Source organism: Salvelinus namaycush, chromosome 29 (genome assembly GCF_016432855.1).
Source record: "Salvelinus namaycush isolate Seneca chromosome 29, SaNama_1.0, whole genome shotgun sequence".
Taxonomy (NCBI): domain Eukaryota; kingdom Metazoa; phylum Chordata; class Actinopteri; order Salmoniformes; family Salmonidae; genus Salvelinus; species Salvelinus namaycush.
Genome location: NC_052335.1, coordinates 32,524,254 through 32,668,432, shown reverse-complemented (window position 1 = coordinate 32,668,432; position 144,179 = coordinate 32,524,254). Strand labels below are relative to the sequence as shown.

General features: G+C 43.8%; 2 protein-coding genes across 5 annotated transcripts; one reads left to right on the top strand and one right to left on the bottom strand.

Annotated features, from left to right (window-relative positions):
- Positions 1 to 26,759: 26,759 nt before the first annotated feature.
- On the top strand, positions 26,760 to 33,566 carry LOC120024136 (creatine kinase B-type-like). Its single transcript, XM_038968285.1, has 8 exons — positions 26,760 to 26,819; positions 28,387 to 28,591; positions 30,179 to 30,333; positions 31,109 to 31,241; positions 31,571 to 31,742; positions 32,243 to 32,366; positions 32,642 to 32,831; positions 33,143 to 33,566. The coding sequence occupies exons 2-8, from the start codon at positions 28,399 to 28,401 to the stop codon at positions 33,319 to 33,321; spliced, it is 1,146 nt and encodes a 381-aa protein (XP_038824213.1). The 5' UTR covers positions 26,760 to 26,819; positions 28,387 to 28,398; the 3' UTR covers positions 33,322 to 33,566.
- Positions 33,567 to 36,562: 2,996 nt separating this feature from the next.
- LOC120024025 (MAP/microtubule affinity-regulating kinase 3-like) lies at positions 36,563 to 137,173 on the bottom strand. Of its 4 annotated transcripts, none has more exons than XM_038968108.1 (17): positions 136,481 to 137,173; positions 125,257 to 125,448; positions 124,687 to 124,740; positions 88,803 to 88,851; positions 78,293 to 78,358; positions 76,300 to 76,370; positions 74,777 to 74,833; positions 68,907 to 69,143; positions 64,678 to 64,818; positions 60,404 to 60,503; positions 58,676 to 58,788; positions 56,094 to 56,247; positions 55,696 to 55,916; positions 52,868 to 52,971; positions 46,283 to 46,555; positions 39,940 to 39,984; positions 36,563 to 38,343 (listed from the first exon to the last, which is right to left on the bottom strand). In XM_038968108.1, the coding sequence occupies exons 1-17, from the start codon at positions 136,529 to 136,531 to the stop codon at positions 37,953 to 37,955; spliced, it is 2,319 nt and encodes a 772-aa protein (XP_038824036.1). In that variant the 5' UTR covers positions 136,532 to 137,173; the 3' UTR covers positions 36,563 to 37,952. The 4 variants fall into 4 exon arrangements, with proteins under 4 accessions (XP_038824036.1, XP_038824037.1, XP_038824038.1 ...); XM_038968109.1 differs by having other exon boundaries at positions 64,699 to 64,818; positions 136,481 to 137,172; XM_038968110.1 differs by lacking the exon at positions 39,940 to 39,984 and having other exon boundaries at positions 136,481 to 137,172.
- Between the last annotated feature and the right edge of the window lie 7,006 nt (positions 137,174 to 144,179).

Here is a 144,179-nt window from a genome sequence, read left to right as displayed (position 1 = left end):
TGGCAACATTTTTCACAAATGGTCATGGAAACAGATATCACTAGGGACCATGGCAACAGATATCACTAGGGACCATGACAACAGATATCACTCGGGACCATTGCAACAGATATCACTAGGGACCATGACAACCGATATCACAAAGCACCATGGCAACAGATATCACTAGGGGCATGGCAATAGATATCACTAGGGATCATGGCAACAGATATCACTAGGGATCATGGCAACAGATATCACTATGGACCATGGCACAGATATCAATGTTGGTTCAGGAATTTGGATGCTAGGGAAAGTCTGATTGTGGCACCAAATCCTGTTTGTAACTCTGGGAGAACACAAACCCTTCAAATGACGTCAAATAGGGTTATTTTTTTCCTGAGATACGCTCACAGCTCTTGCTGCCTACCTGTCATGCCAAGAAACTGAGTGATGTGTGTGTGCTCCTTAAGACACGACCACAGAGAAGATAACATTTTAATACCCAAAAGTGTCTGGATGTGACTAGCAAACCCTCTTGGCAGCATTTTCCCAAAGCAGGCAGGCAGGGGAGGGGGTTAGAGGCAAAGAGGGGACGCCAAGAGAGAAGGCATTACGTCACCGCTGTTTTTTATTGTTCTCATAGCAACAATGGAGCCAATGTTTCATTTAATACAGTGGCTAGGAGTTTATATTATGCAAATGATGGAGTGATGAATGGGAGTGGAGAGAGAGAGAAATAAATAGAAAAAAGAAAGAGAAAGAGAGAGAGAGAGAGAGAGGAGGGGAGGGGATGATGATGAAGCAGGGAAGGACAGATGGAGCTTGAGCTGTCCATCTAGTCTGTAGTGAGTCTGTCTGGGGTATACTCAAACAGACATACATTGTTGTCCATAATGATTGACACCCTTGATAAAGATGAGTAATAATGACTATATCAACAACAACAACAATTAAATACTGAGCTATTTTGTACGCTCCCCAAAAAATTTGGGAAATTATATTATTTTATACTAATACAATTGCTCAGGGAATGAGATATTGTTTAATGTATTATGTCATTTTGGAGTCCCTTTTATGGTAAATAAGAATGGAATATGTTTCTAAACATTTCTGCATTAATGTGGATGCTACCATCTTTACGGATAATCCTGAATGAATTGTAAATAATGATGAGTGAGAAAGTTACAGAGGGTCAAAGATCATACCCTCACTCTGAAAATAGACTGTCATAACTGACAGACAGCCATATTAGACATCCATGAATTCAGACAGACAGAAAGAGACAGACAGACATACATACATACACGGAGTCAGAAAGTCAGACAGACAGACAGTCAGACAGTCAGACAGACAGACAGACTAGTGCCATGCTGACATGTATGATGGACAAGAGCTCCATTTACCTCCACTGAGCTTTTTCAACCTCGGAGTACCGCAAGGCTTGTAGGAACTGAGTAGCAGACTTTGAAGGTGACCGAAGGAGGAAGTGAATGCTGCTCTGTGGAGAGGAGGAGAGGAGAGGAGGAGGGGAGGAGGAAAGGAGAGGAGGGGAGGAGGAGAGTGGAGGCAGAGATGAAGAAGAAAGAATATGCTCCTGCATGGCTGCAGGAAGATGTTTTTTGGGGTGGGGTGCTATCTTTTTTATATTTATAATCTTTTCTTTGTGATTTATCAGGGGGTGCTGCAGCACCCTCAGCATCCCTACTTCCTGCGGCTATGTGCTCCTGCGTTTAAATACTTGAGTGTATTAGCTAGCTTTTCTGCCCATATCAAGTCACATGATGCTTTATTATCCCATGTAATGTCTTTGGTTGCTGAAACACGTCACAAAAGCACATCAACAAAACAAACGTAGCATGTCGAGCCAGCCCATGAAGCAAATGAGAATGAGACTGAGGCCAATTGTACACCATCGGTCAAAAAACGCAGTTGAAGGTTCCTATGCTCATGACCTGACAATGGATCAAACTACTATCCACTTTCTACACCACCAGTGTGTCTAGCATTGTATTCAGCTGCTAAATACATAATGGAACCTCACTGCTTTTTTAGAATAATGAGCATCCCGAAAAGTGTCCCAGTGTGCAGCTGAAGGAACACTTTGGCCAAATGATCACCATCATGGGAACACAAATGTGTCCTTGACTAATTGCGTACTGTATAAAGTGCAATTGCTAGCAGTTATAACAGGTGATATGGGGGCTGAAAGTAGGAGGATATCTTCTGATAATGCCTTCTATATTAGTCAAAACTTGTACTGTACTTGGCATGGAGTAGTTTTTGGAGATAGCTTCTGAATGTGCTTTGGACAAGAATGGGCAATTAGCCGGCACACCTTCACTACAGGAGACCTATCAGAGAGGACACCCTCACTGCAGGACACCTACAGTGTCAGAGAGGACACCCTCACTGCAGGACACCTACAGTATCAGAGAGGACACCCTCACTGCAGGACACCTACAGTATCAGAGAGGACACTCTCACTGCAGGACACCTACAGTATCAGAGAGGACACCCTTACTGCAGGACACCTACAGTATCAGAGAGGACACCCTCACTGCAGGACACCTACAGTATCAGAGAGGACACCCTCACTGCAGGACACCTACAGTATCAGAGAGGACACCCTCACTGCAGGACACCTACAGTATCAGAGAGGACACCCTCACTGCAGGACACCTATCAGAGAGCCACATCATTCTCCGTCACAGAGAATCTAGTCTACATGTACATGTTTTCCATGTTAGTCATTTAGCAGATGCACTTTTCCAGCGCGACTTACAGTAGTGATTGCATACATTTTCATACTTTTTCCCCCCCAGTCTATATTGTCTGTCTGCAATCTCTCCTCCACTGTTAAGGCCATTGCTTTCCATTGTAACAGAAGCAGGAAAAGGACGTAATTATACTATCTCTCTGAAATGAGTCCAGGAATTGGCTAAATAAAACGTCCAACTTTTCGTGGATGGCCGGGAGGCCAGTGGGTTCTGTGAAGCAGCTAAAAAGGTTGACTTAGATGTGCTCTAGCACATCTGCTGGCCCGTGATAAGAGCACCATCTGTGTGTAAGGTCATGTGATGGGTGGGAGACACCAGCCAAGGGTGGAGGTAGAGAAGGAGGAGGCTGAATCAGAGTAGAGACCAAGCAGAATCTCTCAATAGGATGGAACGTGTTCAATGGTATCACTCGTACATTCCACACACACACACACACACACACACACACACACACACACACACACACACACACACACACACACACACACACACACACACACACACACACACACACACACACACACACACACACACACACACACACACATAGTATATACACACCCACACACATGGAGACATTACACAAACAAACAACTGCTCTCTCTCTTACACACACACACACACACACACACAAACTAAGGCTGATGGGTGGGTGGCATGGCGTGGGCCAGGATGCTGGATGGTGTAAGGATTAGAGTGAATCCCTTACCTCACAGTGAATCCCTTTTCTCACAGTGAATCCCTTACCTCACTGTGAATCCCTTTTCTCACAGCGAATCCCTTACCTCACAGTGAATCCCTTACCTCACAGTGACTCTTTTACCTCACAGTGAATCCATTAACTCACAGTGAATCTCTTACCTCACAGTGAATCCCTTACCTCACAGTGAATCTCTTACCTCACAGTGAATCCCTTATATCACAGTGAATCCCTTACCTCACAGTGACTCTCTTACCTCACAGTGAATCCCTTACCTCACAGTGAATCCTTTACCTCACAGTGCGGGATCGCGATGGAACTACTGACTGGAATTACCTCAGGTCATTTCCCTATTATAGCACACCAATCAAATGTCCCCTACCAACACGCCCCACCCCCATCGAGCCCTGCAGTGGGCCATAGCGTGTGTGTTTATTGTGTGTGTGTGTGTGTGTGTGTGTGAGAGAGAGAGATGGAGTATTATGCAATAGGAAATCTGTTCATCCGCCGACTGCACTTTCATTTCTGCCTCTGAGGATCCTGTTATTGACGCGATGAGCTGAACACACCATTTTAGCGTTGTGTAAAAATGGGGATGTTTTAATGCAAAGCTAGAGTAGTACATAACACGCAGCCCAACAGATAAAGGAGCACACTTTAGCTTATTAGAGGCACTCTGACCTGGGGGCAAAAATACTGTTTTAATTACAACGTACGGAGAGAGAGGCGTTACGTAATCCCATGCATAGCGCTTCTATCAGATATACTGTAGCCTACACGGAGGCAACTTCAATTAAGGTTTCAGTTCGGCCTTCCTTCTTAAGAAGGACCCTTCACCTCATGTTTATCATGGGTCACATGAACAACTAACACCAATCACTGTAATTGGAGCCACCTTAAACCCCCCCCTGCTAATAAAGCCCCCGCGGCAGCAGATTGTGTGGGGGATGGGAAGTGAATGAAAAAGGGAAATGGAGGGTGAGAAGCTTCGGCCTCTTCCAATCGCTGTGTTGATTAACAGGAAACACTGTTTTGCATCGCTGACTCATAACTTCTTCCTCCTCCCTCTCTCCTCATTGCTTTACATCACTCAATGTCATGCAGTCGAGGCCACACACAAACACACAAGCACACCTATTGAAAGCATCTCTGCTAGCCCTCACAAATCCATCGCCAGACATAGTTTATTTGGATAGTGATAGGTTACAAACACATTGACACATTTAATAAACTCATCTCATATGTATACACTGTTTTCTATATTATTCTACGGTATCTTAGTCACTTAATAATCTTTACATATCTTGCATTACTCATCTCACCTGTAAACTCTCAGCAAACTTAACATGTGTAAATATGTGTATGAACATAACAAGATTCAACAACTGAGACATAAACTGAACAAGTTCCACAGACATGTGACTAACAGAAATGGAAAAATGTGTCCCTGAACAAAGGGGGGGTCAAAATCAAAAGTAACAGTCGGTATCTGGTGTGGCCACCAGCTGCATAAAGTACTACAGTGCATTTCCTCCTCATGGACTGCACCAGATTTGCCAATTATTGCTGTGAGATGTTACCCCACTCTTCCACCAAGGCACCTGCAAGTTCCCAGACATTTCTGGGGGGAATGGCCCTAGCCCTCACCCTCCGATCCAACAGGTCGCAGACGTGCTCAATGGGATTGAGATCCGAGCTCTTCGCTGGCCATGGCAGAACACTGACATTCCTGTCTTGCGGGAAATCACGCACAGAACGAGCAGTATGGCTGGTGGCATTGTCATGCTGGAGGGTCATGTCAGGATGAGCCTGCATGAAGGGTACCACATGAGGGAGGAGGATGTCTTCCCTGTAACGCACAGCGTTGAGATTGCCTGCAATGACAACAAGCTCAGTCCGATGATGCTGTGACACACCGCCCCAGACCATGAAGGACCCTCCACCTCCAAATCGATCCCGCTCCAGAATTTAGGCCTCGGTGTAACGCTCATTCCTTCGACGATAAACGCGAATCCGACCATCAACCCTGGTGAGACAAAACCGCGACTCGTCAGTGAAGAGCACTTTTTGCCAGTCCTGTCTGGTCCAGCGACGGAGGGTTTGTTCCCATAGGCGACGTTGTTGCCGGTGATGTCTGGTGAGGACCTGCCTTACAACAGGCCTACAAGCCCTCAGTCCAGGCTCTCTCAGCCTATTGCGGACAGTCTGAGCACTGATGGAGGGATTGTGCGTTGCTGGTGTGACTGACAGTTGTTGTTGCCATCCTGTACCTGTCCCGCAGGTGTGATGTTTGGATGTATCGATCCTGTGCAGGTGTTGTTACACGTGGTTTGCCACTGCGAGGAGGATCAGCTGTCCATTCTGTCTCCCTGTAGCGCTGTCTTAGGCGTCTCACAGTACGGCCATTGCAATGTATTGCCCTGGCCACATCTGCAGTCCTCATGCCTCCTTGCAGCATGCCTAAGGCACGTTCACGCAGATGAGCGGGGATCCTGGGCATCTTTCTTTTGGTGTTTTTCAGAGTCAGTAGAAAGGCCTCTGTAGTGTCCAAAGTTTTCATAACTGTGACCTTAATTGCCTACCGTCTGTAAGCTGTTAGTGTCTTAATGACCACTCCACAGGTGCATGTTCATTAACTGTTTATGGTTCATTGAACAAGCATGGGAAACAGTGTTTAAAACCTTTTCTCAATAGCGGGGCGCTGTTTTCACTTTGTAAAAATTCGTTCCCAAATTAAACTGCCTCATACTCAATTCTTGCTCGTACAATATGCATATTATTATTACTATTGGATAGAAAACACTCTCTAGTTTCTAAAACCGTTTGAATTATATCTGTGAGTAAAACAGAACTCAAGTTGCAGCAAACTTCCTGTCAGGAAGTGAGAAATCTGAAATCGGGCACTCTGTTCCAGGGTCAGTTTATTAATTTGCATGTAATCTATGAGTCGACATGCACTGCATACGATTTCCCCTAGATGTCAGTAAGCAGTGAGAATTGGAATGGGGTTGCTAGGTAGATCTGAGGCCGTATAAAGGCTCTTGGAACCGGGGGTGCACTCTTTTCAACGTTCGTCATGACGCAAGACAGACCTCAGGAATGCATTCTGAAAAGCTCTCTTTATAGGAGTTAGATTTATCCGGCTCTGATTTTATTCGATATAGGTGTTAAAAACATCATAATGTAGTTAATTTAAACCGAGTTATATCAGTTTATATCAGTATATTGCGATTTTCGGTATTTTGTTTGTGCTGCGTTATGGTGAGTTGGACACGTTTTCGCCACATGGCTAATGTTTGCTGCTAATTCCAAAGTTGAAGATGACAATCTACAACCGAGCAACGATTATTTTGGACAAAGGACAACTTGCACAAGATTCTGATGGAAGCTCATCAAATAGTAAGAACTATTTATGATGTTAATTCGTTGTTCTGTTGAAAAATGTCAAACTATTATTCCGCCATTAATTTCGGTGCGGTCTCGCTTTAACGCACCTGTATGTCGTAGTAACGTTAATTTTAAAAATCTAACACAGCGGTTGCATTAAGAACTAATGTATCTTTCATTTGCTGTCCAACCTGTATTTTTTAGTCAAGTTTATGATTAGTTATTGATTAGATTAGGTGCCTCTCCCAAGATTTCTCCCGACATTTTGTTTGCATTTTGGCTACTATTCATATTGTATAACCACGATTTGTGCCGCTAAATATGCACATTTTCGAACAAACCATATATGTATTGTGTAATTTGATGTTATAGGACTGTCATCTGAAGAAGTTTGAGAAGGTTAGTGAAAAAATTAATATCTTTTGCTGGTTTATTTGTTATCGCTACTGTTGGCTTGAATCAATGCTGTTGTGTGGTTGGCTATTGTAGTAAGCTAATATAATGCTATATTGTGTTTTCGCTGTAAAACACTTAAAAAATCTGAAATATTGGCTGGATTCACAAGATCTTTGTCTTTCATTTGCTGTACACTGTGTATTTTTCATAAATGTTTTATGATGAGTATTTAGGTAATTCACGTTGCTCTCTGTAGTTATTCTAGTTGCTTTGGTGAGAGTTGTGATGGTGGCTGCAATGTAAAACTATGATTTATACCTGAAATATGCACATTTTTCAAACAAAACATATGCTATACAATAAATATGTTATCAGACTGTCATCTGATGAAGTTGTTTCTTGGTTAGTGACTATTTATATCTTTATTTGGTCGAATTTGTGATAGCTACCTATGCAGTAAAAAAATGGTGGGGAAAAAAGTTGTGTCTTTTGCTATCGTGGTTAGCTAATATAAATCATATTGTGTCTTCCCTGTAAAACATTTTAAAAATCAGAAATGATGGCTGGATTCACAAGATGTGTATCTTTCATCTGGTGTCTTGGACTTGTGATTTCATGATATTTAGATGCTAGTATTTACTTGTGGCGCTATGCTAGGCTATGCTAGTCAGCTTTTTTACTGATGAGGGTGCTCCCGGATCCGGGATTGGGACCAATTAGAAGTTAAACCCTTTACAATGAAGATCTGTGAAGTTATTTGGATATTTACGAATTATCTTTGAAAGACGGGGTCCTGAAAAAGGGACGTTTCTTTTCTTGCTGAGTTTATATACAGTATTCTATACTATTCATCTGTATCATAGTCCGTTCGGAAGTTTACATACACCTTAGCCAAATACATTTAAACTCAGTTTTTCACAATTCCTGACATTTAATCTGAGTAAAATTCCCTGTCTTTGGTCAGTTAGGATCAACACATATCACATAAGAATATGAAATGTCAGAAAAATAGTAGAGAGAATGATTTTTTCAGCTTTTATTTCTTTCATCACATTCCCAGTGGGTCAGAAGTTTACATACACTCAATTATTATTTGGTAGCATTGCCTTAAAATTGTTTAACTTGGGCCAAATGTTTTGGTTAGCCTTCCACAAGCTTCCCACAATAAGTTGGGTGAATTTTGACCCATTCCTCCTGACAGAGCTGCTGTAACTGAGTCAGGTTTGTAGGCCTCCTTGCTCGCACACACTTTTTCAGTTCTGCCCACAAATTTTCTAGAGTATTGAGGTCAGAGCTTTGTGGTGGTCACTCCAATACCTTGACTTTGCTGTCCTTAAGCCATTTTGCCACAACTTTGGAAGTATGCTTGGGGTCATTGTTCATTTGGAAGACCCATTTGCGACCAAGCTTTAATTTCGTGACTGCTGTCTTGAGATGTTGCTTCAATATATCCACATAATTTTCCATCCTCATGATGCCATCTATTTTGTGAAGTGCACCAGTCCCTCCTGCAGCAAAGCACCCTGACAACATGATGCTTCCACCCCCATGCGTCATGGTTGGGATGGTGTTCTTCGGCTTGCAATCATCTCCCTTTTTCCTCCAAACATAACGATGGTCATTATGGCCAAACAGTTCTATTTTTGTTTCATCAGACCAGAGGACATTTCTTCAAAAAGTACGATCTTCGTCCATGTGCAGTTGGAAACCGTAGTCTGGCTTTTTTATGGCGGTTTTGGAGCAGTGGCTTCTTCCTTACTGCGCGGCCTTTCAGGTTATGTCGATATAGAACTCGTTTTACAGTTGATATAGATACTTTTGTACCTGTTTCCTCCAGCATCTTCACAAGGTCTTTAGCTGTTGTTCTGTGATTGATTTGCACTATTCGCCCAAAGTATGTTCATCTCTAGGAGACAGAATGTGTCTCCTTCCTGAGCGTTATGACGGCTGCGTGGTCCCATGGTGTTTATACTTGTGTACTATTGTTTGTACAGATGAACGTGGTACCTTCAGGAGTTTGGAAATTGGTCCCAAAGATGAACCAGACTTGTAGAGGTCTACAATTTTTTTCTGAGGTCTTGGCTGATTTCTTTTGATTTTCCCATGATGCCAAGCAAAGAGGCACTGAGTTTGAAGGTAGGTCTTGAACTACATCCACAGGTACACCTCCAATTGACTCAAATGATGTCAATTAGCTTATCAGAAGCTTCTAAAGCCATGACATAATTTTCTGGAATTTTCCAAGCTGTTTAAAGGCACAGTCAACTTAGTGTATGTAAACTTCTGACCCACTGGAAATGTGATACAGTGAATTATAAGTGAAATAATCTGTCTGTAAACAATTGTTGGAAAAATTACTTGTGTCATGCAACCGACTTGCCAAAACTATAGTTTGTTAACAAGAAATTTGTGGAGTGGTTGAAAAACGAGTTTTAATGACTCCAACCTATGTGTATGTCAACTTCCGACTTCAACTGTATATAGTATTAATTCATTCCTACTATTTGTATGTATTTTGGAATACGTTGTGTAATTTGTTTGATATTGCTTGTTATATTAACGGACTGTTGGAGCTAGAAGCACAAGCATTTCGCTACACCAGCAATAACATCTGCTAATCACGTGTATGTGACCAATACAATGTTATCTGATAAACAATCAGCCCTTGTACCATAATATGTACAGTGCCTTCGGAAAGTATTCATACCACTTGACTTTTTCCACATTGTTACGTTACAGCCTTATTTTAAAATGTATTAAATCATTTTATTCCTCATCAATCTACACGCAATACCCCATAATGACAAATCAAAATGCAGTTTTTAGAAAATTGTACATATTTAATGCAAATTAAAAATTGTAATATTACATTTACATAAGTATTCAGACCCTTTACTCAGTACTTTGTTGAAGCACCTTTGGTAGCGATTATATCACCGAGTCTTCTTGGGTATGACGTTACAAGCTTGGCACACCTGTATTTGGGGAGTTTCTCCCATTCTTCTCTGCATATCTTCTCAAGCTCTTTCAGGTTGGATGGGGAGCGTTGCTGCACAGCTATTTTCAGGTCTCGCCAGAGATGTTCGATCGGGTTCAAATCCGGGCTCTGGCTCAAGGACATTCAGAGACTTGTCCCGAAGTCCCTCCTGCGTTGTCTTGGCTGTGTGCTTAGGGTCTTTGTCCTGATGGAATGTGAACCTTCGTCCCAGTCTGAGGTCCTGGGCACTATGAAGTAGGTTTCAATCAAGGAACTCTCTGTACTTTGCTCCATTCATCTTTGCCTCGATCCTGACTAGTCTCCCATTCCCTGCCACTGAAAAACATCACCACAGCATAATGCTGCCACCACCAAGCTTCACCGTAGGGATGGTGCCAGATTTCATCCAGACGTGACACTTTGCATTCAGGCCAAAGAGTTCAATCTTGGTTTCATCAGACCAGAGAATCTTGTTCCTCATGGTCTGAGAGTCCTTTAGGTGCCTTTTGACAAACTTCAAGCAGACTGTCAATGTGCCTTTTACTGAGGAGTGGGTTCCATCTGGCCACTCCACCGTGAAGGCCTGATTGGTGGAGTGCTGCAGAGATGATTGTCCTTCCGAAAGTTTCTCCCATCTCCACAGAGGAACTTTAGAGCTTTGTCAGAGTGACCATCGAGATCTTGGTTGTCTCCCTCACCAAGGCCCTTCTCTCCCGATTTCTCAGTTTGGCCGGGCTGCCAGCTCTAGGAAGAGCCTTGGTGGTTCCAGACTTCTTCCATTTAAGATTGATGGAGGCCACTGTGTTCTTGGGGACCTTCAATGCTGCAGACATTTTTTGGTACCATTCCCCAGATCTGTGCCTCGACACAATCCTGTCTCCGAGCACTACAGACAATTCCTTCAACCTCATGGATTGGTTTTTGCTCTGACATGCACTGTCAACTGTGGGACCTTATATAGACAGGTGTGTGCCTTTCCAAATCATGTCCAATCAATTGAATTGACCACAGGTGGACTCCAACCAAGTTGTAGAAACATCTCAAGGATGATCAATGGAAACAGGATGCACCTGACCTCAATGTTGAGTCTCATAGCAAAGGGTCTGAATACTTATGTAAATAAGGTATTTCTGTTTATTATTTTTAATACATTTGCTAAAAAACTGTTTTGACTTTGTCATTATGGGGTATTATGTGTAGATTGCTGAGGATTTTTTTTTTGAATCCATTTTAGAGTAAGTCTATAACATAACAAAATATGGAAAAGGTCAAGCGGTCTGAATACTTTCCGAAGGCACTGTATAGCTCATGCTAATGTTCAACACCGGTTCCTAGACGGGACAGACTCAGATAGGCTACCTAGACTCAGACAGGTTCATAGATACAGACAGGCTACATAGACACAGACAAGCAATATAGACACAGACAGGCTACATAGACACAGAAAGGCTACATTGACACAGACAGGCTACATACCTCAAAGACAGGCTGCATAGATTCAGATAGGCTACATAGACACAGACAGGCTACATAGACTCAGATAGGCTACATAGACACAGACAGGCTACATCGACACAGACAGGTTACATAGACTTAGACAGGCTACATAGACACAGACAGGCTACATAGACACAGACAGGCTAGAATAGACTCAGACAGGCTACATAGACTCAGACAGGCTAAATATACACAGACAGGCTACATAGACACACACAGGCTACATCAACACAGACAGGTTACATAGACTTAGACAGGCTACATAGACACAGACAGGCTACATAGACTCAGACAGGCTACATAGACTCAGACAGGCTAAATATACACAGACAGGCTACATAGACTCAGACAGGTTACATAGACTTAGACAGGCTACATAGACACAGACAGGCTACATAGACACAGACAGGCTAGAATAGACTCAGACAGGCTACATAGACTCAGACAGGCTAAATATACACAGACAGGCTACATAGACACAAACAGGCTACATCAACACAGACAGGTTACATAGACTTAGACAGGCTACATAGACACAGACAGGCTACATAGACTCAGACAGGCTAAATCTACACAGACAGGCTACATAGACTCAGACAGGCTAAATATACACAGACAGGCTACATAGACACAGACAGGCTACATAGACTACAGGCTACATAGACACAGACAGGCTACACATAAGTAAACACACTGACAGTGAGCATGGTGTACCATACTTCACTCAAACCTCCCCCCACCATGAAACAGAACCGTCCCAGCTTTATCCTGCCAATAGAAGAATAGGAACACTTTCTATGCACTACAGGGAACACTACTGGCCCCTCTCACTTGCAGAGGGAGGGGGGGGAAAGATTCATTATTCAAGATAATTGCGGTCTTATAAAACAGTGCCGGTGACCTAAATTCACATGGCTGGTTAAAAATGCAAGAGATGCCAATATTGACTGCCATGCGGGCTACTATGATGGAAGGGGACAAATCGAGGCTGGTATTGGAGTTGGGGCTTTATACGTCAATTCTACAATAGCCATACAGTAGCTGATGGTGTTTTGTTTGGTATTTTGTCCCAACATTTTATGGCAGTAAGCATCGTTGAAGGACATTGTTGCTCAGAACTAGGGGATGATTTCCTGTACCCAGATTAAACTCCTTGACTAAAAAGAGTGCTCAACAGAGAATCTCCATTAAGAGCGCCTTAAGTCCAGGACTTTACCTGTGTCTGGGAAACCAGCCCTAGAGGTTGTCAAACGGTTATGCGACGGGAACTGTCTTAAATTATATGAATTCTCTTGTGACCCAACTGTCACACAATGTACCTACCCAGACTAGTTTTAAACCGGGGCCCAATCGAAATAGGCTGTGACCTACTATAATTTTGTTAAAAACTTCTCTGAATTTACAGTAGATTACCAGCTCTGGGTATCCCTTGCCAGAAATGTCAAGTCATTGTCCGGTGCCTTTCTTCAGCCTTCTGCTCCTGCCCATGTCCTACTTGCCAAATCTCTGTCTAATTAAAAACCCAGTCAGGCAGCCCTGCCAGGAGCAGATCGGCATCAATAATAAAGCAATTTTGGTCTGCTGACTGGCCCAGAGCCCGCCTCCTTCAAGCTGTTAACCAACGCATGGGGCTGCCCACTCTAGCACGGATCATTACCATTGGCTCAAAACGCGGTTTGGCCTCTTGACCGATCCAATGTGATTCAGCTGTTGAATGGTTGTTGTGCTTTTCCTCGCAAATCTTGACCGCGTTGAAAGGAGAGGTTGGAGACAATAAGACCTTTTTAGTCAACTGGTGGACTGCTCAGTTAAAAACGTAGGGAAAAAGACAATCCGTCCTTTTTTTCAACAAGGTTTAAAACCTTCAGCACAAGTCGTCAGCACGAGGTATACCATGACAAGCTAATGAAACAGACAAGTACTGCCCACCTGCATTGACCTGTCCTCCTCAGAATATTGTATGATTCCAATCATGTCTTCTTAATGATTCATATCTCTTTAAACACAACAGACTGCAGGAAGGTGGGACATTACAGAACATTTAGAACGGAAGGTAACGCGTAGAACATAAATTCAGAGATAAGGCAATCCGGACAACTCTATACATTACATTTGCTATCGGCAACATTCAAAGCATTTCACTGTTCTGAACACACCCCTGAGAACATCCCTGGTCGTCCCTACTGCCTCTGATCTAGTGGACTCACTAAACAGAGAACATCCCTGGTCATCCCTACTGCCTCTGATCTGGAGGACTCACTAAACAGAGAACATCCCTGGTCATCCCTACTGCCTCTGATCTAGTGGACTCACTAAACAGAGAACATCCCTGGTCATCCCTACTGCCTCTGATCTAGTGGACTCACTAAACAGAGAACATCCCTGGTCATCCCTACTGCCTCTGATCTGGAGGACTCACTAAACAGAGAACATCCCTGGTCATCCCTACTGCCTCTGATCTGGAGGACTCACTAAACACGACATGCTTTGTTTGTAAATTATGTCTGAGTGTTGGAGTGTCCCTGGCATTCCGGGGGGAAAAAAACTGAAAATGGTGCCCTCTGGTTTTCTTATTATAAGGAATTTGAAATAATTTATATGTTTACTTTTGATACTTAAGTATGTTTTAAACCAAATATTTAGACTCTTACTTAAGTAGTATTTTACTGGGTGACTTTCACTTTTACTTGAGTAATTTTCTATTAAGGTGTCTACTTTTACTCAAGTATGACAGTTGGATACTTTTTCCACCTGTCACGTTCTGACCATAGTTCGTGTGTTTTGCTTGTTTTAGTGTTGGTCAGGACGTGAGCTGGGTGGGCATTCTATGTTGTGTGTCTAGTTTGTCTGTTTCTATGTTTGGCCTAATATGGTTCTCAATCAGAGGCAGGTGTTTTGTGTTGTCTCTGATTGGGAATCATATATAGGTGGCTTGTTTTGTGTTGGGGTTTGTGGGTGGTTGTTTCCTGTCTCTGTGTTTTCTCTGCACCAGCTAGGACTGTATCGTTTTGTTATTTTGTAATTGTTAAGTGTTCACTGTTTATCATTATTAAATATGTTGAGCACCAACTACGCTGCGTCTTGGTCCGATCCCTGTTACACCCTCTCTTCTCGTGAAGAGAGGGAAGGCTGCAGTTACACCACCACTGCTTGTTGCAAACATGTTTATTCTGTACGGGCTTTCTTTTTCCTCTGTCAATTAGGTTAGTATTGTGGAGTAACTACAATGTCGTTGATTGATAATGTTGTTGACCATCGTCAGTTTTCCCCTATCACAGCCATTAAACTGTTTTTAAGTCACCAATGGCCTCAAGGTGAATTCCCTGAGTGGTTTCCTTCCTCTCCTGCAACTGAATTAGAAAGGGCGCCTGTATCTTTGTAATGACTGCGTGTATTGATACACCATCCAAAGTGTAATTAATAACTTCACCATGCTCAAAGGGATATTCAATGTCAATTTTATTTTTATGTTTACCCATCAACCAATAGACCAATTCTACCAATTCTTTGTGAGGCATTGGAAAACCTCCCTGGCCTTTGTAGCTGAATCTGTGTTTAAAATTCCCTGATCGACTGAGTGACCATACAGATAACTGTATGTGTGGGGTACAGAGATGAGGCAGTCATTCAAAAACCATGTTAAACACTATTATTGCAACTTATTATGTGACTTGTGAAACACATTTTTATTCCTGAACTTATTTAAGCTTGCCATAACAAAGGGGTTGAACACTTGACTCAAGACATTTCAACTTTTCATTTTTTATTCATTTGTAAAATTTAAAAAAACATAATTCCACTTTGACATTATGGGGTATTGTGGGTAGGCCAGTGAAGAAAAAAACTCTAAATGTTATCAATTTTAAATTCAGGCAGTAAAAACAACAAAATGTGACAAAGTCAAGAGGTGTAAATACTTACTGAAGACACAGTATCCTAACCATTGCAAAAATAAATTCCTTACCTTTTCTGGCAATGAGTTCATATTCCCAAAGTAGTCATACAACAAATTACCATGCGCATCTCTTTATTGTGCCTATTAGATATTATAATTTGTAGTTTGTGCATTCGAAAGAGAGAGATTTACATACAGTAGAATTTAACAGGTGAACAGACAGTTGATATTTTGTATTGAAGTGTGTAGGCTACCACTAAGTGTAGCCTACTGAGGTTGTCACGGCTTTCTTCCTGGGATGAAGGAGAGGACCAAAACGCAGCGCGGCTAGTGTTCAACATGATTTAATAAAGAATAAAACGTGAACACTACAAGCAACCAAACAATAAATGTGAAACCGAAAACAGTCCTATCTGGTGCAGAACACAAAGACAGGAAACAATCACCCACAAACCAACAGTGCAAACAGGCTACCTTAATATGGTTCCCAATCAGAGACAATGACAAACACCTGCCTCTGATTGAGAACCATATTAGGCCAAACAACAAACCCAACATAGAAACACAAAACATATAATGCCCACCCAGCTCACGTCCTGACCAACTAAACAAAGACTAAACAAAGGAAATAAGGTCAGGAACGTGACAGAGGTAAAATGTTTTTATCAGAGTAGATAATGTTTCAGAATTTGCGGGCAGTGCAGCATATTTAGGTTTGGGAAAAAGTTAATGCAAAACATTATTGAATTCAAACAATCTGGTCCACAACAATGTACAATTGTTTTTGTCTTTAAGACATGGTCAGATACAGCAAATGCCACTGCAAAAGAAAACCTTCTGCCAAACTCTCAAGTTCGCCCTGCATTGCTATTTCCTTAGATACTGTCTTGGCCTAATTTTAATACTTCCAAAGTATTCAGCAAATAAAGGCATAATTGTCACCATAAAAGGTGAATGATGGGAATTGTTCTAATGCTCGTTAACATGCGCACAGTTTCATGACAGGTCTGACTTATAACGGAAAACGTGTATTTATGGCGTGCGCCAAAGTTAATACATCTCTATTGTTGAGTGGGCTCAGTCTTTTCAGAACTGGCACACGCAGATATTTAGTGTTAAATTTACGCAACAGTTAGAAATGAGGCTCCAGGTGTGTATGGTCAATGGAGAGTGTGACATTGCCCCAGATGTAAGGTCCCATGGGATGGCGTGACAGGAAGTAGCATGGTGCGACATGGTCATGCTTTTTTTTGTGGCGTGAGCCTGAGGTACTGTGACATTGGTGACAGGCAATGACAGCTTCCTGCTCTGTGTCCTACACCACTTGGTGTTAGATTACACAGAGAATCCTGGGATAGGCTATATACTGTACAGGCCAATCCTTTCCTTTCTGTATCCATGTAGACTAAGTGGAGGAGATGAGATAACTTACCTTGAAAGGTGTCACGCCCTGACCGTAGAGATCTTTTTATTCTCTATGTTTGGTTGGTCAGGGTGTGACGGGTGGGAAACTCTATGTTCTTTATTTCTATGTTTTGGCTGGGTATGGTTCTCAATCAGGGACAGATGTCTATCGTTGTCTCTGATTGGGAATCATACTTAGGCAGCCTGTTTTGCCACCTTAGTTTTGTGGGATGTTGTTTTTTGTTAGCTCTGTTAGTTTGTTATTATTTTGTTGTTTTGTTTGGTGTTCTGAGTAAATAAAGAATCGTGAACACGTACCACACTGCACCTTGGTCCACTTCTTCTGACGGGCGATACAAAAGGATAGTAGTCATTAGTGAAAAGAAGCCCTTGAAACGGGCCAACAAGAGGGTTTATATCTGAAAAGCAGCCCGTTTCAGTTTTTTAATACCTCTTTGCTGGGACACTCTTAATGCAACCTTTCACTGTATTGCAGGCTGAGATAAAGTGTATTCCTCTCTTAGCGTTAGAGTGGCAGCGATTCCACTAAGGTTGCTCTGGCACATTGTTTAGCCGACAAACATGACTGGGGGCAGGGAATGTAGGCAGTGATCATTTTGGTAGAGGTGAATATGGGGTTATAAGAGTGCATCTGTAAAATAAATGCACCTGGGTCAGACACACATTTGTTTCTGGAAATATGCACAGTCTTTCACAGATGATCAGATGGGAGTGAGGTACTGCAAGGTAGTACAGGGTCACCCAGATCAGTACGGAAAATAATACCTCACACCACCCCACATTGAGGTAAGAACAATGACACACCTCAATTTGGGAACATCGCATCCCCCTTTCTGCAAAGTAATTCCCATTTGAACAACCAACGGAACTCCTGCAATCACAGTCTTCTGTGAAGTCTTCTGTGAAATAACCAAGCTTAGGTTTCCAGAATATTCCTTGGTTGGTTAAGATTAGCATTTTTAGAATGTTTGTTTTGTCCAGTTTTGGGGAAATTCTGAGAATGTTCCTTCTAGAGACAGAAAAGTGACGTCTTCACAACAGCACTGAAACATTTCTGGAACACTGACATAATGCCACGAGGAAAACGTTTTGCCTTTTGAACCTGTCTGAATGTTTTCACAACGCCATGCTTGACTGTACACGTTCTAATAACGTTCAGGAAACACTGTCTTGTAATGTCATCTCACAACCAAATGGAAATGTTAATACAACCCCCCTATGCTAATTTCTCCTTAACCGGACACATCCCCCCCCCCCCCCCCCCCCCCAACCCTAGCCTTCTATGTATGCACCAAAGCATTCATGGTTTGACCCAGGGTTTCGATTGGGGTGATCGATGCATACTTTGAACTAGAGGCCAGTTCTGTTCCATCCTCTGCTGCAGCAGTGTGATCTGATGTCCTCTGTCTGCAGTTTCCTGGTCTAGCAGCATTGCGAGACGTGAAGCCACGTTGGTCCTGAGCCCATATCCATCCCACTGTTATTGCAGACACAGGCAGCGCAACACTGCAGTGTGTAAAACAGGACTGTGGTGTTAGGGACTGAATAGAGGAGGCCTGTGTGCTGCTTAGGACAGTCAGGCTAGGGAGGTGTACACAGCACTGATTAGCAGACACACCACTATAGTAGCCTGTAGAATTTGGGAATAGAGTGTGTATTGTCAAGGACACAGGAATAGGAGAGTGGGTGTGTGTATGTACCCCCCCTTCACACACACATACGCGCTTCCATCTCCAATGAATAATTCAGAGGCCTGCAGCGGGAAAGTGCACCGTCACCGGTGGGGGCCACTCGCCTCACACAACCCCTCCCCCACCGCTCCCCATAATAACCTAGCACTTAACCTAGCACTTATTCTGTACTGACACACAACATCTCATCTGAATTGAGAAACATGCAAACAATCATATACAGTCGCCCAGAAATACACATATACAGTCACCCAGAAATACACATATACAGTCACCCAGAAATACACATATACAGTCACCCAGAAATACACATATACAGTCACATACACTGAAATGCAGAAACACAAGCAAAGACACAACACAACATACCCCTCCCCCTCCCCCCAAAATAAAACTGGGTAGTTGATATGTGGAAAGCTCTGTCAGCTCTCTGATGGCTGCAGCCGTGCTCTGTCATCAAACTGCTTCCTGTGAAGCGCCAGAGCGAGGACGATAACGCTACATCTAGTTAACACTTTCACTCAGGATCTTTGACGCAAAAACAAAAGCTGTTCAGTGAGCATCTTAGCATCTGCCACAAACAGTAGTGGCAACCCACTGGGCACAGACGTCGTTTCAACGTCTAGTTTTGATTAACATTTGGTTAATCAATGTGAATTCAATCTGAAATCAACATGCACCATATAATTGGATTTATTAAAAAAAATAAGAAATCCGTTTCTTACATTGATTCAACATTGTCACATTGATTTCTTTATTTTTTATTACGACATAAACTCAACATTGATTTAACCAGTTTGTGCCCAGTGGGTTATATATGTACGGGCTACAACACCAATCAAGAGATTAGCTTTGGTTAAAGGGAAACTTCACCGCTAGATAGTATTTGGGGTGAGTTTTCAGTCTCCCTACATGATAATGAATGGGTGTTTCAGAGATAATTCTGAGGGACGAGAGGGTGTTTCAGAGATAATTCTGAGGGACGAGAGGGTGTTTCAGAGATAATTCTGAGGGACGAGAGGGTGTTTCAGAGATAATTCTGAGGGACGAGAGTGTGTTTCAGAGATAATTCTGAGGGACGAGAGGGTGTTTCAGAGATAATTCTGAGGGACGAGAGGGTGTTTCAGAGATAATTCTGAGGGACGAGAGGGTGTTTCAGAGATAATTCTGAGGGACGAGAGGGTATTTCAGAGATGATTCTGAGGGACGAGAGGGTGTTTCAGAGATAATTCTGAGGGACGAGAGGGTGTTTCAGAGATAATTCTGAGGGACGAGAGGGTGTTTCAGAGATAATTCTGAGGGACGAGAGGGTATTTCAGAGATGATTCTGAGGGACGAGAGGGTGTTTCAGAGATAATTCTGAGGGACGAGAGGGTGTTTCAGAGATAATTCTGAGGGACGAGAGGGTATTTCAGAGATGATTCTGAGGGACGAGAGTGTGTTTCAGAGATAATTCTGAGGGACGAGAGTGTGTTTCAGAGATAATTCTGAGGGACGAGAGGGTGTTTCAGAGATAATTATGCAATATAGCTGTATTTTTTATTTTGGCACTGGGAGAGTTCAACCAATGACATCATCGGTTGATTGAGCCTGTTGTCTGATCTAAAAATGAATGGAGTCATGTTTTGTAGTAATTATTGTGGCCTTTGTGTTTCGCTGATTGCATGATCATGTCCTTGTTCAATAGAGGCGTTAGTAGTATATTTTTATTCTACTGAATATATGTCATACATTGTCATAACTCTTCCTGCATACTGCTGTGTAAAGTCAGAGCCAATACACTTTGCCTTGAATACAAGTCATGTCTACTTATTTGCTACATTGACAGACTAATATACTGTTTAATTGAAACATGTTTACTTGCCAACATATGAAAGTTGAAATGATACATCAACTCCCTGCATAATTTTGTATTAGCAGTAAGATTGTAGCTAGTTTATGAAAATACATTTCATGAATATCACAATCATTTCAAGTTGAAGTCAACAGTTTATTGGTTTCTGATGCAGCTGGAATCATTTAGTCACTTGTCAGTACACTTGTAAAAATTATATAAAACATTTTTATTAAACACCATTATATACTGTACATACTTTATGTACAACAGCTAGCAATATCTAGACCACAATGCAGTTGTGAGCATACTAGTGTATTATACAACATCAGTCTAACTGAATAAGGATTTTGTGTTGGTTGAATGTTCCAGGCAGGTTCCAGAATGTTCTTCAGCTGGTGAACCTCTTCTTGTGTTGGGTAATGGCAGCTGGTTTAGCAGGCTTTGGCGCTGTAGCGATGTTGGGTTTGGGGAGCTGTGACTCCGGCCGCTTGTAGACCACCGTCTGGTCCTTTCTGTGCTCCTCAGCCAGGTGGACAAGCCTCTTCCTGAAATGGTGAGTTCTGGACTTGTACACTTTCTTCACCACCCACTGCTTCGACCTCTTGCAGAATATTTGTTTCTACTGCTAGTCTCCTAGAAAGACAAAAAGACTAATCATGAGGATGTGTAAAACATGAAGACTGTTCATGAGGATGTGTAATTATACAAGAAACCATGTTAATCTGTAAACAAAAAAGGGTACAGTAGACTGGTATGTCTTGTTACACTCAGAGTCAATGATGGGGCATTGAGATGGGCTGTTAGCAAAGATGTGAAAAGTTTGAGGGGGGCTTGACTTGTAGACAGTCTAGTGTATTGTTGTCTTGAGTAGACAAGCACTGCCAACAATTGAGTGAATAGGCTAGAGGAGTATACTAACAGCCTCTCTTGTCCATGCCGAAGAACTGACTGCAAGGGCGTGAAACATTTGAGGAGCGCTTGGTTTGTAGACAGTTTAGAATATTGGTGATTTTGTTTTCTCAAGAGGGTTTTGTGCTTTCATAAATACCTTAGGCTCTCCTGGCTTGTTTCCGAGTCAGATGATGTTGAGCTTGAGCTTGTTCCAGGCGGAAAGCTTTCATCCAATGGGTCTACAGGCTCTGTACTACTAAAGCTGGTGTCAAGGTCATCGTCCTCAGCAGCAGCAGAAGGATTAATCGGCAGGACACACAGTAGCGGTGTCCAAATACCTATATTGGCGTACTACACACTTAAACGGCATACTTTGTATTCATCGTCACGTACTATTGAGCATGTACTGTTTAGTAAAAGTATGCAGTAGGCCACGGCCGCAACGCAGAGGCTCCTGACTGGCTGAGTAGGTGGGGCGGGGCTGAGTGCGGGTGGATTTTTACAAATTCAACAGACATGCATCACATTAACCAGCCTGATAATAGCTCATTTACCAATTGATGCATTTCTCTAAACTGAATAGAATAGGAATGGAGTTATTGGCCTATTCAGGCTGGTTATAGTCAGACTATCACATTCAACCTAATGGAGTTATAGTCATACTCAGGCTGGTTATAGTCAGACTATCACATTCAACCTAATGGAGTTATAGTCCTACCCAAGCTGGTTATAGTCAGACTATCACATTCAACCTAATGGAGTTATAGGCCTACTCAGGCTGGTTATAGGCAGACTATCACATTCAACCTAATGGAGTTATAGTCATACTCAGGATGGTTATAGGCAGACCATCATATTCAACCTAATGGAGTTATAGTCCTACCCAGGCTGGTTATAGGCAGACTATCACATTCAACCTAATGGAGTTATAGGCCTACTCAGGCTGGTTATAGTCAGACTATCACATTCAACCTAATGGAGTTATAGGCCTACTCAGGCTGGTTATAGGCAGACTATCACATTCAACCTAATGGAGTTATAGGCCTACCCAGGCTGGTTATAGGCAGACTATCACATTCAACCTAATGGAGTTATTGGCCTACTCAGGCTGGTTATAGGCAGACTATCACATTCAACCTAATGGAGTTACAGACCTACCCAGGCTGGTTATAGGCAGACTATCACATTCAACCTAATGGAGTTATAGTCATACTCAGGCTGGTTATAGTCAGACTATCACATTCAACCTAATGGAGTTATAGACCTACTCAGGCTGGTTATAGGCAAACTATCACATTCAACCTATACTGTAGCCCATATAGCCCATCGATCCTATTTAAAAAGGACCTTCACATAGAAACAGATCATTTGGTTCCATTTCAACATATGTATTAGTGAAACCAAAGTACTGTAACATATATAAAATAAATCAAATAGGCTAGTACACACACTAAAACTTTTTCAAATCAAATCAGACGGCTATTGCTCCACAAAAATGTGGACAGTTGTGCGCATCCCAAATTCAGAAACGCAGGACAGCAACATAAACTAAAGCACTGATCATTGGGAACGAGATCGGAATGACTGCTAAGGCTTGATCCGTAAATTCAATAATTAAATAGGTAGCCTACAAAACTAAAACAATCCATATGTTAAAATCAAAAGGCTAGAGTTACCACGACATTAATAATGCAGCACCATCCTGAATCCCAGGTGCTGACACATTCATAAATCAAAAGATGGTTTAGTATTTAGTTTAAAAGCTCAGACGAACGCCAGGAGAACTACAAACACTTTTCAATGAGAAAACAGAAATCAACTTTGGGTAAAAAAAATCTGTTTTCAAACACGTAGTCTACCATGCTATATTCATGATAATTTTAACACCAGCTGAGAAGCTTCGCTATTCGATTCGAAATCTTCCCAATTAAGTAGCCTCATTGTGTTGTTTGGCTACTTGCAGAGAACTAGGGCCAATCACTCACAGCCCACCTCTTCCAATGCATTGTGGAAACGTGTGCATTTAATTCTACTAGATGAAGAGCTGAGATGAGTACAACATCCTGGCATTTAAACCACTCTCGATTTGAGAAAATTCACATACTATAAAACATATTTTCGCATACTGAGAATGCGTCATGCGCGATTGCGTTGTTTCCCGCTATTTATTGATTTTGGCAGCACATCCCCATACCTAATTGAACAGCTGTTGTCAAAGCTGAAATGAGTGTGACATCCGGGCATTTAAAGTATACTCGATTTTCCAAATGTTGCATGCTATCATTTTTTTTGCATACGCAAAAGGCCTACTCTTTAGGACGCAAGTATAGGTATTCGGACACAACCAGTATTCAGTGATTAGCCAACATTTTACTACTTTGTCTCCATCAATACACACTCAAACAAGATACTATATCCACCCATCCTCTCATGCCAATACATCATGCATACTAACCTTCACACACAATAGCCACTCCCAACAGACAACAGTCAATCACCTATACCATCCCCGCCTTACAAATTTTTAATGTTTTTATTTAACCTTCATTTAACTAGTAAGTCAAGTCAGTTAAGAACAAATTCCTATTTACAATGACAGCCTACCAAAAGGCCTCCTGCAGGGATGGGGGCTGGGATGAAAATAAAAATATAGGACAAAACACACATCATGACAACACAACACATTACATAAAGAGAGACTTAAGACAACAACACAGCATGGCAGGAACACATGACAACACAGCATGGTAGCAACACAACATGACAACAACATGGTAGCAGCCCAACAGCACAAAACATGGTACAAACATTATAGGGCACCGGCAACAGCACAAAAGGGCAAGAAGGTAGAGACAACAACACATCACGCGAAGCAGCTACAACTGTCAGTAAGAGTGTCCATAATACCTCTGCTTTCTCCAATTTATACTTCAAGCCATGCATGAACAATCAACTAAGCCTCCATAATACAGAGAAAACTACAGCAGAAGTTGTAGCCTACTTGTAAACACACCAACCATGACAACAAAACACTGACTATGTATATGCCTAGCTCCAGTATAATTATTTGCTCCTCATGGAAAGATTGAGTAGATTTTAGAAGGTGACATACACTAGTTCCTGGGGCTGAGCTTGATGTTGATGGGATCAGACTCTAAATAGAACACATAGTCAGTATCAGACTACATAGAACACATAGGATCTGCGGTAGGTAGTTAGCTAGCTAACGGTTAACTAACGTAACCTAACGAAGCAAAGGTTATCTTGCAAAGTTCCAAATCACATCGCCAGATAGCAGCTGGCTAATTACATTGATTAGCTTTGGAATGTCTAGCCAGCGTATTATTAAAGCAAAGATTTTGGTGTGGATAAAAAAAAATGTAGTTAGCTAGCTAGCTCTTTGAAGCAAAGGGGAAAATTGATGGAATAGCATCACTTTTCAACGACCTGGCAACCCAACCAGTTGAGACTTCAAGTCCGTTTCAAAATCCTCTGGCTGAAAGTGCGGGCTACAAGCACAGACATTTAGATATTTCTCCATCAACTGGATCCACCTTCACCGGGGCGGTACTACGTCCTGAAATCGCTATGAATTCTGGATATTTGGGTTTGCTTACGACCAGCAAATGTAGATGGCCCGTTTCTACCGGTGAGATGCCGAAACTCTCGTATTTGTGTGTAGTGAAGAAATTCTAAATTTGTCTGACACATATGATATGTTAATAACATATTGATGGACATATACAGTAAAATAGAGCCGTGGTGAAATGTCCCTTTAAGCTGACAGGTAAACAGGTGTGGTCACATGAGTATTGTAGTACTGCAGTCGGTTGAATGATTGATAACAACTTCATTAACCATTATGGAACTACTGATGTTACTTATGGAACTACTGATGTTAACGTAGGATCACATTCAGTCAGATGCGTCGTTCATCTGTTTGGCCATTTAGTTGGACAAAAGGCCAGCAGAAATGGCGGCACGACACTCCAGCGATGATGTCATAAAACAATCACTACTCATTTGGAGATCCAAACACGACGACAACAACAACAAAAACCACAATTGAACAGGATAATGAATATAGAGGGCTCTAGAGATTCTTGTTGAATTACTTCAGTGATGCTGAGTCTTCTTGGAATGTCGCTGTCTCAGATAAAGGGAGAGAACAATACACCAGTAGGCTAGTTCTTCAGAGAGTCATCTTAATGAAAATCTCCATGCAGACATCAACAAGATGTTATATTTAGGCCTCATAGAAATGCTCCCTACAGGGAAGGCAACTGTGCAGCATCAACTCTAATGTGTTACCTCAGTTGAGCACTTTTATCATAGGCCTACCCACACACGTTGTTCGAGGGAGACTTCGGGATTTTGGCAATGAGGCCCTTTATCTACTTCCCCAGAGTCAGATGAAATTGTGGATACCATTTTTATGTCTCCGCGTGCAGTTTGAAGGAAGTTGCTAACAAGCTCTAGCGCAATTGCTAACTAGTATTAGTGCAATGACTGGAAGTCTATGGGTTTTTGCTAGCATGCTAAAAATGTAATCTCAAACGAGTCACACAAAAGCACAAACTGGAATATGAAAATCTCTAATAATTAATATCTATCAATAACCTACTAAATATCATCATCATCAAGAACAACAACACCCCACCCCCCTGAAATAGCCTGACATTTTTTCCTAGGTATCTATAGGCCAGGGTTTCCCAAACTCTGTCATGGGGCCCGCCCTGGGCACGTTTTGGTTTTTGCCCTAACACTACCAATGCTCTTGTGGCTGAATGGAAGCAAGTCCATGCAGCAATGTTCCAACATCTAGTGGAAAGCCTTCTCAAAAGAGTGGAGACTGTTAATGGCAGCAAAGGGGGGACCAACTCCATATTCATGCCCATGATTTTGGAATAAGATGGTCGACAAGCAAGTGTCCACATACTTTTGGTCATGTAGTGTTTATGGCATTGCTACATGAGAAAGGCAGTGCTCCTTGTTCTGTGTGTGGAGACATTCAGGCTTACTAGGAGCATATCAATATCCTTTCCAGTGCGGATACATTTTATGTAGACACTGCTACCATACAAGTCTCTCCAACTGCTGTCAATCAAGAGAGCTGTCAAGGAAAGCACCACGTGATCTGAGAGGTCTTCGGATGTTAAATTGCAGCACTGTCGCTATATGCAATTGCGTTATTCCTTCTCCAATAGAATGAATGGGACTCTAAATAGTAACCAATCAGAAGAGAGCTCCTGTGGCATATAAAACCTAGCAAAGCGGCTTAGTTCTGGACATAAGTATTAGCGTTGGTGTGTCGTTCCTTGTCGAAAGGGATTTTGTGTCTTTCCCAAAGAAAAACGTCCTAAGGTAGGATATATATTTTTGGGGGGATGTGTAGAAATACAGAAATGCATAAGAATGTCATGTGTGGCGTTGTTATAGTGCGTCGAATGTGCTTTGTATTTAATACATGTATTTAAATGTATGGTGACAATGGCACAAAAATAATAATTTTGGTTGAACAAAGACTTGTGTATTGTAGACAACATATCGGTAAAGCGCGTTCACCCTTGAGATTTGGAGACGTCAGTGATTTGGTTTCACTTTATTTATTTTTAAACGAATGCTTTTTATATCGAACTGTAAAATATTATATCCTGGATAAAATTGCCTCGTATACAAGGGTTGTATTTTCCGTTTGCCGTTGTAGTTTACATCGACAACGAACGACCTTGCAGCATCTCTTATCTGCAAGGTCTTATTATCTGGTGCTGCGCATTACGCATTCGGTCGAGGGCTTCCATCAAAGGTGCACTGTAGCTTACATATTTGGATTAAAACATGGATGACTACATGCATTTTAATCCATCCATTATATGTTGTAGATTTGACATTCTAGTGAAATTAAGTTGCTAGATTGCGTGTATACCATCTCGGATGATGAGGAAAGGGGACGCAAATGGTAGATTTTTTTTGTTACCTCTTTGAACCGGGTGCTTACGACTGCATCAATCCATCAGTGTTGGGGAAGCTACTTTGAAAATAGTTTACCAAACGACCAATTACGTCACACTGGAAGAAGTTACGCTACACTAAACCCACTGGACATCTATTCCACGTTGGTTCAACGTAATGTAACTGAAATGAAGTGGGACGTCTATTTAAACAGTGGAAAGCTACCCTTAATTAAGAAAAAATAGTTTAACTAAAGTTACTTAAAAAAAAAAGTAATACATTATTTAAATCTGAAATGTCAGACTACAAATTGCAAGAATAGTTCATTCTGTTAATAGAATGTGTATTTTAGCCTATTCAACAAATGAGAATTAAGCAGGTGTGATGCTGAAAAAGGAAATACTTACTTACTTCACCCATTTTATTTTTTCAAGAAGAGTGTAGTTCCAGCAGTTAACTACATCAGTACATGTAAAAAAGAGAACTACTGAAAACACTACCAAGATTTGAATTTAGTTCAACTACCACCAAGCTACTGCAAAATGTCAAATTACTAGCTGAACTAAAATTCATGCAGTATAGTCTTCTAACGTTTTTACAATTAAAGGTACACTATGCAGAAATCGCTCTGCAATTACCTGGTTGCTAAAACTCAGTCCACCTAATTTCAGTTTGACAAAACAAGCCATGTGTAGGGAATCATTGCACCTATCAAAACCGCTGTGAAATCTATTTTCATTAAACCTTTTTTTGAAACTGGTGTTCAAAAGTAAAATATGCAAAAATGAAACCTAAGAACGGGAAGCATATAAATAGAACAGACATACGGTTTAGACTAGCATTCAATGAGAATGACAAGTCCAACTCGGGTCGCCCAAAAAAGGTTATATATTGCAGCGTTGAACAGTGTAAGTGATTTAAATTTTCCGGGTAGGCTATTTCGTCCACTAACATTACATTGTTTCATCCTTGCTCACAGGTGAAAGAAATCATGCCTTTCGGTAACACCCACAACAAGCTGAAGATGAACTACTCTGCGGAGCAGGAGTACCCCGACCTGAGCCAGCATAACAACCACATGGCCAAGGTGCTCACTCCAGAGATGTACGCCAACTTGCGGGACAAGGAAACTCCAAGTGGATTTACAGTGGATGATGTCATTCAAACTGGGATTGATAACCCAGGTAAATAGCAATAGGGTTTTTTTAATCGACTTTTGTCTCAAGACGTCTGTGTCGTGCAATTTCGATGTGAAGTGCAGTAGAAAATGGGAGGGCTGTATTTATAGCCCACCCACTCATCCGGGGCTTGGATGCTGCAATCTCAATCATGTACTTTATGAAAAACCTCTGCTGTTGAAAAGGTATCTTGTTGCCAAGGCCCCGTTCTGTGGCCACTAATGCAATGTTCCATAAAAGGAATGCGTAATTCTTTTGCCCTGTCCAGCAGTAGCAGTTGAAACAATAAAGCGTTTTTCTTGTCCCAGTTTTGGTAAACTTAAAAAAAAAAAAAACTTTTTTTGTTTTAACATGTAAACACAGTATGTGTAAAACAAGCTTATATTTTGGGTACAGCGGTTGAACTATGCTCGAGGCATTAAGTTATATTCAATAATGAAAGAGTTACATAAAATGGATGTAGCCACTGCAGATTGCCCTTTTAAGCATACTTCCTAATGGAAGTATACCTGCATTAGGCCTATTTATTGTAACAATTTATTACTGCAGCATCGCCAACAACCTTCGCTGAGCAAGGTCAAAGCCATTATTTGTCTACATAAAACCATTGCTGAGCAAGTGACCTTACAGACAAGGTTGAGTCCTTGCATTTTATTCCCCTCGGTTCCACGGTTGTAGAGTCATGTCTCTTTAAACCCTGAATTATCATGTAGTCCAGGAACCAATTACATTCAGCCGCGGGCTGATCATATTTTTTTGCGACTGAACAGGGAGGCTTGAAAATAACTAATTAGTACACTGCAAATTAACTGCAAGAAGCCCAACTGGATAGTATTTAGAGAAACATAATTTCAGACCTTTGTTTATATTGGGATACGATATGTCTTATGTGGGATTACTTCAACACTTTATATTAAGTTCCCTTAAGCCATTTACAGTTTAAAGAGTTTACTTACCACTTAATCATTGCTCCTACATTTGTAACTGTCTCTAGTCATTTCTGCATTTTAGAAACTATTTTAATTAAACTGCCTTTTTTGTAAGCATGCTAAGCTAGCTGATGCTAAAGCAGCCCATTGAATTCCATGAAAATGAGACTCCTACTGTTGAGTTGCTGCCGGAAGTTTAGCATTAGCTAGACTAGCATGCTGACGAAAAAGGCAGTTAATTAAAATAGTGTTATAAAAGGACAACTTGGTGGGCCAAGAACCCTGACGTAGGCCTTGCATTTGATAAGCTCTCTTATCCCCTAGTACTGCATCCAGTGTAACTAAGCATTAAACAGCTGAAGATGAGTACCGTTATGCAACGTTACGGTCTTCTTAACCCTAGACATGTACAACATTATGAATATCAACACTGTAGTAATGGCTTCACTGTAGATTGTTATTCTGACAGGAGGGTGGCTAAAGTTATTTTTGGAACTAAGAACAATGCGACTTCAATCACAACTGACCATTTTATATAAACACTTTCAAAACCAATGCAACTGTATTTTTGTCAGTGACATCGTCACTTGGGGTCGATGCAACTGATTGCATTGTAGTTTTGTGTCCAAAGGCCCAGTTTCACCCTTTTTCTATTCTATTTCAGGCCACCCTTTCATCATGACAGTGGGCTGTGTGGCCGGAGACGAGGAGACGTACGAGGTGTTCAAGGAGCTGCTGGACCCCATCATTGAAGATCGCCACGGTGGATACAAGGCCTCAGACAAACACAAGACCGACCTGAACCCAGACAACCTTGTGGTAAGGATACACACCACGCTGAATCATCACACACGCTCACGGTGAATCCCAAAACACCCCCTAACCCCTACCAACTTGCTCAGAGGGCCCTCTGTTGTCATGTGTTGCTGACTAAACTCAGAGGGTGACTTCCAGAGTGGCAAGGGGATCAATAAACCCATCAACTTCCGGACGTGACTTGAATGATGCAATTCATGTTCCACTCTTCAATAAAATGTGCCTGAAATTCAAATGTACAAATCCCTCCTGTTATTTTACAATATATAAACAAACCTCAGGAACAGTTAAATATTTAATTTAGGAGGTCTTTCATCTTTTACAAACTCCAAACATATCGCAGCTGTGTCGAGGTAGCACTTTGCTCTGCAGCCTCGCTGGCTCAGTCGTAGTGGCTATCTGACGGTCTAATTAGCCCCTACACCATTGATCATTTTCCCTCAGCTTTTGGGGCAGGCACACGTGAATGTGCAACTGGAGAGCTGAGGTGAAGGGGGTGAGTTTGGATTCAACCTCCGCCTCAATCTCCACACCTTGAATCACCACATAGGCCCCTGCAAACTCCCAAGGGAAGGCCTCGATGAGTCCATGTCGTAGACTGTAGTCAGCGCTATTCAGGAAACCAATATGGAATTCAAAATCCATATTGGTCAAACTGGCCACATGACCCATTATTTTCAAAACTCCCTGTACCCCAATCCTGGTTTATACAGTCAATACCAAATGTGCATACCTGTTAGCTTTCATGCTAATGCGGCTCTTGCCATTGTTTTGTTAGGGTGGGGATGACCTGGACCCCAACTACGTCCTGAGCTCTAGAGTGAGAACTGGTAGGAGCGTCCGCGGCTTCTGCCTCCCCCCACACTGCAGCCGTGGGGAGCGACGCGCCATTGAGAACATGGCCATCGAAAGTACGTAACCGAGCCCCTCTAATTCCTTGAGTCACGCTGCAGGACCTCGTTTGTGTGCCACGGCTGCCCCCTGGCAGCACCAAGTGGAACTCTAGCTTAATCCTCCTATTGAAATTATACCACACTTTAATTGGCTTGCTGCTTCTGACTGTCATCGGTTAAGACTTACTTATTCTGTATGTTTTATATAATGGAATCATTGACAAGTGCACAAATGACCACTTGATTTGTGTATTTCATACAAATATGCAGTTTGCTTTAGTTGGTGACAAGGATGACTACTTTCATGTAGGCTAAGTAGTTTTACTGATATTACCATGTTTTTTCAGGTCTAGCCTCACTGGATGGGGACCTCAATGGCCAGTATTACGCCCTGAAGAACATGACAGACGACGAGCAGCAACAGCTGATCGATGACCACTTCCTGTTCGACAAACCCGTTTCCCCCCTGCTGTTGGCGTCCGGGATGGGCCGAGATTGGCCCGACGGCAGGGGCATCTGGTGTGTTCCCCCCCCCCCCCCCCCCCCCGCTCCAGCCCTAGGGGCACCGAGGGTGTTTTCTCCATGTAGTTTCCCCCCCTGTCCAAAATGGCTTCCCTTCTCTTTCATGGTGGTAGATAAAATGGAGGGTAGTTAGCTGACTGCTTCAATGGTGTTATTCTCACAGTAGGCTTCATTTTGGAACATTTCAATCCACATTCCGTACTCGAAAAAGACTGAGGAATTTTCCCAAATAGTGATACGAAGTTTATGTGCTCTGATGTGGTGAATTAAAGGAGGCTCTGGTGTAAAGTTTCCCCTAGGTACAGATCTATGATCAGCTCCACTCCTCCATCCTAACCGTTAGTGGGAGAAAATATATATATATCTTTCCCACGATCAGTCTATGGACTACTTCACCCTACACCGGTGTACCAACTGGAGGGTACCTTCATTGAGAATAAACCTGATCGTAATGATTAATGGTGTCTCCTTCCAACCAATGTTGTCTTTGTTGACAGGCACAACGACGGCAAGACCTTCCTGGTGTGGGTGAACGAGGAAGACCATCTACGGGTCATCTCTATGCAGAAGGGCGGCAACATGAAGGAGGTGTTCCACCGCTTCTGCACAGGCCTCACAAAGGTGTGTGTGGTGTGCGACTCAAGGATTTAAAAGTCCAGTCAGAAAGGCACACAATTATATAACATTGAACGACACCTAACATTCAAGAAATGTGCATGGCACCGTTTTGGTCTTTATTCCATTTAGGAGTCTACTTAAAATGTAGTGCAAAATTAAAACTGTCCCAAAAAGAATGTAACCTTTTAAACTCCCAACTAGAAAGTCCCATACACTGCAGTTGCTTTCTCAACACAATGGTGCCACATAAGTCACAGCCTTCGCCCTGACCCCTACAGATCGAGAGCCTGTTCAAGGACAAGGGTCATGAGTTCATGTGGAACGAGCACCTGGGTTACGTGCTCACCTGCCCCTCCAACCTGGGCACAGGGCTGCGCGCCGGCGTGCACGTCAAGCTGCCCAACGTCAGCAAGCACGAGAAGTTTGGTGAGGTCCTCAAGAGGTTGAGGCTGCAGAAGCGTGGCACAGGTACGTACATTTAACACCCCTAACTCGTTTAGGGAATGTAGAGGGGGGGGGGAATGCCATCTCGCATTTATTGGATTTAAGCGAGCATCCCCCGGATCCGGAGTGTTGTCTAGTCTCACTAAGCTCCTGGGGAGCTACCCTCTTACCTTCCAGCCCTAGTCGGGTTTTGGCTAAGTAGCTGCTCCTCAGGCCCTAAAACCTGCATGCCCAGTGGTTCTCCAGGAGCAGGTTTGGCCTGGCACTTCTCGTCTTATCCACCACCATCATTGTCTTTGGTACTGAACATGTACATTTTGGTTCTTCCTCCTCAGGCGGTGTGGACACTGCAGCAGTAGGTGGCGTCTTCGACATCTCCAACGCCGATCGTCTGGGCTTCTCCGAGGTGGAGCTGGTGCAGATGGTTGTCGATGGCGTCAAGACCCTCGTGGAGATGGAGAAGCGTCTGGAGGGCGGCCAGTCCTTCGATGACCTGATGCCCGACCAGAAGTGAACGTGCTCACTCTAGATCCCTATGACCTCTTCTCTCCCTCTCCCCCCTCACCAATATCTCTCCCCCTTGTCTCAAAAAACAATAATCTTAACTACATCAAGGAAATACACTCCGCCCGATGCGTTTAGTGCGTTTAGACGAGTCTTCCATCTGTGTGATGAAGGATTTTGTATCTCAAATGCTGTCTTGTTGCAAAATATTGGATGGATCTTAACTTGAAATAAAAGTATCTTTGCCCCATGGAATGTGCTTGTGTGTTTGTCATTACTTTTTTTTTTTTGAGCAAGAGATTTGTTTGGAGGCTCACATCAAGAAATTATTTCAAATACTCTCTGCTTGCCTGTCTCAATTGACCAATAGAATAGTCAAACTGTAAATCCTACCCATATGGCACTCCAGGGAGGCTCCAAACGCTTGAACCCAGGTCTTGATTCAATAGACTTATGCAGTAGAGCACAATGGTATGATTCCTTTTACAGGATAACTTCTCATTCTTAAATGGGGCAATATGATTGCTAAATTTGAATATACCAATTAATTATTGAATAGAATGTAATGTAATGCCTCATGAGTAGTTCAACTGTCATACCCCATCAGAACCCAAAATATAAACAAACACTGTCTAGCCTCAAAACGGTTAACTATCATTTTGATATGAATGGTCAGTCATCTTCAGCCCCATCCGTCAGCTTTTCAAACAGCGGTAGGGTCACTGCTTTGTTTGAACTGCAGATTGTTCCTTTAAGGCTCGTTATTCATCCCAGACGCCAGCGCTCGAGTCTTAAGATTTCGCTAGGATATCATCGAGCTACAACGCTGGTATCCATTGAGATTAGATGCACATGAACCTCATGGTCTGTACTCTGCCAGTGTAAAGTAATCAAATTGGTCCTCAGATGAGTTCAAAGATCTTGGCTCCGTCTTTTATATTTGGCTTTTATAGCCTATAAATTGTTTCTCACAACTAATTGCCTTCAGCCAGTCTGGACCACACGGCCAGGATCCCAATTTAGTTTCTGCCCTACAACTACACAGCTGAATCAAATAAAGCTTTGATCATTTGAATCAGCTGTGTAGTTTTAGGGGGAAAAAATGTAACATTTGGCCTAGATTCAATCAGATCAAATGTTAACCAGTGATAGAGGACACCCGTATAGCTGTTTCGGCAGTGTCGAAGGTATAACCTTGTTGGAGCTGTCAAATTGATGAGCAGGAAGCCACACCTGTCTCATTACGAGCTTCTAATAAGTATGCTTTATAGAAATGATTTCTAATCGAGGAGTAGATTAGGCTATATCTCACATTCCAGTGTTCAAACCTGTATGCAAGGGATTTCTCAATGTGACTGTGCAGCCAATGGCAATGTCCACTTCAGGTATAATGCCAGGAGCCACTTGTGGATTTGACAGCTCCGCTTTGCAGATGTGATTGAATAGAGCTTAGGTCCAGTTGGAGACCCCTGTCATATAGTGACATCTAGTGGTCCCATATGGGGGAGCCTGCCTGTATGGGGAAGTCAACTCCTTCCCACTAGCTGTAGCCAAAGTTACCTGTTTAGTACAAACCGGTTCATTAACAGTGTTAGCACATTTCACTCAGCAATGGAAGGAACCCTTATTTTTTTATTCCCTGTTCAAGAGTTTATAAAAAATATTTTTTTACCTTTAACTAGGCAAGTCAGTTAATAACAAATTACAATGACAGCCTACCGGGGAACAGTGGGTTAACTGCCTTGTTCAGGGGCAGAACGACAGATTTTTACCTTGTCAGCTCGGGGATTCGATCCAGCAACCTTTCGGTTACTGGCCCAACACTCTGAACACTAGGCTACCTGCCGCCACAGAAAAAAGTAGTGAACTATAAAGGGGACACATTCCAAGAGTACTCCACTAGAGCCATGCTAGAACACAGACAACTATGTTTTTTCCCAACTAATTGGTCTTTTGACCAATCAGATCAGATCTTTTTCCAATAATTGGGCAAAATATCAGAATTATGATTCCTGTGTCAGACAGGGCCAGAGACCTACCATCAGTCAGACAGGGCCAGAGACCTACCATCAGTCAGACAGGGTCAGAGACCTACCATCAGTCAGACAGGGTCAGAGACCTACCATACAGAGTTACGCCCTTGAATACTAATCTAAATAAATAGTGACATATACTGAACAAAAAATATGGTCCCATATTTCATGAGATGAAATAACAGATGCCTGAAATTTTCCATACGCACAAAAAAGCTTATTTCAATCAAATTGTGTGCACAAATGTGTTTACATCCCAGTTAGTGAGCATTTCCCCCTTTGCCAAGATAATCCATCTACCGGACAGATGTGGCATATCAAGAAGCCGATTTAACAGCATGAGCATTACACAGGTGCACCTTGTGCTGGGGACAAAAAGGTCACATTAACATGTGCAGTTGTCACAACACAATGTCACAGATGTCTCAAGTTTTGAGGAAGCGTGCAATTGGCATGATGACTGCAGGAATGTCCACCAGAGCTGTTGCCAGATAATTCAATGTTAATTTCTCTACCATGGAGGTCAACGTCGTTTAGAGAATTTGGCAGTATGTCCAACCGGCCTCACAACCACAGACCACGTGTAACCATTCCAGCACAGGACCTCCACATCTGGCTTCTTCCCCTGCGAGATCGTCTGAGACCAGCCACCCGGACAGCTGATGAAACTGAGGGGTATTTCTGTCTGTCTGTAATAAAGCCCTTTTGTGGGGAAAAACTCATTCTGATTGGCTGGGCCTGGCTCCCCAGTGGGTTGGCCTATGCCCTCCCAGGACCACCCAGGGCTGTGCACAGTCATGTGAAATCCATAGATTAGGGCCTAATGAATGTATTTCAATTGACTGATTTCCTTATATGAACTGTAACTCAGTAAAATTGTTTAAATTGTTAGATGTTGCGGATCACTGAAAGCTGAGAGCAGTAGGCATTCTATTTCGAGTCCCATGTAGCTTTAATGCCTTTTCCGTGTCAGTGATGTCTAGTGAGTAATGTAACAACAAAGGTACTTTCTGCAATAGATACAAATATGGATATAATGTATATATAAAAAGGTTTGTTTTATTGTCATACCATCTATTTTGCACGAGAGAATACTTCAGACGGTTATATTTAGACAGTGACTTATAAAGTCAACACGCATTCACATTAGGTGTCCCACGCGGGAATAGAATCCACAACAGTTGAAGTTGAAAATAAACTCAGGCAGACAGAGGCTGGTCATTTTGAAGGTGTTTTAATGGAGACACTGGTTAACCTTACCCAGGGACGAATGAGTTAACGTTAATTCCACAGCTCCCGTCTCATAGCCCAGACAAAAACACAACAGAAAAGGGGAAGTATATCATTATACAGCTGTTGCCAAACTGAGGTACATTATTTACATTCCAGAAAAAAATTCAAATAGTGCCAATGTTTATATGAGGATGGGAGTGAATACTGGAGGCCTGAAAACAGCCATGGTTGAACTTTGAACTTTTGTGTCCCAGGAATGGCCGACCGCATCTGACTCGGCCCGTGGGCCCGGTTGGGCGGGACCAGATAGCGGGGGACATTTCAGTAACATCTGAGAAGAGAACCGTAAAAAAAATGGAACAGCATCAAAGGAAAAACCACTAAATATTCATATACGCCAGGAAGGAAAACCTTCCCTATTTCTCTGTGAATACTTTTTTTTGTAGCAAATGAATCAAAGTCCCATGATACTTGGCAACATTCCCCTGTTTTGAAGCAGGGGTCTGCCAAAGTGCGTTGTCGCGTCGCCGGCCTCCTCCAGACCCTGCTCTCTGGGATGGGTGACCCCATACAGCAGGGACTTGACCAGCTGAGTCCATACATTGCATTTATACTGTAACCACACAGATGAACACTGATGATCAACGGCTTCAAATCATAGAATGAAAGTCTGTGTGTATGTGTAGAGGTTGGTTAAGTAAATGGGAGAGAGCACAATTGACTGTCAAAATCAGTTTGACAGTGCTAACAATAATACAGTCACTTGTTGTGCAATTAGCTAGGCTATCCAACCAGTCATATCTGGCAGCCCTATTAGCAAGCCTATCTATTCCAACCAGTCATATCTGGCAACCATATTCTCCTAGCAAGAGGAATTCTTGGTACTTGTAACAGCGGGAAGGGGTCAGTTTTTGTGTTCCTCCTCCACTTCTCTCCCTCCCTTGTATGAGTTTAAACTCCCATTTGAGAGGTATTTTCCAGAGCCACAAAAGGAGACAATGCAATAGTGCATTCATCAATAAAACAAGACCCAAACTACATGTCAATGTCAGACCAACGTTCCCGACAGCTCAAGACCACCTGTTACATCATCAATAATAATAATAATATTAATAATAAGGATAATGCTCCAAAGACACAGGAAATTATTGCCTAAAGCTATACATCGTTTTCAATACATACTTTGTAAGTGTCTCGGAGGAAGTCCGTAGATCTGCTACTTAATAACGACTGTACAGCTCGTTCAGATTCGACTTGACTCAAGTCCATTTCAAAATGCTTTCTTTCCCCACATTACGTTGCTTTAGTCAATTTTGAACCGCAATATTTTACGTGCGTGGTAAACACTTTCCCCCTCCCATATCTCTAGGAGGACCTACAATTTGAGTTCGTTGGCAATTTTGGACGCTATGTTCTTGAAGGCGATGGATGTGCCCGAGATCCGCTTGAAGCGCACGCCGTTGAGCGAGAGGCGCGGTAGCTTGCACACCTCCATCTCCCACTGGACCAGGCTCTCAGCGTGGCCGTCTCCGTGCACGCACAGCAGCAGGAAACGCTCGCGCTGCTCGTAGTCGCAGTTGTTGGCGTCCAGCACCTTGCGGATCTCGCGCATCATGTCGTTGGGCTCCATGGACGATGTAGTCTTCATGCTCCAGGTGAAGCGGAGGGAGCGCGGCTTGGTGTCCTTGGGGTGTTGGCCGTGAGGGGGCTGAGGATGCTGCTGGAGCTGCTGCTGGTCCTCCTTCTGATCACCTGACATGTTGCGACTGCCGGGGGGAAGAGGAGAGGAGAAGGGAAGAGGAGGGGATAGAGAGGAGGTGAGAGAGGAGAGAAGGGGAGCACGGAGGACAGGGGAGAGGAGGAGCGAGGAGAGTTATTTTTTTTAATTTTTTTTTTTATAGATATGTGGTAAATATGAGATGGAGGGTGAGTGTGGGTGGGGGATGGAGGGTGAGTGGGGGATGGAAGGTGAGTGTGAGATGGAGGGTGAGTGTGGGTGGGGGATGAGGGTGAGTGGGGGATGGAAGGTGAGTGTGAGATGGAGGGTGAGTGTGGGTGGGGGATGGAGGGTGAGTGGGGGATGGAAGGTGAGTGTGAGATGGAGGGTGGGTGTGGGTGGGGGATGAGGGTGAGTGGGGGATGGAAGGTGAGTGTGAGATGGAGGGTGGGTGTGGGTGGGGGATGAGGGTGAGTGGGGGATGGAAGGTGAGTGTGAGATGGAGGGTGGGTGTGGGTGGGGGATGAGGGTGAGTGTGAGATGGAGGGTGAGTGTGGGTGGGGGATGAGGGTGAGTGTGAGATGGAGGGTGAGTGTGGGTGGGGGATGGAGGGTGAGTGGGGGATGGAAGGTGAGTGTGAGATGGAGGGTGAGTGTGGGTGGGGGATGAGGGTGAGTGGGGGATGGAAGGTGAGTGTGAGATGGAGGGTGAGTGTGGGTGGGGGATGAGGGTGAGTGTGAGATGGAGGGTGAGTGTGAGTATGTGTAGTTAGAGGAGTGTGTCTTGGCAGAAGTGAGTTTTACATGAACGCATCAGTGTGACTGAATATGTAACAAGATCAAATGTGTGTACTGGGTCACCCTGTACAGACATGTCTGCCTGTGAAGATCTTACAGGGTACAACATCATAGAGACAACACAAGGAGTCAGTGCTGACAGATTCTCAAACCATTTTAACATTATTCATGCATTTACACCCCTCCTCCATGCAGGGGCGCTCTTGTGTTTTTTCAACAGGCAGTCATGCAGCAAACACACAAAATAATACAATTTGACATTACATCTAGCGACAGGCACAAGACAATGCAGACTTCAGTTCTGCATGCAGGCAAGGCAGACGATATTTACATTCGCAACTACTCAAAACAATTACAACACATTGGGAAGAGCATTATCTTCAACCAGAACAGTTCAAAATGGACAAGGTAATGCCATGGACTAAAATTCTAATCTGTTGCCATTACCGCGAGTTTCATCACAAGATGTCAGCGAGAAAAAAAGGAGTGAAAAATGTAGGGAGAGTCAGAGTTGTCCTCTGCTGGACTCCTATCCACACTGCAGGTGAGAAAGTCTACTTTGAGTAATAAAGGTCCCATGGAAGCCTGTATGACTGTATGTCTACACAAATAAAACAGTGTACACCTTCAGCACCATGTGTAGCTGAAGAGATAAGAGTAATCTATCTGCTCCAGATAGGCCCCAAATCCCTACGCTCGCCTGGAGTGGAGACCCAGCGTGTCTAAGCAGAGGGCTGGGTTGACTGTACAGATAAATAAAGGTTAAATAAAAACATTTAATAAAAAAATACATGGGGTTGTGGGTGAGATGGAAGTAAACACAGAGGACTTTAGGTATCTCATCTCACCTTGAGCTCTCCAACCTCCCGTTTCTCTCAAACTCTGCCGGGCCTCTTGGATATGGGGGGGGGGGGGGCATGATAGAACAGATAGAAAGAGAGAAGAAAGGAAATCAGATCTTGCATTCCAGTTAAAAAGGGAGCGGATCAAAAGTACTGATACAGCAGGTGGGGAAAAAAGGGAGCGCATCAAAAGTACTGATATAGCAGGTGGGGGAAAAAGGGAGCGGAACAAAAGTACTGATATAGCAGGTGGGGAAAAAAAGCTTTTTAATTTGAGATATTAAGAAAGGAGAGCGAGAGAGATAAAAACAGACCAGAAAATATTCTGTGTTGGCAGTGTTAACCTCTATTTACACCAAGACGATTCCTAATGACAGGTCTGGTAGCCGGACATGTCACACCACCAGTAGAACTATAAGACTAACAGCAGAGAAGTTCTGTAAGGTGTGATGAAACAAAAGCACCCCGTCAGATGCTGTGGATCAGTGTTGAACTTCCTGTTGGCATGCAGCTCTATTACCATGTACATTCTCGGTCCTTTTATAGAGGAGTTTGGTCGAGGCTTGCAGGCAGCAGTGTGTGTATTCAGATGCAAAAGATGCAAGACATATTAAAGTTACATAGAAACGACTTTAAGGAATATTCACACAAACAAGTGCAGATCGACATAAACCCACACACACACCAAACCCTCTCACACAGACAGAGACACACACACACACTCTCGTACACAGAAGAAACAAACACATCTAAGAGGATTCAGTTGGAGTCATGCAGATGGAGTGCTGGACCTAGTTGGCTGTGTGAGAAAAGACAAGGAGATAGAGAGTGAGAGAGAGGAGGGTTTGTTTGATGCTTAGACAGAAGGAGCTCTATTTCTGTGTAAAGATGATGTCACGCTGCTTGCTTAGTGAGTACCACTTCCTCACGATTTGGCCAACGGCACAAACTCGTGACCTCTGCCTTGCTAGCGCACGTGACCACTCTCCTGAAGAGTCTTACCAGTCGGCACCACGTGAAAAGCAAGCTATTTGCTCAGGTAAGTGGGTACATTTCTGGCTGAGGAGTACATTTCACACATCCCACATATGCTCCATATGGGCTGGATGGACTGGAGTCCCCCTGAAGAGAGGCAGGACAGTAGAACTGGTGGAGTCCCCCTGAAAAGAGGCAGGACACTAGACCTGGTGGAGTCCCCCTGAAGAGAGGCAGGACACTAGAACTGGTGGAGTCCCCCTGAAGAGAGGCAGGACAATAGAACTGGTGGAGTCCCCCTGAAGAGAGGCAGGACACTAGAACTGGTGGAGTCCCCCTGAAGAGAGGCAGGACAATAGAACTGGTGGAGTCCCCCTGAAAAGAGGCAGGACACTAGACCTGGTGGAGTCCCCCTGAAGAGAGGCAGGACACTAGAACTGGTGGAGTCCCCCTGAAGAGAGGCAGGACACTAGAACTGGTGGAGTCCCTCTGAAGAGAGGCAGGACACTAGAACTGGTGGAGTCCCCCTGAAGAGAGGCAGGACACTAGAAATTGTTGTTAATAGAGCTAGGCTGGGCTATCATCTACCAGTTCTAGGATTGGGGCTGGGCTATCATCTACCAGTTCTAGGATAGGGGCTGGGCTATCATCTACCAGTTCTAGGATAGGGGCTGGGCTATCATCTACCAGTTCTAGGATTGGGGCTGGGCTATCATCTACCAGTTCTAGGATAGGGGCTGGGCTATCATCTACCAGTTCTAGGATAGGGGCTGGGCTATCATCTACCAGTTCTAGGATAGGGGCTGGGCTATCATCTACCAGTTCTAGGATAGGGGCTATCATCTACCAGTTCTAGGATAGGGGCTGGGCTATCATCTACCAGTTCGAGGATAGGGGCTGGGCTATCATCTACCAGTTCGAGGATAGGGGCTGGGCTATCATCTACCAGTTCGAGGATAGGGGCTATCATCTACCAGTTCGAGGATAGGGGCTATCATCTACCAGTTCGAGGATAGGGGCTATCATCTACCAGTTCTAGGATTGGGGCTATCATCTACCAGTTCGAGGATAGGGGCTGGGCTATCATCTACCAGTTCGAGGATAGGGGCTGGGCTATCATCTACCAGTTCGAGGATAGGGGCTATCATCTACCAGTTCGAGGATAGGGGCTATCATCTACCAGTTCGAGGATAGGGGCTATCATCTACCAGTTCGAGGATAGGGGCTGGGCTATCATCTACCAGTTCTAGGATTGGGGCTGGGCTATCATCTACCAGTTCTAGGATTGGGGCTGGGCTATCATCTACCAGTTATAGGATTGGGGCTGGGCTATCATCTACCAGTTCTAGGATTGGGGCTGGGCTATCATCTACCAGTTCTAGGATTGGGGCTGGGCTATCATCTACCAGTTCTAGGATTGGGGCTGGGCTATCATCTACCAGTTCTAGGATAGGGGCTATCATCTACCAGTTCTAGGATAGGGGCTGGGCTATCATCTACCAGTTCTAGGATTGGGGCTGGGCTATCATCTACCAGTTCTAGGATTGGGGCTGGGCTATCATCTACCAGTTCTAGGATTGGGGCTGGGCTATCATCTACCAGTTCTAGGATTGGGGCTGGGCTATCTACCAGTTCTAGGATAGGGACTGGGCTATCATCTACCAGTTCTAGGATTGGGGCTATCATCTACCAGTTCTAGGATTGGGGCTATCATCTACCAGTTCTAGGATAGGGGCTATCATCTACCAGTTCTAGGATAGGGGCTGGGCTATCATCTACCAGTTCGAGGATAGGGGCTATCATCTACCAGTTCGAGGATAGGGGCTATCATCTACCAGTTCGAGGATAGGGGCTATCATCTACCAGTTCTAGGATAGGGGCTATCATCTACCAGTTCTAGGATTGGGGCTGGGCTATCATCTACCAGTTCTAGGATTGGGGCTGGGCTATCATCTACCAGTTCTAGGATTGGGGCTGGGCTATCATCTACCAGTTCTAGGATTGGGGCTGGGCTATCATCTACCAGTTCTAGGATTGGGGCTGGGCTATCATCTACCAATTCTAGGATTGGGGCTGGGCTATCATCTACCAATTCTAGGATTGGGGCTGGGCTATCATCTACCAGTTCTAGGATAGGGGCTGGGCTATCATCTACCAGTTCTAGGATAGGGGCTGGGCTATCATCTACCAGTTCTAGGATTGGGGCTGGGCTATCATCTACCAGTTCTAGGATAGGGGCTGGGCTATCATCTACCAGTTCTAGGATTGGGGCTGGGCTATCATCTACCAGTTCTAGGATAGGGGCTGGGCTATCATCTACCAGTTCTAGGATTGGGGCTGGGCTATCATCTACCAGTTCTAGGATTGGGGCTGGGCTATCATCTACCAGTTCTAGGATAGGGGCTATCATCTATCAGTTCTAGGATTGGGGCTGGGCTATCATCTATCAGTTACAGGATTGGGGCTGGGCTATCATCTAGCAAGTCAAGGAGAAATTGAGGGACAAGTTGCTTAGCCAGGTGGATAAGGGCTGGGCCTCTAGCTAGCAAATCAAGGAAAAATTGAAGGACAAGTTCCACAGCTTGGCAAGGATAGCTTTCAGGGACACCAATGCGAGAAGAGAGAGAGGACGACGGGGAGGAATTCTCTACAGTCTGGGGGATTTGGTACCTGAACTTCGTCCTGCAACGAAACACCTCTCAATCATCATCTCGAACGGCAGCCACATTTAGAGCCCAGTACGGTACCCTAAATTACACAACCAAGAAGTTTGTTACCTTGTCCAAGAAGAAAAATGAAGAGCTTTCTGAAATAAAAAATACAGTGTGTCCCTTGCGTCCGAGATGAAAGGTAAAAAAGTACAGGCTAGCCCATAAAATGCTTCTACTAAAGAATGTTGTTTTCAGTAGGATTTTTTTGTTGTTGTAAAAATGTATTTCCATAGGGCTTAGAACTAAACTAATTGATTCATAAAGTGTTGTAACATCTTCATAAAAATAATAAAAGCCTTGTCACCAAAAGTGAGGGTTCCTGCCTGAATACCATCATGCTAGCTGCTGCCAAATTAGAAAATGGCTACCACCAACCTTTCACCAACGTGTATGCAATTGATGTACAGTCGTGAAGGCATTGTATGGTACAGTAGTTGTGCAGACATAGGCATATGTAAAACCAACACAAGACTTACCTTAGACAATAAATAAACATTTGTCAAGCATTCCCATTAGTGATTGTGCACAGACCAGCTCAGTAGAGAGCCATGCATTGGTGATTAGTAGAGTCTGTAGACTAGTTAAACTCAAAGACCGATAAGAATACATAAAAGGTCTTAGACATGCTCAATTGTACTGTGATTAGGGCTCATGGAGCCAAGAGGTCAGTCAGTTTCAGGCATTTTAATAAAGCTCTTTGTCCACACAGGGTTAAAAAGTTCATTACACAGTTTACCAATTAGTTAAGTGTTTCTGATCAATTGCACACCAAGCCAATTGGTGGGGTCGTCCTACCTTTTGGTAAACCTGAATGACTTGTTTCTATTTAAAAAAATAAAGAAGAAAGAAATGTACCAAGTCAAAAGTTGTACTAAGAATTCTTTAAATTTTTAAAGAATCAAATTAGAAAATCGTTTGACATTTCAATTTTTTGGGGGGGGGGACAGCATAATAAAGATCAGTAGCTGAGACATCTCTTGTCTGAGCTTGGCTGCTAGCATCTGTTACTGGCAGATTGCAGACAGCTTGGATAATGGGTAATAGTAGCTTCCCTAGAATAGAGTATTATGATAGAGCTAAGGTGTTCAAATCTGGTCCGAGAAAAACCTGAACAGCAGCTATGGAAAGGATAAAGTTGTGAGAAAAAAAAAACATTCAATGAATGCATTAAAGATACTTGAATGCTAAATTACTTTTCAGATTAAACTTGAGGGTCTTTATTAGTCTAATGAATAAAAAGCCCCAAAAAGTAATGAAGCCATTTTGCATATGACAGAGCGTTGTGACATAATCCAAATATAATTCTGGCTGAAATGTAGATCAACCTGGACCTAATATTGATTCTGAGATAGAAGACTATTCTTACTTGTCAAAATAATTTCAATTTATGACTATATCTATTTGTTTTACAGAATTATATCCCCCCCTCCCAAAAAAAACCCGGATGCTGCCTTTATTAATTCTAATTCTGGTAGAAATGAAAATCAGCATTGTTAGGTTTTGTCCGAGGAGGGGGGTGAAAATGTATAAACAAATGTGCAGGACTTCAAAGAGAAGTGAGAGATATCAAACATATTGACATTTAGAGTTAAAGCAGTGTCCAGTTAGTTCCACTAAATCCAAGGGTAGACCTTTGAGGGAATGGTGTGACTGCACTGAACTCAGACTGTACGGTAATGTAAAGGGGTTTCTGAGGTGAGAGAAATTTAACTTTAAATTATTGTCTATATCGCCCAGTCATAATTTATCACATTTTATCATGACTGATTATTACGATAATGATGTGAAGGAGGATATTACATCCACATAAATAGAGCTCGCGAGCTTGTAGTCCTAAAAAGGCTTAGGAGATCTTATACATTTTGTTCTATGAGATAATATCAGTCAGTTAACATGACCTTTATGAATTAAGAAGACATTACGTGCATTTTATAGGGCTCCCGAGTGGCGCAGCAGTCTAAGGCACTGCATCTCAGTGCTAGAGGCACTACAGAACCTGGTTCGATTTCTAGGCTGTACCACAACCGGCCGTGATTGAGAGTCCCATAGGGAAGCGCACAATTGGCCCAGTGTCGTCCGAGTTAGGCCGTCATTGTAAATAAGAATTTATACTTAACTGACTTGCCTAGCTGGGGCGGCAGGTAGCCTAGTGGTTAGAGCGTTGGACTAGTAACCGAAAGGTTGCAAGATCGAATCCCAGAGCTGAAAAGGTAAAAATCTGTCGCTCTGCCCCTGAACAAGGCACTGTTTCTAGGTCGTCATTGAAAATAAGAATTTGTTCTTAACTGACTTGCCTAGTTAAAAAAAAGGTAATAAAAAAAATGACATAAATGCTTCAAAATTCACAAAAAAATATGTTAGCTGATGAAGATTATCTCATAGAACAAAACGTACAAGATCTCCTAAGCCTGTGTTTACCACAGTCCAAATGTCCTGTGTATCCAAAAATCCTACAAAAAAGCCTTTGATGAACAAACCATGGCAGAGTTAACACCATTACTATTGCTCCTTATTAAATGACGAGTGAAATAGGGAATGGATAAATTCACATTATACAGGCTAGTGAACAAACCAAACTACAGATCTCAAACCCCAGTGCTGAAATCTGCATACCGTGGTTTGTTCCGATTATTTCGGGGATACCGTGTGCGGCTTTGGCTTACCTGCGCGTGAGCTTGGAGGTGAGCTTGGTGAAGAGGTTGGTGGTGCCTCGGCTGCGGGACTGCGAGAGGGGCGTGGCGTCATGCGACAGCGTGGGTGAGGCCGGCGGGCCGTTGTAGGTGGCCGTGCGACGCTCCCGCAGCTGGCCGCCGTGGAAGGTGCTGCGGCTGGCCGTGCCGCGGGGGAAACGCAGCCGGTCGGGGGGCGTGGCGCTGCTGCTGATGCTGTGGGTGGAGGAGCCACCGGGGTTCCGCTGGCCAGACGTCGTCGACGTGCTGGGGAGGAAACGTGGGTGGAGGAAAGGGAAATTAAGAGTCAAGACCACACATTTTAGCCTGGGTCACGGCCTGTTTTCTGCGCAAGCCAAAGAGTTGGCTAAAGCAGACAAGGTTCCAGGTTATTCACATTCAAAAGAGGGGACACCATCACCCTGTTCTGTGAACGAGTACTGAAACAATACCATTTCACATCTCTTACCTGAAAGAGCAGCGGATGTCAACTCGGATGGTTTTGGTTAGCTACAACTTTATCAACCACATCATGATGAAACACTTGTTTTTATTGTTTAGTTAACTAAAGAGTTAAAGGGAATCTAAACAGAGTTTTTAGGACATTCGGGCCAATTACCTTAATGCGGCTACTCATTTTTGCTACATTAGGGATTTTGTTTGTCAGGTGAGATTTGGCTAGCACTACTTTGGACCAAAGACACTGGGGTAAGTTAGTGGGAAGAGAGAGGACATAATCCTTCTCTGTGTTAAGACACACACTTTTACCAGAGGTAACAGCCATTGGTGGAGATGCTTTGGGGGTGGAGCTAACGGAATGAGAAGAGGGCAGATACACGGGATGAGTGTTGGGGAGGGAAATGTTCAGATTGGTCAGAGGGCGTTAGAGAGAAAAAGTGGGGACAGAGAGGGGGATGGAAAATCGAGGTTAGAGAGACGAGCAGACAGACATAACGTGGCCCCTGGGAAGAGGAGGCCCCATGGTTGAACCCCTGGGAGGCAGGGTGGGAAGCCCCTTACTTAGGCCTGAAGAAGTCGCCATCGGTAGGTGGCAGCGTTTGGCGGCAGGTGTGGCCCGAAGCCGACAGGGACGCGGCCTTCTGGTGGCGCAGGCGGACCGAGGCTGAGGAAACGGTGAGCGCCTGGGCGTAGGCAGAGGGGCTAGTGGCACAGGCCGCCGACATTTCACTCATGCTGCCCCCCGGAGGACAGGAGGTGAAGTGCGGTGAAAAAGGCCACAGGGCCAGAGCAAAAAAAGTGGTTTTAATAAAGCATTGAGGGCATAAAAAGAGTCAAACTTCATAAGATAAAGAAAGAGGACAGAAGAGGAAGCATTGCTTTCTGTCCAGGCTCTCTTGAATGAATGTACTGTAGCAGCAGTGTGGTATAGATAGTTAGACAAGCAGAAGTTGAAGGGAGCCTTCTTGACAGTGGTGACTGTCTCTGTATTGGGTTGCACTGGATGGTCAAAGGGTGTGGATTGTGGACTGCATATGAGTGTCTATCAATCTGCTGTGTCCCCCCTCAGTCCTCGATACATATTGTTTTTATTTATAATTGAGGGGAACTGGATCAGTGTATCGCAATGTTGCATTGCACTACTTTCCTTTGTGAATGTCGTGAATGAATCATTCAAAAAGTAATCTTGGTGACAAATCTGAGCACTCAAATTGAATTGCCATAGTAACACAAGTCACCTTGTAAAACAAAATGAGCGCTTCTTAGTGTACAAGTGTAACTACCTCCCTATTCAACTACATTTTCTTATGTTTGGTGCCTAATGAACAACTCCGACAGAGAGAGAAAAAAGGCTTTGACCGCTGCAGACCGACCGAGGTCAAAGAACGTTTTAAACCCTCTTGTAACCATGTGTATAAATTCAAACCCCATACTGAACACCAACCTTCCAAGCACTTTTCGTCCTCAAGATTCTCTTGGCAAAGTCTATTTTAATCTCAACAAATTTCTTAGATTTGTTATCAGAACACTTCAACAAGTAACCCGCCTCTACTCTCCGTTCTATTGGCAAACGTGCAATCACTGGAGAGTAAACTCGACAAGCTTCATTCGAGACTTTCCTATCAACGTGATCTGAAGAACTGTAATATCCTATTTTTCTCAGAGTCGTGGCTGAACAAGGACATGGATAATATAAATCTAGCTGTTTTTTGTAATACATCGGCAGGACAGAACGGCAACGTCGGGCAAACTCAGAGGGAAAGTGGTGTGTGTCTCTTCGTTAACAACAGCTGATGCGCAATCTCTAATATAAAGGACTTTGAGGTTCTGCTAGCCTGAGTTTGAATACCTCGTAATAAGCTGTAGATCATACTATACTGAACGAAAATATAAACGCAACATGTAAAGTGTTGGTTCCATGTTTCATGAGCTGAAATAAAATATCTCCAAAATGTTCCATATACAGAAAAAGCTTATTTCTCTCAAATTCTGTGAACAAATTTGTTTGTGTCCCTGTTTGTGAGCATTTCTCTTTTGTCATGATAATCCATCCACCTGACAGGTGTGACATATCAATAAACTGATTAAACAGCATGATGATTATTACACAGCTGCACCTTGTGCTGGTGACAAAAGGCCCCTAAAATGTTCAGTTTTGTCACACAACACAATGCCACAGTTTTGATGGAGCGTGCAATTGGCATGCTGAGTGCAGGAATATACACCAGAGCTGTTGCCAGAAAATGTAATGTTCATTTCTCTACCATAAGCCGCATCCAACATAATTTTAGAGAATTTGTCAGTACGTCCAACCAGCCTCACAACAAATACACATGTGTATGGCGTTGTGTGGGCGAGCGGTTTGCTGATGTCAACGTTGTGAAAAGAGTGCCCCATGGTGACGGTGGGGTTATGGTATGGGCAGGCATAAGCTACGGACAACAAACACAAATGCATTTTATTGATAATAATTTCAATGCTCAGAGATACCGTGACTAGATCCTAAGGCCCATTGTTGTGCCATTCATCCGCCTCCATCATCTCATGTTTCAGCATGATAATGCACGGCCTCATGTTGCAAGGATCAGTACACAATTCCTGGAAGCTGAAATCCCAGTTCTTCCATGGCCTGCATACTCACCAGACATGTCACCCATTGAGCATGTTTGGGATGCTCAGGATCGACGTGTACGACAGTGTGTTCCAATTCTCGACAATATCCAGCAACTTCGCACAGCCATTGAAGAGGAGCGGGACAACATTTCACAGCCCACAATCAACAGCCTGATCAAATATATGCGAAAGAGATGTGTCGCGCTGCATGAGGCAAATGGTGGTCACACCAGATACTGACTGGTTTCTGATTCATGTCCCTATCTTTTTTTAAAAAGGTATCTGTGACCAACAGATACATATCTGTATTCCCAGCCATGTGAAATACATAGATTAGGGCCTAATGAATTTAATTCAATTGACTGATTTCCTGACATGAACTGTAACTCAGTAAAATCTTTGAAATTGTTGCATGTTGCGTTCAACTTTTTGTTCAAAATATTTACCAACAGAGTTTTCATCTATATTTTTCGTAGCCGTCTACTTACCACCACAAACCGATGCTGGCACTTAGACCGCACTCAACGAGCTGTATAAGGCCATAAGCAAACAAGAAAATGTTCATCCAGAAGCGGCACTCCTAGTGGCCGGAGACTTTAATGCAGGAAAACGTACATTTGTTAACTAATTTCTACCAGTATGTCACCTGTGCATCTAGAGGTGAAAAAACTCCAGATAACCTTTACTCCACACACAGAGATGCATACAAAGCTCTCGCCCTCCATTTGGCAAATCTTTTATTTTTTTTCCCTTCCCCTTTTTCTCCCCAATTTCGTGGTATCCAATTGTTAGTAGTTACTGTCTTGTCTCATCGCTACAACTCCCGTACGGGCTCGGGAGAGACGAAGGTCGAGAGCCATGTGTCCTCGAAACACAACCCAACCAAGCCGCACTGCTTCTTAACACAGCGCACATCCAACCCGGAAGCCAGCCGCACCAATGTGTTGGAGGAAACACCGTACACCTAGGAGTCGCTAGTGCGCGATGAGACAAGGATATCCCTACCGGCCAAACCCTCCCTAACCCGGACAACGCTAGGCCAATTGTGCGTCGCCCCATGGACCTCCTGGTCGCGGCCGGCTGCGACAGAGCCTGGGCTCGAACCCAGAGTCCCTGGTGGCACAGCTAGCACTGCGATGCAGTGCCTTAGACCACTGCGCCACCCAGAAGGCCTCTATTTGGCAAATCTGACCATAACTCTACCCTCCTGGTTCCTGTCTATAAGCAAAAACTCAAACAGGAAGTACCAGTGAGGCACTCAATACAGAAGTGGTCCAATGAAGTGGATGCTAAGCTACAGGACTGTTTCACTAGCACAGAATGGAATATGTTCCGGGATTCCTCTGATGTCATTGAGGAGTTTACCACATCAGTCACCGGCTTCATTAATAAGTGCATTGACAACGACGACACAGTGACCGTACGTACATATCTCAACCAGAAGCCATGGATTACAGGCAACATCCGCACTGAGCTAAAGGCTAGAGCTGCCACTTTCAAGGAGCGGGACACTAATCCGGACGCTTATAAGAAATCAAACATGGAAAGCATCAATACAGGACAAAGATCGAATCCTACTACATCTGCTCTGACACTCGTCGGATGTGGCAGGGCTTGCAAACTATCACGGATTACAAAGGGAAAACCAGCTGCGAGCTTGCCAGTGACGCGAGCCTACCAAAATGCCTTCAAAAGCTCGCTTCGAGGCTAGCAACACCGAACCATGCTTGAGCGCATCGAGCTCTCCATAGCCGATGTGAGTAAGACCTTTAAACAGGTTAACATTCACAAGGCCGCAGGGCCAGACGGATTACCAGGATGCATACTCAGGTGTAAAGTGTCTTCACTGCCATTTCTAACCTCTTTCTGACCCTGTAATAGCTACATGTTTCAAGCAGACCACCAAGCTCAGCGTACAACAATATAGTGCCCTCCAAGCTCATCACCAAGCTGACCCTGAACACCTCCCTCTTCTGGGCAACAACGCATCCGCCACGCTGACCCTCAACACGGGGGCCCCTCAAGGGTGCGTGCTTAGTCCCCTCCTGTATTCCCTGTTCACCCACGACTACATGGCCTTGCACGACTTCAACACCGTCATTAAGTTTGCAGACGACACAACGGTGCTAGGCCTGATCACTGACGACGATGAGACAGCATATAGGGAGGAGGTTAGAGACCTGGCAGTGTAGTACCAGGACAACAACCTCTCCCTCAATGTCAGCAAGACAAGCAAGCTAATTATGGACTACAGGAAACGGGGGGGCAAAGCACGCCGCCATTCACATCAACGGGGCTGTAGTGGAGCGGGGTCGAGAGCTTCAAGTTCCTCAGTGTGCACATCACTAAAAATTGCCTCCAGATCAGTCATAGACGTTTCTCTCTGCTACTGCATGGCAAGCGGTAAAGGAGCGCCAAGTCTGGAACCAAAAGGCTCCTGAACAGCTTCTACCCCCGAGCCATAAGACTGCTGAACAGTTAATCAAGTGGCCACGCTGACTATTTGTACTGACTCTCTTGCACCGGCTCTATGCACACTCACCCACACACTCACACATACTATACTGACACTGCAACACACACGCACTACATACTGTATGCTCACACACACATAAAACACACACACACGCATATTGACGCCACACACACACACACTTTAACACTCTTCACATACCCTGCTGCTACTCTGTTTCTTATCTACCCTGATTACCTAGTCACTTTTACCCCTACCTACATGTACATATTACCTCAACTGCCTCAACTGCCTTGTACCCCTGCACATTGACTCGGTACCGGTACCCCTTGTATTTAGCCTCGTTATTGTTATTTCATTGTGTTAGTATTTCCATTAAAATGTTTCAGCTAATTTGTCTTACTTTTTAACTCTGCATTGTTGGGAAAGGACTCGTAAGCATTTCACAGTAAAGTCTACACTTGTATTCGGCGCATGTGATAAATACCATTTTATTTATACATTTTATCTCTTGTATTTTCGAACAGAGTTAGGTTGTGCCGTTCACATGTGTTTTTTTTAAACTGACACAACTACTCTGTTCCAATTATGATAGAGTCCTTTCAAATCGGCAAATGATTAAAGGTAAATATGTGTCGTTTCTATTGAGCTGAACATTAATAGACCCCAATGTAGCATCTCTGTGATTCCAAACCAATGGGTTTTTTGAGGAACACGGCTATTTCACAGAGAAAACACTGTGTATAATGATGATGATGAAGAATGGGGCCTTCCTCTAGTAAAACAACAACCTTAACTAGAACAATCTTCAAGGCCTGAATTTTGTACAGGGTGGTCAGGGTGGTGTACGTAGCTGCTGCAGGCTACAGTGTTTCTGTGAAAGTGTGAAAAGATGGGGGGGGTGCATTTTTAAGAGAGAGTGTGTGAGACAAAGACAACAGGCGTGTGTGTGTGTGTGTGTGTGTGTGTGTGTGTGTGTGTGTGTGTGTGTGTTTAGAAAACCAGGAGGGACAACGGGACAGACAGAGCCTCACCTGTTTTCTTTTCCGTTCTGGATGACAGAGTGGCGGTCCGAGGCGTTCCTCTCGCTACACACATACGTGTTCCTCCTTCTCATGCCCCCTGATGTGGAGTTAGTCTGGAGGGAGAGAGAGAGGGTGATGAAAGGAGGGAGAGAGTAAAAGAGAGAGGGTGATGAAAGGAGGGAGAGAGGGTGATGAAAGGAGGGAGAGAGGGTGATGAAAGGAGGGAGAGAGGGTGATGAAAGGAGGAAGAGAGGATGATGAAAGGAGGGAGAGGATGATGAAAGGAGGGAGAGGATGATGAAAGGAGGGAGAGGATGATGAAAGGAGGGAGAGAGTGAAAGAGAGAGAGGATGATGAAAGGAGGTAGAGAGTGAAAGAGAGCGGGTGATGAAAGGAGAGAGAGAGTGAAAGAGAGCGGGTGATGAAAGGAGGGAGAGAGTGAAAGAGAGCGGGTGATGAAAGGAGGGAGAGAGTGAAAGAGAGCGGGTGATGAAAGGAGGGAGAGAGTGAAAGAGAGCGGGTGATGAAAGGAGGGAGAGAGTGAAAGAGAGAGGAATTCATAACTAAAACCGTGTTGCTGTTTTTATTTTTATAGAACACAAGCTCGTTGTCACCGTTGTGCTTTGGCGTGTCAATAGTTTCTTCAATTTAATTGTGAGAGAGAGAGGGTGAGGACGGAAGGTGAGACGTATAGTGACAGACAGACAGAAATAAAAAATTAAAAAATAAACCGAAGAAAGAAATGGCAAGAGAAGATACTGCCCTAAACACTACGTTTCTTGTGAGGCCCAGTACAAATGCTGTAAACACTATCTCGATCCCTCTTTGACATGGATCATCAAGCACAAAAAGCTACCCTGTGAGTGAGTGTGTGGCCAAATATCCATACTTGTGTTCAAAATAGATTGAGTATGCGAAATTATTGTATTCGAAAATATTGTATTCTTTAAATGCCAGGATGTCATACTCATTTAGCTTTTCATCTAGTAGAATTCACTGCACACTATCGAGAATGAGAAGGGTATTTTCAGATCTACGTGTGTTAGATAACAGCTGATAAATCAGCTGATAATTAGATGCCAACGAATGGAGGGTAACAACGCAATTGCGCATTAGATGTCGTATTCTCAGTGTGGGTGAGCCTATTACGTGGATATTTGTTGCTTACTGCATACATTTGTACTAAACAGTACAGTATTAAGACTCCACATTTTGTTACGTTACAGCCTTAAACTAAAATTGACTAAATTGTTTTTCCCCCTCATCAATCTACACACTATACCCCATAATGACATCACAATGCCCCATAATGACATCACAATACCCCATAATGACATCACAATACCCCATAATGACAAAGCAAAAACAGGTTTTTATACATTTTAGCACATTTTTATATAAAAAAACAACTGAAATATCACATTTGCGTAAGTATTCAGACCCTTTACTCAGTACTTTGTTGAAGTAACTTTGGCAGCGATTACAACCTCGAGTCTTGGGTATGACGCTACAAGCTTGGCACACCTTTATTTGGGGAGTTTCTCCCATTCTTCTCTGCATATCCTCTCTAGCTCTGTCAGCTTGGATGGGGAGCGTTGTTGCACAGCTATTTTCAGGTCTCTCCAGAGATGTTCGATTGGGTTCAAGTCCGGGGTCTGGCTGGGCCACTCAAGGACATTCAGAGACATGTCCCAAAGCCATTCATGCGTTGTCTTGGCTGTGTGCTTACGGTCATTGTGCTGTTGGAAGGTGAACCTTCGCCCAGTCTGAGGCCCTGAGTGCTCTGGAGCAGATTTTCATCAAGGATCTCTCTGTACTTTGCTCCATTCATCTTTGCCTCGATCCTGACTAGTCTCTCAGTCCCTGCCGCTGAAAAACATCCCCACAGCATGATGCTGCCACCACCATGCTTTACCGTAGGGATGGTGCCAGGTTTCCTCCAGAGGTGACGCTTGGCATTGAAGCCAAAGCGTTCAATATTGGTTTAATCAGACCAGAGCATCTTGTTTCTCATGGTCTGAGAGTCCTTTAGGTGTCTTTTGACAAACTCCAAGCGGGCTGTCATGTGCCTTTTACTCTACCATAAAGGCCTGATTGGTGGAATGCTGCAGTTCCTCAGAGGAATTCTAGAGCTCTGTCAGTGACCATCGGGTTCTTGAATGTCTCCCTGACCAAGGCCCTTCTCCCCTGATTGCTCAGTTTGGCCGGTCGGCCAGCTCTAGGAAGAGTCTTGGTGGTTCCAAACTTCTTCCATTTTAGAATTATGGAGGCCACTGTGTTTCTTGGGGACCTTTAATGCTGCAGACATTTTTTTTGTACCCTTCCCCAGATCTGTGACTCGACACAATCCTGTCTCGGAGCTATACGGACAATTTCCTCGACCTCATGGCTTGATTATTGCTCTGACATGCACTGTCAACTCAATTGAATTTGAGCTCAATTTCGAGTCTCATAGCAAAGGGTCTGAATACTTATGTAAATAGGGTATTTTTGTTTTATTATAAATTTGCAAAAATGTCTAAAAACCTGTTTTTGCTTTGTCATTATAGGGTATTGTATTTAGATTGCATATTTTCTGTATTTATTTAATCCAATAAGGCTGTAACTTAGCAAAATGTGGAAAAGGTCAAGGGGTCTGAATACTTTCCCAAAGCACTGTATGCAGTATGATTAGTACACAGTGTATAGTTTTAGTAGAAGTCAAGACAGCTTTTAGACACAGACATCGACATCAAGCCCAAAAACCCTGTGAGTGACTGAGTTTGTCTGTGTGTGTGTGAGTGGTTGGTGTGCGTATGCATGTGTATACATATCCTGTGTACTCTCTGTGTACTCACGCTGGGTGTGGTGGAGCCCTTCTTGTGGTCGGGGATGTCGGCCTTGTTGGGGTTGTTGGCGTTACCCAATAGGGGACTGGCAGGGGCACCGCTGCCACCACGCCCGCCTGATGAAACAGACTTCCGTGGCTGGGCACCCCCGTCCTCTTTGTGGTCGCCGTTGTCATCCGAGGTGGTCTGGCTCCTCTTGGGGTAGCCCACCGAGGGAATGGACGGACCGGCTGGATGGAGGGAGAGACACACATGGATGAGTGTGGAGTTACAATGGGAACTGTGGTGCATTGGATGTTCACATCGCTCTTCCTATATTAACACTTATCCCCCTTTCCCTCCATCCTGTCCCACTTACATCCCCCTTCCTCCCTATCTTCCCCGCTCCATCTCCTCCCCCCTCTCACCCTGGTCGCTGTAGCGTCTCTGTTTCTGGGTGCCGGAGATGGACCGCTGGGCCTTGAGGTGGGCCGGAGACTGGCCATTGTTGTTGTGCTCGCTGGCGGGCCGCACCTTGGCCAGAGACAGGTTACTGCTAGAGCTGGAGTCACTGGCCTCCAACTAGGAAAGAGGGGGAGAGAAGAAATGTTTACAATTAAATCACACTGCAGATTAGAATGAGTTCTACTGTATTTTATGCGCAGATCTGTGCCATTTTGTGACAAAAAGTCACTCAGTGTGTGTTTCTCAATATGCATACAACTGTCCATCAAACTCTCATGCGCCTTCATTCTCCGAGGATGTTCTTGTGTGGACGAGAGTGTGGAGAATGCATACGAATTTACATAAGAGAAGCAAGCTACTTTTACATGTACAAAACGACCTAAAACTAATGTTGTAATGCAATGTAGATAGGCCAAAGGTTAGCTACGAATTCTTTATGGCTAGCTAGCTAGCTACCAATTCTTTGTCAGTTAGCCTGCGCTCTACGCACACTACAGTGGGTATTATAGGCAGGTAGATATGCCAAAATGAACATAGTATGTATTTATTACTATATAAAGATGAAATATTCGGGTCAGGCAACATATGAGATGTGAATGGGCAACAGTTCATTCCGAAGTCAGAGTTTATTTTCTCTTGCTTCAGCTCTAAAACCGTCCGCCATCGTTAAAGAGATTTCTCATCATGTTTTACATGGTTGTGTCATATTACATCAACAATCCTGGGAATTTAGTTGAAGCTTGCATCGATGCTTCGAAATGTGTACAGAGTACGTGTTCCATACTCCGACCATTGTGTGCTCCAGTTTGCGTGCTCAAAGTGCGGTAGTATGCATATTGAGAAACATCCATTTTGTGTTGGATGGAAAATTTTGAAAAATGCACTACATTTTTCTTGAATCTTCTTGAATCTACCAAAAATAATTTACAGAAACTAGTTCCAAATGGAGTCATCCATGATTCACCAAATTATATTTTAAGCATATGTTTTATTTTCAGTCTCCATCTCCACTGAATGTGGTTAACTGTAAGGATTTCTTTTCTAATAATAATAATAATAATGTAAAATTAACAAATGTACTGAAAGACCTGTGTGAAGGCCAACTTACAGAGGAGGAACTTCTTGAGGCAATTAAATCCTTTCAGTGTGTAAAAACACCAGGGCTTGATGATATACCAGTAGAGGTATATCAGACCTTTTGTACTCAAAGATACATTTTTAGCATGTTTAAACTACTCCTATGAAAATGGTAGACTTTTAGGTACTCAAGAGGGTCTGATTTCATTACTACTGAAACAGGACCCAGGTGGTAAGTATAATGATCCAGTCCATTTAAAAAACTGGAGGCCTCTTACACTTGGTGAAATGTGTAAGAGGCCTCCAGAAAATCCTGGTGAAATGCATAGAATAAAAAGGTTTTACCAGATATTGTTCATCCTGATCAGACAGATTTTTTACATGAACGATATATTGGAGATAATATGCAACAATGAAACATAAAAGATACCTGGCCTGGTCTTCATAGCAGATTTTGAAAAGACGTTTCATATTTACCTTTATTTAACTAGGCAAGTCAGTTAAGAACAAATTCTTATTTTCAATGACGGCCTAGGAACAGTGAACAACTGCCTTGTTCAGGGGAAGAACGACAGATTTGTACCTTGTCAGCTTGGGGATTCGATCTTGCAACCTTGCGGTTACTAGTCTAACGCTCTAACCACTAGGATACGCTGCCGCCCCAAATAAATAATAAAGTACGACTAGAATTTATACATAAATGCCTGGACTACTTTAATTTTGGTGAATCTCTTATACAATGGGTTAAAGTTATGTACAGCAATCCCAGGTGTAAAATAGTAAATAATGGTTACTACTCAAAAAGTATTGAGCTGTTAAGAGGAGAAAAACAAGGATGTCCGTTGTCTCCTTACAAATAGCAGTGTTTGGCGATTTGGAAAGCCATAGTCAATCAATCTATAATGTAATAATACTCTTAGGAAAGGTTTTCATCTTTAGCTCACAATCTGTGGATAATAAAATATGATTAGAAAGGTTCAAAATTCATGTAAAACATCACAGCACAATTAAAAAAATATACTGCACATGGAAACCAAACGAGGGTGGTCTATGGTGATAGGAAGGATGGGCTGAGGGTGGTTGAGGGGTGGGATTAAGAGCTCATGTTCGGTAATGTATTATTGTTATGTGATGTAAAGTGTGATATGTAAAATATATGTATATGCAGAAACAAATATGTAAAAACAGATAAATATATTTGTGTCCTCAGAAGAGGATGGGTTAATCATATATATATATATATTTTTTTTAAATGCCCTTAAAAGAAAAAGAGACATTTTGAAAGTGCAAAAAAGGTGACGGCATCACCCAAACAGACACTCACTTCAGGTACAGTATTTTGCATTTAATTGCACTTGTGCACTTGCCAGACAGAAACCAATGTCAGACAGAAACCAAGACCAAGAACTAATACATGCTAGAGCCAGCACTTTCGGACATGGTAATCTATGGCCAGGTCTGTCCTTACCTCTGTGGACTTCCTGCCCAGTAGCAGGTAGGTGGCGGTGATCTCATCGTACTTCATCCTGGTTAGAGACTCAGTCACCTCCTCCCGAGTGTAGCCCATCCCCACCATGATGTCTGCAGGAGAACAGGAGTGGGATAGGACAGCTGTTAGCATTAGACAGCCAATAGGCTGCAGCCTGGGGTGGTCTAGCGGTTAGGGATGCTGCCTTCGAATCCAGCCCATACCCTTTTCACACAAACCATCTTTCAACTTTCCTGTCTCTCCCTTGTGGTTTATAACCAATAATAAAAAATAAAAAACATGCAAGAAAAAAACAAACACCATTGGCTGGGACTGTGTGAACATATATCCCCATTTCCTATTTGGAACCAAAATACTAGGCCGTGAGGGCAATGTGTTTGAATTTAATTTAATGAACTTTATTAATCCCACACGGGATTAATAACATACTCCTGCATACATCAGAGACACAGAGAGAGAGAGAGAGCACTGACAGCTGGTGAAACAACAACTCATTCTCTCTATCATCAGTGCTGAGTGAGGGCATGGTAGGAGCAGATCAATGCTGGCATCAACAGATAGAGGGCATGGTAGGAGCAGATCAATGCTCGCATCAACAGATAGAGGGCATGGTAGGAGCAGATCAATGCTGGCATCAACAGGTATGGGGTGAGGGGGAGCGGGGTGCGAGTGGAAAGAACAAAGCCTGCCAAACTGTATCGACTCCTGGATCTGTGAGTCTGTGTGTGTGTGTGTGTGTGTGTGTGTGTGTGTGTGTGTGTGTGTGTGTGTGTGTGTGTGTGTGTGTGTGTGTGTGTGTGTGTGTGCGCGCACGTACATTTTAATGACTGTGTGTTACGGAGTGTGGTTGTGTTAATGTGTGGCCAAGTGTGCTTTTTAATGACTGTGTTCGTGTCTGAGTGGAGTGCTAGGCCGTGTGTGTCTGAAAACAACCCAGCTCTGCCACGTTGGGCACAGCATGCCAGGCTAGCCCGCAACACAGGGGGGCTCCCCCTAATACATGTGCCATCATATCTACTCCCTCCTACAACCAACCAACAAATAAGAGTTCCTAGTAGCTGATGATACAGCTGCAGTAGGCAGTTCGTCATCTGATAGTTACGCATTGAGAATACTACCTATGGAACCACATCTGTTCTAAGTGAAGTAAATCCGCTAACTACGTGTACGTGACCAATAACATTTGATTTGCTTTGATTCATGTACCTTTTGGGGTCAAAGTGTAACTATTACATCTAGTATGTCTCAGTTCTGATTTTCAGTTTTTTTATTATTATTATTTTAGCATTAACCAACCTTCCTCCTGAAGAGTTAGTGGACGTGCAGGCTTTTGCGCCTGCCCACCTTTAACACACCACATTCTACTAATCAGCGTCTCCTCAGGACCTTGATTAGTAGAATCAGTTGAGTTAGAGCAGGGCTGGGACAAAAGCCTGTATACTCAGCAACTCTCCATGAGGAGGCTGCCCGTTCCTGGTTTTAATAAAGTCATTATCTATATTCATAAGTATGGATACACTGTACATATGTAAAGATGGTCCCTGATTCGCTCCCTAACGCTTCCTGTTGATGTTTGCAAACCTATAAAGGTGGAAGCTCCACCACCACACTGTTTATTTACACCTATCCAAACCGTTCAGATCATTGAAGGGTTAGGGAGAGAAATGGGAGTGGCTGGTACACAGAGGAGTGCGTGAGTCAGTGTACCTATTCTCTTCTGGTCCGTGATGTCCGTTTCTGGTTCCACGAAGGGCTTCATCTCCTCCTCCTCACAGCCGGCGTTTATCCACCGGTCCTTCATGATTTGCTAGGAGGGAGAAGGACAAACACACGTTATAATTTCCACTCTACAGGCCCAATTTGATAACAGGGATGCAAAAATGACAAATTAACCCCTTGCCCCTGTGCCTATGAACTTAGATCTGTATAGGATTAAAGGATTGGATAGGAACCATATAAGCAATATGTCAACGTAGGCAATATATTTATATATTATTATATGTCAATCTAGGCTATAGATTTATATAATATATGTCAACGTAGGCTATATATTTATATAATATATGTCAACCTAGGCTATACAGTATTAAGACCCCTTGACTTTTTACACATTTTGTTACGTTAATGGATTAAATCTCTTTTTCCCTCATCAATCTACACACAATACCCCATAATGACGAGGCAAAAACAGGTTTTTCGAACATTTTGCAAATGTATTAAAAATAAATAAAAAAATATAATTTACAATGAAATATCACATTTACATAAGTATTCAGACACTTTACTCAGGACTTTGTTGAAGCACCTTTGGCAGCGACTACACCCCAGAGTCTTCTTGGGTATGACGCTACAAGCTTGGCACATCTGTATTTGGGGAGTTTCTCCCAATCCTCACTGCAGTTCCTCTCAAGCTCTGTCAGGTTGGATCGGGAGCATCGCTGTTCAGCTATTTTCAGGTCTCTCCAGAGATCTTCGATCGGGTTCAATTCCGGGGTCTGGCTAGGCCACTCAAGGACATTCAGAGACTTGTCCAAAAGCCATTCCTGCATTGTCTTGGCTGTGTGCTTAGGGTCTTTGTCCCATTGGAAGGTAAACCTTTGCCCCAGTCTGAGGTCCTGAGCAGGTTTCATCAAGGATCTCTCTGTACTTTGCTCCGTCCATCTTTCTCTTGATCCTTACTTGTCTCCCAGTCCCTGCCAATGAAAAATATCCCCACAGCATGATGCTGCCACTACCATACTTCACCGTAGGGATGGTGCCAGGTTTCCTCCAGAGGTGACGTTTGGCATTCAGGCCAAAGAGATTCAGGCCAACGAGTTCAATCTTGGTTTCATCAGAGCAGAGAATCTTGTGGTGCCTTTCGGCAAACTCCAAGCTAGCTGTCATGTGCCTTTTACTGAGGAGTGGCTTCCATCAGGCCATTCTACCATAAAGGCTGATTGGTGGAGTGCTGCAGATATGGTTCTTCTTCTTAAAGGTTCTCCCATCACCACAGAGGAACTCTGGAGCTCTGTCAGAGTAACCATCGGGTTCTTGGTTACCTCCCTGACCAAGGCCCTCCCCTGATTGCTCAGTTTGGCCGGGCAGCCAGCTCTAGGAAGAGTCTTGGTGGTTCCAAACTTCTTCCATTTAAGAATGATGGAGGCCACTGTGTTCTTGGGGACCTTCAATGCTGCAGACATTTTTTTGGTACCCTTCCCTAGGTCTGTGCACAATCCTGTCTCGGAGCTCTACGGACAATTCCTTCGACCTCATGGATTGTTTTTTTCTCTGACATGCACTGTCAACTATGGGACCTTATATAGACAGGTGTGTGCCTTTCCAAATCATGTCCAACCAATTGAATTTACCACAGGTGGACTCCAATCAAGTTGTAGAAACATCTCAAGGATGATCAATGTTAACAGGATGCACCTGAACTCAATTTCGAGTCTCATAGCAAAGAGTCTGAATACTTATGCAAATAAGTTTCGTTTTTTATTTTTAATACGAAAACCTGTTTTCGCTTTGTCATTATGGGGTATAGTGTGTAGATTGATGAGGGAAATCCATTTTAAGGCTGTAGTAACAAAATGTAAGGGATCTGAATACTTTCCGAAGGCACTGTAAGTCGACTGACTTGAAATGGCATTGAGCCCAAACCTGGAGGGCAGTGACGGTGCAGAGATGGACTGGAAAGTGGAGGGTACGAGGTGGTTGGATAAGTGGAGGGTACGAGGTGGTTGGATAAGTGGAGGGTACGAGGTGGTTGGATAAGTGGAGGGTACGAGGTGGTTGGATAAGTGGAGGGTACGAGGTGGTTGGATAAGTGGAGGGTACGAGGTGGTTGGATAAGTGGAGGGTACGAGGTGGTTTGATAAGTGGAGGGTACGAGGTGGTTGGATATGTGGAGGGTTCTAGGTGGTTGGATAAGTGCAGGAGCATGTGTGTTCGTGTTCCCATGATGCTTAGCCACTGTAGCCCTTGGTATCCAAACACCTTGCCAGTTGGGTGAAGTGCTTAGGGGAGAAAGACACACACTGGCTTTAGCTGTGCTTAGCCGTGGTGTTTCTTATGAGTCTTTGTGTATCACAGATACTAGAAAAGGAACAGGGCTCCATTTGGGACACAAACAATTCTCTTTTTCTCTCTGTTCTGGATGATGTGGTACAAAACGGACTAGTCACTGATCTCCCTCAACGTGAGCAAGACAAAGGAGCTGATCGTGGACTACAGGAAACTAAGGGTAGAGCACGCCCCCATCCGCAGGGCTGTAGTGGAGTGGGTCGAGAGCTTCAAGTTCCTCTGTGTCCACATCACTAAGGAATTAACATGGTCTACACACACACACCAAAACAGATGTAAAGAAGGCACGACTACGCCTCTTCCCCCTCAGGAGGCTGAACAGATTTGGCATGGGGCCTCAGATCCTCAAAACCTTCTACAGCTGCACCATTGAGAGCATCTTGACTGGCTGCATCACCACTTGGTATGGCAACTGCTCGGCATCCGACAGCAAGGCGCTGCAGAGGATAGTGTGTACGACCGAGTACATCACTGGGGCCGAGCTCCCTGCCGTCCTGGACCTCTATACCAGGTGGTGTCAGAGGAAGGCCCTAAAAATGGTCAAATACTCCAGCCACTCAAGTCATAGACTATTGTCTCTGCTACAGCACAGCAAGCAGTAACGATGGAACCAACAGGAACCTGAACAGCTTCTACCATGCCATAAGACTGCTAAATAGTTAGTTAAATAGTTAACCAAACAGCTACGCAGACTATCTGCATTGACCCCTTTTTGTAGTAACTCTTTTGACTCATCACATACAGTACGCTGCTGCTACTGTTTATTATCTATCCTGTTGCCTAGTAACTTTGTCCCTACATATATGTACATATCTACCTCAATCACCTCGTACCCCTGCACATGGACTCAGTACTGGTACCCTGTGTATATAGACAAGTTATCGTTCGTTATTCATTGTGTATTTATTCCTCTACATTGTTGAGAAGGGCCCGTCAGTAAGCATTTCACTGTTAGTCTATACCTGTTGTTTACCAAGCATTTGAATTTTTTGTTGTTGATTTGATTAGATCAATGTACACAAAAGCACACACAAAGAATGCTGTGTGTTTCTGTGTATGTGTGTGTGTGTGTGTGCGCGCGCGAGTATAAGTGCATGTGCATCTAGCAGAGGGAAATCTACTTTAGCAGTTGGAAGAGGTGTGTGTGTGTGTGTGTGTGTGTGTGTGTGTGTGTGTGTGTGTGTGTGTGTGTGTGTGTGTGTGTGTGTGTGTGTGTGTGTGCGCGCATCAGTGTGTGCATGTTTGCATGCGCGTGTGTGACCACATTCAGGTGCGGTTTTCAAACCCTGCATGCCATGCATCTCCACACAGGTAGAATCCAGGCAGGAGTGACGTAAAGGAGAAAGGAGTCTGTGTGAGAGGGGTGGACGTAAAGGAGGAAGATGTCTGTGTGAGAGGGGTGGACGTAAAGGAGGAAGATGTCTGTGTGAGAGGGGTGGACGTAAAGGAGAAAGGAGTCTGTGTGAGAGGGGTGGACGTAAAGGAGGAAGATGTCTGTGTGAGAGGGGTGGACGTAAAGGAGGAAGATGTCTGTGTGAGAGGGGTGGACGTAAAGGAGGAAGATGTCTGTGTGAGAGGGGTGGACGTAAAGGAGAAAGGAGTCTGTGTGAGAGGGGTGGACGTAAAGGAGGAAGATGTCTGTGTGAGAGGGGTGGACGTAAAGGAGGAAGATGTCTGTGTGAGAGGGGTGGACGTAAAGGAGGAAGATGTCTGTGTGAGAGGGGTGGACGTAAAGGAGGAAGGAGTCTGTGTGAGAGGGGTGGACGTAAAGGAGGAAGATGTCTGTGTGAGAGGGGTGGACGTAAAGGAGGAAGGAGTCTGTGTGAGAGGGGTGGACGTAAAGGAGGAAGGAGTCTGTGTTAGAGGGGTGGATGGCGAGTAGGGGGAAAAAAGTAATAAGCGTAAGACATATTTACATTTTGGCCTTCCTCCCTCACCTCAAGTGTACCGCGCTTGGCTGGGTTGAGCACCAGGAAACGCTTGAGGAGGTTTTCACAGTCAGTGGACATGTAGAAAGGGATACGGTATTTACCCCTTAAAACACGTTCTCTCAGCTCCTATAGGGGGAGATAGAGAGGAGAGGTTAGAGGTAGGGTCAGGGGTTAAGGGTCAGGGGTTAGGGTCAGTTGCTGGACATGCAAAAGGGAATAAGGTATCCCCCCCAATTAATCAGCTACCCCAAAACACGCTCTCACACCCTCAGATGCAGGAAAGACTGTGCAATGAGGTATTGAATGTTTCACTGTCTGTCACCTTGATTTCTACAATTTGTCTCTCGACCTGTGTGCACCTACATTGTAAACTTTCATTCATAGGCTATGTTGTAGGAACCTCATGATGGGTATAGAGAAACTTTGAGTATCATGTAGTAACCTAAACCTATTGAAGTTACATTGAACTGGGTTAATGGAATATGAATTACAGTCATCCAATATCCCAGGGATCATCAACTAAGATTCAGCAGCGGGACCATTTTTTCTTGAGCGGATGGTCGGGGAGCCAGATCATCATTACAAATAATTTGTAGACTGCAAATTGACCGCAAAGAGCCCAAACAGATATGTTTGACTAAAACACAATCGTTCCAAACCTTGCTTATATTTCTATACAATAGGTGCCTCTCTATCGTGCATGGGAACACTTGGGAACACATTTCTTCAATTAAAATCACTTGGAGCTGATTTTCTGGTGTTTTTACAGTCTTATGGCCAACAACGCCACAAGTTGGGAGCCCTGCAATATACAGTTGGGGAGCCCTGCAATATACAGTTGGGGAGCCCTGCAATATACAGTTGGGGAGCCCTGCAATATACAGATGGGGAGCCCTGCAATATACAGTTGGGAGCCCTGCAATATACAGTTGGGAGCCCTGCAATATACAGTTGGGGAGCCCTGCAATATACAGTTGGGGAGCCCTGCAATATACAGTTGGGGAGCCCTGCAATATACAGTTGGGGAGCCCTGCAATATACAGTTGGGGAGCCCTGCAATATACAGTTGGGAAGCCCTGCAATATACAGTTGGGAGCCCTGCAATATACAGTTGGGGAGCCCTGCAATATACAGTTGGGAGCCCTGCAATATACAGTTGGGAGCCCTGCAATATACAGTTGGGGAGCCCTGCAATATACAGTTGGGGAGCCCTGCAATATACAGTTGGGGAGCCCTGCAATATACAGTTGGGAGCCCTGCAATATACAGTTGGGAGCCCTGCAATATACAGTTGGGAGCCCTGCAATATACAGTTGGGGAGCCCTGCAATATACAGTTGGGGAGCCCTGCAATATACAGTTGGGGAGCCCTGCAATATACAGTTGGGGAGCCCTGCAATATACAGTTGGGGAGCCCTGCAATATACAGTTGGGGAGCCCTGCAATATACAGTTGGGGAGCCCTGCAATATACAGTTGGGGAGCCCTGCAATATACAGTTGGGGAGCCCTGCAATATACAGTTGGGGAGCCCTGCAATATACAGATGGGGAGCCCTGCAATATACAGTTGGGAGCCCTGCAATATACAGTTGGGAGCCCTGCAATATACAGTTGGGAGCCCTGCAATATACAGTTGGGGAGCCCTGCAATATGCTGCAACAGAAGTAAAGGAAATGGATCAACTGACTGCATCCAATCAAAACGTGTCTTTGGCATTTAACCCCATAAGGCCAAGCTCATAAAAACATGTGTCCTCCCTAATCTTGAATGGCACAAACCGCCACTGACAAAGACAGACCCTGCGTCCCAATTCTCTACCTTTCTCCCAAAGTGTGTAAGCATGCCCTCTTCCCCGTGCAGTAAGCATGCCCTCTTCCCCGTGCAGTAAGCATGCCCTCTTCCCCGTGCAGTAAGCATGCCCTCTTCCCCGTGCAGTAAGCATGCCCTCTTCCCCGTGCAGTAAGCATGCCCTCTTCCCCGTGCAGTAAGCATGCCCTCTTCCCCGTGCAGTAAGCATGCCCTCTTCCCCGTGCAGTAAGCATGCCCTCTTCCCCGTGCAGTAAGCATGCCCTCTTCCCCGTGCAGTAAGCATGCCCTCTTCCCTGTGCAGTAAGCATGGTAAGCATGCCCTCTTCCCTGTGCAGTAAGCATGGTAAGCATGCCCTCTTCCCCGTGCAGTAAGCATGGTAAGCATGCCCTCTTCCCCGTGCAGTAAGCATGGTAAGCATGCCCTCTTCCCCGTGCAGTAAGCATGGTAAGCATGCCCTCTTCCCCATGCAGTAAGCATGGTAAGCATGCCCTCTTCCCCGTGCAGTAAGCATGCCCTCTTCCCTGTGCAGTAAGCATGGTAAGCATGCCCTCTTCCCTGTGCAGTAAGCATGGTAAGCATGCCCTCTTCCCCGTGCAGTAAGCATGCCCTCTTCCCCGTACAGTAAGCATGGTAAGCATGCCCTCTTCCCCGTACAGTAAGCATGGTAAGCATGCCCTCTTCCCCGTACAGTAAGCATGGTAAGCATGCCCTCTTCCCCGTGCAGTAAGCATGCCCTCTTCCCTGTGCAGTAAGCATGGTAAGCATGCCCTCTTCCCTGTGCAGTAAGCATGGTAAGCATGCCCTCTTCCCCGTGCAGTAAGCATGCCCTCTTCCCCGTACAGTAAGCATGGTAAGCATGCCCTCTTCCCCGTACAGTAAGCATGGTAAGCATGCCCTCTTCCCCATGCAGTAAGCATGCCCTCTTCCCTGTGCAGTAAGCTTGGTAAGCATGCCCTCTTCCCCGTGCAGTAAGCATGGTAAGCATGCCCTCTTCCCCGTGCAGTAAGCATGGTAAGCATGCCCTCTTCCCCATGCAGTAAGCATGCCCTCTTCCCCGTACAGTAAGCATGGTAAGCATGCCCTCTTCCCCGTACAGTAAGCATGGTAAGCATGCCCTCTTCCCCGTACAGTAAGCATGCCCTCTTCCCTGTGCAGTAAGCTTGGTAAGCATGCCCTCTTCCCCGTGCAGTAAGCATGGTAAGCATGCCCTCTTCCCCGTGCAGTAAGCATGCCCTCTTCCCCATGCAGTAAGCATGCCCTCTTCCCCATGCAGTAAGCATGCCCTCTTCCCCATGCAGTAAGCATGGTAAGCATGCCCTCTTCCCCATGCAGTAAGCATGGTAAGCATGCCCTCTTCCCCATGCAGTAAGCATGCCCTCTTCCCTGTGCAGTAAGCATGGTAAGCATGCCCTCTTTCCCGTGCAGTAAGCATGGTAAGCATGCCCTCTTCCCCGTGCAGTAAGCATGCCCTCTTCCCCATGCAGTAAGCAGGGTAAGCATGCCCTCTTCCCTGTGCAGTAAGCATGGTAAGCATGCCCTCTTCCCTGTGCAGTAAGCATGGTAAGCATGCCCTCTTCCCTGTGCAGTAAGCATGGTAAGCATGCCCTCTTCCCTGTGCAGTAAGCATGGTAAGCATGCCCTCTTCCCCGTGCAGTAAGCATGGTAAGCATGCACTCTTCCCCGTGCAGTAAGCATGGTAAGCATGCCCTCTTCCCCGTGCAGTAAGCATGCCCTCTTCCCCATGCAGTAAGCATGGTAAGCATGCCCTCTTCCCCGTGCAGTAAGCATGCCCTCTTCCCCGTGCAGTAAGCATGCCCTCTTCCCCGTGCAGTAAGCATGCCCTCTTCCCCGTGCAGTAAGCATGCCCTCTTCCCCGTGCAGTAAGCATGCCCTCTTCCCCGTGCAGTAAGCATGCCCTCTTCCCCGTGCAGTAAGCATGCCCTCTTCCCCGTGCAGTAAGCATGCCCTCTTCCCCGTGCAGTAAGCATGCCCTCTTCCCCGTGCAGTAAGCATGCCCTCTTCCCCGTGCAGTAAGCATGCCCTCTTCCCCGTGCAGTAAGCATGCCCTCTTCCCCGTGCAGTAAGCATGCCCTCTTCCCCGTGCAGTAAGCATGCCCTCTTCCCCTTGCAGTAAGCATGCCCTCTTCCCCGTGCAGTAAGCATGCCCTCTTCCCCATGCAGTAAGCATGCCCTCTTCCCCGTGCAGTAAGCATGCCCTCTTCCCCGTGCAGTAAGCATGCCCTCTTCCCCATGCAGTAAGCATGGTAAAGCAGTGGCTAGATGGAGTTAGTCCCATTCTTACAACACTGCTTTCCTTGCACATTTATGACAGAAGGGTAGAAAGAATTGGGACATAGAGTGGAGGCCAGGGTTAAAAGTTAATACACTCACACATATACACACACCTTGAGGTTCTGACCGTCGAAGGGCAGCGACCCTGACACCAGCGTGTACAGGATGACCCCCAGGCTCCAGACGTCCACCTCTGGTCCGTCGTACTTCTTCCCCTGGAACAGCTCTGGGGCGGCGTAGGGAGGAGAGCCGCAGAACGTGTCCAGCTTACTGCCCATGACGAACTCATTACTAAAGCCGAAGTCGGCAATCTTGATGTTCATGTCGGCGTCCAGGAGTAAGTTCTCAGCCTGGTTGGGGGGGGGTGAGTAGGGGTGGAAGTGGGTGTGTTTGTGTGTGGCATGTATTCAGTGATGTGAAACATTGTTGTCATTTTCAAATTAAAGAAAGGGGATGTAGATGTGTGGATGTTACACTGGAACTAGTGAACTATAAGTGGGGTGTGTGTGGGGACATCATTCATTGTGACACAAAATGTACTATGTATGAGATTGCTAATAGTGAAGTAAACATTGAACATTTACACCGGCAGTAACGTTGTCAGACTCCCTTATTAAATAACGTTAGAGTCCTGAATACTGCAGATAGAACTAGAATGAATAGAGCTATCAGGGGAAAGAGAGAGATACGAAGAGAGGAGAGAGATGGGGAAGAGCGGAGGAAGACAAAGCGAATGAGGTGCAGAGGATGAGAATGAGAGCAAGATGCCAACTCCGTGCCCCACACGTAGCATCAGACATCTTTCTTTCTTCCTTCCTGTTTCCACCACTCTCTCCATCTCCCTGTTTCTCTATCCATCTCTTTCTGTTCCTCCCTCCCACTTTCTCTCCCTCTCTCTATTACTCACCCTCTCTCTCTTGTGCATAATGTAGGATGTCTCATGGTGGAAACAGAGCATGTAATGCCCTGTAGACTACTACACTGTGTCACAAAGCACACATCTCTGGGGGATGGTAACACAACATCCCATGAGACCCCTGCTAGAGGAGTAGGAGGTGATTATGAACAGTGTTTCTCCCAGGGCTGTGGAGGAGTGTGTGTGTGTGTGTGTGTGTGTGTGTGTGTGCCAGGGTACGTGTGTGTGTGCAGGTGTAGGATCTTAATTTGATCACCCTGTTGCAGGACAACTTTCCTGCCTGCAATGCAGGATATGTAAAACTTGCAGTGTATTTGACACTGGAACCACTGGGCCTCAAAGGTCCCCCCCTCATTCTGACTGCAAAAAAAAAATCTACTTAAAAAAAATATATATATAAACAGTTGAAGTCGGACGTTTACATACACCTTAGCCAAACACATTGAAACATAGTTTATCACAATTCCAGACATTGAAGCCTCTTAAAAATGCCCTGTCTTAGGTCAGTTAGGATCACCACTTCATTTTAAGAATGTGAAATGTCAGAATAATAGTAGAGAGAATGATTTGTTTCAGCTTTTATTTCTTTCATCACATTCCCAGTGGGTCAGAAGTTCACACACACTCAATTAGTATTTGGTAGCATTGCCTTTAAATTGTTTAACTTGGGTCAAACGTTTCAGGTAGCCTTCCACAAGCTTCCCACAATAAGTTGGGTGAATTTTGGCCCATTCCCCCTGACAGAGCTGGTGTAACTGAGTCAGGTTTCTAGGCCTCCTTGCTTGTACACGCTTCTTCAGTTCTGCCCACAAATGTTCTATAGGACTGAGGTCAGGGCTTTGTGATGGCCACTCCAATACCTTGACTTTGTTGTCCTTAAGCCATTTTGCCACAACTTTGGTAGTATGCTAGGGGTCATTGTCCATTTGGAAGACCCATTTGCGACCAAGCTTTAACTTCCTGACTGATGTCTGGAGATGTTGATTCAATATATTCACATAATTTTCCATCTATTTTGTTAAGTGCACCAGTCCCTCCTGCAGCAAAGCACCCCCACAACATGATGCTGCCACCCCCGTGCCTCACGGTTGTGATGGTGTTCTTTGGCTTGCAAGCCTCCCCCTTTTTACGCCAAACATAACGATGGTCATTATGACCAAACAGTTATATTTTTGTTTCATCAGACCAGAGGACATTTCTCCAGAAAGTACGATCTTTGTCCACATGTGCAGTTGCAAACCGTAGTCTGGCTTTTTTATGGCGGTTTTGGAGCAGTGGCTTCTTCCTTGCTGAGCGGCTTTTCAGGTTATGTCAATATAGGACTCTTTTTACAGTGGATATAGATACTTTTGTACCGGTTTCCTCCAGCATCTTCACAAGGTTCTTTGCTCTTGTTCTGGGATTGATTTGCACTTTTCGCACCAAAGTACGTTGATCTCTAGGAGACAGAATGCGTCTCCTTCCTGAGCAGTATGACGGCTGCGTGGTCCCTTGGTGTTTATACTTGTGTACTATTGTTTGTACAGATGAACGTGGTACCTTCGGGAGTTTGGAAATTGCTCCCAAGGATGAACCAGACTTGTGGAGGTCTACAATTTTTTTTCTGAGGTCTGGGTTGATTTCTTTTGATTTTCCCATGATGTCAACCAGAGGCACTGAGTGTGAAGGTAGGCCTTGAAATACATCCACAGGTACACCTCCAATTGACTCAAATGATGTCAATTAGCCTATCAGAAGCTTCAAAAGCCATGACATAATTTTCCATGTTTAAAGGCACAGTCAACTTAGTGTATGTTAACTTCTGACCCACTGGAATTGATACAGTGAATTATAAGTGAAATCATCTGTCTGTAAACAATTGTTGGAAAAATTACGTGTGTCATGCACAAAGTAGATGTCCTAACCGACTTGCCAAAACTATAGTTTGTTAACAAGAAATCTGTGTAGTGGTTTAAAAACGAGTTTTAATGACTCCAATCTAAGTGTATGTAAACTTCCGACTTCAAACAGCTTCTGTTCACAATGACGAAATAAAACAGTCAGTCAGTCAGCCAGACGCACGGTCAGTCAGTCAGCCTGCCAGACGCACGGTCGGCCAGCCTGCCAGACGCACGGTCGGCCAGCCAGCCAGACGCACGGTCGGCCAGCCAGCCAGACGCACGGTCGGCCAGCCAGCCAGACGCACGGTCGGCCAGCCAGCCAGACGCACGGTCGGCCAGCCAGCCAGACGCACGGTCGGCCAGCCAGCCAGACGCACGGTCGGCCAGCCAGCCAGACGCACGGTCGGCCAGCCAGCCAGACGCACGGTCGGCCAGCCAGCCAGACGCACGGTCGGCCAGCCAGCCAGACGCACGGTCGGCCAGCCAGCCAGACGCACGGTCGGTCAGCCAGCCAGACGCACGGTCGGTCAGTCAGCCAGACGCACGGTCGGTCAGTCAGCCAGACGCACGGTCGGTCAGTCAGCCAGACGCACGGTCGGTCAGTCAGCCAGACGCACGGTCGGTCAGCCTGCCAGACGCACGGTCGGTCAGCCTGCCAGACGCACGGTCGGTCAGCCTGCCAGACGCACGGTCGGTCAGCCTGCCAGACGCACGGTCGGTCAGCCTGCCAGACGCACGGTCGGTCAGCCTGCCAGACGCACGGTCGGTCAGCCTGCCAGACGCACGGTCAGCCAGTCAGACGCACGGTCAGCCAGTCAGACGCACGGTCAGCCAGTCAGACGCACGGTCAGTCAGTCAGCCAGACGCACGGTCAGTCAGTCAGCCAGACGCACGGTCAGTCAGCCAGCCAGACGCACGGTCAGTCAGCCAGCCAGACGCACGGTCAGTCAGCCAGCCAGACGCACGGTCAGTCAGCCAGCCAGACGCACGGTCAGTCAGCCAGCCAGACGCACGGTCAGTCAGCCAGCCAGACGCACGGTCAGTCAGCCTGCCAGACGCACGGTCAGCCAGCCTGCCAGACGCACGGTCAGCCAGCCTGCCAGACGCACGGTCAGCCAGCCTGCCAGACGCACGGTCAGCCAGCCTGCCAGACGCACGGTCAGCCAGCCTGCCAGACGCACGGTCAGCCAGCCTGCCAGACGCACGGTCAGCCAGCCTGCCAGACGCACGGTCAGCCAGCCTGCCAGACGCACGGTCAGCCAGCCTGCCAGACGCACGGTCAGCCAGCCTGCCAGACGCACGGTCAGTCAGCTAGACGCACAGTCAGTCAGCTAGATGCACAGTCAGCTAGATGCACACCTCCCGAGTGGTGCAGTGGTCTAAGGCACTGCATCAGTGCTAGCTGTGCCACTAGAGATCCTGGTTCGAATCCAGGCTCTGCCGCAGCCAGCCGCGACCGGGAGACCCATGGGGGGGCGCACAATTGGCCCAGCGTCGTTAGGGGAGGGTTTGGCCGGCAGGGATGTTCTTGTCCCATCGCACTCTAGCAACTCCTGTGGCGGGCCAGGCGCATGCACGCTGACACGGTCACCAGGTATACAGTGTTTCCTCCGACACATTGGTGTGGCTGGCTTCTGGGTTAAGTGGGCATTGTGTCAAGAAGCAGTGCAGCTTGGTTGGGTCGTGTTTCGGAGGACGCACGGCTCTCGACCTTCGCCTCTCCTGAGTCCGTACGGGAGTTTCAGCGATGAGACAAGACTGTAACTACCAATTGGATACCAGGAAATTGGGGAGAAAAAAGAGGTACATTTTTTTTCTTCTTTTAAATAAGAAAAAGTTACACGGTCAGTTGATGAAAACATCAGAGCTTCAAGTGTGCTTCATAAATAGTGAAAATCAGCACAAAAGCAATAATGCATTAATAATGAATATTAAATGCCGATATGACAGCATTAAACAACAATAAATGACTGTCAGCTTGTGCTTACATGGTGTGCATCTAAACGCAGTGGCATCAGTTGGAGCATGTCCATGTCACATAAACAATGAAAGCTGGTGAGAGCGTTACTCATGTTGTTTTCTGCTTGAGATGTGGGGCCTGCTGTCTCAGTGATGACATTCTGTGCTGATAATCGGTGTAGCATTGTTCACAAGCTTGTTCTTCCCAAATGTTATCGTCCCTACCGCTCTCCTGTCTCACCGTTTCATTTGGTGTTGGCGCGGGCAGCTGCTCAGTGCACACCGTTATGGCTTTTTAGGTGTAGTTTCAGGCCGAGAGCTCAGAATCACAAGAATAAACGTGATCCATTTCTTCCTCCGCAATCGGAGTGGTTTTCATTCAGATCTTGTCGCAGCGCTAACGCAGAATGTGCATCCCGTTCGTCTTGGTTTTAATACCATTGTACATGACGTACGCTCTCACTGTGTTCTCCAAGTAGGCCAAAGTAGACTGATAAGACTGCTTGGATTCGGTGGACTGATATAGGGTACTTACCATTTGGAGATTAGAATTAGAAAAGATCACAATATACTGTATTAATTTATTTAATCTATTGTTGTATCTGTGAAATTAGTTTCAGTTACAGTTTAGGTTCAGTTTCGAGGCAGTTTTCGGGGTGATTCTAAACTGGGAACCGCACCTTCAACTGTGAGGAGAAGGAAGGGAAACCCTATTTTATAAGGGCATGTAATTTTTCCCCCTGGAAAACCATTTAAAAAAATGACATGCCCTGCTAAAACTCGCTATGACACCAGGTCTGTATGTGATATTATGATTGTAACAACAACAACAGTGTGTTAAATAGACTTATTTAGGATAAGTCTGGAGTGAGAGGGGCATGACTTTCAAAATGTAATTAATGAGCCGTCCAAATGACGACTGATTTAATGGTTCTAGTGTGAAGAAGTCTTCTGAAGTTTGTAATTTCTTGATTTTCCCTTAAGAAAATGTTATCAGTCCTTACAAAACATGTCCATTAATTATAATCCACATAACTCAAATGTCCTGTTGCTGCTGGATCATTGTCCTGCTGATGACGTTTAGAATGTCTTCTTCAAGGGACAACTACAAACTGGCTCAAATTAAGATCCTACATCTGTATGTGTGTGTATGTGTGTGTGTGTGTGTGTGTGTGTGTGTGTGTGTGTGTGTGTGTGTGTGTGTGTGTGTACATAAAGCTTTAATTACCTTCAGGTCTCTGTGTACGATGTGTTTCTGATGGCAGTACTGTACAGCTGACACAATCTGGAAAGGAATGGACAAAAACCATACAATTACAAGTTAGAACATATTATTAGACAGTTGTACCATGACGTTTTAGAAGGTCTTCAAGGGACAACTACAGACACGGCAGCCCTTGACATTTCAGAGTTTGACACTTGGCAGAGGAGCTTGGGAATCAGAAAGGGTGTGTGGGTGTGTGTGTGTGTGTGTGTGTGTGTGTGTGTGTGTGTGTGTGGACGATTAACAACATCCAACCGCAGCACCTACACCTCTCAGAACTCCATTGATTGGACAACAGGGACGTGCTTGGGGCTAGAACAGTGTGTGTGTGTGTGTGTGTGTGTGTGTGTGTGTGTGTGTGTGTGTGTGTGTGTCAGATCTGGTGGATTTCCCATCTAGGTAAGCAGGGGCTGATTGGAACAGAATTAGCTATTTACTGATTACAGTCAATAACATACATGGATTGTTATGGTTGTAGTTATAAAGTAACTATCTAAATGGGGTAATACATTTTTGCAGTCTCCTAATGGGGTAATACATGTTTGCAGTCTCCTAATGGGGTAATACATGTTTGCAGTCTCCTAATGGGGTAATACATGTTTGCAGTCTCCTAATGGGGTAATACATGTTTGCAGTCTCCTAATGGGGTAATACATGTTTGCAGTCTCCTAATGGGGTAATACATGTTTGCAGTCTCCTAATGGGGTAATACATGTTTGCAGTCTCCTAATGGGGTAATACATGTTTGCAGTCTCCTAATGGGGTAATACATGTTTGCAGTCTCCTAATGGGGTAATACATGTTTGCAGTCTCCTAATGGGGTAATACATGTTTGCAGTCTCCTAATGGGGTAATACATGTTTGCAGTCTCCTAATGGGGTAATACATGTTTGCAGTCTCCTAATGGGGTAATACATGTTTGCAGTCTCCTAATGGGGTAATACATTTTTGCAGTCTCCTAATGGGGTAATACATTTTTGCAGTCTCCTAATTCTTTGTTTTGGTGACAGTCATTTTTGCCTCGTTCTCAATTAATAATAGGCCTAGTGGTCAATGTGAAGTTATAACCTCACCTTCCTTATGCAAATATCCTCTATTTAGTATCATAGTTAGTTGGAAACACTGACCAATGAGCTCTACGTTTGACAGTGTTAGTTGGAAACACTGACCAATGAGCTCTACGTTTGACAGTGTTAGTTGGAAACACTGACCAATGAGCTCTACGTTTGCTGCCTTCTCTGTTGTTGATAATGCAGCTCTCGTCCACTGGCAGAACTTATGTAGGCTATATAGGTCTTAGGGTAGTGTTGGCCAAGCGAATTGGTTTTTCCTCGCAGGGCTCAGTCCTGCCAAGTTGGTTGGCTTGAAAGTCTGTATGTGTGTGTGTGTGTGTGTCTGTGACACCCAGCCAGGGTGTCTTTGAACATGGTGTGTCTTAGTGTGTGTATGCGTGCGTGCGTGGGGCTGAATCCAGTCCACTGCGGTACCTGTCTAAATTTAGCCCTGGCCTCCTTCTCCTTCATCCTCCCATGTGCTACGAGGTAGTCAAAGACCTCCCCTGGAAGGAAAAAGGGGGAAGGGGGGTGAGAGGGAGGAGAGATAGAGGTGGATAGGGAGAGAGAGGAGAGAGAGAGAGAGAGAGAGAGAGAGAGCGAGAGAGAGAGCGAGAGAGAGAGCGAGAGAGAGAGAGAGAGAGAGAGAGAGGGGGAGAAAGAGAGGGAGAAAGAGAGAGAGAGAGGGGGGAGAGAGGGAGAGAGAGAGGAAGGAAGGATGGAGAGGGACAGAGAGAAAGAGGGGGAGAGAGAGGGAGAGATAGAGAGTTTAAGTTAAACTTTGACTGAATGGAGCCAAAACTTCCTCTCAGTCCTCCAAATTAAATGTAAAGTCATAAGTCTGAAAGCATAAATTGCTAGTTAGGCAGCCTCATTTGTCCTAGGTAAGGCAATATTATGCGTTATTATAAAGTACTATATAAATAGCAGGAGGCAGACCAAACCTCCTCCTGGAGAGCTACTGGTTATGCTGGCTTTTGCTCCAGCCCTGCCCTCTGATTCTACTAAACAGGCTACTCATCAGGACCTTGAGTGCCTGAAGCAGGTGCGTTAGCACAAGATAGCACCGGGTAGCTCTTCAAGAGGAGGGTGGCATACTACAGCGGTAGAATCAGGATGATAATACTTGCATTTAATATTCATGGGCTTTTCATGCATTATGCTCAAAGCATATTATAAATATTATAGTGTACTATGTACTACACTATTTACCCTGCCTCATATTACTAGGTAACTTACCTCCACTGGCATATTACTAAGTAACTTACCTCCACTGGCATATTACTAAGGAACTTACCTCCACTGGCATATTACTAAGTAACTTACCTCCACTGGCATATTACTAAGGAACTTACCTCCACTGGCATATTACTAAGTAACTTACCTCCACTGGCATATTACTAAGGAACTTACCTCCACTGCCATATTACTAAGGAACTTACCTCCACTGGCATATTGCTAATTAACTTACCTCCACTGACATATTACTAAGGAACTTACCTCCACTGGCATATTACTAAGGAACTTACCTCCACTGGCATATTGCTAATTAACTTACCTCCACTGGCATATTACTAAGTAACTTGCCCCCACTGACATATTACTAAGGAACTTACCTCCACTGCCATATTACTAAGGAACTTACCTCCACTGGCATATTACTAAGTAACTTACCTCCACTGACATATTACTAAGGAACTTACCTCCACTGGCATATTGCTAATTAACTTACCTCCACTGACATATTACTAAGGAACTTACCTCCACTGGCATATTACTAAGTAACTTACCTCCACTGACATATTACTAAGTAACTTACCTCCACTGGCATATTACTAAGTAACTTACCTCCACTGGCATATTACTAAGTAACTTACCTCCACTGACATATTACTAAGTAACTTGCCCCCACTGACATATTACTAAGTAACTTACCTCCACTGGCATATTACTAAGTAACTTACCTCCACTGACATATTACTAAGTAACTTACCTCCACTGACATATTACTAAGTAACTTACCTCCACTGGCATATTACTAAGTAACTTACCTCCACTGACATATTACTAAGTAACTTACCTCCACTGACATATTACTAAGTAACTTACCTCCACTGGCATATTACTAGGTAACTTACCTCCACTGGCATATTACTAAGTAACTTACCTCCACTGGCATATTACTAAGTAACTTACCTCCACTGGCATATTACTAAGTAACTTACCACCACTGGCATATTACTAAGTAACTTACCACCACTGGCATATTACTAAGTAACTTACCTCCACTGACATATTACTAAGTAACTTACCTCCACTGGCATATTACTAAGTAACTTACCACCACTGGCATATAACTAAGTAACTTACTTCCACTGGCATATTACTAAGTAACTTACCTCCACTGGCATATTACTAAGTAACTTACCACCACTGGCATATTCCATCACTAGGTAGAGAGTCTTCTCAGTCTCTATCACCTCAAACAGTTTCACTGTGGAAGGAGCGAGAGAGAGGAAGAGAGAGAGGGAGAGAGCGGGAGAGAGAGAGAGGGAGAGAGAGGCGGAGAAAGAAAAGGGAAGAGAGGGAGAGAGAGAGGGAGAGAGAGGCGGAGAAAGGGAGAGAGGCAAAGAGAGAAAGAGTAAGAGAGAGGTTATTTAACTTTTGTTTATTATCTATTTCACTTGCTTTGGCAATGTAAATATACAGTATGTTTTCTATGCCAATGAATTGAATTGATATTAGCCAGGTTGCCTCAGGACAGTATAGATGCAGTAACGCTGGCTGTTCTGTTCCCAGGATGCAGTCACATGAGACAGACGGACAGGCCTGAGGGCCAGAGACAGACAGACAGGCCTGAGGGCCAGAGACAGACAGACAAGCAGGCAGACAGAGACAGACATACAGATAGACAGAGACAGACAGACATATAGACAGAGACAGACAGACATATAGACAGAGACAGACAGACAGAGACAGACAGAGACAGACAGACAGACAGTCTACCATAGCAGCTCACTGCAACTGCTGCTGCAGCCTCGAGCCCACAATCACCACCTGAGCAGATAACTCAGCTTGTGTGTATGTGTGTGTGTGTGTATGCGTGTGTGTGTATGCGTGTGTGTGTGTGTGTATGAGTGTGCGTGCGTGCATGTGTGACTAGACACAAAGCACTAGGCTGAAGGAATGTAACTGTGAAATCAAAGCCTACAGTTAGGTGGAAAAGCCCCGTATTAGCAGGCTAAATCTCGCTTTCTGAATCACTGTCTGTTTCACTGTCTGTCTGTGGGTGTGTTCCAGAACACACTCATTTAGCAGGATAAGGATAGCTGAGGATAGCTGGTACCTGAGACAATAAAAACTTCTGTGGACATTGTTAAGATCTGTACAGATTTGATGTACAGTGTCTGTTTACACTCATTCCGACTCTTTCTTAACTGATCAGTAAGCCCTTGATTGGGCAAAACAGGAGTGTTCGAGCTGGGACAGAAAACAACAACACTGCACTCCCTGAGTTTCCACACCAAGGATAGAAACCTTGCTATATTACACTATTGAAAATTCAATTTGGCCTGAAATTCACCTTGCTACTCTTAGCAAATGTTGGCATCATCTGAACGTTGTATCCATCTGCCTGCTTAAAATGTTGCTTTGGGCTACTTTGCATCCCACCGAAGAAATTGTCTAGGTGAGAAACGCTGCAGATTCTTTTTAAACATATGTTGTAGGGCCCTATAAAATCCGTATTGCGAAGAACGCGGACGGAATCAAGGAATCCAAACATTAAAACGGAACTCAACAATATTCAAAAATGTATCGAAATTAGTAGGAAATCAACTAAATCTATTGAACTTAGTTGAAAATGCATTAATTTGCCCAAGTGAGACATGAACATGAAGTGAGACATGCATTTTGTTCATGCCATAAGACATGAACACAATGTATCAGTGATCTGTATTTTTATGCAACTGACAGGAATTCCCCTGTCTGTGTGCATGTCTATACTTTGTGTAGCCGTTAGCGATGATGCTAACGATATCCTTTTTTTCCCACTATTAACCTTCTCAATTAAAATGTTAACTTCAAAGTAGCCTGACAGAATGATTTCATCCTTATTTGAATCAATCCAGTGGCCATTTCTTTTGCAAACTCCGCCTTAACCAAACAACGGTCTCTTCCTGGTGAGCGCTTGCATTAAAAGGGTAACTGCACCCAAAAATCGAATTTTCTTACATTTTCCCGGACATCAAAAATGGTCTGCTGATGTGGTTTAAACATTGTTGTGGACTTAAAACATCGAATTTTGTTGTTTTGTTTTCCCCCCCCATTTTTTCCAAATGTGATTTTGAGTGGGAAAACCTGAAACCTTGAAAAACAAAATGGAGGAAACAGAATTTGGGGGAAAAAATGGAATCAGGGAAAAAAAATCTAACTGATTTTAGAGGTTTCATGTTGATGCAGCCACATGCTGTTCTGAAATGAGACCGTAGCCAACTAATCCCACAGTCTCTCTCCCCCTCAGTCTTCTTCAGTCTGACTCCCTCTATTCTCTCGCTCTTTCCCTGTCTCCCTCCATCTTGCACTCCTTCAGTCGGTCTCCATCAGTCTCTCTCTTCATCACCCTCCCTATCTCCCTCCTTCTGCACTGACCTACCTGGGTTTTGGGAGCGAGGGAGTGAGAAAGTGGGTCAGCAGAAGAGGAAGTTGGGCATGAAAAGCACCAAAAAAAAAAGGGAAACAGTCTCTTCCCCCAGGCCTAACCAGACAATCGCCAACCATGTGCCGTAAAATTTAGACCACCCAAAAGCTACACTTCGGAATTAAGGAAGCCAAACAGCAGTACAAAGTCAGGCTGGAGCAACAGTTCTCCAGCAACGACTGCTGCTGCCTGCTCGACTGCTCGTCTGAAATTACTAAAAACAAATGACTGCTCGTCTGTCTGAAAAGGACTAAAACAAATAACGAACTACAAACCAAAAGCTCCCCCGATGTCAGACGACCCCTCACTGCTGAATAAAGTAAACCAGTTTTACTGCAGCTTTGACTCACAAACTCCCCTCCATCACCAGGACAATACCCCACACCCCTCCCTTCCTCTCTAGGCACCTCTCTCCTCTATCCATCTGCCATCCCAGGAAGCCCCCACCCCTGGTCATCACAGAGCAAGAGGTCAACAGACTCTTTAGGAAACAGAACACCAGGAAGGCTGCTGCCTCGGACAAGGTCTCTCCAGCCACACTTAAGCACTGCACTGACCAACTCTCTCATGTTTCCATGAAAATATTCAACCAATCACTAGAGTAATGCACTGTTCAAATCAAATCAAATTGTATTTGTCACATGCGGCCAAATTCACCTTACAGTGAAATGCTTACTGACAAGCCCTTAACCAACAATGCAGTTTTAAGAAACGGTTCCTGACTCTTTAAAATCCTCCATCATTGTTCTAGTCCTGAAAAAAAGGTGTCCTGCTTGAACGACTACCTCAACCCACTGCAGTTCGCCTACAGAGTTGACGCTGTCAACGTGGTCCTACACTGTATCCTCAAACACCTTGATAACTCAACTAATGTGTAAAGACATTATTCTTCACGTCTGTGCGCATGAGTGTACCATTTTAAGTCCTTAGTGATGTGGACACAGAGGAAATTTAAGCTCTAGACCGACTCCACTGCAGCCCCATCAATGTGGATGGTAGCGTGCTTGCCACCCGTTTCTTGTATTCCACGATCAGCTCCTTGGTCTTGCTGACGTTGAGGGAGGTTGTTGTTCCGGCACCACACTGCAAGGTCACTGACCTCCTCCCTGTAGGCTGTCTCCTCGATGCCAGTGATCAGGCCCATCACCGTTGTGTCGTCAGCAAACTTGATGATGGTGTTGGAGTAATGCGTGGCCACGCAGTCATGGGTGAACAGGAAGTACAGGAGGGAAATAATCACATACCCCTGTCGGGCCCCCATGTTGAGGGTGGGCATGGCAGAGGTGATGTTGCCTACCCTCACCACCTGGGGTCGGCCCGTCAGAAAGTCCAGCATACAGTTGCAGAGGGAGGTGTTCAGTCCCAGGGTGCTAAGTTTGGTGACGAGCTTGGAGGGGATAATGGTGTTGAACGCTGAGCTGTAGTCAACGAACAGCATTCTCACATAGGTATTGCTCTTATCTAGGTGGGTAAGGGCCACATGAAGTGCAATTTAGATTGCGTCGTATGCGGTATGCAAATTGGTGTGGGTCTAGGGTTTCTGGGATGATAGAGTTGATGTGTGCCATAACCAGCATTTCAAAGGACTTTATAATTACAGATGTGTGTGCTACAGGGTGGTATTCATTGTGTCCTGAAGCCTTGGGAACAGGAATGATGGTGGTCATCTTAAAACAGGGGGATTACAGACCGGGACAAGGAGAGGTTGAAAATGACGGTGAATATGCCTGCCAGCTGTTCTGCGCATGCTCTAAAAATGCGCCCTGGAATACAGTCGGTCCCCGTGGTCTTGCGGGTGTTGACATGATTAAAGACCTTACGTCGGCACCCAGACTGTTCTCACACCCGGAATTCACACCCGACCTTCACACCCATTCCATGTTGTTGTTGTCGAAGCGTGCATAAAAGTTTGTCTGGTAGAGAGGCATCATTGGGCAGATCACTGGGTCTTCCTTTGTAATCTGTAATGGACTATAGCCCCTGCCACATGTGCGGTGTGCATCTGAGGCTGTGTAATATGATTCCACCTTATTCCTATATTGTCCTTTTGCTAGTTTCTTGACTGCATGTTCGTAAAAGGACTTCTTGTATTTGTTCCTGTCCTTAGCCGTAGCCTCAGGGTTGCCTGCGATAGCCTCGTGAGAGGTAGTCCTGTCCTTCAGTTTAGCGACAAACTCTGTGTTAATCCATGGCTTTTTGATTTGGGAAGCTTATCGACTCACGCAGACACAGTCGCCAGTTGTTTCCTCTGACACATTGGTGCGGATGGCTTCCGGGTTAAGCGAGCAGTGTGTCACGACCCTGCGGCTTGGCAGCGTCGTGTTTCATGGGACGCATGGCTCTCGACCTTCGCCTCTCCCGAGTCCGTACGGGAGTTGCAGCGATGGGACAAGACTAACTACCAATGGGATATCACGAAATTGGGGAGAAAAAGGGGTAAAAGTAATTTAAAAAATAAAAGTGAAATAAAAAATGATAGCGGATGCATTGTGAAATTCAAGTAAAAACGCCATCTTTTGTCGAGTGGTGACATTCTCATTCCCAACTTTTTTAATCCATTGGTAGGAATTCCCCCCTTATTGTCCCAGACTGTTCTCATTCTCTCGCTTCCTCTCGCTTACACACACACACACACTGTGTCTGTCGTGTGTGTTGTGGTGTCTGTGCGTGTTGTGTGTGTATTGTGTGGTGTTGTTGTGGTGGTGGGGCACATGAGAGGGGGAGCAGAGGGGACCTGCTAGATGATCGCCAGGGCTTAATGACACACACACAAAGAGTGACACAAACAGGCTTTTGTACCCCCAGGAAGAAGGTCGCTGTGTGTGTGTCTGTGTGAGAGAGAGAGAGAGACAGGAAATGGGAACACTGGAAAAATAAAGGGGGATTTCCGACCCAGGGATTAGAATAAAGTTGGGGGATGGGGGTGTCACCACTCAGGAGAGGAATTCCCAAACATGGGACAAGGGAGAAGGGGAAGAGAACTTAGGAAAGGACGGCAGCTGCCATTTCTACTGGTAATGAGTCCATTCATTCAAGAGATGAAAGAAATTCCTAATTGAAAGTGAAGGGACCATTTCCACGTTGTTAAAATATGCTAGAAAAGTGTAAAACTGGAGACGTAAACAATCTGGAAGAAACTCGTGAACATTGGGAGGCATAAAACCGTCATATGTTCATGTATGTTGTTTTTCCTATCTGCACTCCTGCCTACATAATTGCCCATTGACCTTATGGGATACTTTGTTTTTATATATTGAATTAAAAAACATTTTAAGAGAGTAAGTTTAAAATGTTAATTGTTTTGCCCTATAGTAAACTAAGTAGTTGGTTAGCTACTGTAGCTACATTTATTTACATTTCACTAAGTTAGTTTGCTAGCTAGCTGGAGTAATTCAACTAAGTTAGCTTGCCAGCTAGCTAGATTCATTCAACTAAGTTAGCTTGCAGGGCTAGCTAGCTACAGTTATTTGCATGTATTCACATACTTAAATGTGAATAACTCGAACTAACTAGATTACCAAGCTAATATAAATGTGAATAACTCTGGCTAGTTAGTCCTGCAAGCTAACTAAGTGCAAATTAATAGCTAGAGTTATTCACATTTATATTAGCTTGCTAAGCTAGTTAGCTAAAGTTATTCACATTTAAGTAAGCTTCCTAATATGCTTGGATGGTATCCAGATTGTCAATCCTTCATACTGACCTTGTGCCATACCGGGATATTCGGTAATACCAGCATTAAACACACAGGGCGCTCTTCAAATCCCACTGATAGCATTGCTAACCTTTGGATTACATAGTAAAAAGTACAGGTAACATCCCATAGAGAATTCTAACTAAATGCTAACGAGCACATTTAACATTTTATACAGACTCCGACCTAAACTATACGTGTAACTAAAAAACGCTACTCACAGTTTGCTGCATGCACAAAACAAATATTAAACACCAAGGGTCTTGATCCAGGAGCGAATTCTCTGCTGTTACGAAACGAATGTTTGATTTTGGATGAAGCTAACCACTTAACTACCTACTAACTTAGCAAACCAAAATTCACAACTGCATAGCAATTAGCACATTTTAGACAGTTAACTTAATAGTTATAAGATATCTAGCTGGCAAACATTTAGTTGTGAATTCCATACTGTAACTAGATCACCTGGCGCATGCTGCACAACAGCGAGTGACTCACAAGGCTCCGGTCTCTCGTGCTTGTAAACAAACACCACGTGACTGGGGACCATCGGTAAATGGCATAATGAAAAATTATGTGACAGGTAAAATGCAGAATGCAATCTTTATCTCATAACGTATTGCACAAGTTTACTGCAGGTTTTTACTTAAGAAGTAGCTACAAATAAATTTAAAAAACGTAAAGAAATTGTTTCAACGGTATTGAAAAACTATCCTGTGGTTTTTCCAAATACCCCGGTATACTGTATTCAGCCCAAGCCTACTTGATTGCTAGCTAACTTGCATAATGTTGTTCATGCCTCCAAAAATTATGAAGTGCCTGCTTTGTGTTTACATTTTCAGTTTGTGCCAATATTTGATTGAATTCATATCCCGAATATGACCAAATTGAAATCAACTCTCTCAGTCCCTCTTTTGGCGGCTTCCCAATCCCACACACACCAAGCCCTGCCCCCTGTCACTCAAACATGCAGTTCCTTGTGCCCGAGATTCACTCTGCATGCATTGACCAAACACAGCATGCAGTCAACAGATTGTTCCAAACAAGGACACAGCTTTCCACTTTGATTCTTAATATAAATCCAAGTTTTCTATATTATACTATTTGTTTGTGTAACTTTCTCTCTGCAAACGCTAGTTAATGTTTATTTGCTTAAATCACTTAAATATTAGAGCCAGGCCTGTATTTGAGCCAGGCCTCTATTTCCTTTATGATCACAGCTTTTGCTCATTTGCTTGGTAATTGTTTAATTCCAGCATTTTAATCAATTTCTTCATTCCCTGCACTAATTTGTTACCATTTACACACAGCGTCACGTTTCCTGTCTTAGTATCCCTCTATAAATGTAAAAAAAAAAATGTTTAATTAATAATTATTCTCCTCTTTGACTGTGCATTTACAGCAGATCTTACTTTCGCCACTAGAGAGAGACCATCTGATTTCTAAGGTTCTGTAGAGGGGTGTGAGAAAACGAGTATTTTAACGGATATGGACAATTTTCTGAATATGACAAGTATTTTTTGTCATTATCTGTGATAAGAAAAAAAGCAATTTTCAGCTGCCAGCACTCATCTCTCTTTCACTCGAACAGAGTGAAGCACTGTGTGCTCCAAACAACTATTGGCTAGTTCTTCTGTCTGTTAAGAAATGGGGCGGGGTAAATTGGGTGAACCTGCTACATTGATTGTAATGGAAAAAGCCGCTCTCCATCTGCTCTCATTTCCCCAGACAGACACACGGCTCTGTTTCTTTCACTCATCTCAGGGCACACCTTTCCCCTTTTCCAAACATTGTGTATGAATCAGAAATCAATGTTGTTCCAGCCATTTAATTCATGTCTACTTTGCTGAGGCCATATGGTGTTTTAGTCTGTCTACTTTGCTGAGGCCATATGGTGTTTTAGTCTGTCTACTTTGCTGAGGCCATATGGTTGTTTTAGTCTGTCTACTTTGCTGAGGCCATATGGTTGTTTTAGTCTGTCTACTTTGCTGAGGCCATATGGTTGTTTTAGTCTGTCTACTTTGCTGAGGCCATATGGTTGTTTTAGTCTGTCTACTTTGCTGAGGCCATATGGTTGTTTTAGTCTGTCTACTTTGCTGAGGCCATATGGTTGTTTTAGTCTGTCTACTTTGCTGAGGCCATATGGTTGTTTTAGTCTGTCTACTTTGCTGAGGCCATATGGTGTTTTAGTCTGTCTACTTTGCTGAGGCCATATGGTTGTTTTAGTCTGTCTACTTGGCGTTGTTTAGTAGCCCTACTTTGTCTGTCCGTATAATTATTCCATTGCTGACGTCTGTCGTTATGTTGTGATCCATGCCCATGCATTTCTCTCTGCCAGGCATGTTTACTGAGTGACAGATCATTAAAAAATAAAATGACAAATGTAAATAGTTTACTTTGATTGTACAAACACTGTGGCATAACTGTCGTGAGAGAAAAGCTTTGCTCCTCTCGAAAGTGAAACAATAGATGGGACAAGTGAATTAGTCTACCTTCATCTAAATCTGTCTGGAGTAAAGGCAGGCAGTAGTAGCCAGCCATGCATTAGGCTATTTATTAGACTATTTTGTTCATTATTGAATAGGACTAAGTAAGTAAATCATGTGCATTTTCATCTGCCAGGGTCATTTAACAATGTGTGTGAATGAGTGAAGGAACATAATGATGCACTCTGAGTGACAGCTCAGTAATGAAGGAACATAACGATGAGCTCTGAGTGACAGCTCAGCAATGAAGGAACATAACAATGAGCTCTGAGTGACAGCCCAGTAATGAAGGAACATAACGATGAGCTCTGATTGACAGCTCAGCAATGAAGGAACATAACAATGAGCTCTGAGTGACAGCCCAGTAATGAAGGAACATAACGATGAGCTCTGAGTGACAGCTCAGTAATGTGCACTTGAGGTAAAGGCTTTACCGGCATTTAAAGCACACTTCCGGGTTTTCCAATCGCGAGTAAATCCGATTACGAGTATGAATTGTGATAAAACGGAAACAATTACGAATATGAGTATGACAAGATTGGCACAACCCTAGTTCTGTACTCCCGAAGTTTGTTGACTGTTTTTGTGCTTGCCAGTTAGCTAGCAGTTCTCAGCTGATAGCAGCCAATGGCTAGCAGTTTCTTACTGGCGATAAAAAAACGGATGATTGCCATAATTTTCTCTGAGTCATTACTGAATTATTTAATGTAACAAATCAAACATTAAACCTTGTAAACAATTAATAGTAAATCAGGGTAACCTCGTAAATAATTAATTTAGACCGGGCGCTTATTTGAAACAGATGTTTATGTGCTGACAGGTATGTATGTCTGATCAAATCAAATTGTATTTGTCACATGCGCCGAATACGACAGCCCTAAGTAAGCATTTCACTGTAAGGTCTACCTGTTGTATTCGGCGCATGTGATTGTGTGTCGTTACCCGGCTATTAAAAAGAGACAGGTGGCTATTCGAGACTCAGGAAATAATTTAAGTTTTATGGAAGTTGGTCTTAGCAAGCTGCTAATGTGCCAAAATGTTTTGTTTTAACCCCTAATGCTAATCGCTACTTAGCTAACTGGCTAGCTAAATCCACTGAGATAGGGAAAATGTTGCTAGCAAACTTTTGCTCTAATACAGGCTTGTACCAGTGGTAGATTATAAATCAGCATTGTTTGTGCAACAGCTTGTTCATAAATCTGAGATGAAATGGCGAAAAATATTCTAAAATCTTTGTCTGAATTTACAGGTAACAAAAAAAAGGCATTGGGCCACCACAAGCCAGAACAGCTTCAATGCACCTTGGCATAGATTCTACAAGTGTTTGGAACTAAACTGAAAGTACGCAACACCATTCTTCCATGAGAAATGACATAATCTGGTGTTTTACTGATGCTGGAAACCGCCGTCTCAGGCGCCGCTCCAGAATCTCCCATAAGAGTTCAATTGGGTTGAGATCTAGTGACAGACAGCCGTGACATATGGTTTATATCGTTTTCATGCTCACCAAACAATTCAGTGACCGGAAATTGCATTTGTCCCCCCCCCCCCCCACAGTTTTATCATTGGAATGTGAACCACAACAAGTCAACGGTGTGCTTTAGGACCATGAGTGACGCCTCAGAGAGGTCAGACAGGCTGTTCGGAGTGTTTATCCGACATGATAAAAAATAACAATACATTTAAAAAAATTATGTCCCCCCCACTTCTAAAACCAAAGTTGCACCCCTGCCAGTACCCATCTATTTAAAGCCAATTAGGGTCCCAAGGGAAACACTGACCAACACTTTGGTTCTTACTCTGTCACAACCATCTCTTTCCTTACTTTTTCATTCGTTGTCATGCCAAACAAAACCGCATTCCAAGTGCCCACTGTATTCCAACCATAAAATTCCAACAGTTTACCCAAGCCACTGTATTCCAACCATAAAATTCCAACAGTTTACCCAAGTGTTTTGATCTATAAATCTCAAGTAAAATCACAATATTTGGTACAGAAATCATATTGTGGAGCCCTAACTTTCCCCCAACAAAATGTAAGTCAGTATGAATCACTTACCAATGTTTGGATGGTTTAGAATCTTCATTATTCGGACTTCCCTGAAGAGCTGAAGACAGATAGAGAAAAGAAAGGACGTTTAGAAGAAGTAAACCATTCTCTCTCATTCAGACATTTCAATTATTTTATTAACCTTCATTTAACTAGGCAAGTCAGTTAAGAACAAATTCTTATTTACAATGACGGCCTACCAAAAGGCAAAAGGCCTCCTGCGGGGGACGGGGGCTGGGAATAAAAATAAAAACAAAATAAAAATACAGGACAACACATCACGACAAGAGAGACACCACAACACTACATAAAGAGAGACTTAAGACAACAACATAGCATGGCAGCAACACATGAAAACACAGCATGGTAGCAACACAACATGGTAGCAGCACAAAACATGGTACAAACATTATTTGGCACAGCGCAAAGGGCAAGAAGGTAGAGACAATAATACATCACGCGAAGCAGCTACAACTGTCAGTAGAATAACTGGTTACATTCTGTGGTCGTGAGAGGGACAGTATACAGGCCAATACTGGACAGTAAAACTAAAGTATGTACTTTAATACAGGTTTCCACACATAGTCTCACAACACAAACACATATTACTTTTCTTAATGGTAACTTCAAGTCTCTCTAGCCCTCGTACCGCCCCAAAAACAATCACACACACAAGTTACTTCCACATGAACGAGAGAGAGAGCCTCCCAACTCTCCCAGACTATGACTTTCTGGGAAGTTTGCTAAACACTTCCTCTGCCTTTCTTTCCCTCTCCCTATTTTCATTTCCTCCCTCCCTCTTTCCCTCCTTCATGAAGGAGCAGGACAGTCGCTCACTCCTGTCTCTGGCCACTTGTATGCGATTGGCCTATGGGGTGTGCCCTGGGTAGTCCGTCCCTGTTCCTTCCTCCCTCCATCCATCTACAGGGCCTTCAGAAAGTATTTACACTCCTTGACGTTTTCCAAATGTTGTTACAGCCTGAACTTAAAATTGATTAAATAGAGATTATGTGTCACTGACCTACACACAATACCCCATAATGTCAAAGTGGAAATACGTTTTTAGAATTTTTTACAAATTAAACACTGAAAAGCTGAAATGTCTTGAGTGAATAAGTAGTCAACCACTTTGTTATGGCAAGCCTAAATAAATTCAGGAGTAGAATATTTGCTTAACAAGTCACATATGTTGCATGGACTCACTCTTTGTGCAATAATAGTGTTTAACATAATTTTTTTATGACTACCTCATCTCTGTACCCCACACATAATGTCCCTCAGTCGGGCAGTGAACTTCAAACACAGATTCAACAACAAAGACCAGGGAGGTTTTCCAATGCTTCGCAAAGAAGGGCACCTATTGATAGGATGGTGTATCAATACACCCAGACACTACAAAGATACAGGCGTCCTTCTTAACACTAAAACAGCCTGGCCTTTCAGCCTATAAGTCCCCGCTAGAAAACGTTGCCGGGAAACCCCTTCAGCAGATGCATCAGATACATATCAACCCACAAGGTATGCAAACATAAGCACCAACTCTTGATAAATGGTGCAGAAACTATTGTAAAGGATAAATTGCATGAACAAATATTTGTGGAAATATATCAATTGTTTAGATAGAGTCAAGGATATGTTTTGTATAATTCTACAAATTCCTAGAAAAAAACGTAGGCCTATAGCGTATTTTAGTTTCCGTTACAATAAAAACATTAGTATACTGTATTTGATCAACTTTAATTGTAGATTCGATTAGTCATAGAGTTATATTAATTAATAAAGTCCAGTTACAGCTTCTTCTGACAAAGTAGAAAGGAAAAACATAATAATAATATAACCAGCCAGGTCACAGGTGAAATTTGCCATATTCCTAAACAAAAGTACCAGTAGATGAACAATTGTAAAGGATTAATCACATAAATAAATGTTTGTGGAAAAATATTAATGACAAGATACAATCAACAAATTACTGTATTGTGCCCTTATACCTGTGTCTTTACGCATGAATCAATCTCAGCTTCGGGGCTTTGTGTGAGTAAGCCCCACAAACAAAAATCTGTTGCACTGCACACAGTTTTTATGGGCCTTGTTTTGTGTGCACCTGCCGCAGGCGTGGCATGGTCTCTCAGAAGCCGTTGCGTGGCATGGTCTCTCAGAAGCCGTTGCGTGGCATGGTCTCTCAGAAGCCGTTGCGTGGCATGGTCTCTCAGAAGCCGTTGCGTGGCATGGTCTCTCAGAAGCCGTTGCGTGGCAGGGTCTGTCAGAAGCCGTTGCGTGGCAGGGTCTGTCAGAAGCCGTTGCGTGGCAGGGTCTGTCAGAAGCCGTTGCGTGGCATGGTCTGTCAGAAGCCGTTGCGTGGCAGGGTCTGTCAGAAGCCGTTGCGTGGCAGGGTCTGTCAGAAGCCGTTGCGTGGCATTGTCTGTCAGAAGCCGTTGCGTGGCAGGGTCTCTCAGAAGCCGTTGCGTGGCATGGTCTGTCAGAAGCCGTTGCGTGGCAGGGTCTCTCAGAAGCCGTTGCGTGGCAGGGTCTGTCAGAAGCCGTTGCGTGGCAGGGTCTGTCAGAAGCAGTTGCGTGGCAGGGTCTGTCAGAAGCCGTTGCGTGGCAGGGTCTGTCAGAAGCCGTTGCGTGGCAGGGTCTGTCAGAAGCCGTTGCGTGGCAGGGTCTGTCAGAAGCCGTTGCGTGGCAGAGTCTGTCAGAAGCCGTTGAGTGGCATGGTCTCTCTGAAAAGGTCCACCCCAGACCTATCAGACCAAAATGACTCCACATCCATGCTCTTTCCGCCGTATGCTCCATGGACATACAAGAGGAGCAATACATGCTTTGAGTTCATCCAGACATGTCTCAAGTACTGTTTCCTTTTCTGTGCGCATGAGCAACAGTACAATCTCTGATGTGCTGCAACTTCTGCATGTCACAAACTCGTCACTCTTTTCTACCCAAACCGTGCCATCCCTCCCAGACTCCTGTCTCACCATGGCATCCCTCCCAGACTCCTGTCTCACCGTGCCATCCCTCCCAGACTCCTGTCTCACCGTGGCAGTTGGGATCACTGTCTCAATTGGCTCGGTTCTGGTTTTTCTGTGGCGAGGCTCAGGCATCGGAGGCAGAGGCTCGAAGTCAACATCAAAATCCAATTAAGACTCTTCATCAGCAACGTCGATTTCAAGCTCAATATCCGATCCTCCATCATCTAAATTCTGCAGCATTTGCAATGCTGTCAGTGCATCCATTAGTTTGGTTGGGCTTGACATTGTGAACTACACTTGTATGTTGTACTCGGTCTGATTTGATTCTCCCGGGGGAAATTATATACCATTTCCAGCCTTTCATAATAAAATAAGTCGACGCGCCCACAATTCATCATTACACTATTGTTCTAAATTCAATCAGCCTCTTAACCTTTCTCCCTACCCTCATCATTCAGTTCATTGAAGTCACAAGCACAATTATCCGTTTCTATCTGATTTCTATCATTCATCCATTGACAACAGAACAGCATATTTTAATTTCAATTGTATTATGTTAGTAGTTTTTGCCTAGTAACCAGATCAATGCTGCCACGCGACTAGTCATGTGCTGAATGCAGGGACAGCTTCGATATTCTTGGAAAAAGAGCTGCAACGCTTGAATTTATTTGACAAAGATAAATGTCATAGAAACTGCAGAATATGCTCTTTTTGATACTATATAGAAATAAAATGTTTTACCTGCATGTGATTCTGAAGGAGAATTTGATTGTGATGCTCCTTTCCCTGCATCTGTCAATTACAACATGTGCCCACCTCTCCATGTACAATATGACAACTGATAGGTCTAATATTGTCACTCATCAGATTATTGTCAATTTAATCTTGTCTGTAGGCTAACTCTTGTGTGTGAAATTAGTTTAATTATAGTTTAGGTATAGTTTTGATGGGCCGGCTGTGCAGGCTGACTGGCATCGTTTGTTTCCCGGTCATCAACTTGGAGTCAAGGATATCTTTTACATTATTCTAAAGGCCTAGTGCAACATGTAGCATGTTTTCGTTTCCCTTACAATACATTTGATTAGTAATAGAGTTATAGTAAATAAAACAGTCCAGCTTATTTTTACAAAGTAAAACATAAAGAGAATAGTATCAACCCACAAGTCATGTGGTAAAATAATTTGCTGCTGATAAATAGGCATAACATAAACTCATCAGTACAGGGAAGGAATGGAAGGAGCAGAACACAGCTTATTTTTGGCAGATTTTTTTAATTGACAAATTCAAACGTCAATGGCCGTTGGCCTATGGCGGTTCTAGTGTTTACTCAGTTGACGGAGAGGAAGGAAACCGCACGGGGATTTCACCATGAGGCCAATGGTGACTTTAAAACAGTTTGAGTTTAATGGCTGTGATAGGAAAAAAAAACATGGATGGATCAACAACATTATAGTTACTCCACAATAGAAGGATGCCTGTACAGAATAAAAAATATTCCAAAACTTGCATCCTGTTTGCAATAAGGCACTTAAGTAAAATTGCAAAAAATGTGGCAAAGAAATGAACTTTATGTTCTGAATACAAAGCATTATGTTTGGGGACAAATCCAACAACACATCACTGAGTCCCACTCTTCATATTTTCAAGCATGGTGGTGGCTGCATCATGTTATGGGTATGCTTGTCATCGGCAAGGACTAGGGAGTATATGATAAAAAGTAAACTGAATAGAGCTAAGCACAGGCAAAATCCTAGAGGAAGACTTAGGTTCAGTCTGTGTTCCAATAGACACTGGGAGACAAATTCACCTTTCAGCAGGACAATAACCTAAAACACAAGGCCAAATATACAATGCAGTTGCTTACCAAGATGACATTGAATGTTCCTGAGTGGCCTTGTTACAATATTGACTTAAGATCTACTTGAAAATCTATGGCAAGACTTGAAAATGGCTGTCAAGTATTGATCAACAACCAACTTGGCCGACCTTGAAGAATTAAAACAATTATAAATGTGAAAATATTGTACAGTCCAGGTGTGCAAAGCTCTTAGAGACTTACCCAGAAAGACCCACAGCTGTAATCGCTGCCAAAGGTGATTCTAACATGAATTGACTCAGGGGGTTGAATATTTATCTAATCAAGACGGGGTTTTATTTTTCATATTTTTTTTTTTTTTACAGATGTTAAAATGTTTCTTCCACTTTGAAATCCATTTTAATCCCACAATTGTAACACAACAACATGTGGAAAAAGAAAAGTGGTGTGAATACTTTCTGAAGTATTTCTATCTGCCTCTCTCCCTTGCCCTCTCCTTCGGTCTGTCCATTTCTACGTCAGTAGACACCAGCTTTAAACAATACATTAGCCTAATGAACCTGGGAAAGGACTTAATAACAAGTACAGAGAGAAACCACTCAGTCAGTCTATTTGTGCATTTCACATGGGAGTACATTCCATGTTATTTGAACTCAATTGAATTCTAACTTAAATTCGCTTTACTGTACATTACATTGTAAGGCCTAACATGACTCGAGAGGACCCACAGTAAGTATGGGCTTTGAACACAGTCTACCCACAACCCTGGTGTTGTTAGCTGCTTTCAAAATTCACACTTAACTAACTCACTTGATCAATGACTCCTTCCTCTTCCTTCCTCCTCTGCAGTCATTGTCTACCGCTGCATGTGACTTTGCTCATCTTCCATGTGACTCTCTCTATATCCAACCATCTCCCTCTATATCCAACCATCTCCCTCTATATCCAACCATCTCCCTCTATATCCAACCATCTCCCTCTATATCCAACCATCTCCCTCTATATCCAACCATCTCTCTCTATATCCAACCATCTCTCTCTATATCCAACCATCTCTCTCTAACCATCTCTCTATAGCTAAACATATTTCTAAATCCAACCATCTCTCTCTATATCCAACCATCTCTCTCTATATCCAACCATCTCTCTCTACATCCAACCATCTCCCTCTATATCCAACCATCTCTCTCTACATCCAACCATCTCTCTCTACATCCAACCATCTCTCTCTACATCCAACCATCTCTCTCTACATCCAACCATCTCTCTCTACATCCAACCATCTCTCTCTACATCCAACCATCTCTCTCTACATCCAACCATCTCTCTCTAACCATCTCTCTATAGCTAAACATATCTTTCTACATCCAACCATCTCTCTCAACATCCAACCATCTCTCTCTACATCCAACCATCTCTCTCTACCTTCAACCATCTCTCTCTACCTTCAACCATCTCTCTCTACCTTCAACCATCTCTCTCTACCTTCAACCATCTCTCTCTACCTTCAACCATCTCTCTCTACCTTCAACCATCTCTCTCTACCTTCAACCATCTCTCTCTAACCATCTCTCTATAGCTAAACATATCTTTCTACATCCAACCATCTCTCTCTATATCCACCCATCTCTCTCTATATCCACCCATCTCTCTCTATATCCAACCATCTCTTTCGCCCCATCCTTTTCTAGGCTCTCCACTCCCTCCCTTGCACCATCTTCAGGCAGGTGGCATCAATAGGGGCAGAGCATAAAGTAGTGACAGTAATCAGTATGTGAGTGTAAGGCTACTGTAGGTCTATGTTCTGGTGTGTTATAAAAGTATGTTATATGTATCAAGTGTGTGTGTGTGTGTGTGTGTGTGTGTGTGACTCCTGAGTGCTCTGACTCCTGGCTAGGAGCACTGACACAAATGGGCCATTATCTCCTGTGGTACGTACACACCAACACCCACACACAGCATCACTGACCCACACACGCAGCATCACTGACCCACACACGTAGCATCACTGACCCACACACGCAGCATCACTGACCCACACACGCAGCATCACTGACCCACACACGCAGCATCACTGACCCACACACGCAGCATCACTGACCCACACACGCAGCATCACTGACCCACACTAAAGTGTGTGTGCACACCATTGTGCAAACAAAACACACAGCTTCACTGACACACACACAAGTACAAAGAATGGGTTCACATAGTTCATATACACCACCATCTCTTACTCACTAGGGTGTGTTTCAATGCTCCGGGGCCACGTGCATATCTTTTCACCTTAGATGTGGCCGTATGGACCAACAATGATCACTGGTAAGTCGAAGCTATAAAAAACAATGGATAAACTTTACCTAATAGCGGGAGTGTTTACAAATGATTCTAATTTGATGTTTTGCTAACTTACTCTGTCTCTTCTTTCCAACTGTAGTTTGATGCTCCAGCAGGTAATCTGATAGATGTGAGGGGGTTGTAGAAGCGCCAGACATAAGGCTATGGCACCTCAGTACAACAACAAAATAAGATTTGATGTGTGGACTTTCTTTTAAAACATGCACATTTCTTTTGCTTGCTAGTAAATAAATAAATAAAAATAGGTCTTCTTTTAAAAACAGGTCGGATGTGTCTGACTATTCATTCATTATTCAACAGCAGTCGACAAGGTTGTTCTGACTGAGGCATATAATGCACTAATGTGTCAAATGGACAATGCACCAATTCTATCCAACATGGCATGGTATATTTGATATGGAATCTTTTCTTAATTTATTGAGTAATGAACGCTGATAAATAGGGAACGGACATGTTGCGTGTATTTGTTTCTTTAATGTAGTGAAACGCCTTACTCACAAAGTCCGTCATTTTCGTCCGAAAGATTTTAAGAAAAAGAAAATGCATACAAGCACGTCTTGTTTATGACGCCGTTCACACCGTCCTCCCATATTCGGACAATTATTTATTCGGAACAGGTTTCATTTTAGCGTCTATTCGTATGCGAAAATGAGCTCCATTCAAACTTCCCCGCCAGTTCATTGCCAACGCTGCAGCCTATTTTTTAGCCAATCAGCAAGCAAGAGGATCGATGCTTCTCTTCTCCAATAGGCCAAGTCCTAATAGTTTTAAAAATAGCTCGAAATAAGTTTCAAACTATACTGCTGCTCATTGGATATATATAGGCTACTTGTTCCAGCGCTAGAGAGAGGGGGAAGAGATATGCCAGTGGAGTTGCCAGCGGAGAGTGAATTGAGCAAGACGGGAACAGTGAAGACAGAGATGTGTTAGAGGGAACAGTGAAGAAGACAGAGAGATGTGTTAGAAGTTAATTAATATATTAACGCATCGTATATTAAGCCTGGCAGATCACTTGTACAATAGGCAACAGGATAAGACAGAGAAAAAATATGCCTTATCAATAAGTGGTTGCACAGACTTTGATGCTGCCAGGGGTGGCAGGTAGCCTAGTGGTTAGCGCGTTGGGCCAGTAACCGAAAGGTTGCTGGATCGAATCCCTGAGCCGACAAGGTAAAACATCTGTGGTTCTGCCCCTGAACAAGGCAGTTACTCCACTGTTCATTGGTAGGCCGTCATTGTAAATAAGAAGTTGTTCTTAACTGACTAGTTAAATAAAGGTTCAATTAAAACATTTTTTGACAGGTTGTTCCCATTTTCTAATGGTTGTTAATTTCATCTTCAAGCCCATCACAGCTGTCTCTATATATATCCCCCTTAAAACTTTCCTCATCAATGTATACGATAGGCTAGCATTATCCTATAGTATTATCGTATAATGTAGCATTTTGATACATCAGAAGTACATTCATTTCCAATGGAACCCTGTGTTTTCCTTGCAGCACTGCATTACTGAGGCAGTGGCAGTGCCTTCGGTGTGGTGCATACGTTGGATTTATAGAACGTTGGATTTATAGAACGTTGGATTTATAGAACCTATGCATCAAACTGTATGCGTAGACGGCTTGACAGAAATGGTAGCAGAAGGTGAATGTTGAACTTTTGTTACATACATATGCAGATGAGGCTGCGTATTATTTTGCGCAACGACGCTGTCGGTGTGATTGAGGCGTTAGGCAAGGTTTTTAATCTGTTTTTGGGAAAGGACAAATGTGATTTGCTTACGTGTCTGACTGAGGCGGAGTTTCCACTCTTATTAAATGGATGAAACGTAGCCAAGCTCCTTTCGTGATTTATCCAATAGGATGCGTAGCCTAAAGCATACTGTACCCTAATACTTACAGTAGCACATTCGTTTTTACAGAAGTATATGATTTTTTCCCTCACTACTGCGTTCTCTATAGCCACTTTGAACAACATATTGCCACAGAGAATGACCGCAGCAGCGCTGGTGACGTTATGCGAATTGTTCAGGAAAGGGGAGGAAAAAACCCATCGGACTTGGTGTGAATTTATTAGGGAGTCAAAATCAGAGTCTGTATTTTTTCATAATTATTTCTTACATTTTGTATACTTGACTAATATTTTCGAGGTAATGACTTGAATAATAATGAAATGCTACTGACAATAAAGAAGCGTAAAGGTAATAGTAAAGTTGCAGAGAAAAGCCACTTGTTTCTTTTGAGTCCGATATGCGCCAAAAGACTGTACATTGGCCTGGTCAATTACTGTAACCTCACATTCCAAGACCGTCACAGCCCTAATCATGGCATTTCAGATCAATGCAGATGTAGGAGAGGAGACGAGGACAGGAAGCCAGTTTAGACTGTTGGGATGAGGGAGAGGACACGAGGACAGGAAGCCAGTTTAGACTGTTGGGATGAGGGAGAGGACACGAGGACAGGAAGCCAGATTAGACTGTTGGGATGAGGGAGAGGACACGAAGACAGGACGCCAGTTTAGACTGTTGGGATGAGGGAGAGGACACGAGGACAGGACGCCAGTTTAGACTGTTGGGATGAGGGAGAGGACAGGAAGCCATTTTAGACTGTTGGGATGAGGGAGAGGACAGGACGCCATTTTAGACTGTTGGGATGAGGGAGAGGACAGGACGCCAGTTTAGACTGTTGGGATGAGGGAGAGGACACGAGGACAGGACGCCATTTTAGACTGTTGGGATGAGGGAGAGGAGACGAGGACAGGAAGCCAGTTTAGACTGTTGGGATGAGGGAGAGGACAGGAAGCCAGATTAGACTTGGGATGAGAGAGAGGAGAGGAGGACAGCAAGCCAGATTAGACTGTTGGGATGAGAGAGAGGAGAGGAGGACAGGAAGCCAGTTTAGACTGTTGGGATGAGAGAGAGGAGAGGAGGACAGGAAGCCAGTTTAGACTGTTGGGATGAGGGAGAGGACACGAGGACAGGAAGCCAGATTAGACTGTTGGGATGAGGGAGAGGACACGAGGACAGGAAGCCAGATTAGACTATTGGGATGAGAGAGAGGAGACGAGGAGAGGGCCGCTCAGGGCAGCCTTCCCACAGTCAGCAGTAATCATCACAAGTTTTAATCACTCTCACACACACAAACCCCCACAGAAAGCAGCCAGACGTGAACGCACACACACACACTTTTGGGTTCCAGACGAAGACACACACCCTTTGGGTTTTCAGACGACAGTGTGTTTTAACTTGTCTCCTTTGGATGTTGTGGGGGAATTTCAGTTAGTCATGCAAACATTTTTGAGGAAAGCGACACACAAATACACCCACACACGGTCTTAGAAGTTAGATTGGGAGTAGGGACTAAGGTCTGAAGTTAGATTGAGAGTAGGGACTAAGGTCTGAAGTTAGATTGAGAGTAGGGACTAAGGTCTGAAGTTCGAATGGGAGTAGCGACTAACATCCAGTGAGTAAAGAGTGTAAGTCCTGTGTTCACTGTTCCCTACCTGCCTGTGAGTCCAGCCGTGAAGTGCACACACCATCATCATTTTTATACAACACACAGACACAACCCCCCCACCAGAAACACACCCCCACACAAGCATAAACACGCACTGCTCCGAGGCTGTACTTTTCAATGTATTAACCAGCGGCTTATCTGTGTGAGCGAGGTTAGATGATTCGTGGCAGCTCTCTTTTCCTGGAAAAGAGAGGAGGATGACGATTCCTGGGAAATAGGGAGGGAGAAAGAGGGATGGAGTCAGGGAGGGAGAAAGAGGGATGGAGTCAGGGAGGGAGAAAGAGGGATGGAGTCAGGGAGGGAGAAAGAGGGATGGAGTCAGGGAGGGAGAAAGAGGGATGGAGTCAGGGAGGGAGAAAGAGGGATGGAGTCAGGGAGGGAGAAAGAGGGATGGAGTCAGGGAGGGAGAAAGAGGGATGGAGTCAGGGAGGGAGAAAGAGGGATGGAGTCAGGGAGGGAGAAAGAGGGATGAGTCAGGGAGGGAGAAAGAGGGATGGAGTCAGGGAGGGAGAAAGAGGGATGGAGTCAGGGAGGGAGAAAGAGGGATGGAGTCAGGGAGGGAGAAAGAGGGATGGAGTCAGGGAGGGAGAAAGAGGGATGGAGTCAGGGAGGGAGAAAGAGGGATGGAGTCAGGGAGGGAGAAAGAGGGATGGAGTCAGGGAGGGATGGGGCGAGTATGTTCCTCTCTCAAACTCCCACACAGAGTATTTTTTGTCACACACGGACAGACACACAGACGAGGAATGCTCTCCATTTCCCTGAAACACACCTACACACATAAATTGTCCCCGTCCATACAGCCAGCTGGGTTCTCAGTTCTCAGTACATCGCGCAGACAGGAATAAATAACTCGCCAGGAAGAAGGCAGGCTGTGGTGTATGTTTCATGATTAACTACTCATGGTGTGATTGTGATGACATATAGAAACTCAAGTCCTTTTGTTCACACGAAGTAGAATAGCTCACAATCAAATGCCAACAGTATTACCTCCCAAGAGAATTCTCTTCGGTTATAGTCACAGCCGTGTATATTCCCGCCTCAAGCAGATACGACAACAGCCCTCAAGGAACTACACTGGACTTTATGCAAACTGGAAACCACATATCCTGAGGCCGCATTTATTGTAGCTGGGGATTTTACCAAAGCAAATTTGAGGAAAACGCTACCGAAGTTCTACCAACACATTGACTGTAGTACTCGCGCTGGGAAACCACTCGACCACTGCCAATATCTCTTCCGGGATGCCTACAAGGCCCTACCTCGCCCTCCCTTCAGCAAATCAGATCACAAATCCATTTTGCTCCTCCCTTCCAATAGGCAAAACCCGTGCTAAGGTCTATTCAACGCTAGTCTGACCAATCAGAATACATGCTTCAAGATTGTTTTGATCACGCGGACTGGGATATGTTCCAGGTAGCCTCAGATAATAACATTGACGTATACACGGACACGGTGACAGAGTTTATCAGGAACTGTATGGAGGACGTTGTTCCCACTGTGACTATTAAAACCTACCCAAACCAAAAACCGTGGATAGATGGCAGCATTCGCGCTAAACTGAAAGAGCAAGCCACTGCATTTAACCATTAGTTATACCGTAGCTGTACCCTAGTTGTAGATGTACTGTACCTGTACTGTAGCTGTACCTGTAACGTAGCTGTACCTGTACTGAACCTGTAACGTAGCTGTAGCTATACCTTAGCTGTAACTGTACTTGTAACGTAGCTGTAGCTGTACTGTACCTGTAACGTAGCTGTACCTGTAACGTAGCTGTACTTGTAACGTAACTGTAGCTGTAACGTAGCTGTACCTGTACTGTACCTGTAACGTAGCTGTACCTGTACTGTACCTGTAGCTATACCGTAGCTGTAACATAGCTGTACTGAAACGTAGCTGTACCGTAACTGAACTGTACCGTAGCTGTACTGAAACGTAGCTGTACTGTAACGTAGCTGTACTGTAACGTAGCTGTACTGTAACGTAGCTGTACTGAAACGTAGCTGTACTGAAACGTAGCTGTACTGAAACAACTGTACCGTAGCTGTACTGCAACTGAACTGTACCGTAGCTGTACTGCAACTGAAATGTAACGTAGCTGTACTGAAACATAGCTGTACTGCAACTGTACTGTAACGTAGCTGTACTGTAACGTAGCTGCACTGAAAAGTAGCTGTACCTGTACTGAACCTGTAACGTAGCTGTAGCTATACCTTAGCTGTAACTGTACTTGTAACGTAGCTGTAGCTGTACTGTACCTGTAACGTAGCTGTACCTGTAACGTAGCTGTACTTGTAACGTAACTGTAGCTGTAACGTAGCTGTACCTGTACTGTACCTGTAGCTATACCGTAGCTGTAACGTAGCTGTACTGAAACGTAGCTGTACCGTAACTGAACTGTACCGTAGCTGTACTGAAACGTAGCTGTACTGAAAAGTAGCTGTACTGTAACGTAGCTGTACTGAAACGTAGCTGTACTGAAGCTGTACTGCAACTGAACTGTACCGTAGCTGTACTGCAACTGAAATGTAACGTAGCTGTACTGAAACATAGCTGTACTGCAACTGTACTGTAACGTAGCTGTACTGTAACGTAGCTGCACTGAAAAGTAGCTGTACTGAAACGTAGCTGTACTGTAACTGAACTGTACCGTAGCTGTACTGCAACTGAACTGTACCGTAGCTGTACTGCAACTGAACTGTAACGTAGCTGTACTGAAACGTAGCTGTACTGCAACTGTACTGTAACGTAGCTGTTCTGTAACGTAGCTGCACTGTAACGTAGCTGCACTGTAACGTAGCTGCACTGTAACGTAGCTGCACTGTAACGTAGCTGCACTGTAACGTAGCTGCACTGAAACGTAGCTGTACTGTAACTGAACTGTACCGTAGCTGTACTGAATCATAGCTGTACTGCAACTGAACTGTAACGTAGCTGTACTGCAAATGAACTGTAACGTAGCTGTACTGTAACGTAGCTGTACTGTAACGTAGCTGTACTGTAACGTAGCTGTACTGTAACGTAGCTGTACTGTAACGTAGCTGTACTGAAACATAGCTGTACTGAAACGTAGCTGTACTGAAACGTAGCTGTACTGTAACGTAGCTGTACTGTAACGTAGCTGTACCGTAACTGAACTGTACCGTAGCTGTACTGAATCATAGCTGTACTGCAACTGAACTGTAACGTAGCTGTACTGCAACTGAACTGTAACGTAGCTGTACTGCAACTGAACTGTAACGTAACTGTAACGTAGCTGTACTGTAACGTAGCTGTACCGTAATTTTACTGTATCTGTACAGTAGCGGAGAGCCGGGGGGAAACAGGAAGACACTACTGTAATAAACATTTTATAGAGCATCTGAACAGTCCGCCCACACATGTCTCTCTTGCATGGAGAGGTATACATCCCTCTCTACGTCTGTGTGTGTGTGTGTGTGTGTGTGTGTGTGTGTGTGTGTGTGTGTGTGTGTGTGTGTGTGTGTGTGTGTGTGTGTGTGTGTGGTGCCTGCGAGGCAGTGGCAGCAGCAGCCTGTTTCACCATGACTAAACACAAAGCTGTGCAGTGGGAGAGGGAGAGAGATGTGAGTTGTGAATAATTCACTCTAGTCCTGTGGAATAATTCACTCTAGTCCTGTGGACACAAACCCATATGGCAGGCCGTGGAGTCACACACGGTCAGTGTCATTATGTTTTATATTATGTGTCCTCATACAAAGACCATTTACATACAAATGTATGGTGCCAGCTAACAGTTGATAAATGAGGCGTGGGTACGTCTCTCTCTCCCTCCCTCCGTCCGTCTCTCTCTCCCCCGTCTGTCTGTCCGTCCGTGTCGCTCTCCCTCGCCCCCCGTCCGTCCGTCTCTCTCTCTCCCTCCCTCTCCCCCCGTCCGTCCGTCTCTCTCTCTCTCTCCCTCTCCCCCCGTCCGTCCGTCTCTCTCTCTCCCTCTCCCTCCCTCCGTCCGTCTCTCTCTCCCCCGTCTGTCTGTCCGTCCGTGTCGCTCTCCCTCGCCCCCCGTCCGTCCGTCTCTCTCTCTCCCTCCCTCTCCCCCCGTCCGTCCGTCTCTCTCTCTCTCTCCCTCTCCCCCCGTCCGTCCGTCTCTCTCTCTCTCTCCCTCTCCCCCCGTCCGTCCGTCTCTCTCTCTCCCTCTCCCCCCGTCCGTCCGTCTCTCTCTCTCCCTCTCCCCCCGTCCGTCCGTCTCTCTCTCTCCCTCTCCCCCCGTCCGTCCGTCTCTCTCTCTCCCTCTCCCCCCGTCCGTCCGTCTCTCTCTCTCCCTCTCCCCCCGTCCGTCCGTCTCTCTCTCTCCCTCTCCCCCCGTCCGTCCGTCTCTCTCTCTCCCTCTCCCCCCGTCCGTCCGTCTCTCTCTCTCCCTCTCCCCCCGTCCGTCCGTCTCTCTCTCTCCCTCTCCCCCCGTCCGTCCGTCTCTCTCTCTCCCTCTCCCCCCGTCCGTCCGTCTCTCTCTCTCCCTCTCCCCCCGTCCGTCCGTCTCTCTCTCTCCCTCTCCCCCCGTCCGTCCGTCTCTCTCTCTCCCTCTCCCCCCGTCCGTCCGTCTCTCTCTCTCCCTCTCCCCCCGTCCGTCCGTCTCTCTCTCTCCCTCTCCCCCCGTCCGTCCGTCTCTCTCTCTCCCTCTCCCCCCGTCCGTCCGTCTCTCTCTCTCCCTCTCCCCCCGTCCGTCCGTCTCTCTCTCTCCCTCTCCCCCCGTCCGTCCGTCTCTCTCTCTCCCTCTCCCCCCGTCCGTCCGTCTCTCTCTCTCCCTCTCCCCCCGTCCGTCCGTCTCTCTCTCTCCCTCTCCCCCCGTCCGTCCGTCTCTCTCTCTCCCTCTCCCCCCGTCCGTCCGTCTCTCTCTCTCCCTCTCCCCCCCGTCCGTCCGTCTCTCTCTCTCCCTCTCCCCCCGTCCGTCCGTCTCTCTCTCTCCCTCTCCCCCCGTCCGTCCGTCTCTCTCCCTCCCTCTCCCCCCGTCCGTCCGTCTCTCTCCCTCTCCCCCCGTCCGTCCGTCTCTCTGTCTCTCTCCCTCTCCCCCCGTCCGTCCGTCTCTCTCCCTCTCTCCCTCTCCCCCCGTCCGTCCGTCTCTCTCTCTCCCTCTCCCCCCGTCCGTCCGTCTCTCTCTCTCCCTCTCCCCCCGTCCGTCCGTCTCTCTCTCTCCCTCTCCCCCCGTCCGTCCGTCTCTCTCCCTCTCCCCCCGTCCGTCCGTCTCTCTCCCTCTCCCCCCGTCCGTCCGTCTCTCTGTCTCTCTCCCTCTCCCCCCGTCCGTCCGTCTCTCTCCCTCTCCCCCCGTCCGTCCGTCTCTCTCTCTCCCTCTCCCCCCGTCCGTCCGTCTCTCTCTCTCCCTCTCCCCCCGTCCGTCCGTCTCTCTCTCTCCCTCTCCCCCCGTCCGTCCGTCTCTCTCTCTCCCTCTCCCCCCGTCCGTCCGTCTCTCTCTCTCCCTCTCCCCCCGTCCGTCCGTCTCTCTCTCTCCCTCTCCCCCCGTCCGTCCGTCTCTCTCTCTCCCTCTCCCCCCGTCCGTCCGTCTCTCTCCCTCCCTCTCCCCCCGTCCGTCCGTCTCTCTCCCTCTCCCCCCGTCCGTCCGTCTCTCTGTCTCTCTCCCTCTCCCCCCGTCCGTCCGTCCGTCTCTCTCCCTCTCTCCCTCTCCCCCCGTCCGTCCGTCTCTCTCTCTCCCTCTCCCCCCGTCCGTCCGTCTCTCTCTCTCCCTCTCCCCCCGTCCGTCCGTCTCTCTCCCTCTCCCCCCGTCCGTCCGTCTCTCTGTCTCTCTCCCTCTCCCCCCGTCCGTCCGTCTCTCTCCCTCTCCCCCCGTCCGTCCGTCTCTCTCCCTCTCCCCGTCCGTCCGTCTCTCCCTCCCCCCGTCCGTCCGTCTCTCCCTCCCCCCGTCCGTCCGTCTCTCCCTCCCCCCGTCCGTCCGTCTCTCCCTCCCCCCGTCCGTCCGTCTCTCCCTCCCCCCGTCCGTCCGTCTCTCCCTCCCCCCGTCCGTCCGTCTCTCCCTGGAGAAGACAGGATAAGGGGCTATCAGCCTGTAAGTAACGGGGAGCTGTGCTGAGCAGACAAGCATCTCTGTTCCTGGATAGGACACACTCGGCAAGAAATTCCTTCATATCACACACACACACACACACACACACACAGCAGAAGAAGTTAATTAACAGTTGAGGTTAAATAGACGTGTCTGAAATGTGTCTACTCTACTAAGAAGCATCAGCGTTAATCCTGGGAGAGAACAATTACCTGCAACGGCTGAGGAGAATCTCAAACATAAAATGTATTTAGATTTGTTTTACACTTTTTTGGTTACTACATGATTCCATATGTGTTATTTCATAGTTTTGATGTTGTCACTATTATTCTACAATGTGGAAAACAGTAAAAATAAAGAAAAACCCTTGAATGAGTAGGTGTGTCCAAACTTTTGACTGGTACTGTAAGTATTCAGACCCTTTACTCAGTACTTTGTTGAGGAATATTTGGCAGCGATTACAGCCTCGAGTCTTCTTGGGTATGACGCTACAAGCTTGGCACACCTGTATTTGGAGCAATGCACAGCTATTTTTAGGTCTCTCCAGAGATGTTTGATCGGGTTCAAGTCCGGGCTCTGGCTTGGCCACTCAAGGACATTCAGATACTTGTCCCAAAGGCCATTCCTGTGTTGTCTTGGCTGTGTGCTTAGGGGCGTTGTCCTGTTGGAAGGTGAACCTTCACCCCAGTCTGAGGTCGTGAGCACTCTGGAGAAGGTTTTCATCAAAGATCTCTCTGTACTTTGCTCCATCCATCTTTCCCTCAAACTTGACTAGCCCCCCAGTCCCTGCTGCTGAAAAACATCCCCACAGCATGATGCTGCCACCACCACCATGCTTCACCTTAAAGATGGTGCCAGGTTTCCTCCAAACTGAATCTTGGTCACCTCCCTGACCAAGGCCCTTCTCTTCTCCCCCGATTGCTCAGTTTGGCCAAGCGGCAAGCTCTAGGAAGAGTCTTGGTGGTTCCAAACTTCTTCCATTTAAGAATGATGTTCTTGGGGACCTTCAATGCTGCAGACATTTTTTGGTACCCTTCCCCAGATCTGTGCCTCGACACAATCCTGTCTTGGAATTCTACGGACAATTCCTTTGACCTTGTGGCTTGGTTTTTGTTCTGACATGCACTGTCAACTGTAGGACCTTATATAGACATGTGTGTGCCTTTCCAAATCACGTCCAATCAATAGAATTGACCAAAGGTGGACTCCAATGCAGAAACATCTCAAGAATGATCAATGGAAACAGGATATACCTTTTCTCAATTTCAAGTCTCATAGCAAAGGGTCTGCATACTTATGTAAATAAGGTATTTCTGTTAAAACATTTGAATACATTTGCAAACATTTCTAAAAACCTGTTTTCGCTTTGTCATTATGGGGAATTGTGTGTAGATTGTACATTTTTTTAAATATCCATTTTAGAATAAGGCTTTAACTTATCAAAATGTGGAAAAACGGAAGGCGTCTGAATACTTTCAGTTCAAAAGTTTGTGGTCACTTAGAAATGTCCTTGCTTCTGAAAGGAAAGCAAATTTTTGGGCCATTAAAATAACATAAAATTGATCAGAAATACAGTGTAGACATTGTTAATGTTGTAAATGACTATTGTGACTGGAAACGTCTCATTATCAGCAACCATCACTCCTGTGTTCCAATGGCACGTTGTGTTGGCTAATCCAAGTTTATAATTTTAAAAAGGCTAATTGATCATTAGAAAACCCCTTTGCAATTATTTAGCACAGCTAAAAACTGTTGTACTGATTAAAGAAGCAATAAAACTGGCCTTTACATGCTGACCAGACCGGACACGTCGCGTGCATCGCAAAATACATTTAGAAATCCATGTCATTCAATTATTGCGCCAACGAGCGTCTGCGTTGCCAAGGGCTAAAATAGAACCTCTTTCTATTTCTGACAGATCACGCTGAAAGTCCTGCCACTCCCATCTCCTCATTGGTTTATAGACGCAGGTACCCACGTGCCATCTCCTCATTGGTTATACCCACGTGGGTGATTGAAAGACGAACTGTTTTGCCGGGAAAGACGTGGTAATACAATGAAAGTTTAGATGCCGATCACCATATAAGTTCAACGATGAAAAAGCCTGGAAAGAGGAGAGATGACTAGAAACGATTTGGTTGGCCGTTTTGTGTGTGGATTAATTTGTCGGAGTAGAGGACCTTGTGCAGTTCAGGTAAAATAACAACTCAATGTTTATATCCCAGGACAAATTAGCTAGCAACAGCAAGCAAGCTAAATAGGACAAATTAGCTAGCAAGTGCAAGCTAACTAGCTAAATTGCCATACATGTTTAATGCTTTTCGACCTGTCCCCAAATTAACATCATTGGTTCAGAGTTTGTTTTGATATTTTAACCTGCGTATCGTGATCGCGTTTGGTGTAGGGGGACAAAATGAATTTATGCACGATGGCGCACGTGCGCAGCCGGTTTGGGTTCCGTGTTAGACTAGTTGAGTATCTGGAGCATCAGCATTTGTGGGCGGCAGGTAGCCTAGTGGTTAGAGTGTTGGGCCAATAACCGAAAGGTTGCTAGACCGTATCCCCGAGCTGCTAAGGTAAAAATATGCCGTTCTGCCCCTGAACAAGACAGTTAACCCACTGTTCCTAGGCTGTCATTGTAAATAAGAATTTGTTCTTAACTGACTTGCCTAGTTACATAACAAACAAAAAAAACATTTGTGGGTTCAATTACAGGCTGAAAATGGCCAGAAACAAAGAACTTTCTTCTGAAACTTGTCAGTCTTGTACTGAGAAATTAAGGCTATTCCATGCGAGAAATAGCCAAGAAACTGAAGATCTCGTACAATGCTGTGTACTACTCCCTTCACAGAACAGCACAAACTGGCTCTAACCAGAATAGAAAGAAGAGTGGGAGGCCCCGATGCACAACTGAGCAAGAGGACAAGTACATTAGAGTGTCTAGTTTGAGAAACAGACGCCTCACAAGTCCTCAACTGGCAGCTTCATTAAATAGTACCCGCAAAACATCCGTCTCAACGTCAACAATGAAGAGGCGACTCCGGGATGCTGGCCTTCTAGACAGAGTTGCAAAGAAAAATCCATATCTCAGACTGGGCAATAAAAATTAAATATGAAGATGGGCAAAAGAACAGCCACTGGATAGAGGAACTCTGCCTAGAAGGACAGCATCCCAGAGTCGCCTCTTCACTGTTGACGTGATGAACACGATGCACGTTTTGGAATATTTTTATTCTGTACAGGGTTCCTTTTTTCACTCTGCCATTTAGGTTAGTATTGTGGAGTAACTACAATTTTGTTGATCCATCCTCAGTTCTCTTCTCGTATCACAGCCATTTAAATCTGTAACTGGTTTAAAATCACCACTGGCCTCATGGTGAAATCCAGAGAGGTTTCCTTCCTCTCCGTCAACTGAGTTAGGAAGGACGCCTGTATCTTTGTAGTGACTGGGGTGTATTGATACACCATCCAAAGTGTAATTAATAACTTCACCATGCTCAAAGTGAAATTCAATGTCTACCAACAGGTGCCCTTCTTTACGAGGCATTAGAAAACCTCCCTGGTCTTTGTCATTGAATCTGTTCTTGAAATTCACTGCTCGGCTGAGGGACCTTAAAGATAATTGTATGTGTGGGTTACAGAGATTGGGTAGTCATTCAAACATCATTTTAAACACCATTATTGTACACAGAGTTAGTCCATGGAACTTATCTGACTTGTTAAGGACATTTGTACTCCTGAACTTAATTATGCTTGCCATAACAAAGGGGTTGAATACTTATTGACTCAAGACATTTCAGCTTTACATTTTTTATATTAAATTTGAAAAAAATCTAAAATCAAATCTAAAAACATAATTCCAGTTTGACATTGTGGGGTGTAATTCAGGCAGTAACAACAAAATGTGAACAAATTCAATGGGGGTGTGAATACATTCTGAAGACACTATGTGTTCCAGAGACAGTGGCTTAGACCACTGGACCAACCCATGCCACATTCTGTTGGTATTCTTATCAGTTGGTGTTGTGTTAGGCAGGCAGGTTGTTTGTGCAGGTTGTTTGTGCACAGTAGCTAGGCCTTCATTTCACTCCTAGCTGGCCCTCAGGCCACAGGCAGATTAACACATACTCCGCTGTCCCTCAGGCCACAGGCAGATTAACACATACTCCGCTGTCCCTCAGGCCACAGGCAGATTAACACATACTCCGCTGTCCCTCAGGCCACAGGCAGATTAACACATACTCCGCTGTCCCTCAGGCCACAGGCAGATTAACACATACTCCGCTGTCCCTCAGGCCACAGGCAGATTAACACATACTCCGCTGTCCCTCAGGCCACAGGCAGATTAACACATACTCCGCTGTCCCTCAGGCCACAGGCAGATTAACACATACTCCGCTGTCCCTCAGGCCACAGGCAGATTAACACATACTCCTAGCTGTCCCTCAGGCCACAGGCAGATTAACACATACTCCGCTGTCCCTCAGGCCACAGGCAGATTAACACATACTCCGCTGTCCCTCAGGCCACAGGCAGATTAACACATACTCCGCTGTCCCTCAGGCCACAGGCAGATTAACACATACTCCGCTGTCCCTCAGGCCACAGGCAGATTAACACATACTCCGCTGTCCCTCAGGCCACAGGCAGATTAACACATACTCCGCTGTCCCTCAGGCCACAGGCAGATTAACACATACTCCGCTGTCCCTCAGGCCACAGGCAGATTAACACATACTCCGCTGTCCCTGGAGCAATAACGCCGTCGGTCACCACCTGCGGACTGACCTCACTCACTCACACATGTGCACATACACTTGCAGACACAGTTGTCGGATCGAAAATAATCCTGCAGCATGAGGATCTGAATTAATATTTAGAATCGCCACCAGGGTGCAGCTGGAAGCAGTGTTTTTGTAGGCTATATTAGACTGCAGGTCCACCGGGCATCAGTTTAAGTAGCCTATGTAGCGCGTCGTGTGAATTCTTATGTGGATTATAATAAATGAACAGGGGGTAGATCAATTGTTTTACTACATGTTCAAAGCAAGCAATTGTCAGAGTAAATGCATGGCTACCTCAGTGCCTGTGTGGTCCAGTGGATACAGCCGCGGACCCCGGCACATGCATCCCAGAGTCGTCATTGGTTGGAATCCGGCCCACTATTGCCATTTTAATTTTTAGGAGGAATTAGTACTTTTCTAGTTCCTCTCTGTTGGTAATTTCTGAAGGAATTAACTTAAATTTTACTCTGTTACATTTTACATTTTTACATGAATCAATACTATTGGTTCCCTTTAAAACGCCTGTATGAACATTTCACAACACCTTGCCCAATTAAACGTATTCAGAATAGCTTGTCATCAACACTTAAGTCCATTGGCTCTCAAAGTTGTCCCTCAAATCCTGTGTCTCCACCACAGCTCATGAAGTGAAGCTCATGTCTTCACTCCTGAGGATATTTTTGTTTGTGGGTTCTTAGCTAGACGCAAGAGGTAAGGAGCACTAATTACCTTCTGCCTTTGTAATATTATATATTTCTGGAGTCAGAAAGTGCAAAGCAAAGCAAATGGGTAGGTAGCTAATTAGATGGCTATTTAGCCAGCTTTGGCTAACCCAGAATCAGACAAAGTATAATCTCGTTTTTAGCTCCCAATATGATTTCTGCTTGTTTGTCCCATAGGAGTGGTGCACAATTGGCCCAGTGTTGTCCGAGTTAGGGGAGGGTCTGGCCGGGGTAGGCCATCATTGTAAATAATAATTAGTTCTTAACTGACTTGCCTAGTTAAATAAAATAATATGAAAAAAAGCTATTAGGTTGCCACTAGATAAGCTAGCTAGTGTCAACCATGTGTATGTGTGTGTGTGTGTGTGTGTGTGTGTGTATATGTGTGTGTGTGTGTGTGTGTGTGTGTGTGTGTGTGTGTGTGTGTGTGTGTGTGTGTGTGTGTGTGTGTATTCAGAAGAGGAAGGTAAAGCCGGTTGTCTATAAGGGATACAGCTTTTGTCAAAAATGTACTTTTCATAGCAGGTTATAAAAACGTAAAAATCAGCAGTGGGTGGGGAGTGGCTCAAGGTTAGGAAAATGGTTAGCTAAAATACCCCCCAAAAATCTACTTAACAAAAGCTGCATCCCATCTAGACATGACTGGTAAATCCTACTTTAGCAGGAAAAAGATGATTGAGTTAACTATGGCAATTGATATCTGCACTGTTTGAATATTTATTACTTATATGATTCTTACCTGAATACCTACCTTGATGTTTAATTCCATGGTGAAATGTATCTGATTTGCATATTAGATAGTGAAATTTCACTGTGATAGTGAAATTTCGATATTGATTGTTGTTTGACTGTTGTAACACTTACAGTGGCTTGCGAAAGTATTCACCCCCCTTGGCATTTTTCCTATTTTGTTGCCTTACAACCTGGAATTAAAATAGTATTTTGGGGGGCTTGTATCATTTGATTTACACAACATGCCTACCACTTTGAAGATGCAAAATTTTATTTGTGAAACAAACAAGAAATAAGACAAAAAAAGCATCACTTGAACGTGCATAACTATTCACCCCCCCAATGTCAATACTTTGTAGAGCGACCTTTTGCAGCAATTACAGCTGCAAGTCTCTTGGGGTATGTCTCTATAAGCTTGGCATATCTAGGCACTGGGATTTTCGCCCATTCTTCAAGGCAAAACTGCTCCAGCTCCTTCAAGATGGATGGGCTCCGCTGATGTACAGCAATCTTTAAGTCATACCACAGATTCTCAATTGGATTGAGGTCTGGACTTTGACTAGGCCATTCAAAGACATTTAAATGTTTCCCCTTAAACCACTCGAGTGTTGCTTTAGCAGTATGCTCAGTATGCTCATTGTCCTGCTGGCAGGTGAACCTCCGTCCCAGTCTCAAATCTCTGGAAGACAAACAGGTTTCCCTCAAGAATTTTCCTGTATTTAGCGCCATCCATCATTCCTTCAATTCTGACCAGTTTCCCAGTCCCTGCCGATGAAAAACATCCCCACAGTATGATGCTGCCACCACCATGCTTCACTGTGGGGTTCGTGTTCTCGGGGTGATGAGAGGTGTTGGATTTGCACCAGACATAGTGTTTTCCTTGATGGCCAAAAAGCTACATTTTAGACTCATCTGACCAGAGTACCTTCTTCCATATGTTTAGGGAGTCTCCCACATGCCTTTTGGCAAACACGTTTGCTTATTTTTTTCTGGCCACTCTTCTGTAAAGCCCAGCTCTGTGGAGTGTACGGCTTAAAGTGGTCCTATGGACAGATACTCCAATCTCCACTGTGGAGTTTTGCAGCTCCTTCAGAGTTATCTTTGATCTCTTTGTTGCCTCTCTGATTAGTGCCCTCCTTGCCTGGTCTGTGAGTTTTGGTGGGTGGTCCTCTCTTGGCAGGTTTGTTGTGGTGCCATATTCTTTCCATTTTTAATAATGGATATAATGGTGCTCTGTGGGATGTTCAAAGTGTTGGATATTTTTTGATAACCCAACCCTGATCTGTACGTCTCCACAACTTTGTCCCTGACCTGTTTGGAGAGCTCCTTGGTCTTCATGGTGCCGCTTGCTTGGTGGTTCCCCTTGCTTAGTGGTGTTGCAGACCCTGGAGCCTTTCAGAACAGGTGTATATATACTGAGATCATGTGACACTTAAATAAAGTCCACCTGTGTGCAATCTAACGAATTATGTAACTTCTGAAGGTAATTGGATGCACCAGATCTTAATTAGAGGCTTCATAGCAAAGGGGGTAAATACATATGCACGCACCACTTTTCCCTTTTACATTTTTGGGGAATTTTTTGAAACAAGTTATTTTTTTCATTTCACTTCACCAATTTTGACTTTTGTTTATGTTCATTACATGAAATCCAAATAAAAACCAATTTAAAAACTACAGGTTGTAATGCAACAAAATAGGAAAAACACCAAGGGGGTGAATACTGTTGCAAGGCACTGTACCTGATCCTCCTTATTTCCATATTTCATTCTGAGTTTAAAAAAATGAAACATCACACTTGGTGTAAATCTTTTTAGTACGCATTCTCAATCACATGTACTTGAAATGATATAGTGAAATTAAAATGTTCTTTAACGCTATTGAAATTGTTAAATTATTCCAATGTCTCGATTACCATTTTTTCCATCTACGTAACATTGCAAAAATCAGAAACTTCGCCCAAAAATGCAGAAAAATTCATCCATGCTTTTGTCACTTCTAGGTTAGATTACTGCAATGCTCTACTTTCCGGCTAAAGCACTAAATAAACTTCAGTTAGTGCTAAATATGGCTGCTACAAACCGCCCTTGCCGTCTCTGCCTGGCCGGTTCCCCTCTCCACTGGGATTCTCTGCCTCTAACCCTATTACAGGGGCTGAGTCACTGGCTTACTGGTGCTCTTCCATGCCGTCCCTAGGAGGGGTGCGTCACTTGAGTGGGTTGAGTCACTGACGTGATCTTCCTGTCCGGGTTGGCGCCCCCCCTTGGCTTGTGCCGTGGCGGAGATCTTTGTGGGCTATACTCGGCCTTGTCTCAGGATGGTAAGTTGGTGGTTGAAGATATCCCTCTAGTGGTGTGGGGGCTGTGCTTTGGCAAAGTGGGTGGGGTTATACCCTGCCTGTTTGGCCTTGTCCGGGTGTATCGTCGGACGGGGCCACAGTGTCTCCCGACCCCTCCTGTCTCAGCCTCCAGTATTTATGCTGCAGTAGTTTGTGTCGGGGGCTAGGGTCAGTCTGTTATATCTGGAGTATTTCTCCTGTCTTATCTGGTGTCCTGTGTGAATTTAAGTACGCTCTCTCTCTGTCAGGACCTGAGCCCTAGGACCATGCCTCAGGACTACCTGGCCTGATGACTCCTTGCTGTCCCCAGTCCACCTGGCCATGCTGCTGCTCCAGTTTCAACTGTTCTGCCTGTGGTTATGGAACCCTGACCTGTTCACCGGACGTGCTACCTGTCCCAGACCTGCTGTTTTCAACTCTCTAGAGACAGCAGGAGCAGTAGAGATACTCTCAATGATCAGCTATGAAAAGCCAATTGACATTTACTCCTGAGGTGCTGACCTGTTACACCCTCGACAACCACTGTGATTATTATTATTTGACCCTGCTGGTCATTTATGAACATTTGAACATCTTGGTCATGTTCTGTGATAATCTCCACCCGGCACAGCGAGAAGAGGACTGGCCATCCCTCATAGCCTGGTTCCTCCCTAGGTTCTGGCCTTTATAGGGAGTTTTTCCTAGCCACCGTGCTTCTACACCTGCATTGCTTGCTGTTTGGGGTTTTTAGGCTGGGTTTCTGTACAGCACTTTGTGACATCAGCTGATGTAAGAAGGGCTTTATAAATAAATTTGATTGATAGATATTAAGTAGACTTTGAATAAGACCGTAATTGAAAATGTACAGCCTACAGACTTTGTTTGATGCCAGTCTTCATTGGAGAATACCTTTGCAAGATGGTGCAGACAGGCTTAAATAATAAGTGAATGTCAAATCAATTGCACAAGTTATTTTTTTATTTTTTTGCCGTCACAGTTTACCATAAGGTGTAAAACAAATTAACTAAATTTGTAACTTGTACTTAAGTAGTTTTCTAAAATCTGATACTTTTTTTACTCCTACTTTAGTAGTTCCTTAAGAGGGCTACCTCTACTCGAGTAAATTATAATCTAAGTAACAGTATTTGTACCTAAGTACTGATTTTCAGTACACTACCCACCTCTGCAAACTACACATAGCCTAACTATAAAACAACTAATGAAAAACATATGGAAATGTCTGCTCTACCCAAAATTATAACCAACAAATTGGGGCATTACAGCAAAAATGGAAAAGGAGATGGAAGGGGGGAAAAGTAAGGAAGTTGTCTGTCGGCCCTGCATTAGAACATATTTGGTTAAAGAAAATTGTGATAAATAAAAAAGTATACCAGTTTCATTTAAGGACCAAATTTTTTTTTACAGCCATGCCATATAGATTGCAAAATAGTTGGGCAGAGATATTTGACGTACCGATTCCATGGCACATGGTTTATGAACTGATACGCAAAACAACGCCGGATTCAAAATCTTTTTAATTATTCGATTTAAATTATTATACAAAATTCTTGCAACCAAATAGAATGTTATTTATATGTGGGGTGAAACCTTCCCAGCTCTGCAGAATTTGCTGCGAAGAGACCGAATTTGATTTGATCCTGTCCATATGTAGCTTGTTTTTGGTCACAGATCCAGGAATGGCTGAAGAATTGCAACATTTACCTGGAGCTAACCCTGCAAAAAGCACTACTGGGTGATCTGAAAAGTCATAGTCAAATCGATCAATAATCTAATAATACTATTAGCAAAAAAATATATATTTTCAATTTACAATCTGTAGAAACAAATGAGAATAGAAAGGTTCAGAACTTTTGTGAAGCATCACAGCACAGTTGAAAAATATATGGCAAATAGAAATCCAATACGGATGGTGTTAAGAGATATATGAGAAGGGTTGAATGGAGCTGAATGTTGGGACTAATGACAAGATAACTAATGTAAAACGGATATGGGCTAAGAACTTTTGTGAAAGAGCACAGTTTGAAAGATATGGCAAATAGAAATCAAACCGGATGGACATCAGAAATAGATGGGATAGGTTGAGGGTAGAGGAAGGACAGGAGTAAAAACTAACAAAATAGAACTACTGTAAAATAGATTGTGTCTGTAAAATGTATATATAAGCTGGAAGTAGAGGCCTAAGCGCTGTTTACTAGTTTACTCCAATTAGGGGATGGGTGGTAGGGTTAGAAAGTAATAAAGATTATATATATATCCATATCACACACACAGTAACAGTCAAAAGTTTGGACACCTACTCATTCAAGGGTTTTTCTTTATTTTTACTATTTTCTACATTATAGAATAATAGTGAAGACATCAAAACTATGAAATAACACATATGGAATCATGTAGTACCCAAAAAAAGTGTTAAACAAATCAAAATATATTTTATATTTGAGATTCTTCAAAGTAGCCACCCTTTGCCTTGATGAAAGAGAACTGCTCATTTTGAATTTCCTGATCCAGCAGGAATATTCTCCACGACAAATGTGTGATCAAGTTAAGATCCGACATCTGTACACTCAAATGTGTACACAAACACGCATGCACTTGCAGAAACATTCAGACCTGTACATATGCATGCACGCATACACTCACAGGTACACACACGTCTCTGTCCATCATAACTAGTAGCATGTCACCTGATCTAGCTGTACTCTGTCAGTAGTCAACATGACTTGTCCTGTATGGGTTAAGATGTCTAAAGACAACTGCTGTGACAGGATCGGCGGCTGTGCTGTCCAATGCAATGACCTGTCCCAAATTGAAAATGGGTTTTGTCCCAGGTTGACTTTTTTGCAGTCAAGCTATGCATCTCTAAAAAGATAACTAGATAATATTTATGGGGTTCCTGAGACAAAATAATCAGTGCAGCAAGACTGCGAAGACGACAACCAGGAACAGGTGAGAAGTTGAAAACGGCCCCTTCTAAATGGACTAATATGGTGACTGTCACGAACCATAAAGGTGGACAAGATGTCGCCACGGCGGTTTGGCCTTGCACTTTCACTGCTTACCGTCTTGAGGGTTTGGCTTGAAACAAACCACACAGTTCAGGACGGTTCAATTTGGCTTTCTCTTATTGGATTGACACTGGCAATAGCTGGCTGGGGTTTCAGTTGTTGAAACTAGTGATGCAGCGATGACATTTTTTGGGCGATACCGATATTCAATATTTTCCTTGCCAAAAAAAAACTTTATAAATTGTGGCCTTAAGCATTCTAGTACAGTTAAATAGCTAACACACACACAGCGGTCTAAGGCACTGCATCTCAGTGCAAGAGGTGTCACTACAGTCCCTGGTTCGAATCCAGGCTGTATCACATCCGGCCGTGATTGGGAGTCCCATAGGGCGACGCACGTTTGGCCCAGTATCATCCGGATTTGGCCAGTAAAGGCCGTCACTGTAAATAAGAATTTGTTCTCAACTGACTTGCCTAGTTAAATAAAGGTTACATACATTTTTTAAATTATAAAACACATAAGAAGTGCAGTCTGTGGTCCATCAGTAACACTCCCAGTTCTAGACACAGAACACGCTATGAGGCTTCAAGCCTTGTTCACCCTTACTTGCCCGTCTCATTTCATATCCGTCTAAATAAAGTGTTAAAAAATCCTAAGGGAAACTAGCATTTGTTCCACCACGGTATATTACCAGCACCATACATAAAATATAAAGTTCAGCTGAACTCATTTACCTAGTTTATTTGGGCTACTACCAGCTTCATTTTGGTCTGAATTGGGCGTCTGTTGGTCGAGATGCTGGTGTTTTCTAGTGTCACCCCTCTGGTTTGAAGTGGCCTAGCTTCAGTGGGAAATAACAAGATCCTAGGGAAATATGACTACCGTCTAGCACATCACAAATATCTCCACATGCCAGGGAGGTGGCCCTAAGGACAATGTAATAAAATGAAAAATAAAAACATTTGGGTATTGTTTTAGTCAGATTGCTCATATGAACCCTAGCAGGCAATTCATTTCAGTGAGGCGGGTATAGTCACACAACCCCCTGAAACTAGCTTGTTCAAGGCCATCCTCGGGTATGGATGATAAACGCCCTTAGCGCCGGGTGGTGACTCATCGCTTCACAAACAGGGCCCGGGAGGAAGGAAGCAGGCTGGCTCGGTGGTGTGGGTGTGGGAGCGAGGATTGCCTGGGTCTGCCTGGGGTCATGAAGGGACAGGTTGCTGGAGAGATTTAACGCAGCCACAGCCCCGCCCTCAGCCTCTGACCATTGCCTGGCCCCTCAAATACGACCTAGACATGAGCATCTGAGGTCAAATGTATGACAGAGAATTATGAGGAAAGAAGATAATATGTGCAGTGCGACAGCCACTCTGCCGTGCCAACCAAAAAATAAAACAAAAGGACTCCCATTACAGTACGGAGTATTGCCTGGAAAGCTGTGGTGATGACGGGACGGCATGTCCAGTATTTCGGGATTGCGTAAACAGTGCAAAAGGTTCCGCGAGGTGGTTTGAGAGGAAGGACCAGGGTTCATATTCTAACGCTGCACTATGGAGTGGAAATGGGGAGAATAAAAAAAAAAAAATATATATATATATATATATATATATTGCACAGGGAAAACAAATCTCGCTCTCCTGGAGAAAGAAAAGCAGAAATAAATGTTACAAAAACATTTGATGGCAGTGTGCCTCTAGAGTACCAGAGAGGGAGAGTACAGGCCGAGAGGAATCACTTACGGTTCCCCCATGGAGGGCGTGTCCCCCTGTATCCTCCACAACAACAACGTCTGGGGGAGTAGACATCAGCTGAGGCAGACTAATGCCCTACAGCGACGTTTACATCCATAGGGGTTGAAGTCTCAGTGTCTCGTGACTCTAACCAGGACTGAACTCCACATCAGCCAACACATTTAGGACTAGTTATTTCCTTTCACAGTCATTCAAAGCTATTAAAACAGAATTGGTGAATTTTGTGTCTGGGGGGGAACAAAAGATTTTTGGAGTGCCCCAAAATCAGTTCTCTCTCCACCTCTACTCCTCTAGCACGTGCCCTCCCGATAGAAGAACACTCTGCAGCCCACACCGTGATACATAACGCCTGGTGACTCAGTCTTCAGAAGACATCGGCAAGGAACACAGAGGAAATGTACTAATGGTGGGGATACAAAGAGTCAGACAATCAATCTTCCCAGAGCCCTTGGATGATGGGCGTCTGTGATCTCTTAAAGATAAAGGGTGTGAGGGATGTCATACGACACATCACTGTAGACACTTGTTTCTTTATAAAATGGTAGCAGAGGTGTATAGTTCATTTGGTTGGCTCCTCATCCTAACATCCTATGAAAGCATTCCTTATTTTGAATCTGAATGACCACCCCAACCCACAAAATAGAGTGTGCTATGCAAAAGCCAGACAGCCCCCTCAGACGTTATGAAAAATCAGGTCGAGCCCAGACACAATAGCTCAACAGATGAGTAAACAAATGGAGCGGCACAGACATAACAGCAACAGTCCCTTTCTGCTACTGATGTCGACGCCAATGAATGAGGTCACTGCTTTGCCAGAAGCAAAAAAAGGGGACTGGCCAACATAGCTAAGGGCCACCAGACAACCCTGATTGCTCCGGCGCACACATTCCTGAGGCGTCGCTAACTGTAGTCCCTGTCCCTGTCCCAAAACTGTGAGTTACACCTACAAAAACACATAGTACCTGCTCACCCTTCTGCTTCCACAATACGGTAATTGCAATATGTGGAGGAGTTAGAAACTCAATGTTGTTATTCAATCAAAAGCGGTAACTGGAAGTTTCCCCGAGTCTTCCCCTACTGTGAGAAAGATGAATGACCACCATAATTGGGGATCTTTTTTTCCCCCTCACACATGAATCATTCTCTTCCTGATTATATTCATCCAAACATGCAGCACAATACAGGCAGACCATTGTTTCGTCTTTCCCCAGAAATTCACTGTGGCCAGCTTGGATTGAATATGGCCTCAGACTAGTGGAATAATAGAGATTATTGTGTAGACACTCATTTCAATCCATAAACACAAAAGTGTGAAAACATTTCGAATGTGAAACCGCTATGTTGATACAGAGCCGACAAAATACAACGATAGCCATGAGAATACAAAAGTGTGTGTATGGTACTAACATTTAGAGGTAAAAATCAACTGATGTCATCTACCAAAGCTGAAAACTATTCTCCTGCTCTACATCTCACCTCCTCCTTTCAACCCCACACATCCTATGGCTGACTAGCATGGCTCACGACGCCCAGGTAAAGGTGACGTCACCTCTAGCAGAGCTATTGATGTGTTTGAAGGGTTTTAATAGTATACTTCAGACTCATCCTCCGCTACTTGTATTCACATCCCGGTGCCCTGACCTCGGGTCTTAATAAATCCACTCGCTTCTAAAAGCAGGAAGATTGACTGACTCGACAGTGGGGCTCTCCTCCCACTCCCACCAATTACATAAGAGGTCACACGTCACACCACAGCAAATAAAAATAGCTGCAGCGAACGAGTCTGTGAAAACAAACCGATGAGCGCAAGAGGGGATGTAAAGAAAGCTGGAGGGATGAAAAATGTTTTAGCTGTACAAAAGGTGCCCATTGTCTGAATGAGTTCCTGAGATGTGTTGGTGGGCCAGTGTATTTTAAATCTAAGATGCCCTGATGGGCTTTAAAAAAAAGAATAAAAATAGAAAACAAAATGTAAAATTAAAAAAGTCCGGTGGTCATACTCTTCAACTGTGATGTTCTCAGACGTCATGTGTTGGTTTTGCTCACCACTTCTGAGCATAATCCATCTCATCATTGGGTGGCTTTAAAAAAAAATCCACACATCCAAAGTAAAAACTTTCCACCTAAATTAGGTCATGTTTAAAGATGACATGAGAGTGAATGACAGATACATTTAACAGCAGGGAAGATAGACCACTTGAATATAGTTCCCATTAGGGGTATTCCGATGAGTTTAACATTCAAAACGATTTACCACTACAGCATTTCCTGTCTGTGTTACCATTCATATCCTTCAAGTCAAGATCAACTAACTTCGTCCCAAAGCTGCCATAGTAATTCAGTTGAACAGACCTTTCAACATGGACCCAGAGGTCTTACAGATAAAAATTCCTCAGTGACCAGTAATGGGTTGAAGGGTCAGACCATAGAGACTATGACTTATCAAACAATAAAGCGCTGTGTGGACAATAAAGCGCTGTGAGGAGGTAAAGCGCTGTGTGGAGGTAAAGCGCTGTGAGGAGGTAAAGCGCTGTGAGGAGGTAAAGCGCTGTGAGGAGGTAAAGCGCTGTGAGGAGGTAAAGCGCTGTGAGGAGGTAAAGCGCTGTGAGGAGGTAAAGCGCTGTGAGGAGGTAAAGCGCTGTGAGGAGGTAAAGCCTGTGTGGAGGTAAAGCGCTGTGAGGACACATCAAGCTTGTTCAAGCTATCCGGCTCTGTTGGACGCCCACTGGAGGCTCAGTTACGCAATGGCGCAGAACCAGGAGTTGTTTTAGACCACTTCATCATGCAGATGCCTGTTGGCTTTGCCTGCCGACCCAGAAAGCAGTGGGCTCCTGGTGAAGAGCTAAGCACCTGGGTGGAGAGTGAGACGCGAGAGAGAGAGCAAATAGAGAGAGCAGCATGACGCTCGCCCGCTCTCCTCTCCTTCATCGTCCTTGTGTCCATCCCCTCCTCTCCTCCCTCTCTCTCTCTCTCTCCCTACCTACCTACCACCAACCATCCTGTATATCCACAGTTCAAGCCACGGGCTGTCGATTGGCCAGCGAATGGAAAGCAAACCGAATCGATGGCCTGGAAAAACAAGTGCTGGCTAATTATAGGAGTTGGTGGGGTGGAGGGGGGGGATGAACATCATCAGTCTCCACCGACCCCAATGTGACAGTCTGATCTATATAGCTAAAGGAAGGGGGGCAGACAGGACAGGGCAGTAGCCGCAGTCTGGTAAATTGCCACCCTGGTAAATTGCACCGTAGCAACGTCTACTACAGTTTCAAGTGGGTCTCAGAAAATATTGGGGGGGTTGGTGAAATATAAATATATGATATTACTAGTTGGCACGTGTCCTAATTTTAGGTTAGGGTTACTCTGCCACAAAACATTATTGGTGGAAAAGGTCCTAATGTCCAAGTTACGGCACTCAAAATGGTATTTCAAATAAAAAGTCCAGAAAGACATCACCTCATTTGTTACCTTTAGGCCAGCTGGCATGTTTAAGCGTCGGATCATTTCAGCTTTCATCAGAGCATAATAATAAACAGGCCTTGAAGAAGACAGTCTAGATCCTCTGTACTTCAACCCTCCAACGGGTCAATGGCCCCCTCTCCCCGTACTTTTCCCCACTACAGCCCAAACCCCAGTTGCTGCATCTCTTTCCTTGTTGGCAGGGCCAGCGCTGTTCTTTCACCAGCCTCCCATTCTGATATCTCCTCCGAGGGTATTATTAGCAGCCTCTGAAATCCAAGTCCGCTGAGGTTTCCTCTACCAGCCGCCACTTTACCCCCTGCCTCCCGCCATGCAGTGCAGTAAAATGACTTAGACCTTTAAGGGGGTCTGGACTCTGCGCCTCTGCTCAAACTAATGCTGAGTCTGCTGTGAAGTTAGTGAGTTACACACACTGAAATTAAGCTAGTTGTGCTTCCAAGACACGTACTGAAGCACCCAGAATCACAGCATGTCAAAATCCCATGGGGGAATCGTATTAGTTAGCTATAATTGTGCAATTCGGTACAAAACTAGTTTCAAGGGCTACTTGATGAAGGGAAGTCCCATACACTCACAGGCCACCTCCATCAAAATAAAAAAAGACAGATTTTATAATACATCATGGAAATAGGGCATGAAGTGTTACTAATGTACTAACACTTTTCACCGCATACAGCTTTCAAAGTAGGAATATTATATACAGTTGAAGTCGGAAGTTTACATACACTTAGGTTGGAGTCATTAAAACTCGTTTTTAAACCACTCTACAAATTTCTTGTTAACAAACTATAGTTTTGGCAAGTCGGTTAGGACATCTACTTTGTGCATGACACAAGTAATTTTTCCAACAATTGTTTACAGACAGATTATTTCACTTATGATTCACTGTATCACAATTCCAGTGGGTCAGAAGTGTACATACACTAAGTTGACTGTGCCTTTAAACAGCTTGGAAAATTCCAGAAAATGATGTCATGGCTTTAGAAGCTTCTGATAGGCTAATTGACATCATTTGAGTCAATTAGAGGTGTGGATGTATTTCAAGGCCTACCTTCAAACTCAGTGCTTTTTTGCTTGACATCATGGGGAAATCAAAAGAAATCAACCAAGACTTCAGAAAAAGAATTGTAAACCTCCACAAGTCTGGTTCATCCTTGGGAGCAATTTTCAAACTCCTGAAGGTACCACGTTCATCTGTACAAACGGTAGTACGCAAGTATAAACACCATGGGACCATGCAGCCATCATACCGCTCAGGAAGGAGACGTGTTCTGTCTCCTAGAGATGCACGTACTTTGTTGCGAAAAGTGAAAATCAAACAGCAAAGGACCTTGTGATGATGCTGGAGGAAACAGGTACAAAAGTATCTATATCCACAGTAAAACGAGTCCTATATCAACATAACCTGAACGGCCGCTCAGCAAGGAAGAAGTAACTGCTCCAAAACCGCCATAAAAAAGCCAGACTACGGTTTGCAACTGCACATGGAGACAGAGATCGTACTTTCTGGAGAAATGTCCTCTGGTCTGATGAAACAAAAATAGAACTGTTTGGCCATAATGACCATCGTTATGTTTGGAGGAAAAAGGGGGGAGGCTTGCAAGCCGAAAAACACCATCCCAACCGTGAAGCACGTGGGTGGCAGCATCATGTTGTGGGGGTACTTTGCTGCAGGAGGGACTGGTGCACTTCACAAAATAGATGGCATCATGAGGGAGGAAAATTATGTGGATATATTGAAGCGGCATCTCAAGACATCAGTCAGGAAGTTAAAGCTTGGTCGCAAATGGGTCTTCCAAATGGACAACGACCCCAAGCATACTTCCAAAGTTGTGGCAAAATGGCTTAAGGACAACAAAGTCAAGGTATTGGAATGGCCATCACAAAGCCCGGACCTTAAAACTATTGAAAATGTGTGGGCAGAACAGAAAAAGTGTGTGCGAGCAAGGAGGCCTACAAACCGGACTCAGTTACACCAGCTGTCAGGAGGAATGGGCCAAAATTCCCCCAACTTATTGTGGGAAGCTTGTGGAAGGCTACCCAAAACGTTTGACCCAAGTTAAACAATTCAAAGGCAATGCTACCAAATACTAATTGAGTGTATGTAAACTTCTGACCACTGGGAATGTGATGAAAGAAATAAATCACTCTCTCCAATATTATTCTGACATTTCACAGTCTTAAAATAAAGTGGTGATCCTAACTGACCTAAGACAGGGAATTTTTACTAGTATTAAACGTCAGGAATTGTGAAAAACTGAGTTTAAATCTATTTGGCTAAGGTGTATGTAAACTTCTGACTTCAACTGTACACTGCAGTGCAGGCCTAATGATATCCCAGTCCTCTACAACCAGAGAATGCACATGGAAAAGGATGTGCAGTGTCCAATAGGGAGACAAGACAGGTTTTTCTTTTACCTTTTGAAGACTGGTAGGATTCAGCTGTGTCTTGTCAATGATTTTGATGGCAACCTGTCAAGAGAGTAAAGGGGGGAAGAAAAAAAAAAATCACTTCCTGCTGAAACTACTCCTAACAACTCAACATAGGAATTGGCATGCCTATCGGCTGGCCACTCAATAATAACAAACTTGTTTCTCAGATTGCCAAGGTGCCATTTTAGAGTGTGTAAAGCACTGCTGCCTCTCGGAGAACTGAGGGCTGGAGGGGGTCTCAATACAATTAGCCTCTAGTTTGTTGCTTCAGTAAGTTTAGTACATTTAATACAATTTCCCCAAATTGCATTTTGTTTGTTTCGCCAATAAACAAAATGCAATTACAGTGACTATTGTTACGATTGGTGCAGCGCGTTGCCCCTTGACTTGTCAAGTACAGCAAGGGTGAGGTGGCTGGCATCAGCTAAATCTACTAACAAACATTTGTTAAAAAAAAATATATATTTTGAGTACAAACAATTATTGTAATCTTTTCTACTTTAGTCTATTCTACTCTAGCCAAACAAATGAGAAAATGTTCCTGCTGTGTCTCACCTCTCGGCCCGTGAGGATGTGGCGCGCCAGCTTGACCTTGGCGAAGTTGCCCTTTCCGATGGTCTTGAGCAGCCGGTAGTTGCCGATGTGAGGCTGCTCGTCGGCGCACGAGGCAATGGAGTTCCGGCAGCGGGCGCCTGAGCGGACGGGCCGCGTGGTGACCTCGTTGCGCCCATCGGTGTGCGAGGTGTGCTGTGGGGAGGAAATTAGAAGAATGTCAAAAGTCATTTGAAGTTGCATGTCAGAGAATATCGACTAAAAAGGACATTGATCTTGTGTAGACACGCAGCAGCATGGCACCTAAGAGCTTGACAATCAAAAGCCAAAGCTAGAAAAGGTACATTTCCTGAAGAATATTTGTGAGCTGCTTCAGCAGTCTAAAAGTATGTTTTATGGTAGTGGAAGAAGCACACCAGCACAATAACTCGATTCTTGGGACATATAAATTTTGTCTCACAACACGTGAAAAGCAAAGACTAGACAAATAATGAGGTAAATCATTGATTTGAGTTTAATCCTGATTTAATGGAACCGGTTGAAACAAATGACAGGTTTATAAAAGGTTAATGGAGCTATGGCCTTTCCTAAACTCTTTCCAAGAAGGAACAAGACTGTCTCTCCTACTGGGATAACCAATGTTCCTGGCCTGGAGGGCATCGATCAGAGCTCAACTTGTCAATAGACATTAAAACAATCACCGGGGACTGGGGTTCAATCCCCGTGACCAACCTCGCCAATTTCTCCCCCACTTGCCTGTCTTGCCATCTCATTTCCTAACTGTTTGAATAAAGTGTCAAAACAATTAATTAGATTTTTTATCGATTGTTCATCGAGCTGATGTTTTGGGGAAAAATGTCCTGGTGGCATTATATCACCATTGGTAAAGATGGGAAAGGATACAAACGATTGGTGAATGTTTGACAAATGTTGTACAGCCATTAGCATGAGTTGATGTTCTGAGGGGAATAAAGTGCTGGTCATGAATAATGATATCAGCACTGCCTGGTAATAAGAGGGTATAGTAGAGAATGCTAAATGTTTGAACAACGCTGTAAAGTCATTAGCATTAGGTGAAAAGATTGAGCAAAGCACTTGAGTGAGCGTGCGGCTGCACTCAGACAAACCTTCCAACGGTGTAATAACTCAACTGGAACAGACACTTCTTTTAGAATGCAGACCTTGAACAGACTCAAAATAGCTTAAGAGCCAATGTCTTTAAAAATGGGACACTTGTTTCAACCGGTTTGTTTCAACCGGTTCCAATTGACTGTATAAATATATTTCAGTAAAACATACAGTTGAAGTCGGAAGTTTACATACACTTAGGTTGGAGTCATTAAAACTCGTTTTTAAACCGCTCCACAAATTTCTTGTTAACAAACTATAGTTTTGGCAAGTCGGTTAGGACATATACTTTGTGGATGACAAGTAATTTTTCCAAAATTTGTTTACAGACAGATTATTTCACTGTATCACAGTTCCAGTGGGTCAGAAGTTTACATACACTAAGTTGACTGTGCCTTTAAACAGCTTGGAAAATTGCAGAAAATGATGTCATGGCTTTAGAAGCTTCTGATAGGCTAATTGACATCATTTGAGTAAATTGGAGGTGTACCTATGGATGTATTTCAAGGCCTACCTTCAAACTCAGTGCCTATTTGCTTGACATCATGGGAAAATCAAAAGAAATCAGCCAAGACCTCAGAAAAATAATTGTAGACCTCCACAAGTCTGGTTCATCCTTGGGAGCAATTTCCAAACACCTGAAGGTACCACGTTCATCTGTACAAACAATAGTACGCAAGTATAAACACCATGGGACCGCACAGCCATCATACCGCTCAGGAAGGAGATGCGTTCTGTCTCCTAGAGATGAACGTACTTTGTTGCGAATAGTGAAAATCAATCCCAGAACAACAGCAAAGGATCTTGTGAAGATGCTGGAGGAAACAGGTACAAAAGTATCTATATCAACTGTAAAACGAGTCCTATATCAACATAACCTGAAAGGCTGCTCAGCAAGGAAGAAGCCACTGCTCCAAAACCGCCATAAAAAAGCCAGACTACGGTTTGCAACTGCACATGGGGACAAACTCATACTTTTTGGAGAAATGTCCTCTGGTCTGATGAAACAAAAATAGAACTGCTTGGCCATAACGACCATCGTTATGTTTGGAGTAAAAAGGGGGATGCTTGAAAGCCGAAGAACACCATCCCAACCGTGAAGCACGGGGTGGCAGCATCATGTTGTGGTGGTGCTTTGCTGCAGGAGGGACTGGTGCACTTCACAAACTAGATGGCATCATGAAGAAGGAAAATTATGTGGATATATTGAAGCAACATCAAGACATCAGCCAGGAAGTTAAAGCTTGGTCGCAAATGGGTCTTCCAAATAAACAACGACCCCAAGCATACTTCCAAAGTTGTTGCAAAATGGCTTAAGGTCAACAAAGTCAAGGTATTGGAGTGGCCATCACAAAGCCCTGACCTCAATCCTATAGAAAATGTGTGGGCAGAACTGAAAAAGCATGAGCAAGCAAGGAGACCTACAAACCTGACTGTCAGGAGGAATGGGCCAAAATTCACCCAACTTATTGTGGGAAGCTTGTGGAAGGCTACCGAAACAATTGACCCAAATTAAACAATTCAAAGGCAATGCTACCAAATACTAATTGAGTGTATGTAAACTTCTGACCCACTGGGAATGTGATGAAAGAAATAAAAGCTGAAGTAAATCCTTCTCTACTATTATTCTGACATTTCACATTCTTAAAATAAAGTGGTGATCCTAACTGACCTAATACAGGGATTTTACTAGGATTAAATGTCAGGAATTGTGAAAAACTGAGTTTAAATGTATTTGGCTAAGGTGTATGTAAACTTCTGACTTCAACTTATATATATATTTTTTTAAGACCAGGTTAAAATACTGTATCATGAAGTAAGGAATGTATAGATGTGGATACCCATACCATCACCCAACAACAGTCTCAGAATCAATTCCATTTTCACAGCAATCAATCCAGGTATACATTGTCTTTCAAATGAGTTGTATCTTCACATACGCTCGAAATCAAGCCATTTATAGACTGACTGACTAACTACTGTGCTGTTTTGCACTGCTATCAACGATAAGGTCCTGATACAAAGATAAGCTTCAAACACAATGAATGTAAGATTGAGCCTCACTGTGATGTTAAATTTTTCTCAGAAAGTCATACTCACAGTTGAATCAACTAGTGCACTGTGAATAACTTTGGAATGGCTTAGTGTAAAAATAAGTTTAAAAAAAATACAAATAACTAAATAAATGTAATAATGAGATTTGCCCCAAAAAAGGTTAATACATTCTATGGAAACCATACGTGTTGTATTAATGACAAGCTGTACCAACAAACAAAAAAATCCTGGTCGATCGACAGTTCTGTTCTTTAAACCAAATCGATTGGTAGAAATGTTTAAATGTGTATTTTTCCATATATAGACATATCCTATGTATTTGAATCAAATCAACTATATGCAATGAGCTTGTCCGATGCGTTAAGCGCTCTGTTTGATGAAATAGTTAATACACACTAATTATTAGAGGGAGTCCAACCGCAATTGATTTGATTGTGCCGGGCAGGACTTAAACTTGCTGCGCTTTGTAAAAATGTTTTAATAAATGACAGCGAGTGACTGACTAGCACACACCGTCTCTCTCTTCTTCCTGCTGCAGCGACCACCACAAAACAGCAGTGTTTATTGCGCTGTCCATGTTACTGAAGCTGCAACATAATTACAGCCATTTCTAACTAAAAAGTTGTTACAGAAATCCCTCACTTGTTTAGGAAAAACATTCCCTATTCCCTCAACCCTTGCTCTCTTTACATGACACATGTATCCATCGCATGCACGTGACCAATAGGGCCTGACCTATAGCATATCATAATCATATCAATAAATTGATTATAACATACTCCAAATGCCTTAACACGTGACAGCAAAATGGATGCAGAGGATGTGACAAATGAACTTGAAATGGGGGAATGTTTTCTGGTTGCTCAGGAGGTAAAGGGGAATGTTTTCTGGTTGCTCAGGAGGTTAAGGGGAATGTTTACTGGTTGCTCAGGAGGTAAAGGGGAATGTTTTCTGGTTGCTCAGGAGGTAAAGGGGAAGTCAGATGTGTGGAATACATTTGACTAGTTGTGGAAAATACTGGAAGATCAAGAAAAAGACAGTAAGTAGCAAGCGCTGCGTGGATATTGTGTTTGTCAAACAGGTGCTGTTAAATTACAATTTCTGACCATTTGGAACAATGTAAACAACACTAAATAAATTAAAAGCGTACCAGAGTCAATTGTAAAAAAAAAAAAAAAAAAAAAATACTAAAAATTACATTTTTGTAAAGCCTTTATCACAGCAAAGACTAAAAACAGTCACATTTATTTGTGAATGCAATTGCTGAATTTGAACGATTTATTTATTGTTTACGCTAATTATTTAAGGCTTGCTGTGTTATTTTAAAACTAAAATGCTTGCTTGTATTTCAAATGATGAAGGACTCGTATGCTGTGTGATGACATGAACAAATGAATGATACAGTAGCCTATATAAATATTGAAAAATAGGCCAAAGTAAGTTATGGTATTAAGACTAAACAGCATAAGCTCTTAGGCCTACAGCTCAATGGTAGTTATACAAGGCTGCTATAGGCTACTAAGTTTACTAATGATAATGACATTACTTATTATAATGATGATAGTAATAATAACAATAAGAAAGAGATCAAGAATAAGGAGGGTTATTTTTATTACAAATATTATTTGACAATTTGGAACAGCATAAATAACACTAAATAAATAAGTAATACCAGAGGCTGTTCTACTGAAAAGATAAAGTGTAAAGCTTTAATTACAGCATAGCAAAGATTAAAAACATGTTTATCCGACATGAGTTGCGTGAGGCTTGCTGCTCACGAATCAGTACGCTATTTAACAAACACTCAAGCAAGCAGGATCCGTCTAATTTATGTAGATATACAGTGCATTCGGAAAAGTTTTCAAACCCCTTGACTTAACCACAATTTGTTACGTTACAGCCTTATTCTAAAATTGATTAAAATTGTTTTTTTCCCCCTCATCAATCTACACACAATAACACATAATTACAAAGGAAAAACAGGTCTTTCAATTTTTTGCATATGTTAAAAAAATAATATCACATCTACATAAGTATTCAGACTCTTTACTCAGTACTTTGTTGAAGCCCCTTTGGCAGCGATTACAGCCTCGAGTCTTCCTGGGTATGACGCTAAAAGCTTGGCACACCTGTATTTGGGGAGTTATTCCTATTCTTCTCTGCAGATCCTCTCAAGAGCCTCACTGCACAGCTATTTTCAGGTCTCTCCAGAGATGTTCGATCGGGTTCAAGTCCGGGCTCTGGCTGGGCCACTCAAGGACATTCAGAGACTTGGCTGTGTGCTTAGGGTCATTGTCCTGTTGGAAGGTGAACCTTTGCGCCAGTCTGAGGCCCTGAGCACTCTGGAGCAGGTTATCATCAAGGATCTATCGTTCCCTCGATCCTGACTAGTCTCCCAGTCCCTGCCACCAAAAAACAACCCCAAAGCATGATGCTGCCACCACCATGTTTCACCGTAGGGATGGTGCCAGGTTTCCTCCAGAAGGTGACGCTTGGCATTCAAGCTAAAGAGTTCAATCTTGGTTTCATCAGAGCAGAGAATCTTGTTTCTCATGGTCTGAGAGTCTTTAGGTGCCTTTTGGCAAACTCATAGTGGCTACCGTCTGGCCACTCTACCATAAAGGCCTGATTGGTGGAGTCCTGCAGAGACGGTTGTCCTTCTGGAAGGTTCTCCCATCTTCACAGAGGAACTGTAGAGCTCTGTCAGAGTGACCATCGGGTTCTTGGTCACCTCCCTGACCAAGGCCCTTCTCCCACGATTGTCTTGGTGGTTCCAAACTTCTTCTATTTAAGAATGATGGAGGCCACTGTGTTCTTGGGGACCTTGAATGCTGCAGACATTTTTTGGTACCCTTCCCCAGATCTGTGCCTCGACACCATTCTGTCTGAGCTCTAGGGACAATTCCTTCGACCTCATGGCTTGGTTTTGCTCTGACATGCACTGTCAACTATGGGACCATATTTAGACAGGTGTGTGCCTTTCCAAATCATGTCCAATCAATTGAATTTACCACAGATGGACTCCAATCAAGTTGTAGAAATATGATCGATGATCAATGGAAACAGGATGCACCTGAGCTCAATTGTGTCTCATAGCAAAGGGTCTGAATACTTATTTAAATAAGTTATTTCTGTTTTTTTTATACATTTGCAAAAATGTCTAAATACCTGTTTTTGCTTCATTTTTATAGGGTATGGTGTGTAAATTGATTTTTTTTTTTTTTTAATTTATTGTTTTAATTCATTTTAGAATGAGGCTGTAACGTAACAAAATCTATAAAAAGTGAAGGGGTCTGAATACTTTCCGAAGGCGCTGTATATGGATGATTTATGAAGACGGGCACATTTAACAGTTACAGACATAATTAAGTTTGGGTTTCCTCACTTTTCTTAGACAATTAAGGCAAGGGCTGTTTTCTCATCTCTTAACTCCGCTGCTGCCTCCGCTGCATTGTTCTCAACACCAATATGCTGGTTAACTTGGCTATTATGCACATAGCAACAGGGTCTAGGAAAAGGTGCCAATTCAACAGAGCACTGATGTTTCAGAACCGTGACCACTATCACATCAGGGAGAAAGAGCATTTGATATAAAATATTTTTTATTAGTGTTGCACAATTGTCCTTAACCTTATACAATTTCAGCAGCACATGCTTTTGAGTGATGGACTGTCCCCACAGCCTTCATAATGGATTAGTCCACTCAGACAGGCGCGAATCAGACAGGTGTCTTGTACACCATGAATAATATTACATTTTTTGCTATTGGTCAACTAAAGAAATCTCAGTCGACCAACAGCCTATCGACCAAACAATCGACCATTTGACTAAATGAGGTCAGCCCTACAAACAATAAAAGGGAAGAGGTTAATGACCTGAATAGCAATAGTGGGTGTATGGTGAGAGGAGGGTTGGTAGTGGAGTGGTATCTATCCAACATCGATGTCCTAGCCTGGCAAAGTATCCATCAGCCCGAAGGGCTGTGACGCAGGTCCAGTTAGTCAAATGGGGCACAGCTGTACTATCCTGACAAGCACTTGAGATGGGTCAACCAAAACCAAGCACCTTTCTCAACCTCAACGTCCGTCAACAGTTAATGAATTCTTGCAGGGTAACTCTATATACCCATATACGTATGTACCTAAACAGTATTAACTATAGTAACATTGACATTTCCCATGTAACCACATGTTAATACAATCTGTTTAGTTCGGAGATACCGACCTACAATTGGTTTCCAAGTTGTCGTTGGTTTCAGTGAGTGAGATTAGCACGATCATTGGAACAAAATAAGATAATGCAACAACAAAAAAACGTCACTTCAGTCTCGGTCTACATTTAAGGAAACACGTCTAGAAACCATCGCAATTGTCTAAAGGGCATTACTGTAACATTGTGCCAACGTTTTAGACACATTGCTGGGATGTTACCACAACGCTGTGAAAACACCCCCTCAGTTTGTGGTGTCTTCTTTACAGTGAGCACTTTCTATTTGTCTATAGCCAAGAGTTTCATAAGACACAGTGACTGTTCAAAAAAAAAATCTAACAAAACACTTTGTTCATGGAGGAGCATTTTTTGCTACTAGCGTGCACAGCAAGTTCTGTTTCTACAACTACAGTGTTGAACAATTTGCTTGTTTTTACCCCTCCCCCCCTTCACAGACTAGCTTAAACGCAAATGACACCAACAAACTGGTCTACCTTTTATAGACGCTAGTTCCAAAAGCCCTGAAGCTCAAACTGACAGCAAACTTGATTATTCGAACCTTTCAAAAGATCATCCAAAAGGCAACTATGAAATATAATCCTACAATGTGCAGTACAATGAGACCATAACAATTGACCTCTATGGAATAAGACCCTAAGAATCGAGGCGCACTAATTTCTAGGACCATTATAGCGATGTAAACCCAGTATTGAGATGGATACAGTAGCAAACTTGATAAATATGCTGATCCCTCTTTGATAGTGTCAGAAGGCCCATCTGTGGGTGTATCATCCTGTCTAACCACTCACAGTTCCAAGCCTTTAACGGTAAAGCACACAGACAATGACACTTACTGTATTTCATCAGCATGCTGCCTACAGCTGTTACTGTATTTCATCAGCGTGCTGTCTATCGCTGTTACTGTATTTCATCAGCGTGCTGTCTATCGCTGAATCAACAATGTGTCCCAAAATAACAGACCAAGGTTGCAATCGTAGAGTGTCAAAGACTTGGTCAGGGATGGAAATGGATTGTGTTACGTAATGTCTCCATTGTGAAAGGTGCTTCAATTCATGTCGTCATGGGTCAGATGTAGCCTAATTATGTGCCGTGTGATCAAGGGGACTAATTTAAAATCACCACAGCACCAGTGTATCAGCCCAAACTTGAAAGTGACAACAGTTTGAGTAGCAGAATACAGGTTGTCTCTGTTAGTTGCTTACTCTCTAAAAGTGAGAGAGTAGGAACATTGACCATAAACGTGTTACTCTCTAAAAGTGAGAGAGTAGGAACATTGACCATAAACGTGTCATCAAGGTCGGCATACAGTGGCCACTACGGGAAAAACATTCCTAAGCCTTGTGACCCCTCGACACAAATTACTGATAAGGCACAATGGAGGTCTTTATAAAATAGGACGCACAGAAATTCACAAAAATAGCCAATTTGCACACATAATTCGTATGTCTCCAAACACCAAAACCTTACAGCAAAACTAGTACGAACTCGGAGACACTTAAATAACCCTATTGATACTTTTGCAATTGAGTTCAATTGAATAACTTTGTTATCTTCGCCTTGACTAGAAAAAGTCTCTCTCGCGTACTGTGGCACATATTAAAAACTTCAAAATACAATCAAATGGGTCACTTCAGGAAGAAAACTAATACTTACTATGGTGATGCGGTGCCTTTTTACAGAGTGTGAGCCCTTCATCCTAGCATTGGCGATCTGAATGGCATCGGAACAGACTGCCTGTCTGGTTTTGTGCTGGTGACAGTTCATTGATCCAAATTGCGCTCACTGATGCTCAGAGGCGTGTGAGCACATTTTGGGCACCTGTCGCTCAACTCCAAGGGGGTGGGCGCACAGAGCTTGTCCTAATTATAGTGTGTGCTGGTTGACCTATATACCCCAGAATGCCATGCCAACCAGTAACAAAGCAGGCATCTTTGTAATGTAAAGATTCCACCTTGCGCTAGCAGGTAAGCTCACCTGTAGTTTCCATGCTTAAAAGTTATGACGTGATGTATATAAATGATGACAGGTGTGTGTCTTTCCAAATCATGTCCAATCAATTGAATTTACCACAGGTGGACTCCCAACAAGTTGTAGAAACACCTCAAGGATAATCAATGCAAACAGGATGCACCTGAGTTCAATTACGAGTCTCATAGCAAGCAAAGGGTCTGAATACTTATGTAAATATGGTATGTTTGTTTTTTATGAATTTGCTCAAATTTATAAAAACCTGTTTTTGCTTTGTCATTCTGGGGTATTGTGATGTCATTATTGGGTATTGTGAGTAGATTGCTGATGATTTTTTATTTTATTTAATCAATTTTAGAATAAGGCTGTAACGTAACAACATTTGGAAAATGTCAAGGGGTCTGAATACTTTCCGAGCGCACTGTATATTAGAGCTTTCTGGCCTGACTGGTGTCGCGTTCAAAACAACGGGGAACTTGAAAATCTCGGACTTCCGAGGGTTCAAAACAACTGGGAACTCAGAGCTCAGAAATCTGACTTCAGTGTGTTCAAGAAACCTGGAAACTCTAGAGAAAATTCAAACGAGCTTCTACTGGGAAAAATCATTTTTTACAGTCAACCAACCTGGAATTCCAAGATGGAAACTAAGGCATCTTTCTAGAGCTCCAACGATGAGACAGCCTACAGGGATGTGGTCAGAGACCTGGCAGTGTGGTGCTAGGACAGCAACCTCTCCCTCAATGTCAGCAAGACAAGGATCTGATCATGGACTACAGGAAACAGAGGGCAGAGCACAGGGCTGTTGTGGAGCAGGTCGAGAGCTTCAAGTTCCTCGGTGTCCACATTACTAAGGAACTATCATGGTCCACACACACCAACAGTCGTAAAGAGGGCACGACAATGCCTCTTCCTCTTCAGGAGGCTGAAAAGACTTGGCATGGGCCTTCAGATCTTCAAAACGTTCTACAGCGGCACCATTGAGAGCATCTTGACTGGCTGCATCATCTTGGTATAGCAACTGCTTGGCATCCGACCACAAGGCACTGCAGAGGGTAGTGCGTATGGCCCAGCACATCACTGGGCCGAGCTCCCTGCCTTCCAGGACCTCTATACCAGGATGTGTAAGAGGAAGGTTCTAAATATTTTTTGAAAGACTCCAGCCTCCCAAGTCATTGACTGTTCTCTCTGCTATCACTCGGCAAGCAATTCCGATGCACCAAGTCAGGAACCAACAGGACCCTAAACAGCTTCTACCCCCAAGCTATATGACTGCTAAATAGTGAAATAAATAGTTAACCAATAGCTACCCAGAATATCTGCATGACCCTTTTTGCACTAACTCTTGACTCATCACATACACTGCTGTTACTGTTTATTATCTATCCTGTTGCATAGTCATTTTATCCCTACCTATATGTACATACTCGATCTACCTCGTACCCCTCCCTGCACATCGACTCGGTACTGGTACCCCGTGTATATAGACAAGTTATCATTAATTAATTGTGTTATTATTTTTCTAATTATTTCTGGTGTTATTATTTTTCTACCATTTCACTTTTTTTCCCCTTTCTGCATTGTTTGGGTGGGCCGGTAAGCAAGCATTTCGCTGTTGTTTACGAAGCATATGACAAATAATAATTTATTTGACTTTCCGACCTGAAGTTCACTGACGTCATGTTTTGACCTCTTTTTTTTTCAATTCCCAGTTGTCTTGAAAGTACCATAACATGTGGACTATGACACCAAAATTGGCACAAACATAATTCTTAAAAAGTTGGTTAATACCAATTTTAGAGCTGAAAGGAGTAACGTTAAAGCCTAACTTACTTGAACAAATACTTACATTTTCAGTATCACGCTCATTGACAGTAGGTAGTGGCGTTCTGGTTGACATTTTAATGTCTTGTTCCCCGAAGTGGTTCGGCGTTCTGGGTCTCCTTTTTTATTTTGTTGCACCTTAGCCCAACAGGAAAGCAGGTCTACAAATGCTATTGAAGAACATGGATTTAACGCAACGCCGAAATTCCAGCAAACACACGCTGGAAGATGTCTAGACCACAGATTAATTAGGTAAATTGTCGAACCGCATTACTGTACAGAGGTGGGACAGATTGCGAAAAACACAACAACCCACAAAAGGTTGTCCAACAACAAACCATAACCCCGAGCTCCAAAATGTTCCAATACGTTTTTAGGGAACTAAAACTCAATAAACTGTATTCCAATAGTTCACGGGCTCTCTACAAATGCACAGAATGTCTAGTCAAGGAAAAAGGGGAGTTAACGTAAAACCGGTCTCAGAATTTGCAGCCAGTTTTGGCGGCTTGGGTTACTATTGATTTTCAGCTTCCGACGCGCGCTGCCCCGCTTTCCGATGGTGCTGGTACCCCGAAAGACCCAAGTTCGGTTAAAGTCCTCCCCATCCCAAAAGTAAGGGTAGTTTGCTTGATTGCTATATCCAAGATGGCCGCCTGCTAACTGGAGAGTGCCAAACCAAACCCAATGCGTTGAGAGGAAGTGAGGAAAGACATGGCTTTAAAGCTTATTGGAGCTTCGGTTGGGGCAGAGCTGTTTGTTGTTGCTAGGGTGATTACTGGAGAGAAAAATCTACCTGCTGCACAATACATTAAATACCCTGCCTACCGTGCCTAAAGGCATTTAGGTTGCCCCTACTGTCCCGTGCATGCATTGTCAGTGAAACAACTGAAAGCACAGATTGATTTGACTTTTTCTTTTTAGTGCCACTCCATCTCTCTGATTCTGAACTCCCAAATCTATTCTCCTAAACAAAAACACTTTTAAAAAACAACTAAAAAACACATTTTCAGTTAATTGCTTGCTGGATGGAGATTGGGGGTCTAATCTGAGACAAGTTCCATCTATATTGTAACAACAATCATTCGGTCTCACATGCTTACACACACACACTGCATCCTGTCTTGTGTTTCTCACATGAGCCGCACCTCTAGCAGTGCACTTCCTGTGTGGCCAGCACACACCATCAAAGGGTCTATTCACAGAGAGACACAGAGAAAATTAAGAAACGCAGAGAGAGAGAGAAAACAGTCTGCGTGACAAAGTGGTGGAGGCGGAGCAAACAAGAAAGACAGGAAAAGATATTGGGGAAAAAACTATTCTAAAGGAAGACTGATTTATTTCTAAAACACAGTTGGATATTGGCTTGAAATCCAAGTCTCTCTCTTTCTCTCTTCTCTCTCTCTCTCCCTCCCTCTCTCTCTCTCTCTCTCTCTCTCTCTCTCTCTCTCTCTCTCTCTCTCTCACGTGAGAAAAACAGCTGTCTTCTTCTCTCACCATGAGATGGTCTCCAGGGCAACAATGTGCAGTTTCACCCTGGCTGTCACAGGGAGGGTACGAGACCAGCAGAGAGGAGCCTGGGAGTTCACTCACATGTCACACTGACCCTACCTCATTAGCACAAAGGTATCTTTGTACGTTCCCAGGGTGATCACACAGACACTTGCACACACAATATCATATTGGCTCTCTGTCTCACACACACACACAGAGAGAGACACACACAAAAAGCCTATCGAAAAGTTTAAGGAACATTTGACAGCAAAACACATTTATCACTCACCATGTTGCGTCATTGTGAATCAATCAATCACACTGACTCTGGTCCTGCATCTCATGTGAGTAGATTATAACATTCAAGGCCCTGTCAACCTGAATAGGATTTAAAAAGCCTAAGATTAGTATGATCCAAGTTACATTTCATTCAAGTTACATTTCTATAAATCTACAAGTGTAAAGTGGTTTCTATCCACCAGTGTTGAAGGACTCCAACCTACTGTATAGTACAACAATTTCTCTTGACAAAGTGTATTCTAGACAATGAAAAGCATTCCTTTTGGTAAGTATTTATTGTTGATGTCCACAATCTCTGTACATTGCATGGGTAAGACATATCTACCAATACTGGTATTAAATACATATCTACTGATTTGAAGTATGCAAAACCCCTTATATATGTCGAGGGCATAACCTTCAGGTGTTTAACAACTTCTTTAATATCAAATGACAGCTACAGTATTATTATTATTTAAAAAATATATTTAACATTTATTTAACTAGGCAAGCAAATTAAGAACAAATTCTTATTTACAAAAATGGCCTACACCGGCCAAACCCGGACGACGCTGGGCCAATTGTGCGCCGCACTATGGGACTCCCAATCACGTCCGGCTGTGGTACAGTCTGGATTGTTCCATTTAGTCTGACTGTAATGTTGCCATACCTCCAAAATCACGTCATTGTGCCTGGTTCGCGACGAGGCTAGTCTGGCGGTAACATCAATTTTGACATTCAATTCTCTATTTGCACTCAGGCATTGATTAATACATTATTTTGAGCTGTCATTCTTATTGTCATAGGATAGTAGAATGTCTAACTATGTTGAGTATAATGACTTACTTGAGTCGAGTACTGACCTACTATGTATTTACATCTGTGCTTGATAAAAATCTTAAAATGTCTAATTTGTAGTCTATTTGTTGTTGTTGCTGGATTAAAGTTGAAATTGTAGGTAATCTCGCCCTCTAGTGGTTTACGTGGGAACATGACAACTGGTATGCACTTATTAGCCTTGTTGTACGAACCATCGTGTTTCGCTACACGGATAGAAAATACTTTTTCAATAACTACAAACAAGGAGGTGGGCAGAGCCACGAGCTAGTGAGAGCCTATTGGCGCATTCTAGCACGCCTACTCTGTGATGTGCGCGTGTGCAATAAGTAAATTGCACTACACATTTTAATATCTATGCACTACACTTTTTTTTTTTTTTTTACTTTGGCAAAGGATAAAGTCTACAAAACTTTGTCCACTCTGTTCGTAACAGATTCTAGTTTTGGAAACATAAAACTGTATTAAGAACAAATGTTTAATCGACGAGAAACTTAGCAATGTCGCCCAAAGTCGATCTCCCTCTATCTTCTCCCACTCCCATATTTGGTAGTGAGTGGAAACGCCAACCGGATGCTTCACATTTATACATCCGGTGAAATAAGAGATCAATATTTATAGATCATGGTTCGTAGGCTATGCACCTTTAGTACAGATAGAACAATGAGACAGATATTTCCCCGGATAAATGTCATGCATCCGGTTGGTGTTGCCACTCCCAATACCAAATATGGCGATGAGAGGAAGCTCAGTGGCCGGCAGTGGGAGAAGTTGGAGCGAGATGGATTTTGGCAGACATTCTGTAAATTTTCTCATCGATGAAACATTTGATCTCCATACAGTTTTCAATTTCCAAAGCTACAATCTGTAACAAACAGAGTGGACTGCGTTTTTGTACTTTACCCTTTGCCAAAGTTTCTTTTAAAAAAAATGTCTGGAAGGAGTGCAAGGGCGAATTGAGTTATTGCACAGCGCACTTTACAGAGTAGGCGTCCCCTAAGTGAAATATGCAAATTATTGCCCACTATGATTCATTTTCTCCCAATGGAAACGACAGGCTCTGGTCTATCTTGGGTTAGTTATACAAATCTTTGCTTTTAGCAGGTCATGAAATCTTCCTTTCAATAGCAGTCAATGGCGCCATCTTGTGGATATAGTTGAAACCTGTTTATTCCATAGTCCATGGCATCAAACCTTGTCCTAAAATTGCAATTGTCAGCCTGCTGAATTAGCGTGGTCATTTACTCATAATCCCTTTGTTCTCATAAACGAAAACACATACTCAAACCCACATGATTTAGGAACCAAGCACTGTACCGAAAGCTAAACATGTTTTTGATCTGATAAGAGCTTGAGAAAATGCTTTGATTTTATCTTCAGGAAATATCATCTATACTTCCTGATGGAATCATGTGATCACAGATGAGCAGTTCTGTGAAATCACTGCTGTTTTGTAGATTTAGGGGCGGTTTCCCAGACAGATTTTAATTTAAATCAGGACTAGGTTTATTATACTTAAATTAATCCAGATTTAAAACATTTATTTCTGAGACGTTGCTTAACTTCAGATTAATTAGTTCTAGACTAGGGAGTTCCATGCTAAAGTAAGTAAGTGTAACCGATGTGAAATGGCTATCTAGTTAGCGGTGGTGCGCGCTAATAGCCTTTCAATCGGTGACGTCACTTGCTCTGAGACCTTGAAGTAGTGGGTCCCCTTGCTCTGCAAGGGCCGAGGCTTTTGTGGAGCGATGGGTAACGATGCTTCGTGGGTGACTGTTGTTGATGTGTGCAGAGGGTCCCTGGTTCGCGCCCGGGTCGGGGCGAGGGACGGACTAAAGTTAAACTGTTACATAAACTGTTACACCAGTTCATCTTTGTGTAGCCTAATTAGATTAATGATGTGCACTTGGTGCTGACCTGAGGATGCTCCCAAAACCAGTGATGGGACACCAATACATAAGCATTGTGTGGAATTGGAGCAAGTTACCTAAACCAAACAATGTAAACATTTTCTCGAGGCAGATGATCACCATAGCTTGGAGGGGATAAGACAGGATGAAGGTCAGCCCGCTAGATCTGCAGCAGCCAGGAGCGAAGCCGGCCTGGAGGGGGCTGGAGGACAAAGACAAAGCATTTTCCCATCCTGGAGTCAGAGACCATTTTGGAGATCTCTGAGACCTTATAGGAGGTCTCTGACTCAAGGGTGTGATTCTTAACAAGAAAGAAACAGATGAAGACACAGAAGGGGACCATGAGACCCTATGTTGTATTTTAAATTGTTAATCTGTTGTCAATTTCTATTCTGACTTGTAATGTTAAAAAGGGGAGAAAAATATCCCCCCCCCCCTGCGCTTTTTATGTGAATAAGCTAGCCTACCCACTATACCAATGATAGGCTACAGATTTGAGTCACTGCAATTAAAATGAAATTGCTTTACCAATGTATCTTTCTATTAAATTGCATGTCCCTTACTATGTATTGCATATTTGAGGAGATTATATGCTTTTATAAATGTTTGTATCTCATGAATAAATGGCAAGAAGTTTTCCACTTTCTTTTAAGGTACAGTATATTTTGATAAGTTATATTGGTAGGCCTAACTCATTAGTAAATGGTCAGTAGGTTTCAACTTTCTTGAAAGGTATCTTTTCAGCAGTTATAAATGTTGGTAACTCATTTGTTAATGGTTAGTGGATTGCCACTTTAAAATAATGTATAATTTTAGCAGTTATAAATGTGGGTAAATCATTTTATAGATGAGTTGGGAGTTCACTCAAAGCTTAGGCATACTTATAGGCAGTGGTGGAAAAAGTACCCAATTGTCATACTTGACTAAAAGTAAAGATACCTGAATAGAAATTGGCTAAAGTAAAAGTGAAAGTAATACAGTAAAATCCTACTTGAGTAAAAGTCTAAAAGTATTTAGTTTTAAATATACGTAAGTATCAAAGTAAATGTAATTGCTCAAATATACTTAAGTTTCAAAAGTATACAGAATTTCAAATTCCTTATATTAAGTAAAACAGACGGCACCATTTCCTTGTTTTTTTATTTACTGATAGCAAGGGCACGCTCCAACACTCAGACATCATTTACAAGCAAAGCAAGTGTTTAGTGAGTCCACTAGATCAGAGGAAGTAGAGATGACCAGGGATGTTCTCTTGATAAGTGTGTGAATTAGACCATTTTCCTGTCATGCATTCAAAATGTAATGAGTACTTTTGGGTGTCAAGGAAAATGTATGGAATAAAAAGTACATAATTTTCTTTAGGAATGGAGTGAAGTAAAAGTACTCAAAAATATAAATAGTAAAGTACAGATACCCGCAAAAAATACTTTAATACTTTCAAGTATTTTTACTTAATTACTTTACACCCCTGCTTATAGGTGGTACTAGGTACTCATCACTACATACATGAGAGAAGATTCAACACTTTGTTAAACATGTTCAGTCAATGAATGGTGTGTATGAAGACCAAAACATTCAACATTGTGAGAGGATACCTCCTCTACTGCTTCACCAACCAAAGATTTTACAGTTACCATTTCACACCAGAGTGTTCACCATACCTGACCTATCACAGAGAAGTGGTAAGTGTGTTGATATAATCTGGTAAGGGGTCATAGGTCAGGAATGATGATGGAATAATGTCCTGCATGGAAATTTGTCCAGGGCATCAGGGTTAGAAAGGTGGGTCAAGACACATCATGGAAACCAACCTCTACTGTTCCTGGGGCAGGGCACCAACGCATCACACCCAAAAGTGAGGAGATAACTATTGCTCAACTGTGCAACTATTGAAAATAAGGTTGCATGATTATACATAAAGGTTCATCTTATAAGCATTTGTAAGTGCATTTATAAATGGTTAATAACTGGAGGTAAATATTGGCTCACTATTTGGCAAACACTGACAAGTTATTGCACTATTTTGACCAATGCGATATAACCATTTATAAATGGTTTACAATGCATTTACAAATGATTAAATAATCATTATTATTGTAATTATAACCCCTTTATAAACACTTTACAAAAGGAACCTTATTGCAAAGTGTTATATGTTTTTGTTATCAATCCATGGCTATTGTTCGCTTCAATCACTTGAGCTACAGTATCTTTGTAAGAAGTGCTGCAGAGCAAAATAATCTCTTCAGGCTAGTCCATTTCTGTCATTGTCTGCCTCAACCATGGGAACATCCGGGTACTCATCTTCAAATCTTCAATGTGAGGATCTGTGCAGCCATGCTGTTTGAGGTCATTGATCTGGGCAGCCATGCTGTTTGAGGTCATTGATCTGTGCAGCCATGCTGTTTGAGGTCATTGTGAAGCACTACTGTTACAATTATTGCAATGCAGCATCTTCTTGGTTGAAAGCGCAATGTGTTTCTGAGACACTGGAAGCAGCTCTTCCATAAACCAAACATGCACTACACTACACCTCTGGTGCGGATAAGAGCTTGGCTGTACAGTTGTTGCTCACGTCCTATTGCATGAAGATGGGGAGTGAACAAGAAGTTGGTCTGTGCATACCCACTGTCACCAGGTATGATTCCACTATGTTGTCCTCCTTGAAGCTGAGCAGGCAAAGAGGAGTTTTGGAAAAATCCTTGAGTCTTGAGATGCATCTTTCCAACCTACAACAATGTTGGAGTCTTGGAGAACTGAAAATTGGGAGTGCACTCACTTTGTACATTTATTGAAAGCCATTTTTTTCAAGATTCCTGTACTCCTTAGCATCTGCTGTACAGGGAGACTCAATGGGAATATGACATCCATCTATACAGCCAATGACTCCAGGAAAGCTCCCATATTCATAGAACTCAACCTTGTAGTTGGCTTGGGCAGCAGCATCAAGAAACTTGATGTACACTGAACACAAACATAAAACGCAACATGTAAAGCGTTAAAAGATCCCAAAAATATTCCATATGCACAAAAAGCTTATTTCTCTCAATGTGTTTGCACAAATTTGTTTAAATCCCTGTAAGTGAGAATTTCTCCTTTGCCAAGATAATCCACACACAGGTGTGGAATATCAAGAAGCTAATTAAACAGCATGATCATTACACAGGTCCACCTGGTGCTGAGGACAATAAAAGGCCACTAAAATGT

Excerpts from the sequence above, each read along its gene's own strand:
- LOC120024136 (XM_038968285.1), top strand. The coding sequence starts at position 28,399 with ATGCCTTTCGGTAACACCCACAACAAGCTGAAGATGAACTACTCTGCG. Across the intron at positions 28,592-30,178 it reads AACTGGGATTGATAACCCAG|GCCACCCTTTCATCATGACA; the intron begins GTAAATAGCAAT and ends ATTCTATTTCAG. Across the intron at positions 32,367-32,641 it reads TCTGCACAGGCCTCACAAAG|ATCGAGAGCCTGTTCAAGGA; the intron begins GTGTGTGTGGTG and ends TGACCCCTACAG.
- LOC120024025 (XM_038968108.1), bottom strand. The coding sequence starts at position 136,531 with ATGTCAACCAGAACGCCACTACCTACTGTCAATGAGCGTGATACTGAA. Across the intron at positions 56,248-58,675 it reads TGGGCAGGAAGTCCACAGAG|TTGGAGGCCAGTGACTCCAG; the intron begins GTAAGGACAGAC and ends CCTCTTTCCTAG. Across the intron at positions 46,556-52,867 it reads CAGAACGGAAAAGAAAACAG|CACGTCGACGACGTCTGGCC; the intron begins GTGAGGCTCTGT and ends TTTCCTCCCCAG.